General features: G+C 43.4%; 6 protein-coding genes and 1 long non-coding RNA gene across 14 annotated transcripts; 6 read left to right on the forward strand and 1 right to left on the reverse strand.

The window, feature by feature from the left end:
* Positions 1 to 2424: 2424 nt before the first annotated feature.
* On the forward strand, positions 2425 to 11180 carry LOC133378832 (ohanin-like). Its single transcript, XM_061613446.1, has 3 exons — positions 2425 to 2548; positions 9495 to 9584; positions 10690 to 11180. Exons 1-3 carry the CDS (start codon positions 2425 to 2427, stop codon positions 11178 to 11180), a joined length of 705 nt encoding a protein of 234 aa, XP_061469430.1.
* Positions 11181 to 16346: 5166 nt separating this feature from the next.
* Positions 16347 to 30761, forward strand: LOC133380904 (butyrophilin subfamily 2 member A2-like). 7 transcript variants are annotated; one of them, XM_061619113.1, is made up of 7 exons: positions 16347 to 16405; positions 17518 to 17662; positions 18598 to 18879; positions 21464 to 21568; positions 23403 to 23423; positions 25895 to 25927; positions 29270 to 30761. In XM_061619113.1, exons 2-7 carry the CDS (start codon positions 17560 to 17562, stop codon positions 29782 to 29784), a joined length of 1059 nt encoding a protein of 352 aa, XP_061475097.1. In that variant the 5' UTR covers positions 16347 to 16405; positions 17518 to 17559; the 3' UTR covers positions 29785 to 30761. The 7 variants fall into 7 exon arrangements, with proteins under 7 accessions (XP_061475097.1, XP_061475096.1, XP_061475095.1 ...); XM_061619112.1 differs by lacking the exon at positions 16347 to 16405 and adding an exon at positions 16590 to 16979; XM_061619110.1 differs by lacking the exon at positions 16347 to 16405 and adding an exon at positions 16997 to 17066.
* LOC133380914 (uncharacterized) lies at positions 30169 to 32405 on the reverse strand. Its single transcript, XR_009761582.1, has 2 exons — positions 32218 to 32405; positions 30169 to 30489 (listed from the first exon to the last, which is right to left on the reverse strand). It is a non-coding gene; the product is annotated as an uncharacterized LOC133380914 (long non-coding RNA).
* LOC133380895 (zinc finger protein RFP-like) lies at positions 32327 to 49073 on the forward strand. Its single transcript, XM_061619081.1, has 7 exons — positions 32327 to 32920; positions 35527 to 35622; positions 37858 to 38088; positions 39604 to 39626; positions 45125 to 45240; positions 47696 to 47752; positions 48360 to 49073. The coding sequence occupies exons 1-7, from the start codon at positions 32504 to 32506 to the stop codon at positions 48866 to 48868; spliced, it is 1449 nt and encodes a 482-aa protein (XP_061475065.1). The 5' UTR covers positions 32327 to 32503; the 3' UTR covers positions 48869 to 49073.
* Positions 49074 to 57047: 7974 nt separating this feature from the next.
* Positions 57048 to 71541, forward strand: LOC133380899 (zinc finger protein RFP-like). Of its 2 annotated transcripts, none has more exons than XM_061619088.1 (7): positions 57048 to 57480; positions 59835 to 59930; positions 60154 to 60384; positions 62036 to 62058; positions 66718 to 66836; positions 67427 to 67456; positions 70118 to 71541. In XM_061619088.1, exons 1-7 carry the CDS (start codon positions 57058 to 57060, stop codon positions 70624 to 70626), a joined length of 1431 nt encoding a protein of 476 aa, XP_061475072.1. In that variant the 5' UTR covers positions 57048 to 57057; the 3' UTR covers positions 70627 to 71541. The 2 variants fall into 2 exon arrangements, with proteins under 2 accessions (XP_061475072.1, XP_061475073.1); XM_061619089.1 differs by having other exon boundaries at positions 66718 to 66815.
* Positions 71542 to 74144: 2603 nt separating this feature from the next.
* On the forward strand, positions 74145 to 90642 carry LOC133380897 (E3 ubiquitin-protein ligase TRIM39-like). The gene is made up of 7 exons (XM_061619085.1): positions 74145 to 74695; positions 79831 to 79926; positions 81640 to 81870; positions 84498 to 84520; positions 87166 to 87284; positions 87643 to 87672; positions 89491 to 90642. Exons 1-7 carry the CDS (start codon positions 74276 to 74278, stop codon positions 90006 to 90008), a joined length of 1437 nt encoding a protein of 478 aa, XP_061475069.1. The 5' UTR covers positions 74145 to 74275; the 3' UTR covers positions 90009 to 90642.
* A 6290-nt stretch (positions 90643 to 96932) lies between these two features.
* LOC133380890 (E3 ubiquitin-protein ligase TRIM39-like) lies at positions 96933 to 116090 on the forward strand. Its single transcript, XM_061619064.1, has 9 exons — positions 96933 to 97682; positions 99045 to 99140; positions 104175 to 104384; positions 105295 to 105317; positions 106722 to 106828; positions 107416 to 107445; positions 107883 to 108203; positions 110093 to 110125; positions 114344 to 116090. Exons 1-9 carry the CDS (start codon positions 97215 to 97217, stop codon positions 114886 to 114888), a joined length of 1833 nt encoding a protein of 610 aa, XP_061475048.1. The 5' UTR covers positions 96933 to 97214; the 3' UTR covers positions 114889 to 116090.
* Positions 116091 to 120347: the final 4257 nt, after the last annotated feature.

The following is a 120347-nucleotide window of genomic DNA, read 5'->3' on the forward strand; positions in this document are numbered from 1 at the left end:
CTCTCTTGAGTGTTTTAAACAGGAAAGCCTTCAGAGTTGGGAGTGAGGATGGGTGATGTATTCAACCCTGAAAGGGTGAGGGCACATGAATGTATGGCTGTGAACACACCAATCGCCTACGGGAAAGCATTTCCATTGGCCAGACCTGGAGGGGGAACAGATTGATCTGCTGATCAGTTGAGAAATCTCTTTGAAAAGAATTAAAAAATATGCACTCAAGCTGATCCCACCAGGTTTTACAGTAAAATGGGGCGGGATTTCACTAGTGACATGTGCCCCCATTTTCAGAAGAGAGAGATGAAGATGCACTGAAACCGGCAGAACAGTGAGTGTGTTTCTACCCTGTATGTATGCAGAAACAGCATTTGGGACATTTCTGGAACAGACAGAGAGAATGGGTAGTCAGAGACCCCTAAAGGCAGTTCTCTTGCCCTCTCTCTCAATCTGTCTCTCTGGGGGTTTGATGCCAAGTAGGAGATCTGCTGCAAGGTAGGATCACTTATTTGTGCATTAGTAAATAAAGTGCTTTAAGTCTCCAGTGCTTTCTTTTCTAAAGGAACCCCACATCCAGACACTGCAATTCTTGGAACTTCTAACCACTTGAGTGAGTGTGGAGTCCGCAACAATACTATGACTACATTTATTATTATTATTATTATTATTACATTTATATCCCACCTTTCCTCCAAGGAGCTCAAGGTGGCATACATGGTTCTCCTCCCTCAATTTTATCCTCACAACAATCCTGTGAGAAAGGTTAGGCTGAGACCCAGCTTAATGAATCTGATGAAAGAAAGACCTTCTCTTCCTCAAGATAAAGAAGGCCCACTTTGGGGATGCAAACTTTTCTGAAATTGCATCAGCCGCCACTTAGAGAATTCAGATTAAAAAATAGCAAATCTCTAACTTGAACAGTCCCTGGAACTTCTCAACACTCGGAGAAGGGAAAGGGCTATAGCTCAGTGACACAGCATCTGCCTTGCATGCAGAAGGTTCCAGGCTCAGTGCTCAGTATTTCTGGGTAGAACTGAGAGAGACCTCTGCCTGAACCCCTGGAAAGCCACTGTCAGTTAGTGTAGACAATACTGAGCTAAATGGACCAGTGGTCTAACTTGGTATAAGGCAGCTTCCTATGTTCCCAAGTGTGGAGTGCACACAATACCATTGCTACAACTGCTGAAAGAAAGATCTCTTGCTCAAGATAAAGGAGCCCCTTCCGGAGGTGGGGGGTTACAACATTTCCAGAAATTACATCAGGCATGACTTACAGAATTCAAATAAAAATAACAAACTTCTAACTATTATCTGCCCTATTAACCACTTGGGAGACTGCTATAGAACAGGATCTACAGGTTATTTTGCAACCTAGGAAAGGGACAGACGTATGCCCACATCCTTGTTAGAGCATTTAAAAGCCTTCTGTGAAGTGGGCTCAAATCATTAGCCACAGAGACGTCCCAGCATCTGAGTTCTCTGGGTACTGTCTCTACAGAAGACTTTTCTGGAAAACAAGGTAAGGCAGTTATGGTGAGGATATTTTTCAGAAGTGTTGTTTGATGAGCAATTGCTTGTAAAACAAGCAATATAAAATTGTGATATGTAATAAATAAATTTGATAAATAAGCTCAAGGCAACATCTGTGGAACATCCTGTGCAGGGTCTTATGGTGGAAGGAATCTTCTGTATGCTTTATTTCCTGCGGGGGGTTGTGAGGCTTAAAGGCCTTTATATTACTATTAAAATCCAAAGATTGTCAACATACAAGAATTTGGCTTTTTAGCTTTTGAACATTTCTAATTCAAAAATTGTACGGGCCAACACAGCTACGTTTTCTTTTTGCATGAACATTTCTAAGTTTCACTTTTTGAAAACTTAAGGAGTACTTTTCAAAAATACATGTCAGGAGATGATCCATTCCCACACAGGCGTAGCCATTTGTGTGCTATGCTGTTTGAAAATGTGAGGATGAGGATGAATTGTCACTTTAAATTATGAGCCCTGATGATTAAGGCAAGTATCAACTTGCCAAATTTGGTATTTGGTTTTTGAAAGTATTAAACCTTTGCTGTTGCCCTAAATTTAAAATGCCTATAACCAGAATTCCTACACACATACATCCTCGTTTCAGCTTCACCTCTGATCTCTGTAACACTGTGAGTTGGATCCAGAGATACATAAACTGAAGACATTCTGGCAGTGGTGCTGTTCCATGATTTGTTGTGCAATGGCTAGCAGAAAACATTGTTGTGACCATGTGTGTCTTCTGCCAGCATGCATCATGAAATATATAAAGTTAATTGTATTGTAATAAGTCCATAATTGCCGCTTCATTTGTTTTGTGTTGATTCCAATATAACAAAAACAGTAATCATTCTCCCCCCACAAGTCTCTATTGATTGTATTTTTAAATATTTGTTATATTTAATGTCTTGTTATTACTTCACTGCCACTCTCGATGAGAAGGAAGAGGTTCTGGCTGCCATGTCTCTTTCTGACAGCTCTCACCTGAGCTTCCAGAAGACCAGCAATGTTCAACTGAAGTTCAAAGGTAATGGCTACAAATGCTGCTATTCATGTTCTCCCAGAACCCATTGGACTTCACAAGGCAGGACTGGGATGGTCCAGAGGCTACTTAGCTAGACCTGCATTTGAAGATGCTGGTTACAATGTGAACCAGTTAACCTTGACTTAAACTCGCTAGGTCCCTCAGGTGGGTCTGGTGCCGGTTTCAGAATATTTGTAGGTGGGGTGTGTCAAAGAATTGTCCCCCTGGGGTCCCTTGTCCTTAGTTCTCCAAGGGGGGTCTTTTGCTTCTGAGAACAGTCCCACTTTCCTGGGTCTCTGCTTCTCAGGCAAAAACTCTCCCTCTTTCAAGAGTAATTATTCTTAGTAGTACTGCCTTCCTACTGGTTCCTTGCTCTGAGAGAAGGGATCTAAAAGCCAAATGTGAATTCCAAGGGATTAACCCTCATTAACCACAATAACAGTAGTGTTCAGCAATCAAGGACTAGATTTAGAATCCTTAGTCCAATCCAATACACACCTTTTATCAAAGGATAGTTTATTTAAAAGGTAAACAGAATGGTATATACAAAGAGAACAATAGTTTGATTCCTTAAAGCTAATCACCCTCAGATGGGCTACATGAGGTATATTGGCATAACAAAGGAGAGTTCAATACAGACAAAAGAGTAAAATAAATAACTTTCTAAGCTAGGTCCTATACTTCCAGTAGATCAGCTGGGTTCCCCAAAAGGCTTTCTCTGCCACACTTCAGGTGAGTCGAGTAGACGGAAAATAGGGAACAAAAACGGAAAGAGCATCCTTCATTTTTATAGAGTTTATCGGTCAACAAGGAGGGGGAGGAGGCAAATCGCCATATTCCGCCCCTGCCGGGACATAAGAACATAAGAACATAAGAAGAGCCTGCTGGATCAGGCCAGTGGCCCATCTAGTCCAGCATCCTGTTCTCACAGTGGCCAACCAGGTGCATGGGGGAAGCCCACAAGCAGGACCCGAGTGCAAGAACACTCTCCCCTCCTGAGGCTTCCGGCAACTGGTTTTCAGAAGCATGCTGCCTCTGACTAGGGTGGCAGAGCACAGCCATCACAGCTAGTAGCCATTGATAGCCCTGTCCTCCATGAATTTGTCTAATCTTCTTTTAAAGCCGTCCAAGCTGGTGGCCATTACTGCATCTTGTGGGAGCAAATTCCATAGTTTAACTATGCGCTGAGTAAAGAAGTACTTCCTTTTGTCTGTCCTGAATCTTCCAACATTCAGCTTCTTTGAATGTCCACGAGTTCTAGTATTATGAGAGAGGGAGAAGAACTTTTCTCTATCCACTTTCTCAATGCCATGCATAATTTTATACACTTCTATCATGTCTCCTCTGACCCGCCTTTTCTCTAAACTAAAAAGCCCCAAATGCTGCAACCTTTCCTCCTAAGGGAGTCGCTCCATCCCCTTGATCATTCTGGTTGCCCTCTTCTGAACCTTTTCCAACTCTATAATATCCTCTTTGAGATGAGGCGACCAGAACTGTACACAGTATTCCAAATGCGGCCGCACCATAGATTTATACAACGGCATGATGATATCGGCTGTTTTATTTTCAATACCTTTCCTAATTATCGCTAGCATGGAATTTGCCTTTTTCACAGCTGCCGCACACTGGGTCGACATTTTCATCGTGCTGTCCACTACAACCCCGAGGTCTCTCTCCTGGTCGGTCACTGCCAGTTCAGACCCCATGAGCGTATATGTGAAATTCAGATTTTTTGCTCCAATATGCATAATTTTACACTTGTTTATATTGAATTGCATTTGCCATTTTTCCGCCCATTCACTCAGTTTGGAGAGATCTTTTTGGAGCTCTTCGCTATCCCTTTTTGTTTTAACAACCCTGAACAATTTAGTGTCGTCAGCAAACTTGGCCACTTCACTGCTCACTCCTAATTCTAGGTCATTAATGAACAAGTTGAAAAGTACAGGTCCCAATACCGATCCTTGAGGGACTCCACTTTCTACAGCCCTCCATTGGGAGAACTGTCCGTTTATTCCTACTCTCTGCTTTCTGCTTCTTAACCAATTCCTTATCCACAAGAGGACCTCTCCTCTTATTCCATGACTGCTAAGCTTCCTCAGAAGTCTTTGGTGAGGTACCTTGTCAAACGCTTTTTGAAAGTCTAAGTACACTATGTCCACTGGATCACCTCTATCTATAAGCTTGTTGACACTCTCAAAGAATTCTAATAGGTTACTGAGACAGGACTTTCCCTTGCAGAAGCCATGCTGGCTCTGCTTCAGCAAGGCTTGTTCTTCTATGTGCTTAGTTAATCTAGCTTTAATAATACTTTCTACCAGTTTTCCAGGGACAGAAGCTAACTGGCCTGTAATTTCCGGGATCCCCTCTGGATCCCTTTTTGAAGATTGGCGTTACATTTGCCACTTTCCAGTCCTCAGGCACGGAGGAGGACCCAAGGGACAAGTTACATATTTTAGTTAGCAGATCAGCAATTTCACCTTTGAGTTCTTTGAGAACTCTCGGGTGGATGCCATCCGGGCCCGGTGATTTGTCAGTTTTTATATTGTCCATTAAGCCTAGAACTTCCTCTCTCGTTACCACTATTTGTCTCAGTTCCTCAGAATCCCTTCCTGCAAATGTTAGTTCAGGTTCAGGGATCTGCCCTATATCTTCCACTGTGAAGACAGATGCAAAGAATTCATTTAGCTTCACTGCAATCTCCTTATCGTTCTTTAGTACACCTTTGACTCCCTTATCATCCAAGGGTCCAATTGTCTCCCTAGATGGTCTCCTGCTTTGAATGTATTTATAGAATTTTTTGTTGTTGGTTTTTATGTTCTTAGCAATGTGCTCCTCAAATTCTTTTTTAACATCCCTTATTGTCTTCTTGCATTTCTTTTGCCAGAGTTTGTGTTCTTTTTTATTTTCTTCATTCGGACAAGACTTCCATTTTCTGAAGGAAGACTTTTTGCCTCTACGAGCTTCCTTGACTTTGCTCGTTAACCATGCTGGCATCTTCTTGGCCCTGGTGGTACCTTTTCTGATCTGCGGTATGCACTCCAGTTGAGCTTCTAATATAGTGTTTTTAAACAACTTCCAAGCATTTTCGAGTGATGTGACCCTCTGGACTTTGTTTTTCAGCTTTCTTTTTACCAATCCCCTCATTTTTGTGAAGTTTCCTCTTTTGAAGTCAAATGTGACCGTGTTGGATTTTCTTGGCAATTGGACATTTACATGTATGTTTAATTTAATAGCACTGTGGTCACTGCTCCCAATCGGTTCAACAACACTTACATCTCGCACCAGGTCCCGGTCCCCACTGAGGATTAAGTCCAGGGTTGCCGTCCCTCTGGTCGGTTCCATGACCAACTGGTCTAGGGAATAGTCATTTAGAATATCTAGAAACTTTGCTTCTTTGTCATGACTGGAACACATATGCGGCCAGTCTATGTCTGGGTAGTTGAAGTCATCCATTACTACCACATTTCCTAGTTTGGATGCTTCCTCAATTTCATATCTCATCTCCAGGTCTCCCTGAGCATTTTGATCAGGGGGACGATAGATCGTTCCCAGTATTAAGTCCCTCCTGGGGCACGGTATCACCACCCACAATGATTCTGTGGAGGAGTCTGCCTCTTTTGGGGTTTCGAGCTTGCTGGATTCAATGCCTTCTTTCACGTATAGAGCGACTCCGCCACCAATACGTCCTTCCCTGTCCTTCCGATATAGTTTATATCCAGGGATAACCGTATCCCACTGGTTTTCTCCATTCCACCAGGTCTCCATTATGCTCACTATATCAATGCTCTCCTCTAAGACCAAGCACTCCAGTTCTCCCATCTTGGTTCGGAGGCTCCTAGCATTAGCGTACAGGCACTTGTAAGCAGTGTCTCTCTTCAAGTGTCTTTGGCACTTGTGGTTTGGCCTGTGGTAATTTTGCTCTTCTGAATTTATATCCTGTGCCCCTGCTCTCACCATGCCTACTTCTAGGCCTACCCCTTTTAAAATTTCATCATTTCTTTGGTTTTTATCCCAGGGGGGAGGTTTATTCCGAACTGGACCTTTCTGAGCTCCTGTCGGGTTTCCCCCCTCAGTCAGTTTAAAAGCTGCTCTGCTACCTTTTTAATTTTAAGTGCCAGCAGTCTGGTTCCATTCTGGTTCAAGTGGAGCCCGTCCCTTTTGTACAGGCCCGGCTTGTCCCAAAATGTTCCCCAGTGCCTAACAAATCTAAACCCTTCCACCCGACACCATCGTCTCATCCACGCATTGAGACTGCAAAGCTGGGCCTGTCTGGCTGGTCCTGCGCGTGGAACCGGTAGCATTTCAGAGAAAGCCACCTTGGAGGTCCTGGCTTTCAGCATCCTACCTAGCAGCCTAAATTTTGCTTCCAGGACCTCACGGCTGCATTTCCCCATGTCGTTGGTGCCAACATGCACCACGACCACTGACTCCTCCCCAGCACTGTCTACCAAACTATCTAAACGACGGGCGATATCCGCAACCTTCGCACCAGGCAGGCAAAACACCTTGCGGTCTACACGCCCATCACACACCCCACTGTCTATGTTCCTAATGATCGAATCACCCACTACAAGGATCCCTCCACCCCCTGGAGATATATCCTCGGCACGAGAGGATAGCTGCTCATCCCCCAAGGAATGGGTCCCTTCTAAGGGATCGTTTCCCTCTTCCTCAGCTGGATGCTGTCCTTCCCCGAGACCATCGTTGTCCATGATAGCAGGAGAGCTATCATCGCTGGAGTGGGACACAGCTATAACGTCCCTGAAGGCCTCCTCCACAGACCTCTCTGCCTCTCTCAGCTTTTCCAGGTCCGTTACCTTGGCCTCAAGGAAATGAAGTCGTTCCCGGAGAGCCAGGAGCTCATTGCACCGAGAGCACACCCACAACTGCTGTCCAACAGGCAGATAGTTGTACATGCTGCAGGCTGTGCAAAACACTGGAAAGCCCCCACACGCCTGCTGGCTTCTTACCTGCATAGTTTTGTTTGAGGTTTATTACGTCAATAGGTTGGAGACTGTGGTTTACTTGAGCTCAGGGAACAGAAGGGCAGAGTGGGGGGCCCTAGGCTCCTCGCCCTGCTGCCGAACTCGCTCTGCTGCTTAACTTGCCTTTATGCTTCATCAGCTGGGGCTCCCTCTAGCTCGTGGAGCAGGCTCCCTCGCTAGGTGCTCTGACTTTATATGTGTGGCTGGTTCCTCCCAGCTACTGCTGCCAGCCAATGATGTGTTACTTGAGGCTGATGGCTATCAGCTGGGGCTTAACTCTTTAGTATTCTCTCAGGCTTCCTTCCTGAGCGAGGGGCGGGGCTGTTTAAGCTTTTGGCTGCTTTTAATCTCAGCAAGGGGCTGTGACTTCCAGGCAAGCCTTTTGTGTTTATTGTTTTCCCACCTAGAACAGCCTGACCTTTCTTTAACCTAGGGAAACAGAGCTTGTGGTTGTGTTTCAGGAAGGCTGAAGCTGCCCTTTTTAGCAAGGACTGAGCTGACTCTCTCCCTGTATGTATCGGTGGAGTTTCCTTTTCCCCCTTCTCTCCGACTGGAATTTAGTCTTATTTACAGTGTCCCCTGAAGCTTTCCTGCTAGGGTGGTGTTGAACACTAGCTTTCTATAGGCTTCCTTCTCCTAGGATCTGTCACCTAAGATATAGGTTCTTTCAGGATTTGGCTCCTAGCTCAGGGTGACCTTGGGCTGCCCTTATTACTTATTGCTCTGAGCTGTTTTACTTCAATTAAATAATGGAATAAATGGGAGCTACTTACCCTCTTTTCGCTCTGCTGCTTAACTCGCCTTGACGCTTTGTCAGCTGGGGCTCTCTCTAGCTCGTGGAGCAGGCCAACTTCTTTGAAGCCTTTGAAGATAAGGGGGCTAGACAGCATCACCCAGGGGTCCTGATCTACAACACCCCTCTTCCTGAATTTGATCTCAGGAAGCTGATAAGGGATAACAGCTAAGGATCAGTTGCATCCCCTTGTAAGGTTGCAAATTGTCTGTCTGACACTGAGCTGCAGATCCCCCCCAGTAGGGAGTCCTAGGTAATCACGGGCTCCCAGAATTCTCTCTGGTTGACCCATTTCAGCTTGACCAAATTTAGCTATTCTTGACAGGGTGGGCATCCTCAAGCCATGGACTCTGTTAATCTGAAAGAGGTGGGGAGTGCCAATGGAGAATTCTCTTGCAGCAGCCACTAAATGTCTTGGGTGCTCCATGCAAAATGAGGAGCAACTATAATTGGATTAGTGTTCCCGTTGGTAGCGTCAAGACCACAGCAAACGCCTGACCTTCCTACCCTCTAGACGAAGGGTTCCCAAACTGTGGTCCATAGACCATCAGTGTTCCATGAGCTTCACTCAGGTAGTCCGCAGTGTGTCTGCGGATTTGTGGTTGAAGATGGCACATCCATCTCATTAAATATTTATATTGGTTTTTAATTATATTTCATTGCTTCTTTTATTTCTGATATTGTATTGTATTACAATTTTATTTCTATGGAATTCAAATTGTAATACAATAAAATACAATATATAAGAAATAAAAAAGCAACCAAAATACAATTAAAAATCATACAGTATCTAGCACAGTGCATTACAATTGCTAGAATAGGCCAAAAGTCATTAAGTGGACTACCAAGATCTTCAGCAATTTTCAAATGATCCATGGAGGAAAAAAGTTTGGGAACCATTGCTCTAGACCCAGCAATGGGTGAGCCGGTTTCCCTCAGCTCATCATCTATAATATAGGGGAAATACTGGCCTACCTACAAGGTTGCTGTGAGGGCAAGCGTAACAAAGATTGTAAAGCTCTCTCCAAACTACTGAACATCCTGTATAATGGACAGAGAAGCACCAACATCTCTTCCTCATGTTCTAGTGAATATGTAAATCCTAGGAAATACGGATGGATGGAAGCATCTTGTCCTTTCTTTCCTTATTTTTTTCTCTGCCCTTCCTTAGGACTCTATTGCATCCTATGGCTCTCATTATGTGTTCTAGCCGAATTTGGTGGAAAGGTCCTGGCCTCATCACCAGAGAAAAGATACAAAGGTAAAGGATGGTAAAATAAGATTGGTGGTGACTGGGAAGGGTCCTTCATGGTGTGTTACAATGAAAAATACAACCTTCTAAAAGCCATTCTGATTAAATTGAAAAAGAGTGCTAGAAAATCCCAGGATGCTGAAAGTTGCTGCCCTCCTGATGTTGTTCAACTCCCATCAGCCCCAGCCAACATATATTAATTATGGGTAGGAAAAGGATAGCAGAATTGTGGTAAAACTGTGATCGTCCCATTTGCTGGCTACCTTCTTCAGCAGCCAGGTGGAATGGTATCAAAATCCACAATGGCTTTTATCCAGAAGGAGCCGTGTGTACAGTGTTGTGGGCCTTATTATTATTATTATTATCATCATCATCATCATCACCATCATCATCAGTAGTTGCTCAGGGCGGCAATTTTATGGAACTCCCTTCCAGTTATGGTCAGGCAGGCCCCTTCCTGCCGACCTTCTGGCACTTACTGAAGACTTTTTAAAAAATTCCAACAGGCTTTTTAATTGATTTCTGATTTTATATTTTTAACTCATTATTAGTTCCATTGTACTGAGTCTCCTGTACACGTCTTAGAGACAACTGTAATTAAGTGGTATATAAACTGTCAAAATTAAATAAATAATGAATAAGATGCCAGCCCATATTTTTCCCTACCTAGCCCCTTTAACTGTGGTATATTTTTCTGGAGAAACTCCAATAATTAAAATCAACCCTGAAAAACTGTGGCCAATAACCCTTTTGTGATATCTCAAGGATCAATTTGCAAATTAAGCCCACATTTGGAAGTTGTGTGTGCGTGTATGTGTGAATATAATCAAAAAAGGTTATACCTTATCCAGGAAGAGAGATAGAAGAACAACTTCAAAGCATACACATAACCCCCCCCCCAAAAAATACAGGAAACTGTAGCTTATTAAGGCTGCTGGGAATTGTAGCTGTGGGGGTAAACTACAGTTCCCAGGATTATTTGCAAGGGGAATGTGCCTTAAATGTATGGTATGTATGCAACTGGGGGAGAATTACTCCAGTCATTGACCTGATCAAGCCCTGCTCTGCAAGAACTTGGTTCTTCTGCCCCAAATCTGCCTTTTCCCCCTTGCAGCTGACGTGACTTTTGATCCGGACACGGCGCATCCAGCACTTGTTGTGTCTGAAAACCGGAAGAAAGTGAAATCAGAAGGTGTAGACCAAGACGTGCCTGACAGTCCCGAGAGGTTTAGTAAAAGTCCCTGTTTGCTGGGTTCTCTAGGATTTACATCAGGGAAACATTACTGGGAAGTGAAGTATGGAAAGCAGAGGGAATGGGCTTGTGGGGTGGCTAGGAAATCTGTAGAAAGGAAGAAACCTCTCAGGCTTATCCCAGAGGAAGGGATTGTGCAAGAGGGTCTTTGGTGGCTTCGGAGAGTGGAAAGTGATGCCCCCACACTTCCCAAGGACTCTGGAAAGATTGGGATACTTCTGGATTATGAAAGGAATACAGTGATTTTTTACATTGGGAATAAAATAATTAAAAAAAGTATTCCTTTCAATGGAGAGGAAGTTTTGCCATTCTGCTATGTGGGTGGAGGTGTTTCACTCCGTTTGATTCCCTGAGAAGTTATTGGAGAAGAATTGCCTGAAGACTCCATGCAATGCATTTTTATGGTTTAATAGTCTCTCTGACTTTTGGAAGGACAGTATGACAGTGCTTTCCCCCCTCCCCCGCCTTCCCTGCTTTTAAAATCCAAATTTGAACATGTTGAAGGTGGAATGAGAAACAGGCATTGTGGTTGGAACCTTAATCCCATAAATCATCTCACATAAATAGGTTTGCAGGTTTTTTTGTGTATTGCTTTAAAAACCTGCCAAACCTGTTTAAACAATGAGACAACAGAGATGAATGTGAGTATTATGGGCAACAATGCCTCTGTTGTACCGCCTTCAGCTCTTAGAATTATTGTCAGTTTCCACCCAATAATCATTGTGCAAAGGAAGGCAGGGTTTCTGTGTTGTCAGTATGCTGATGACACGCAGCTCTATTTCTCCTTTTCATCTTCTTCATGTGAGGCTGTCAATGTGCTGAACCGGTGCCTGGCTGCGACAATGGACTGGATGAGGGCTAATAAACTGAGGCTCAATCCAGACAAGACTCAGATGCTGCTAGTGGGTGGTTCTTCTGACCAAATGATGGATGTCCAACCTGTCCTGGATGGGGTTGCACTCCCCCTGAAGGAGCAGATTCGTAGCTTGGGGGTTCTCCTAGAACAATCTTTGTCACTTGAGGCTCAGGTAGCCTCGGTGGCACGGAGTGCCTTCTACCAACTTCGGTTAGTGGCCCAACTACGTCCCTATCTGGACAGGGATAACCTGGCTTCAGTTGTCCATGCTCTGGTAACCTCCAAATTAGATTACTGAAATGCACTCTACATGGGGCTGCCTTTGAAGACGGTTCGGAAAATGCAGCTTGTGCAAAATGCAGCGGCCAGATTGGTAACAGGGACCAGACGGTCCAAACATGTAAAACCGATTCTGGCCCGCTTGCATTGGCTGCCTGTATGTTTCCGAGCTCAATTCAAGGTGCTGGTTTTGACCTATAAAGCCTTACATGGCTTGGGACCACAATACCTGATGGAACGCCTCTCCCGATACGAACCCACCCGTACACTACGTTCAAGGTCAAAGGCCCTCCTCTGGGTGCCTACTCCAAGGAAAGCTGGGAGTGTGGCAACAAGGGAGAGGGCCTTCTCAGTGGTGGCCCCCAAATTATGCAATGATTTCCTTGATGAGGTGTGCCTGGCGCCAACACTGTTATCTTTTTGGCGCCAGGTCAAGACTTTCCTCTTCTCCCAGACATGTTAGCATGTGTTTTAAATTGTTTTTATATTGTTTTAAATTTTAAAATAGTGTTTTAAATTGTTTTTAAAATATGTGTTTTAAATTGTATATTTGTTTTATTGTTTTTGATTGCTGTAAACCGCCCAGAGAGCTTCGGCTATGGGGTGGTATACAAGTGCAATCAATCAATCAATCAATCAATAAAGGAAAATCTAAGAGTTGAAATGGGGAGGCTCAGGTCTGGGTGCCAAATGCAGTCCTCTGGGCCTCTCTCTCGGGTCATAGAATCATAGAATAGTAGAGTTGGAAGGGGCTTATAAGGCCATCAAGTCCAACCCCTTGCTCAATGCAGGAATCCAAATCAAAGCATTCCTGACAGATGGCTGTCCAGACAGATGGGGTCCTTGAGACTGCCCCAGGCCACATTCATCACTGGCTCGAAACTTACATTAATGACTTTGCTCACTTTTTCCTCTGGCCCTGCCTACCACCTGTATGTGGCTGGCTCCTGGAAGCTTTCTCAGAAGGGAATGTAGCCCCTGGACTGAAAAAGGTTCCTCACCCCTGAGGTAGGGGGAACCTTGGGGATTATGAAATGTGTGTGAGTGATAACATGTTAGGTTTCTTGCTTACTTGTACTTTATCTCTCTGTAATGCAGCTTTTAAACTTGTTATTACTGTTTGACCTCCTTTATTCAATTGAATGCAAATCCTTTGGGGAAAGATATGTGTGCTTGTAGTTAAACTGATGATACTGACCCTCTGTCCAGGAGTCAGGACAAGCTGTGAATCTTAATAAACAAAGAGCTAAACATCCTCTTCTTATGAACCAAACTTCACATTTTCTAGACATTTTTTATTAAATGTTTAAATTGCTAATTACAAATCTGACTATTGTGTCTCATTTGTTGCTGGTCAAGTCATGAAAGCCCTCACTGTGATGTACAGTTCAAACTTTCAGCACATCATCATAATATAAAATCACCTAATTCATATTTTTACATACAGAAGTTAACTTATTGTTTGTTTGTTTATTAAATTTATATCATACCCTTCCTCCCAGAAGTCACCCAGAGCGGCAAACAAGATCACTAAAAGCACTCTAAAACATCTTAAAAACAAAAGAATTTAAAAACATATTAAAACAAAACATTTTTTAAAAAGCAGTTCCAGCACAGACACAGACTGGGATAAGGTCTGTACTTAAAAGTCTTGTTGAAAGAGGAAGGTCTTCAGTAGGTGCTGAAAAGATAACAGATATGGTGCCTATCTAATATTTAAGGGGAGGGAATTCCAAAGCATTCGTGCTACAACACTAAAGGTCTACTTCCTATATTGTGTGGAATGGACCTCCTGATGATATCTGCAGGGGCCCCTCACCTGCAGAGCACAGTGATCGACTGGGTATATAAGGGGTAAGACAATCTTTCAGGTATCCTGGTCCCATGCTGTGTAGGGCATTGTACACCAAAACTAGAACCTTGAACTTGGCCTAATAGCTAATGGGCAGCTTGAATTCCGCAGCAGTCAAGTTAACATTGTCATGTTGAATCACTCCAATACATATTGGTAGAAAGCCTTATTGAAGATAATTATTAAGCATAAATATGGACATATCTTGCTGAAGAAGAATTAGTACGGCTTCTACAAAGGTAAGTCCTGTCTCACTAAACTTTTAGGGTTCTCTGAGAGTGTCAGCAAGCATGTGGAAAGGTGGGAACCAGTAAATATTGTGCACATGGACTTTCTATGAAGTTTTGACAAGGTCCCTCACCAAAGTAACTGGTTAAAGAACAGAAAGCAAAGAGCAGGAATAAACCAAACTTCTCACAATAGATAGCTCTAAGTCCTCCAAGGATCTGTGTTTGGATCAGTGCCTTGTTCATAAATAATCTGGAGGGACTGATTTATTTTTTACACGTATTCATTTCTTATTAGCCATCCTCTAGGTGACACACAACTCAAATAAACTAGAGGTGAGCAGTGAAGATGTCAAGTTTGCTGATGATTTCAAATTATTCAGGGTGGTAAAAGACATAAAGGGACTGCAAAGAGCCCCAAAGGGATTTCTCTAATCTGGGTGAATGAGCAATAAAATGGCAAATGTGGTTCAGTGTAAGTAACTGCAAAGTGATGCACATGGGCAAAGTATCCTAACTTCACAGATACACTTATAGAGTCTGGGTTTGCAGTGATGACTGACCAATAAAAGGATTTTGGCCTCAATGGTAAGGTAGCTTCCTGTGCATTTATGTATCTGCTACTCAAACGGAGGGAGGAAAATGCGGGCAACTGGAGGAGATTATCTCCCACCCCAATCAAATGCCACAAACTTCTATTTGATTTTAACTCTGGGACTCCATATAAGGGATCTGGGATTTACTGAAAATATCAAGCAGCAGCTGTGACAAAGGCAAATTTCATGTTGGGGTATCATTAGGGAAAGCACTTCAAAGCACCTCGCAAGCAGCTTGGTGCTGCTAAAATAATCCAGGAAGGTTTTTTATGTAGTTTTAACAAGGGCAAAGTGATGCTAAAATGAAGAGGGGAAAAAAACTTGTAAGGTTCAACAAGGAGTTTGCATTGAATCCTGCTGAACTGAGAAGGATTTAACCCTCTGATGATCAGCTGATGAGAGGGGGTTAAATCCTGCAGCCTTGGCTGCTTGCACCAGTTCCCTCTAAGGGGAACTGGCCTGCACAGCTAATGCTGGATTGAATATCCCCCCTTGTCCATCAGGTCACATCATCAAGTGATATCAGTTGATGGACAGGGTCATAGGGTTTTGAGAAAATGGCCTCCCATTGGCCCTGGTCCTCAAGATGTTTCTTAGCAACTGGGAAAGGGGGAATGTGCCAGCTGATAGCCCCAAAGTTCAAGCTCTTAGCCCCCAAAGTCCACTGTGTGGTTGCTGTGAGGGTAAAAGGGAACACAATCCCTTTATCCTTGGAAGAACATAAGAGCCTGCTAGATCAGGACAGTGGCCCATCTAGTCCAGCATCCTGTTCTCACAGTGGCCAACCCAGATGCCTGTGGGAAACCCACAAGCAGGACCTGAGCACACCACCCCTCCTGCGGTTTCCAGCAACTGGTATTCAGAAGCATACCGCCTCCAACTACGGAGGCAGACCATAACTATCATGGCTAGTAGCCACTGATAGCCTTATACTCCACAAATCTGTCTAATCCTCTTTTAAAGCCATCCAAGTTGGTGGCCATCACTGCCTCTTGTGGGAGCGAATTCCATAGAACTATGCGCTGTGAGATACAAATTTAACAAAGGAATAATAATTTGCCAATTTATTTCACACAAGATAAATTATCTCCTTCTTTCAATATTCTTAGAAAAACTTGGAAGGACTGTAGCTTGCTGAGAGGCAACAGTTCTGAAATGAGTAATCTTGAGGTCTTCTCCACATTACTTATTTATTGGGCATTATACTTGATTTGCTTGCACAAAGCTCATACAGAGGCTAGACTATGCCCAGTCTTTACTAAATATTTGTTCGCAGGGTGGTTATGTAACAATGAGCCTTCGTCCTGATTTACTTGTGAAGCATTTATGTGCATTCCCATAATCATTAATTCACCTCCAAACTTTACACTTTCTCAACCACAAAAAGTCAATGTTTTAAAAAAGTAGATTTGTTGTGCTAGGACAACCAAGCGCTTGAATCCATTTTAACTGCCCAACCTATGTGATTTAAGCTCACCTGCCAAACAGTGACAATCTGGAGACAGGTGATGTGAAGGACCTCTGCTTGAGGCTGCGTGCACACCATACATTTAAAGCACACGTAAAGAACATCCCCCCCAAAGAATCATGGGAACTGTAGTTTGCAATGGGTGCTAGGCAATGTAGCTCTGTGAGAGGTAAACTACAGTTCCCAGGATTCTTGTGGGGGGGACGTGCTTTAAATTTGTTTTAAAGGTATGTTGTGTATGCAGAGATTCTGGAGAACATCTGACCTGGCATAAGGCAACTTCCTGTGTTCTTATTGAAGGTTTGGTAATTTGCAAATATAAGTAAATTTAATTGAGAAAACTTGATTCATTGAATAAAAGCAAGGCATTTTAGTGAACAAAAACCTACGGAATTCCTCCACTGTATCAAACTACTTATGCTGCTGTGTCTGTAAACATTTGGGGAGTAGACTGTGACTGCTAGTGATTAGCTGTGGATGACGTTTGCTCAAAAAATTTGGCTTCCTTCCCATTTTGCCTGCTCATCTGTTGGCAGTTGATAACATGGAGAGACATGGGAACCCCAGAACAGTAACGTAACAGCTATCAGACAAGGAAATTAGAGGCTGGGTTCTTTACAAAAAGAGTTCCCCCTCGCTTTCTCCTCCCAGTATAAGCTTGGCATGAGGACCACCTAACAGGGAGATGCCAACTGACTGATAAGAACTTTCTGAACATCATACCTCTTTCATCTTTTCATTGACGGCTTAGTCCAGCTGTGATAATGTAAAAAATAGAGGGCCCTCTAATAGGGGAGAATCAAGGGGAAGAAAATCAAGAAATTGAAGCTGAAGGCAATCCAAGAAATCAGTGGCAAATATTCTTCCACATAAGGTAAAAGAAAATATTATAAGATAGATAGGCTTTAAAGCATCAAATAGCACTCCAGAAAAGCTTACTGTGGATCACAGAAAGATGCAGGTAATCACTAAAGCTATATATTTATTACAGGGACCAACAACACAGAACTACTGAAGTTTTGAAGGCAAATATTTCTGCTTTTGCCTTCTTCAGCTGCTTTGACATGAATCCTTTCCCAGAGCAGCAAAAAGAAGGCAGAAGCTGAAACGTTTTGCTTTAAATCTCTGTTTTGTTAGTCCCTTTAATAGCAGAGATAGATATGTAAATATTTTATTTCTGTAGCACCTAAATTATTGACTGGGGAGCTTTATAAAAAAATATACAGTGAATACAATTCATCCTAAATTAAGCACTTTTAATTCTCATTGATTAGAGTGGGAGTGCTTTAAGTATCTGCTTAACTCCTCCTATTGAACTCAGGGGAACTTACAGCACCATCCTATATGCGTATGTGTGTTTGTTTGTTTGTTTAAGGTTAACATTATTCTCTTGATCTTTATATTTTTTTCAGTTTGCTTTGTCTCCCAGTGGCCAGCATAAGAAAAGAAAGAAAATGAAAGCATCCTCCTTCTCTTCTGATCCAGAAATGAGTTCCTTCTTATTCATTGTCACCCTTTTCTTTGTTATTATACCACCTATAAAAAATGTGGCCCCCGGTAAGAATTACTAAGTAGGTGTGACAAAAGTGTAGTTGTTCCTGGCTTGAATGTTTTGTTTTCCTCTCAAAGGGACAAAGAAAAAAATATTAACAACCTAGATACAATATTCTTATACAATGAGAATTACATAACATTAAAATGTAATTTTTACATTACAATGAGAATGTAAGTCATGGCATGCTGAATCAGACCTGAGGTCTAACTAGAGCCACATCTGCACTATACATTTAAAGCAGTATCATACCTCTTTAAACAGTCGTGGTTTTCCCTAAAGAATCCTGGGAAGTGTAGTTTGTGAACGGTACTGAGAGTTGCTAGGAGATTCCTATTCTCCTGAGATCTACAAATCTCAGAGTGGCGTCAGTTGCTCTTCGCAGGAAACTCTGAGAATTGTAGGTCTGTGGTATCCTAACAACACTTAGAAACCTTAACAAACTACAGTTCTCAGGATTCTTTGACGGCAATCCATGACTTTTAAAGTGTTATAAGAGTGCTGTACTGTAGATGTATAGTGTGGATGTGGTCATGACAGTTGGTGTTTATTTTCCTTTCAGTAATAGGGCTGCAGACACGACTAGTTGCTTTAAAAGTAGCCAGACTGTTTTCTCTGGCTGTGTTTTGAAACAACTGCCCATAGCAAAGCTTTGTGTCTGCCTGAGCCTACAGCAAAGTGTTCATTAGACATACATGGAGCTGCAGTGGGGTTGATGCCAATCAGCTTTGAAGTCTGGCTGAATCTGACTTCAGGGTCAAATGTGCTGGAGCTGCAACTTCCAAGGTAAATCAGGGAGCAGTTTTAGTAGCATCATGTGTCCCCACATTCAGAAAATGGAGGGGTAACTGAAGCCAGCATAGCTGCAAGTGTATCTCTACCCTAGGTTCCAAAAGACTGCATAAACTGATACCACTATTTCTGTTTGCCCTCAATCTAGCATCAGGCCTTGCTCCTCTCATTTCCATTGAAGGTTATCAGGACAAAGGGATCCGAGTGGTTTGTCAATCCAGTGGTTGGTTCCCGAAGCCTGAGATCCTGTGGAGAGATCCTAAAGGGAGGCATCTGCCTTCACTGGCTAAAAAAATTTCCATGGAGGACAATGGGCTGTTCAAAGTACAGAATGACATCATTCTAATGGGAAGTTCAAATCAGAACTTAACCTGTGTTGTCAGGAACATCCTCCTTAACCAGGAAAAGGAATCAACTATTCATATAGCTGGTAAGTTGGCAAGAAATTTTGTCACTTATTCTGTATTTTGAAGCTGTGAATCTGATGTGGAGTTAGGGGACAATTCTGAAGGCAGCCAGGCTAGCTATTGACACCAAAATATACTAGAGAGAAAACTCTGCGATATATTTCTTCCTTAGCTCAAAGCTCTGCTCCCAGATGTTTGGCTGGGAGAACAGTTTTGGAACTAAAAAAGGACCAGAGAGAAAAGGCTACGTGGCCTGTCTCTATGCAGCATCTTCTGCTTAAAGTGGACCTGTCCCAGGCTGCTTAGGATAAAAAGAAGAAAAATGAGAAAAAAATCTGATAACATGATATAACATTACAGTAGGGCCCCGCTTTACGGCGCTTCGCTTTACAGTGTTTCGCTAATGCAGCGGTCTCAATTAGACACAATTAGACTAAAGCCCCACTCATATGGCGCTTGTTCCGCTTTTATGGCGGTTTTCGGGCATTGCGCGCCATTCTATTCAATGAGTTCTGCTTTACAGTGGTTTTTGCTTTATAGCGGGGGTCCGGGACGTAACCCGCCATATGAGTGGGGCCCTACTGCAGTTTACATTTAAAGCACATCCCCCCCAAAAGGATCCTGGGAACTGTAGTTTAAGGGAGTTGGGAACTGCAGCTCTGTGAAGGGCAAGCTACGGTTCCCAGATTTTTTGGAGGAAGCCATGTGCTTTATATGTATGGTGTGTGCACAGATTGTTTGTGCAAGTATTTTTGTGTAAGATCCAAATATACTTAGCCAGTTTGGGCTTTGAAACCTAACTCAACAGAATAGAATGGTTTATGGTAAACTACTACCAAACCATTATAAAACAAATGCTGTTAGCATTGAATTGTAGGATTTCTGAAGGGGTAGAATGGTGAAAGTGAATGGGGTTATTGTGGTCCAAGGAGTGGAAGAAAGAAGGAACCAACCACTTTTTGGGCCACAAACTTCTTGGATTCCTGTGTCCTGTAACCAGCATTGGAAATGAGAGGTTCAGGGTCTGGTCCTAGATTTGAGACAAACACGAATGAAATAAGTATAAGTAAAGTGGTATCAGTTTATTCAAAGACCCCATCAGTACTATTATACCACTTTAAACAGTCATGGCTTCCCTCAAAGAATCCTGGAAACTGTAGCTTGTTAAGGGTGGTTAGAGTTGTTAGGAGACCCCCTGTCACTCTCATAAAGCTACAATTGCCAGAGTGGTTTAACACAATCAGTCCCTCTTACCAGGATTTTTTGAGGGAAGCCATGACTGTTTAAAGTGGTATTATACTGCTTTAAATCTCTAGTGCAGATAGGGCCAAAGCCTTTTCTAGAATCCATTCCAAAAAAGAATAAATAATAGGGCATGCCTGGGATTGAGGCTGCATACACACAATATTTTATTCTAGAATCAATGGAGTCTGAATGCTTATTGTTTTTCTACATAGTTCACACATATTCTAGAGACTTATTGTGTATTTTCTGTCCCTGAAAAGTGCTTTTTGAGAAGCTGGTTTCATTCTGATAAATAAAAGCTCATTGCAGATTGATTCTGCATTGCTGCAGTAAGTCCATTTGCATACTGATGTAAGTGGTTCCAGCAATGGTGTGTGTGTGTGTATCCACACCTGCCCAATGACATTGTAGGTGGGTGTATACCAAGATAGCAATCCACACTTCTTCATTCACCTGGGGCATGTGCAGAGAGGAAAAGGTGTGGATAACCTAATCAAGGGGAGTTTTTTCAAGTATGTACCAAGTAACCACACCCACCCTTATGGATGGCAGGGTCTAGAATCAATGTGGATTGAAAGCAGCATGTTAAGGATGAGCATGAACTATTCTGGACTGAGAAAAAGTAATTTTTTGTGTTACAAATGGGTTAGTGCATAAGCAGGCCTGAATAGTTCATCCACCCCACTCCTTATGTAAGGAATGAGGCAGAAAGTTCTGTGACAGACTGCTGTTCTGTTCATTTGGCAAAGGTCTTGCATACATACTGGTAGGCAGTAGTGTCTGGCGCTCATTGGGAATGGTGAGGTGGAAGGCAGGGAGAGTAGCAATAGGTGGAGCAAGAGTCAGTGAGAGACAGAACCATGCCCTGACTGGTTATAAGACAGCAGACAGGTGGAGGTTAGCTCTAGGCAGATTGGGGTTGGTGGGGTAGTGTCTCATTCACTTTGATGGACCAGCCTGCATTGTTGGTAGTCTGTGCTGGATAAAGGAAGAATAGAAATAGTCAGTACTATATTATAATACATTCAATTGAAATAATTATTGATTAAAATAATTATTGATTCAGGATCTAGGGGAATGGAGGACTTTTACTGTGACAGTTGGGGAACATTTGAAGTTCCTCCCATTATTAGGAATTTCTTGCAGGAGAGGAGGCTTATTAAAGTGATATTCAGCAACCCACGGATGTAGAACCAGTATGCAGTTTGGAGATACATTAAAACTTATGCAATATGATCAGAAGGGGAATTAAACACTGACAATGTGAGTGGAGGGTACTGCCAAATATTTGGAATATGTTTTACTTTTCTTTAATTTGGAAACCTGGGTTTATAATAACTTCGGTCCTTGTTTTGTTTTCAGATCATTTCTTCCCAAAGATCTCTCTGTGGATAGTGGGTCTGTGTGTGTCCCTCATGGCTGTGCTTGGCTTCATTATCTTAGTTATTTACCTGTTTAATATAAACAGTGAGTACACAGGAAGCTGCTTTGTGTTGGGTGTGTGATTAGTGTCATTATGTGGTTTAGTCACTAGATGGCAGTGGAATAAGTTCTATACTGGTGGAGTTAGGATTTTCCTGCTGCTGTTCCCTTTTTGTCACATCCACACTTTACAGTGAATGCACTTTTGTACTTACAGAGAATCCTGGGACCTGTACTTTGGTAAGGGGGCTGGAAATTATAGATCTGTATGGTGCAGATGTGAAGAGAGAGAGAATAAAGTTCTTTTCTAGCTTCCTGACTTGTCCTCCAGACAATCTGGTTATTTAGCATGCATCCTGATTTGCTTACGTGAAGCTTATGCGGAGGTTAGATTGGGGGGGGCAGGCATCCTTTTTATTGTGCAATCATTATGATGTGTGGTTATGATGGCATTGGGACAGTAACATGAGATCCCGCTTTCCATGCTGTTTGCAAAAAAATTGAGGACGTACTGCTTCGTTTCTGATCAGTGCATGTCCCATAACTTCCTGCTGAAATTCTGTAATTTTTCATACCACAAATGTTCCAGGTTTTTTTGTCCCACTTTTGTTGACCTGATTTACTTGCAGGGTGTTTCCATGTCTTACTGTTAATCATTGTTCATCCTGCACCTTTCAATGCATTTCCCTCTCACTTTCCAAACTGCAAAAAGGGTGCCTTCAGACTGTCAGTATTTTGTGGGAGGGATTCAGGCACACACTGGAACGTTAGGTTTACACAATTAAAGTGGATTGAACAACAAATCCAGTTTGGAAGTTCAAGTCTGGAGTTCAATCTTGTTTGGTCACTATCTCCCTGCACCCCTGTGGGTCAAATTTGATCGGCAGTTGGTCCTGCCCATCTGTCAAAGTTGGCCCACGGGATGGGGGAGATAAAGATCTGGTCTGTCAGACCAGAAAAGTTCCCCACTCCTGATCTAGGCCACTCTTGTCCCCTCTTTCTGGAGGTGGTCTCAGGGCCAGCCTCCATAGGATGTTAGCCACAAACCACTGCCCTTAAGTGCAGGCTTTATTTGTTTGTTTTTTGAAACCAAACTGGACTGGGACCCTAGTATGAGGAATTGTGGCTTTAATTCTTTGCCTCCGCTGAGGGCCCAAGAGACACTATTACTGTTATGCCAGTTCCAGTGCATCTCCACCTTTATTTTCTGAAAAAGGGGCACATGACACTAGTCAAACCCACCCCTTTTTACTGTAAGACTTGGCGGAATCAGCTCGAGTGCATTTTTTTTATTACCTTCAAAGAGATTTTGCAACTCATCAGCAGATCAACCTGTTCCCCCTTCAGGTGTGGAGGAAAAATAAAGTGTCTAGCATCCACAAAATGCAAGAAAAAGAGGTAAAAAACCAGAATGCTGAAAAGATGTTTATTGTGTACAAAAGTACTAATAAAAATATATGCCAAATTTTTTTTAAAATAGCAAAAGCTTAGGAAATGCTCTGTAGAAGCTCAAAGCCCAACTCGTTTCAGCTTGTGCAACCAAGCCTTCATCAGGGGACACATTGATTTTTCATCAAAATACTGTAGCCAGCTCTTACTAATAGTTTTGTAACCCCTTCAGGTGTGGCCAGAGGAAATGCTTTGCTGTAGGCGACTAATGTGCTCACAGCCTGGATTGGGCCCCCATGCTTATAATTTGTATTATATATATAATTTGTAGGGAACGAGGCTGTCTTTCAGATCCCATCCATTTCAATCTTGCTCCTAGCTGAATACTAGCTGAAAATCAGTGAGCTTTATCCGATGTCAAATAACTGATGGCAAGATCACACACTTAAATTGTTTACAGCAGTAATAATAAATTTTATTTCTATTCTAGGAAAGCTTGCTGCAGAACTGAGTAAGTCAAATTCTCTCTTTTGAAAAAAAAAACATTTAGGCCACAATCCTGTGCAGACTTAAAGAGTGCCTTAATGGGTTTAAATTTCAATAAACATAAGCATACCTAAGAAGAAATAAGTCTATTATTTCCTCAAGATCTAAGTCCTAGTGGTTTTACTTGGACTTCCTCCAGTGAACATGCAGAAAATTGCACTCACTCTGTGTTGGATTGTGGCCTTTTTTAAAAAAATGGGAAAATGTTTTTTGTAAAATTATTTTTTTTTAAGATGAGGCAAAAGTTTGGTTCAGTTAAAGTCAATAGCAAAAACTCTGGTGGCTGAAACGATATACAACTTAAGTGGGTTAAAATAAATGAGCAATGCTCCACTTAAAAAGGTATTTCAAACATTTTCACAGCTTTAAGCGAGAGAAGAAAAAGAAATGTTAGGTAGCAAAGCTGCCAGCTTGTCACTAAAGGGATGTTGGGCTCCCTCCCAACATGATTACAAGAACTGGAGAATTCATCAAATTGAGACATTTAGCCCCAGTTCCTAAAAAAGAGTTTGAATTGTGGGAGCAGGCTGTCCCCATGCACACTCTTCTAGGTGTCTGAGACATTACAAATGATATTCCTTCTAATTAATAATGTCCCTTAAAATTACCATGGATCATCATCATACTCTTTAGTAGACAGCAAAAGCATATATAAGCATGAGCCTAATTTCCATAAACTTCTATTTAATGATATCTCTTTCCCCGTCAATGACCTGGTTGTACATAATGCTAAGCCAAACCATGGCTTAGCACAAACAAGCCATGGTTTGTCTCACTCCAGACAAGTCATGAGCTGTGACCAGAGTTTGTTCTTGGTTTATTGCATGTGGTTTGTCTAGGTTTGAACATAACCTTAAAGCAAACCATGGCTTAGGCTTGGGTAGCACGATGCCAGCAGGACCAGGGGAGGAGCCATATAGCTGTGATCTGCTCTCTGGGAAACTGCATGCTTGCTCATTTGGACTAAACCACAATTTGGGTTAGTGTTACATGGGAACTGGGCCTATGTGTCTTGTTGGGTGACATAGGCTGCATACAGACCATGCCTTTAAAGGACATTTCAAGCATGTTCTCCCCCCCCAACCCCAGGAATCCTGGGAACTGTAGTTTGTCAAGGGTGCAGGGAATTGTAGCCAGGATTTTTTTTGGGGGGGGGGACGTGCTCTAAATGTATGTGGCTGCATATTCACACTATACAACACAGTAAACCACAGTTGTCCCCAATATGATAAAGTCCTCCGTGAACTCATCTGTTCATTCAAATAATGTAGAAAATCACCTTGCATTGACCTAATTATGTCAAAAATAAACATGGCAACTAGGCTGGCCCTCCTGTTAGGCAAGGCGATGAACCCCTTGTCTAAGGTGACGGACCAGGAGAATCAGCAAATTGGTGCCTCCTAGCCCATCTGCCATCGTCTTCACCTGCCTGCAGGGCTGCCCACCACTGCAGATTTGTTCACTTGCTGCTGCTGATGCAGTTGGCCACTGAGTGCTAGCTACACTCTAGCATATCTGCTCTCCACATCTGTAAGGATTAGGATTCTAGGAGCTGTGCCAGTTTGCCACTGCAGTAGAATGGTGGTGGCACTTCTAAAGGGCTTCTCGGGTTTCTGCCTGTCCCTCAGTCTGAGGATGGGCCTTCTCAAGTGTAGCATTGTGGAAGAGGTGGACTTAAGAGTGCCTGGGAAACTTTCAGCAGTGTATACCAATGCTATGGCAAATACTGTTTGAAGTTTAACAATAGTATTGTGAAACTAAACACTATTTTCCACTGTCACAAGGCAGTGGAGGCACAGGCAGTCTGTGGGAGCTATCTTACCCAAAATGCCTTGCTCTGAGTAAGGGCGCTTCCTCAGAGTGAGATATTAGGGGTGTTCACATGTTACCTTCAATGAGAGTACAATCTGTATACACAAATAGTTGAATTGTACACTTATACAATGATCCACAGTAACATTCGATGAGTGTACAGTCTGTCTTCCTTTGTACACAATAGATGAGCTGTACAACTCGGCAATAGTGTACTCTTTCACACAAATGAGTGTATTGTTTAGAAGACACCTTGGCAATTACACTTTATATAAATAAATAATAATGTGTGTGTGTGTGTGTGTGTAGAAACAGCTTGTACCTGTGTTCAGTATAAGGTGTGAACAAGCCTATTCTGAGGCAAATTGGCCCAGGATAGTCTAGAAGGGCCCACACTGCTGCCGCATCACAGTAATGGCAGCAAAAACAATTCAAAACAAGATTCAGAGGAGGCAGCAGCAGAGGTAGGTGCACCAGGGGAACAGGATGTGGCAGGTCCAACTGCCTCAGGGGACACAATGTCTTGTGCTAGGCTTGCATAGAAACACTGTTGTTTTTATTTAAGGTGCCCAAGATACATATTTTCATATGAATGTTAATTTTTTGTTATGTGCTTGCTTTTAGGTTGGAGGAACATGGTGATGCCAATAGAAAAAGGTAAATAGTTGTCCTGTTTTCATCTACATGATTTTGTATCGTTATTTATTGTTCTAGGCATGAATTCTGTCACTCCTCCCTGATGGGGAATTTTTGATATTAATTTCTGATGTGTCAAAGTGACCATGGTGTGATTTTTACCACATGGAGAGTGGGAAGGGATGGGGAACATGTGAGGTGAATATTTCATGTGGTGAGATCTGGGACTCACCATGTAATGGAGTTCGATGTATTCAGTCACATTTTTGGATTATGACCACAGTGGATTCTCAGTTGTTGATATTTTGATATCCTTCTTTAAGGAAATAGTGCTGCTGTGGATAAATTTCATTTTCCCCCCAGCAGTCAATATATGCAATAGATGATTTCTAGAAAAATGCAATTCTTCCTTCTCACTGCCTGATAATATTACCACATTAGTGTCATGTGGAGTAGGACTGTGCAGTTGCCATTCACATAATTAGTCCAAGATTTGTCGTAGACTCTTGGGGAGTGTGGTAGAGAGATTTGCAGAGAATCTTGAAGTTTGTATGTGTTTCAGGCCCATGTAGGTACACATTTAACTTGGGTAGATGTGCAGTGATGGCCATCAGCTTGGATGGCTTTAAAAGAGGATTAGACAAATTCATGGAGGATAAGGCTATCAATGGCTACTGGCCATTATCCCAATGCTCTGCCCCCCACAGTTAGAAGCAGTATGTGTACAAATACCAGTTGCTGGAAACCACAGGAGGGGAGAGTGCTCTTGGGTTCAGGTCCTGCTTGTAGGCTTCCCGTAGACATCTGGTCAGCCATTGTGAGAACATAATGCTGGACTAGATGGGCCTCTAGCCTGATCCAGCAGGATCTTCTTATGTTATGCCCATTATGTTGCATAAATACTGTAATTGCCATTTTTCAAAGTGACTAAGACATGAATGAAAATGGAAATGGACTGTCTTCAAGTTGATTCTGACTTATGATGATCTTATGAATAGGGTTTTCATGGTAAGCTGTATTCAGAGGGGGTTTACAGCACCCCAGGTGTGTCTGGCACTTTCACTGTAGGGTTTTCACCGAATGCTGAAGACTCACCTCTTTATGCTGGCCTTTGACACTTGAGATGCCTATTTTCAGGACCCACCCTATTCTTCCAATCATAATTTCTTTTAAACTGTTTTTAATATTACATTTTAAATTCTTGTGACCCGCCCTGGGACCTTGTGGTGAAGGGCAGGTAATAAATCAAAATAATAATAATATGCTGCTGCAAAAGCAGAGCCATTAGGATGGCAGGGGAAATGAGGATTAAGCTGGTACTGAAGTGAGACGCTGCAGTGGCTCAGTTTTCCTTTTGCAATGGTGTTCTCCCCCTCCACGTTTTAACTGAGCAGGAGAAGCTGCAGCTGAGCTAGCTCTAGAATGAGGCAGGACGGTCAGCGGATGGTGCTCCCACATCTGCCACCCATAGAACTCCCTCCAGTCACTGCTGCTGTACTCTGGCTGGCCTGCACCAGCCACAGTCCTGCAGCTGCTTCTACGGCCCACTGGAATGAAGTGCTGCTACTGTGAGGGAAGCAGCTAGTAGCATGCCAGCAGGGCTCTCTGTATCCATTACAATTCACTCTCAGGAGAAGGTCCTTCTTCTGTGCAAAGTATTGTGGCTGAGATGGCCCCCAAGACTGCCTGTGTTACCACTGCGATGGTGGCAAATGCTGTGTAAGGTTTAATACAAAATGTGTATGTTTCAAGCTGCACTCTTTTTCAGGGATACTTATATAGGTTTATAAATATATTCAATGTTTGTCTTGATACTGCTGTTAATGTATGGCATTTTTAATTATTTCATTTGTGGTTTTAATATTGTATATTGGATTTCTTTTGTAAGCTGCTTGGAGAATTTGTTTGAACTGAAGAATGGGCTAGAAGTTTATTATTATTATTATTGTGGCAATGTGGGGGCACAGAGATACCTCATCCACAGTGCCTTGCTCTGAGGAAGGACTTTTTCCTCAGAATGAGTTGTGGTGGGCCCCAGCGTAACTATGAGGATCACAACTCCTAACAACTCTCAGCACCCTTCACAAATTACACTTCTCTGGATTCTTTGGGAGAAGCCATGACTGTTTAAAGTGGAATAATACTGGAATAAATGTATGGTGTGAACAGGGGTGTAGTCATCCAGGGTCATGGGGGGATCATAGACCCGATACTTTTTTGGGAGCAGGGTCCCAGCCAGGTCCCTATGTATGAGCCAATCAGCATGCAAAGGGGGCATGTTAGCCACTGAGAAGAGGTGAGCCAGCCACTGACTCTTCTTAATAGCTAACACTCCCCCTCCCCCTTCATGCTCGTTGGTTCGTAGGGACATCTGTTGTAATAGAGTGTGGATTCAAAGATGAAATGGAGAGCAAGGGAGATGAGCGAATGTGGAAAGTGGACGTGGCTATGAGGGAGTGTGGCTGTGACTTTCATGAAGAGACCCTGCGCTTCTAAATTTGCACTACTGCGTGTAAGTGTAGCCCAGGTCAGGGAGGAGGTGGCAGCAGTCACAACTGTGAGGGGTGGAGGAGAGGAGGCAGCAGTCAGAGAAAGCAGTGGCAGCCTGCCTCAGGCAACTTAATGTGTTCTTCTGGCCCTGAAGTATAGCGCTATCTGGTGAACACTTTCATTTTCTCCCTCCCTCCACAGTGGGGAGGAGAGCCTGGCTGGGAGTCCAGAGTCTGTGAGTTCAAATGTGAGTTTGTGTCTCCTGGGTGTCAAGGGCCAGCTAAAGATCACCCCCACAGTGAGTGGCTCAAGGGTTATGTGCTCTGCCGAAGCTGCATAGTTCTAAGGAGCCCAGTTGCCCCCAGCTGGCAGCTGCGGACAAGGGAGGGGCTGGCTTGTGCATCTGTGGCAAGGTGAGCAGGCCCTGGCCAGCTGGGGAAGACTAGCCTCAGAGGGAGGCAATGGTAAACCCCTCTGAATACCGCTTACCTTGAAATCCCTATTCATAGGGTCACCATAAGTCAGGATCTATCAATGGCTATCAATGGCTACTAGCCATGATGGCTGTGCTCTGCCACCCTAGTCAGAGGCAGCATGCTTCTGAAAACCAGTTGCCGGAAGCCTCAGGAGGGGAGTGTTCTTGCACTCGGGTCCTGCTTGCGGGCTTCCCCCAGGCAACTGGTTGGCCACTGTGAGAACAGGATGCTGGACTAGATGGGCCACTGGCCTGATCCAGCAGGCTCTTCTTATGTTCTTAGGATCAACTTGAAAACAGTCCATTTCCATTTTCCACCTTCCTCATCCCTCCCTCTCTTCTTCCTGACTTGTGCCTCCTCCTTCTTTCTCTCTCTCACATCCCCTTCTATCCTGCAGCAAACGTAACTCTGGATCCAGACACGGCAAACCACGACCTGATCCTGTCTGCAGACCGGAAGAACGTCATACAAGGCTTCATGTGGCACAGCCTGCCTGACAATCCCCAGAGATTTAATGCCGAGCGCTGTGTGTTGGGAAGGGAGGGGTTTTCTTCAGGAAGGCATTACTGGGAAGTGGAGGTGGGCGAGGAAGGGTACTGGGCTGTGGGGGTGGCTAGATATTCTGTGAAGAGGAAAAGGCGGCTTAGCCTGGACCCCAAGGAAGGGATCTGGGCTGTGGAGAAGTGTCGGATCCAATACCAAGCTCTCACCATCCCCAAGACCCCTCTGTTTCTGCGGAAGAGACCCAGGAAACTTGGGATTTACTTGGACTATGAGATGGAGCAAGTGGCATTCCACGACGTCTATCACAAGGCACCCATCTTCACATTCCTCTCAGTTGCTTTCAATGGGGAGATGATCTATCCTTTTCTGCATGTGGGGGTGGGATGCTGGCTTAAACTGTGCCCCTGAGACCTTCTTTGCATAAGGATCAGTGAGCAAAGTAGACATGACACAGCCATCACTGACACAGAATTGGGTCTTCAAAGGTCATTTAGTCCAACCCCTTGCTGATGCAAAGGATCTACTACTAACGGTGGCCATTGGTCAGGGATGATGAGAGATGTCATTCAGCAACACCTGAAGGGCTACACGTTGGCCACCCCTGAATTGAAGCTTTTAAGCTGAGTAATTAACAGCATAATCCTAACCATATTTACTCAGAAGTCAATAGAATTCAATGGGGCTTAATCTCACACTTACCTGGAGCTATGTCCCATTACATTCAATGGGATTTCTGCGTAGATGCATATAGGGACTGTGCAGTAAATGCAATACCCTCTTATCATTGAGGTATCAGTTTAAAGCCATTTTATTCTCTTCAGTTTTAAGCAAGTAACGATATATTTGTCATTTGTCGCCTACGTAGTTTACTGCTGATGGTTCTATTACTGTCATGTGTCTTTTAATAATAATACTTATCATTTGTATAATCTTTCCAAGAGTTCAAAGCACTTCACATGTATTATGTATTTGTAATCCTTATAACAGTCCTGTAAGTAAGACAAGGATGGGCAACCTAAGGCTCTTAGCTTAATTTCATGTGGCTCTCAGACTAATTTCACAAGCCCTCTGCAAGTGATCAGTTCACATCTTTGGCAAGGTGATCTCCCCCACCTGCAGGGAAAAAGAGGGAGAGAAAGTGAGAGAAGGAAATATCAGCTGGCCAAGGTAAGTTTTAAACCAGGGACTTCCAGATTCATCCCTCAAGTCATGTAGCCACTACACCAAACCATCTCTTACAACGCTACCTCTCAGCTTGTTTAGAGACTGATTACTTTAATTTGTGTGCATTTTATCTGACACTGTTTTGTTTTGGATTGTAAGATATCCTGAAGTCTTTCCAATGGTACCAGGATATAAATGTTTAAATAAAGAAGTTTTTTTTAAAAAAACCACATAGTTGGGAGTTACCTTGAAAAGGTTTGTATTGTGTACTGTACCGATGCAACCTAGGTCACATCAACACTGTAGTTTACCCATAACAGAGCTACAATTCCCAGCACCCTGAACAAACTACAGTTCCTAAGTTTCTTTGGGGGAAGTCATGTGCTTTAAAAGTATGGCGTGGAAGTGACCTCAGGTTATCAAATAACAGAATCATTCTCGATGCATATGTGCCTACTCGAGCCCTTTGATCTGCAGAACAGGCACTGTCACATGTGCTGCATAATGCTTGTTCTGCACTTGTAAGAAATGGTTCTTTTAGTGTGGCAGCACCTACTCTTTGGAACTCCCCATCTACTGACATCAGGCAGGCGCCTTCACTGTATTCTTTTTGGCACCTGCTTAAAACTTTTTTGTTTAGGCAAGTGTATCCAGACACATAGATGCTGATGTGTTTTAATTTTTTTAGTCTGTTGCTGTTTTGCTTTTGAAATGTTTTTAATTGTTTTTAACACATCAATAATTTTAATGTATTTTGTAAACTGCTTAAAGGCTTTTTACAGTCAAAACAGTATATAAATTTTGTCAAATAAAATAAAATAAAGTGCAAATTCTGTAGAGAGAACAGGCTTACCAACAGTCTCACTTCTTAGCAACTGTTTCAGATGGCAGCAATTGGTAAATCAGAAACGTAGAGTTTTCTTTTGTTTTAAATGTGAAAGAGAAAGTCCCTTTGTTTCCTTGAGTGTTCTGGTTAGGAGTTCCAGCTCAGCCATGGAAGCAGAACTCCATCTAGGTCCTCCACCCTATTTATTTATGTATTTATTAAATTTATATCCCACCTTTCCTCCCAGAAGGAGCCCAAACAAAAACACTTAAAAGCACTTTAAAACATCTTAAAAGCAAAACATCTTTAAAAACATATTAAAACAAAACTTCCTAAAACATCTTTTAAAAAACATCTGTAAAAGCAACTCCAGGACAGACACAGATTGCGATAAGGCCTCTACTTAAAAGGCTTATTGAAAACCTTTTAAGCCCCATGGTCTAGATTCCCAAACATTTCCTTCCATAGACAAAAATGCTGGAAAAAAAAGAAGGGAGTAGAAAAAGAGGAAGGGCAAACAAGAGATGGATTGATTCCATAAAAGAAGCCACAGACCTGAACTCACAAAATCTGAACAGGGTCGTTTATAACAGATGGCTTATAACAGAGGTTGCTGATTCATGGGGTCGCTATAAGTCCTAAGTGACTTGAAGGCATATAACAACGTAGCGTGCTGCGCTAGATGCTGCGTGGTTTTTTTATTGTTTCTTTTATTTCTTCTATTGTATTTTATAGTATAAAAAATCCATAGAATTCAAATTGTAATACAATACAATAAAATAGAACAAAAAAATAAAAGAAGCAATAAAATTATAAATATGCATGTTTAATGTGGACATGCTGTGGCCCACCTGTATGAAGTTCACGGACCACTGGTCCTCCACAGCCCTGGTCTAACGCCCCCGCACACCCGCATTGAACCAAATGGGACTTTCTTAGGAGTCTGCCTCGGATCTTGTTTCCGTGTTTAGAGAAGGAGGAGGGGGAAGTAGCCACCAGCAGCTGCAGGACGGAAGGAGCGTGCGGCGCAACCGGTTTCCACTCACCCTCGCGCTGCTGACGTAAGGAAAGGAGAAGCAAAGCATCTTTTCGAAAACGAAAGCTTGAGCTGCTTCAACTCGCTCTTCAGAGAGCAGGATGGCTGCGCCGGAAGACCCCGTCAAGAGCCTCCAAGAGGAAGCCACTTGCTCCATCTGCCTGGATTATTTTCAAGAGCCTGTCACGCTCGACTGTGGCCACAATTTCTGCCAAGCCTGCATCGCTCGGCGTTGCGAGACCTCGGAGACCGGGATGGCCTGCCCTCAGTGCCGGGAGCCCGCCCCGCAGAGGAGTTTCCGCTTGAACAAGCAGCTGGCCGGCTTGGTCGAACTTGTCAAGCAGTTGAAGTTTGACCATCAGGCGGGAACAAGGGCGAGCATGTGCGAGAGGCACAAGGAGGCTCTGAAGCTGTTTTGCGAAGAGGACCAGGCGGCTATTTGTCTGGTCTGCCATCTGTCTCGGGAACACCGAGGTCATGCTTGCTTCCCCCTGGAGGAAGCCACTCAGGAGTACTTGGTAGGAAAGTCCTCTCAATGTAGCGTTTTGTTCTAAAGCAGCAGTGGGTTTCCAGAGGTGGGTGATATAATTCACAGCAGTAGTGTAGTGGCAGATTCAGAAGTGTAGGGTCCTTTCATGATAGTTACAGCCACCTCCCCTCCCGTCCCCCCTCCTTTTGCTGCTGGGTTGAGAATTAGATCCTTGTTAATTCTTTTCCCACAACAACAGACATCCCTAGGAGCCAATCAGCATGAAAGGGACGAATGTTAGCTACTAAGAAGAGGCTTCTCAGTGGCTGGCTCACTTCCTTTCACTCTGATTGGCTCCAATCAGCAGGAAAGGACAAAGACGCATGTTAGAAGATACTTCTCAGTGGCCAACACACTCTTCTGTCATGCTGATTGGCTCATAGGATGCTGGAGGGACCCTGCTAGGACCCTGCTCCCCAAAAAGTGGTCCAAGACCCCCCGCCCGAGTCCCTGGACAACTATACCCCTGATTCACAGTGATAAGTGTCTTGCGATGGATATGAACATAGGAAGCTGCCTTATAAAGCGTCAGACCCACGATCCATCAGTATTGTCAACACTGACTGGCAGTGGCTCTCCAGGGTTTCAGGGAGGGGTCTCCCCCACCTGTATCTGGAGGTGCCAGGGATTGAATCTGGGGCCTCCTGCATGGAAAGCAGATGCTCTGTCACTGAGCTAGGATCCTTCCCTGCTATTTTTGGAGCGGAGAGCCTCATGTCACAGTGAGTTACTGTGGCATGAGAGTTTCTTAACCTCTAAAATGGCGTGTATATCTGTCTCGATTCAGTCTCTACTTTGTTGTTTCAACATACTGAGATCTGATTCGCACATCACTCAATACTTGATTACTGAGAAAAGGATAGTTTGTGGTGTTAACATGTGAACTGGCTCCTCTGGAGAAAATGGTGTTTGGGGTGAGCTGACATGAAAGCTGTGACTTTTGAGCTGTGATACCTGTTTCACATACAGGGAAGTCATTGCTTGATGTTGCATAACATAGCATTTCATCTGGAATATGTGAATTTATTTGTTGCAAATAGAGGCCAATGAAATTTTGCAGTCATTTAGGGAGAACATAGCCTTTCTCTCCCAACAGTGGCTCTTGGTTTTCTGGAGGGAGAGGGATTATATGACAACCTCAGAAGAGCCCAGCTGGATCAGACTGAGAGCTCACCTTGTCCAACTTCTGGTCCTGCTTCTACCAGTAGTCAATCGGATGCACATCACCACAGCATGAAAAATTATTTATTTATAAATATATTTGTATACCACTATTTCATTAAAACATCAGAGGCTTACAAGTTCAAAACAAGACAAACAACAGCTGTACAATAAAAACATTAAAAATACAATAAAAACAAAGGGCAGCTATTGCAAAAGGACATCTTTTTAATTGCCTTTCATAAGCCTGGCAGAACAGAAAGGTTTTCAGCAGGTGTTTAAAAGTTAAAACAGAAGGCGCCTACTGAATCTCTGTTGGCAGAGCATTCCAGAGAACTGGGCCAATGACACTGAAGGCTTGGTTTCGTGTCAATGTGAAACGAGCCTCGCCAACTCGGGGGATGACCAAGGCCACTCCTGCAGATAATCTTGGTGACTGAGCTGGGATCTAAGGGTTCAGGCAGTCCCTAAGATATCCTGGATCTAAGTTGTTCAGGGCTTTCTCAGTTAATACAAGGACCTTGAACCTAGCTTGATAGGAATGGGCAGCCAGTGCAGATGTTTGAAGAGTGGTTTCGTGTGTTGTCAACTATGTGTTCCCATCAGCAGTTTGGCTGCCTCATTTTGCACCAGCTGGAGCTTCCAAACTAGGGTGAAGGGCAGCCCCACATAGGCTTCCCATGCTGCTGTGCTTAGCAGCTGGTATTCAGTGATATGCTGCTTCTGAGCATAGAGGTTCTATCACTATCTGCTTTTAGCCACCAGGCAAAAACATTATTCACCCAGTCTGGGGTGAACAATGAGGTGAAAACAAATCAAAAGCAAAAGCACAGATGACAATAATTGCATTATTAACAGGTCATTATGTTTACAGTCCACCCCCCCACTATTTCAGGATGGCCCTTCACACATCTGATGGAGCAGACTCCAGTCCATGGAAGCTTATGCCATAATAAAATTGTTGGTCTATGAGGTGCCACAAGAGTCTTTATTGATTTTGCTGCAAGAGTCTTAACATGGCTATACCTCTGCAAAATTTAGAGTTGTGTCGAATTCTTAGTAAGACAAAACTAATGGGTAACTTAAGCTATAATGGAGCAATGTTACAAATGTTAACTATTTTGGGGCAGACATCGAAGCAAATTGAAAGACAGTCAACAAGAGCTTAACAGTTCAGAATGAGTAACCTCTCATTTTTCACCCTGGTATACGTGATTCCACAACCAATAGCATTTGTTATTTCTGGTATACAGGTATCAGTGGAAATAAGATTTCCCTAGAGAGACAGTGGCCTATATATGCTGATGAGGCCAGGGAGATGTGCCTATAATAATGCGCTGGAATTTCTTTGTATATAGACAGGGGCTGTGGTCTGTGAACCTCTGATTCTCAGTTTTGTAAACAAGCTTATGAAAATCTTGTTTTTCTCTTTAGGAAAAAATTCAAACTTGTTTGGGTCTTCTGAAGAAAGAGAAAGCAGAACTGGAGAAGCTTCAAGCAGATGAGCTGACAAAGAGCCAGAAGTACATGGTAAGCTGTTGTCAGTAGAGGCATTGGGAGATTTCGTAGCTGTATTGCAACCTCGGTGTATCTGCCAACCATATGGAGGCAGCACTTAATGGCAAATGTGTGTTATAGTTTTGTAGGAATGTTTTTCCACAGAGGATTAATGTTAGACTCTAGCCCTCTTGCAAGAGAAATCCAGTAAATCTCCTAGTACATTTGGAGTTCCATAACCTGCTGGATTCAGATAACACAGCCAATACAAGCAAGATTGATGCCTCCCTGGTGAGGTGTATCTGTGGTCACATCCACACCATACACATAAAGCACTATTATACCACTTCAACACTTATGGCTTCCTCTATGTAGTTTATTAAGGTTTCTAAGAGTTTCTAAGAGAACATCGCCACCCAGGGAAGGAGAGCCTGCTGTTGCTGCTGCTGTTGGAACACCACCTCCACCACCCTTCCCAGTGGGACTGCTGCCTGGCAGACGTGCCTCCTGCAGGACCAGGTCCCAGGTACCCAGCCAGCTGGGACTAATTTCCATCACCTGTCCCTCTTTGGAGGGATACATAAGCCGGCTGGCTGAGGTGGCCTGGGAGACCCAGTGCCTGCAGGAAGAAGGAGAACATCGCCACCCAGGGAAGGAGAGCCTGCTGTTGCTGCTGCTGCTGTTGGAACACCACCTCCACCACCCTTCCCAGTGGGACTACTGCCTGGCAGACGTGCCTCCTGCAGGACCAGGTTCCAGGTACCCAGCCAGCTGGGACTAATTTCCATCACCTGTCCCTCTTTGGAGGGATACATAAGCCGGCTGGCTGAGGTGGCCTGGGTTTTTGTTTCTTGTTTTGTTTTTGTTTTCTTTTGGGTGCCATTGGTTTTAGCTATGGGTGGGTTCGGTTTCGTTTTATATTGTAGTTCTTGGGTTTTTATGTAGTTTGTATGTTGTATTTTACTTTACCTTGTACGCCGCCTAGAGTGGCCGCTTGTGCGGCCAGATAGGCGGCCTAGAAATAAAATTTGTTGTTGTTGTTGTTGTTGTTGTTGTTAGGAGTCTCCTATTTCCCTCATAGAGCTACAATGTTCAGAGTTCCCAGGAAAACAGGTTGATTGTTACACCACTCTGGGAATTGTAGCTCTGTGAGGCATTAAAATAAAGGGTTTGGTTTAGATGGCTTCCAAAGGACACTTGAAAAGTACCCTTCTGTCTGTCTTACTACTGGCACTGATTATTTTCTTCCTCCCCAACAACCCATATAGTGGGGAGAAAGCAGCCATTGACAGCCATGGTCTGTATTCACATGTTTGTTTGGACATTGTGTTGAATGAGGTGTATTCCTGTATTGAGATGGTTGCAGGATATTTATTTTATAAGATTTATTATCTGCCTTTCACCATGAAGTCTCATAGAAAATATAATTTTAAAACATATAAAAATCACTACAATTATAAAACCCAAAAAACCTGTTCCAAAATGGAACAGAGGAGGGTCACAAAAGATCAAAATACTTTCAAAGGTCAAAGTAAAGAGGCACATGCAATGGAGATGCTAGATGCACCTCTGTGGGGAGAAGGCTGCCACTGTGAGTGCCCTCTCCCAGGCCATCATTCCCTGCACTTCTGAGGGTGGCAAAACTATCCAGAGAGCCCCACCTGCAGATCTTAATGTCCAAGAAGGTTGGTAGGGATGGAAACTGTATTTCAGATATTTGGGGCCTAAATTGTGAATTGGACCCAGATGATCTGAAATGATCTGGCAAAAGAGCAGTTGATTTAAAACAGGGACTATATGAGTTCTAAATAGAACCCCAGCCAGTAATCTGGCCGCTGAATTTTTGACCAGCTGAAGTTTCTGAATCATCCTTGAGGGCAGCCCCACATAGAGCACATTGTGATAGTCCAGTTTGGAGGCTGCCAGAGTGTGGAGCACAGCAGAGAGATAGAGAAATAAGTGTGTGTGGTGGGAATCCTTTGCAAGCCCGTACGGATGAGAGAATAGTGTTTAGCAAGTGACCTTGCTCTTGCTCTTTCCTCCTGTTTCCAGGTCAAAATAATCAAATCAAATCTTTATTGATACAGTCATAGACCAAAAACAGGTCAAAATAATATGGAGAGGCAGCATTGCTGACTTAAAACTCTTTGTCGGTTTCGCCTCTCTTCTCCCCTGGGATCAAATCACCTTTAACAAGTTGCTCCCCTGTGATTCTGTGCATTTGCACGATCTCTAATTCCAGTATTCTTTTGTTTTATTTTACCCCAGAAACAGATAGAAGTTGAGAAACAGACTGCAGTGTCTGCCTTTCAGTGTCTGAGGCATTTTCTAGAGAAGCAAGAGAGACTTCTGCTGGAGCAGCTGGAGCAGCTGAAGGAAGAGTCTGTCAGAATGAGAGGTGAAACTCTCACAAAACTGTCACATGAAGTTACCCACCTCAGTACCCTCATTGCTGAAGTGGAGAAAAAGTGTCGGCAGTCAGCTGGTGAATTCTTGCAGGTAAAGCTAATGGAGCATGCTAGTTCCTCCCCTCTACCCACACATTACCCTCCAGGAGTTGGAGGGTAACCGTCTACAGAGGGAGTCTCCTGTATTTGTGAATATTCCAGTGCAGAACCCTGGAAAAATCAGGGTTCTACATAACATGGGGAACCTCCATGAGTACAAGAGGGTCCCTACTGCCGACAGTTACTTCTTTCACTCATGGAGGGTGATGGGGATGGTGAAAGGGGCAGACGTAGTGGGCTGATTCCTGCTCATGTGTTCTACTAACTCATAAGGATAACGCCTGAACAGGACTCGAGAGTTAATATGTATTTGTGAACTAGTTCTGAAGTTCTGACAATACAGATAGAATCTGCACGTCACTGATGTCGCCTGCAAGTCACTGTAGTCAGTCCACACTTTCTGCTGCTAGTCATGAAGCATTGAATAATCAAGTAATGTGCGTCATGTATGAATCAGTCCTATGGAAAATCGCTGCTATGTAAAACATCCCAGCCTTGTTCGCATTTGGTTGCATCTCAAAAGCTTGTTCCAACCAAGATAACGTTCATACTTTCCTGATGTCAGAGTAAGTAGTTCCTTTTGTGCAAGGTCAATCACAGTTGCTGCTATTATTTATTTATTTATTGGGTTTATTAGTCTCTTGTTACCTGAAGGTCTCCACGACTTACAACATTGCTAAAAAAAACAATATACCATACCATAAAAACAAAATGATAAACAAACCCCCCCATACAGCTACAGAAAGTTTGGCAGTACACCAGTACAAACAACATCATCTCAGCCTATCAAATGGAAAAAAGCTCTAAGTCTTTACCTGATGTTGCAAAGATGCCATTCTATTATTTACTGGTTATCATTTTATCTGATCTAATGTGTTAACTAGACAGAAAAAATATTAATATTTAAACAGCTGACTTTGAAAGCCTCTGAATTGTTTTTAATTCACATTTGTTTAGCACTAATATAAACATTGATAGGAATGAAGCTAGGGGAATCCAAAATGTTCTCACTGTCTGTGCAATCTTACTTACAGAGCAATCCCATACATGTCTATTCAGAAACAAGCCCCATTGTGTTCAATGGGGATTACTCCCTAGTAAACATGTATATAAATACACTTTATATACATGTTTTGGATCAGCAGCACTTACTGGGTCAACAAGTTTAGAATTGATCTGTATACCAGATAGGCGACTCAGAAATAAAATTTATTATTATTATTTATTATTTTTACTCTTTGTAATGGAATGCTGCTTTTAGCCCTAATTTCAGTTGGGGGGGAGCAGAGGAGGGGACCCTAAAGGTGCCAGGGGAAGACGCCTGACGGGGTGCCTGAATTCTTTTGTCTATCAAAGGTCATTGTCACTAACATAAATGTAGTTCAAATGTACATTGGATAGAATAGCAAAACAGTAACATAAATATATCCAAAAATGGACAACTAAAAAGGTCAAAAGTAGTTGGTTTCAAACTCTGAAGTATTTGCTTTCTACCTCTTCTCTCTAGGACATCAGAAGCACCTTGAGCAGGTATGTAGCTATATGTCTTCAAAGAACTGAAAATATTTCAGGTAAAAGAGAGAAAATGAGTGTGTTCCCTTCTGCTAAGGATAGGATAAGAAGTAGTGGCGTCTAAGTGCAGGGAGGGTGATCTAGAGAGTCATATGGTTCAATCATACTCCTCAAAGGAAACCATCCAATACTTCTTAAATACTTCAATTTTCTCCAGAAAATGTCCTGTACTGTTATGTTTCTGCCCTGCTAGTAAAATATCATACTTCCAGTTGTTAGATAACACTAGATTATCAACTAATTAGGCAATATAAGATCTCCCTTGAAGGAAATGTACATGTCTGCTGTGATGTTCCTGCTTATAGTGTAAATATGGTAAGTGCTGTTTATATAGAAGGCATATGGTAAGTGGAGTGAAAGAGGAGGGGGGAGTACATGAGCAGTAGAATGCTGGATGATTGGCTGAGCGTTTGAATGGCTGGGAGTATAAATGGAAGAATGACAGTTGAATCTGGGTGGATGTTGGGAGTGTGGAGAAAGAGGTGTTTGAGGGTGGAAGTCAGGAGTGTGGAGAAAGAGGGAGTTGGAGTTCTGATTAATAATAAGTCCAGTACAAAACAGGAATAGATGAAACCATATGCTTGTGAAACATTCCAAAACTAATCTTGTTATTTCTGATATTTAATAAATACTTATTTGGTTTACCAAAGGCCTGATCCTTGGCTGGGGGATATACATACCAGAGGGGAGGGAGTCACATGTGGGTGTAGCGGCAATACCCATTAAATTATTAAATTTAATACCTGGGAGTATTGGTTATAGGACATGACTGGTGGTGCTGCCTAGTGAGCGGAGTGAGAAACCATATAAAGGATGGTCCGGACTGGTGGTATCCCTGGTGGTGCCTAGTGAAAGGCAGTAGCCACAAGCAGGTGAGAACCTGACAGGGAGAACCAGAGGGGAGGGCGTCACATGTGGTGGCAGCGGTGGACAATAGAGAGTCCCTAAAAGTGGTGTGGCTAAAAGAAATAACAAATAAAGATTACTTGTGAGAGTGACTGGCAAAGAGTGTGTGGCAAAGTGCGAGTGAACTCCTAAAAACATGACTGAATATATAAAGATGAAAAGAGAGGAGCTGGTGGAGAAGTGCATAACATTCAATTTACCTCACGAGGGTAAAGGGGTAGATGAATTGCGAGTAGCATTGATAGTATTCGCATCTGTTCAACAAAAACAACCTGTCAGAGAAGAGAACCCAGAAGGGTACTCAAACAATCCCGCTTATATAGAGTATTTGAGAGAGAAGTTAAAGTTGGAAACTGAGAGATTGAGGATGGAAGGTGTAGAGAAGGAAAAACAGCAGGAGTTGGAAATTGAGAGAATGAGAATGGATACTGAAAGGATGAGAATGGGGTTTGAGGAGAGGGAGAAGCAACGAGTATTGGATGCTGAGATACAGGTGGAAAAGTTAAAATTTGAAAGAGAGAAGTTTCAAAGGACAGAAATGAAACCAAAATAAAGGTTACACCAAAAGATTTTGCGGTGTTTGAACCTGGACAAGACCCACAGATTTACCTCAACACCTTCGAAAAGGCAGCTCAGATGTGGGGGCTACCGGGAGACTTCCGGGAAGGGTGATTCGCCTGTGCTGCCTCTGAGACAAGCTCTTGTCTTAGATGAAGTTTTTTCAGCTTTAATCAGTCAGAATGTTTTTTTTTTTGACTGGTTAAGATTTTCTCCCGGCCAGGGAGAAACGTGAGATTAACCACAAAGCCTGTTTTTGTTGGGAGGACTGGATTTCATTAATTTATGAGAGAAAGTTCAGCCAGCGAATGCCGGATGGACTTCCATCAAAGCTCTTGCTGATTAAGCGACACGTTTATCTTTTCTTCAAAGAAAAACGAACTAACAGGCAAGCATCCTTCTTTCCATTTTTTTTTACTTGGTTTAAATTGTTGCACCAAAAAGAGATTTGTCAATGAATCAGCTATAAAGAACTGGGTGAGTTAAAAAATTTCTCTTTCACTCACGAAACTAAGGAGGAAAGAAATCGAAAAAAGCTTATCTTTGTTTTTATTGCAAAAAGCGGGCCTGGAAGTGCATTCTAAAGATATTAACGGAAGAGGGATTTTTATTTCGAGAAGGGAAAAAAAATAAACAAATTTGATTTATGAACTTTGGAGTATCATGTCTGGAACTATTTTTTTTTTGGTCTATTTCATTTTGACGAATCTGCTTACTCACGACGCCACTAACTGTTTGAAGCTGGGAACTAAACTTGTTTTGTTTTCCTGAATATATAAGAGATAAGACAGGCTGTATTGATGTCTGCAAGCCTGAAACATTAACCCAATTGTGGCTGAAATAATTTTTTGTTTTTGTGGTTTTAAGAATGACAACCAGGAAAGTGACTGAGACCATGGAAGAAATTATGTTTCAGAAAATAATGAGTGAGATTGAGATAATGAAACAAACCCTGAGACAGGGCAGACAGGAGATGAAAATTGAACTTAGCAAAATGATGCAGGAGTTTAAAAAAATAGGGGATTCTGTGAAAGAGGATTTTGATGGGATTAGAGATGAGAAAAGAAAAATTAAAGGGAAGATACAAGCCATGGAGACTGGAACAAATGAGGAATTGGAAAAAGATCTGGAGTTTACGGATGTTAGAAATAAAGTTTACTGTTTGGAATTCAACGTTGTCTCTGAAGAAACTAATGAAGATATTAGTGATAAAGTTATCAACGTCTTGGATAATTTTCTTGACTGGAATGATGTGATGGAGCTTGACATAGAAAAAATCTATGGAATTAATTACAAATATGTGACAATGGAAAAACTCTTAAGAGATGAGCCAGTGCATTTTGTAAAAAAGAAGAGTAGAGAAGTGACTTTACAACAATATTTCAGCAACATATTTAGAATTGATGGCAAGGACATATTTGTGAAGGGGGAAATTCCCATCAGACTCTTGTTATATGACTATGGCTATGACAGCAAGATCATCATGAGATACTGATAATGGATGAGTGGATACTGAAACCACTGGATTTAACAGGACTATTGAAGATGGAAGATGGAATTAATATTGATAATGGAAGAATGGTTATGGAAATTATTGGACCTAATAGATTCGACGAGATGGATTAATCGATATGTTTATTTGGATTATGGCTATGACAACAAGATTATTATGGGATACTGATAATGGAAGAATGGCTACTGAAATTACTGGATTTAATAGGATTATTGAAGATGGAAGATGGAATTAATATAGATAATGGAGGAATGGCTATTGAAATTACTGGACCTAACAGATTTGAATCAAGATGGATTAAGCGACATGTTTATTTGGAGAAAAATTGAAAGATATATCTCTCAAGGAATTGAAATCTCTTTTGGACTTTTTGTGGAAAGAATAAAGTAATGTTTATGAGATTTGATGATTAATTAAGATAACTACTGGAGGAAAGTGATTTTGTAATATAATTTTAGAGACAGGATTGTTATATATTGTAGACCTATGGTTGATCTGCCACAAATCGGAAGTCAACATTTTATTTTTTATGTATAATTGTTTTTGTTTTGTGTTGTTTTTTTGTTTTTGAAAATTTGAATAAAAATTAATAATAAAAAAAAAGATGTGGGGGCTACCGGAGGATAAATATATGCAATATTTATCAAATCTGATCAAAGGGGAATTGGCAGAGGTATACCAATATTTCCCCTCAGACAGGCCCGTCACATATGCCGAGTTTAAAGAGGCAGTGTACAAAAGATTCAGACTGGGACCTGACTACTTTAGGAAGTTATTTCGAAACTGTCAGATCCAAGCAAGGAGGTCTTTTGTTGAACTGGGAGCAAAATTGATGGACATATTTGGAAAGTGGATGGAAAGTGCCAAAGCTCAGTCAGTGGAAGAGGTGAAAAGCCTCATGATACTGGATCAATTATACCATCAGTTACCACCAGAAATAAAGCTCCTTGTCAAAGACCGTTCCCCTACATCTGTTCAAGAGGCCGCAGAGTTGGCAGATCACTTTGCCTCCAATAGAACTGGCTGGGTGGGGAAAACATCAAGAGAGTTTAAACCCAGACCATATAATGGTGGCAGAAAGGATGTGGTACCACAGCGAGTGAATCCTCCAATAAAGTCTGAAGGGCACAGGACACTCCAGAGTGGATCTGTGTACCCTAAAATGGAGGAGAAATTATGTTATAAATGTGGTAGACCGGGGCACCTACGTTTTCAATGTGAGGTTGCCAACCCCATTGGTAATCCTGCTCAGGGAAGGGCAGTGAAAACAGAACCAAGGGAGTTAGAAACGAAGAAGGTTCAGTTCTGCCAGATAAACTGGACAAATGTAAAAGACCTTGATTCGAGTCTGAGGGAAGAAGTGAGTGTTTGGTGGTGGATGTTGGGAGTGTGGAGAAAGAGGTGTTTGAGGGTGGAGGTCAGGAGTGTGGAGAAAGAGGGAGTTGGAGTTCTGATTAATAATAAGTCCAGTACAAAACAGGAATAGATGAAACCATACGCTTGTGAAACATTCTAAGACTAATCTTGTTATTTCTGATATTTAATAAATACTTATTTGGTTTACCAAAGGCCTGATCCTTGGCTGGGGGATATACATACCAGAAGGGAGGGCAAGGTAATTACCAAGGCTGAACAGAAACAGTATGTAATGGTGGCAGCGGTGAAGGGAGGAATAATAACAATTCAAGTATCCAGAGCAACCCAGAGTTGTATGCTTTATCTATGAAGATACAAGGGGGTTGGGAACAGCATAAGCACGCAGTCACAAAAGTAACCAGCTAGAGAGAGACTCAGGTAAAGTCTCTGGGAGTATTGGTTATAGGACGTGACTGGTGGTGCTGCCTAGCAGGGGGATCTAGTGAGATCAGAGCTTGGAAAAGTTACTTTTTTGAACTACATCTCCCATCAGCCCAATCCAGTGGCCATGCAGGCTGGGGCTGATGGGAGTTGTAGTTCAAAAAAGTAACTTTTCCAAGCTCTGAGTGAGATCTGTGCTAGAGCGGAGTGAGAAACCATATAAAGGATGGTCCGGACTGGTGGTATCCCTGGTGGTGCCTAGTGAAAGGCAGTAGCCACAAGCAGGTGGGAACCTGACAGGGAGAACCAGGGAAGGATGTCACCTCTGCTGTTTACTGTGGATTCTAACATCTGGAGGGCCACAGATTCTCCAACCTCATCTTATGTTGAGATGATCTAACATAAGGGATAAGGAATTCACAGGGGAAGAGGTGCTAAATTAAGTTGGGACAATAGTGATGGGGAGGTTTGAGTTTTTATAAGCTCTTTCTCCCTGCACCATTTTCTTAGTGTTACCTCTCCCTCTCCACATTCTGTGATTAAAATATCAGAGAAGGGCTGAACTAGGGAGAGAAAAAGAAACCCTCTGCCATAATATGCAGAGAGGGTCCCTGCAAAATTTTAGTCCTGTGAGGTTTTGTTTGTTTTTTATAACAACCTGTTTTTTTCTCTCTCCTGCAAGGTGTGAGAAGAGGGAATTTCAGAAGCCAGAACACATTTATCCCAAACTAGAAGAGAGACTCAAGACACTCAGTATAAAACGCACTGCTCTAACCAAGAGCTTAAAGAAATGCAAAGGTATGAAGAAAATAGAGGAGACTGTGAACATCTCTATTTCCCCCCCTTGTCTTAGAAGGTATATCTTAATATACTGCAAATATGAACATTTCTTTTACTTACTGGTTTGCATTTACAAAATGACAGATTTAAACAAGGGAATACTTAGATTTTCTTGTCTTTAAAAAAAACAACTACCAGGGATTTTTTAAAAATTACAGTCATCTTGAAAAGTTGTCAATTTATGTAGCTCAAACATTTTGTTTGCTGTTGATGGTCACAGAATGATAGTCTTAGAGATTTTACTGGTGTGCTGACTAGGAACTCTGGATCTAGGACTAGCATTGCTGTTTAATGGTCAGGTGCAGGGCTTTTTGGGCAATTGTACTCACCAGTACAGAGCACCATGACCTCTTGTTTTGCTTCCCACTTTATGCTGGCAGCCATGGCACTCTTCGCAAAATATGAGTACCTGCACCTCATTTTTACCATTTAAAAAAAAAGTCTGGCAGTTGGATATAGGTGTGCCTTTTCATTGCTTCAGCTGCCTTTCACTGGGCAAAAGGAAAGGGCTGTAGCTCAGTGGGAGAGCATCTGCCTTGCATGCAGACGACCCCAAGTTCAATCCCTGGCATCTCCAGATAGGGCTGGGAGAGACTCCTGCCTGAAACCCTGGAGAGCCATTGCCAGTCAATGTAGACAATACTGAGCTAGATAGACCAATGGTCTGACTGAGTATAAGACAACTTCCTGTGTTCTGTCTGGGTACTGTTATACACGCCTTGGTCATAGTTCACATGACATGGTAAGCCAAACTATGGCTTGCCAGGACCGTGCGAGTCCTGGGGAAGAGCTCACAGCCACTTTGCTCCTCCCTGTTTTGACTTAGCGTGTGGGCCAAACAAACCTTGGCTAAAGCTCATGGTTAGATTAGTGAGGAGAGACCATAACTACGAGCCTGGAGCACCAACTGAATTTTCAGTTTTTATCTGCCTGTCCGGAAGTCACATATTCATATTCTCTCTCTCTCTCTTGGGAAACGTTCCCATTCATCTCTTGATATTTGGGGTTTGGTTCTATTTTGAAGATTGTTGTTGTTATGTGCCTTCAAGTCAATTACGACTTATGGCGACCCTATGAATCAGTGACCTCCAAGAGCATCTGTCATGAACCACCCTGTTCAGATCTTGTAAGTTCAGGTCTGTGGCTTCCTTTATGGAATCAATCCATCTCTTGTTTGGCTTTTCTCTTTTTCTACTCCCTTCTGTTTTTCCCAGCATTATTGTCTTTTCTAGTGAATCATGCCTTCTTATTTTGTGTCCAAAGTATGATAACCTCAGTTTCATCATTTTAGCTTCTAGTGACAGTTCTGGTTTACTTTGTTCTAACACCCAGTTGCTATTATTTTTCACAATCCATGGTATGCGCAAAGCTCTTCTCCAACACCACATTTCAAATGAGTTGATTTTTCTCTTATCCACCTTTTTCACTGTCCAACTTTCACATCCATACATAGAGATCGGGAATACAATGATCTGAATGATCCTGACTTTAGCGTTCAGTGATACATCATTGCATTTGAGGACCTTTTCTAGTTCTCTCACAGCTGCCCTCCCCAGTCCTAGCTGTCTTCTGATTTCTTGACTATTGTCTCCATTTTGGTTAATGACTGTGCCAAGGTATTGATCCTTGACAAGTTCAATGTCCTCGTTGTCAACTTTAAAGTTACATAAATCTTCTGTTGTCATTACTTTAGTCTTTTTGACATTCAGCTGTAGTCCTGCTTTTGTGCTTTCCTCTTTAACTTTCATCAGCATTCATTTCAAATCATTACTGTTTTCTGCTTCAGTAGCATGGTATCGTCTGCATATCTTAAATTATTGATATTTCTCCCTCCAATTTCACACCTCCTTCATCTTGGTCCAATCCTGCTTTCCGTGTGGTATGTTCTGCATACAGATTAAACAAATAGGGTGATAAAATACACCCCTGTCTCACACCCTTTCCGATGGAGAACCAATCGGTTTCTTCATATTGTCAGAGTTGCTCACTCTTTTTCCAGAAATGAGCATTCCTAGTCAGGGCCAACATAAGATATGTTGCTGCCTGAGATGGACAACATAGTATCCCCCTTCCACCTATCATGTACAGACCAGACTGGCAGTTGAATTTTACTTCAACACTGGCAATGGGACACAGTCCTCCCCCACAGCTGAGGAGAGCAGGCTGAATTAGGAGTCATAGGGCAGTCTCAAGGCAGACACACAGCTCTGTCCTCCCAATACTTTGCTGCTGCTTTCTTCAACATCTGCTGCCTGAAGCAACCACTTCACTCTGCCTAATAGTAGGGCCAGCTCAGGTGAACTTGACACTTTTACACAGCTTCTTGATTTTTTCTCTCTCTGAAAACTGTACAGTTGGGTACCTAGTGACATTCTTAATATCTTTTCTCTCTTGCTACTGTTCCTTTCATCAGGTATGCTGTCATCTGATCTGAAGAATGATGCCTGTCAAAAGGATGCCTATCAAAAGGGTAAGAGTTAATAATAGAAACTGCAGAATTTAGTAAGTTTAACAGCACGATCCTAACTCTATTCAAAAGTAAGTCCTGTGAAATTCAATGGATCTTAGTCCAAGGTAAGTGTGGTTAGGACTGCTGATTAATGGCCATCTACTCCACCCTCATATGGTGAGGCTGGACCATACCTCTACAAGCCCTCCACAGATCACCCAGTCTCTGAAAATCCTAGTCAAAAATGTGCCATTAGCAGGTATTGGGGACTTTAAAAAAAAGGGTTTGAAGAGCATATAGCTACAAAGGACTCAAGCAAATGAGGACAAGATTCATGCTGTTAATCGGGTGGGGAAACATTTTCAGTCTGAGGGCTACATTGCCTTCTGGGCAATCTTTCGACGGTGGGAGGGGTCGGACAAAAGTGGGCAGAACAACAAATGTGAATTTGTGGAGGACTCATACACTTCTCTCTGTCCTCCACTCAGGTAAGCAAGAGGTATTATCAGAGTTCACTATTCATATTCCAACTGTTCCACTTCTCATATCTATCTCCCAACATCTCTTATCCATGTGTCCAATGTTCCTGGGTAAACAAGTTCTAACGTGCTTGATTTTTCTCTTCCAGTGAATGTGACGCTGGACCTGGAGACGGCCAACCCTTTCCTTGCGCTGTCTGCAGATTTCAAAAATGTGCAGCTAAGGGCTGTGGATCAATTACTGCCCGTCACTCCAAAGAGATTTCTTTGTGACCCCTGTGTGCTGGGCAAGGAGGGATTCAGCTCTGGGAAAATTACCTTTGTTGTGGAAGTGGGTGCTACAAATGGTTGGGCTGTAGGAGTTGCCAGTGAATCTGTAAAAAGAAATGAAAGAATTACGTTCAAACCTGAGGAAAGGGTCTGGGCTCTCTACTTTGCCAGGAGGGAGTACCACGCCCTCACTTCACCTTCCACTAAATTGCATCTGGCATGGAACCCCAGGAAAATTGGAGTCTTTCTTGATTATGAAGGTGGAGAAGTGGTCTTTCGTGATGATGCAAAAAATGCTGTAATTTACCGCTTCAAAGCTTCCTTCACTGAGAAAATGTTCCCTTTCTGCTGGGTCCCTGGTAGGAGCGCTCACCTTTCATTTTCCTGAATGGAACACAGTATTCAGCCTTTTGAGTACTAGGCTCTGAAGCATTCCTAAATATAGCACTATGTTATCTGTGACATGCAAGTAGCTGATCATAATTTTAAAAAACAAAAACGAAGTGAGGAAATCTCCCCCAAAGTTACCAAACAACAGTGTTGTTTGTTTCATGTGAATTTCCACAATAAAAGATTTTATTCAAAGTTTACAATGTTCCCATCATATTTTTGTGAGATGAAAACATAGCAGTTCTGTGCTCCTTTTCATGGAGAAGCTAACTGAAGCTGCAATCCTGTACAGCAATCCTGTACACACTTACTTGGGAGTAAGCCCCATTGTCTTCTGTGGTACTTGCTTCTGAGTAGATGTACACTGAATTGTGCTATGAATATTTGTGGTTAAGACATCTGTTGATGTTTTACATTTGATCTCAACTATAAAGTTCTCAGTATCCTGGGTGTGTTGATGACATTTCTATTAAGTGCTGTAGGAGAGTGTGAATCGAGGCCAGTGCTGTATGTGACTGGGAAGGCCACCCCCCTCTCTTTAATTGATGTGAATCACTTTGGGAGACAATAATTGCCTGCAAAGCAGGATAAAAAATTATAGTTGCTGACAGCAGGACCAGCAACAAAATGACAAAGGGAGCAACGTGGAGGGCTCCTGTACAGTGTTCCAGTTCCAGGCAATCCAGCATCCTTTCTTCCACAAAACTTGATTCTATTCTCCATTTTCCATTTGTTTCCTTCCACCAGACAGTCAGTATTCCATGTCCACTGAGCATGCTTGTTCCTCATTTGGCTGTTTGGGGTTTTTTGCCCCCCCCCTTAAAGATTTAAAGTCTACAGCATGTCAAGAATGCAAGAGGCTTAGAGAGTAGTAATTTAGATATATGGAAGAGGCATAGACAGTTGTTAAAGACCACTTCAGTAATGATTGACAAACTGATCTGCAGATACCAATGATCACTTTAACTCCTTAACAGTACTTACTAAGGTACTTTTCTAACCTGTGCCACAGAAAGTACTGGCGGGCACCCTGGCACTCCCTGTTCTAAAAGTGCTTGTATATGCCTAAATCCGCTTAGATTTATTAAATCATAAATTATCTCCCACCCCTGCCAATTTCCCCAGGTCCTGTGCCTTTAAGTGCTTCAGGAGAAGCATGAAATGAATAGGGGAAGTGTTCGCCATCACTGTAATCTCCAAGGTGAGGCAAACTGCTCCAGCTGCTGATCCCCGCACCCCATTAAACACACCGATTTATTTAATGTATTTATATACTATTCAGGAGGACCTTCACAAATCAGTTTATCTATAACTGCTACAAGAGGAATCATTTTTTTTAAAAAAAGTATACAAAACATCAAAGACAAGAAACTGTTTTGAATAAGCCCTTTCGCTTTCTTTTCCGCTTCCCTCACGGAAGGAGTTTTTTTAGAAGCCCCCTGGTGGTAGCTGGAAGAGAAAGAGACCGCCGCAGGGTGCTGAATATAACGACCCCAATTATTTTCAGCTCTCCCTTTTTAAAAAAAACGCCCCCTCGCCATTCTTTTTACTCCCCCCCCGCTCCGTCTTTTTATTGGCTATCAGTAAACAGGTTTGTGCCCGACAGAGTCCAATTGGAGAGCTGCCCCTGCAGCCAACAGAGAGGTTCCATTTGGTGATGACCGGGGCGGAGCCAGCCACCCGTGCTCTCTCTTTAGTTCGGAGGTGGCGCTCCAACCAGGGCAGCTGATGGTCGCTGCGGGGATCTGGAATAACAGGAAGAAGAAACAGTTCGTCCTAGGCAGCAGAAGAAGGCAAGTGAGGGTGCAGAGAGCGGTTTGTAGTATATGCGGAGATGAGGAAACTGAGCAGCAGTGAAAGAAACCATGTTAGGAAGGAGTCTGCAGGGTGGTCCACGCAGAAGTTTTATTTAATTTTTTTTAAGTGGCCAGTGGACGGGTTGCGAACAGAGTGAGCCAGTGTAGTGTAGTGGTGAGAGTGTTGACTAGGGGCACATCTACATGGGAGTATTTCTTCATAGGAAATACACTTTTACCTTTGCTTTTCAATTGCATCAGCAGCAGTTCCTGCTCAAAAAGTTAGCTGCCAATTGCTTTTTTCCATTCACACAAGCAGGCATTCCTCTGGAGAGGATTACCCTGCCCTCTAATTATACATTTCCACTCCCTCTGGTTGCTCAAGATTCTACAACAAAGGCTCTTACCATATATGGAGTGAGAAATGCCAGACATCCAAGCTGGATTTAGAAAGGGAAGAGGCACCAGAGATCATACCGCAAACATACGTTGGATTATGGAACGGAGCAAGGAATCTCAGAAGAAAATCACCCTGTGCTTTATAGACTACAGCAAAGCCTTTGACTGTGTAGATCATGAAAAACTATGGAATGCTTTAAAAGAAATGGGGGTGCCACAGCATCTGATTGTCCTGATGCGCAACCTATACTCTGGACAAGAGGCTACTGTAAGGACAGAATATGGAGAAACCAATTGGTTCCCAATCGGAAAGGGTGTTAGACAGGGGTGTATTTTATCACCCTATTTGTTTAATCTATATGCAGATCATACAGAAAGCAGGATTGGACCGAGATGAAGGAGGTGTGAAAATTGGAGGGACAAATATCAATAATTTAAGATATGCAGACAATACCATACTACTAGCAGAAACCAGTAACGATTTGAAATGAATGCTGATGAAAGTTAAAGAGGAAAGCACAAAAGCACTACAGCTGAATGTCAAAAAGACTAAAGTAATGACAACAGAATATTTATGTAACTTTACAGTTGGCAATGAGGACATTGAACTTGTCAAGGATTATCAATACCTTGGCACAGTCATTAACCAAAATGTAGGCAATAGTCAAGAAATCAGAAGAAGGCTAGGACTGGGGAGGGCAGCTATGAGAGAACTAGAAAAGGTCCTCAAGTGCCAAGATGTATCACTGAACACTAAAGTCAGGATCATTCAGACCATGGTATTCCCGATCTCTGTGTATTGATGTGAAAGTTGGATATGAGAAAGATCAACTCATTTGAAATGTGGTGTTGGAGGAGAGCTTTGCGCATACCATGGACTGTGAAAAAGACAAATAATTGGGTGTTAGAACAAATTAAACCAGAACTATCACTAGGTGAAACTGAGGTTATCCTACTTTGGACACATCATGAGAAGGCAGGATTCACTAGAAAAAACAATAATGCTGGGAAAAACAGAAGGGAGTAGGAAAAGAGGAAGGCCAAACAAGAGATGGATTGATTCCATAAAGGAAGCCACTGACCTGAACTTACAAGATCTGAACAGGGTGGATTATAACAGATGCTCTTGGAGGTTGCTGATTCATAGGGTTGCCATAAGTCAGAATTGACTTGAAGGCACATAACAACAAAAACTGGTTGTTAGGTGACCAAACACGCTCAATCTGTTCTACCAGCTGCAGTATCTTCCTTTAAAAAAAGCTGTGCAAATATCTGTGTTTTCCTTGGTAGGATACAGCTGAAATACAAATCTTGTTTCAGCAGTGTTAGGCTTTTATGCACAAATTAGGGGGAAAAGAAAATACTGTAAAGGCACTGTTTGCAGCAACATCTAAAAGGCCAGCAGAATGGAGGAGAGCAACCGGACGTTACTTGTCAGCTTACAAGAAATAAAATTAATGAAGGGAAGCGGAAGGAGTGTGCATGGAGAAGGGAATGATTGACACACCCACCTAAATGCATCAGAGTGAAGTGTTTGCAAGCATTAGAGAAAGGGGGTAAGACTTTTTTTCTTCCCTTTTTGTATTATCAGTGGATTGGATTAGTACAGATTTATAGGGGGAAACTTGATACCATATGTTTGCTGGTATCATCATGTGATCCATGCACATTTAAAGGAGATGTACCAAACACACAGTAAACCACCATGTAGATAAACCCCTAAGCTCAAACTCTGTCATGAAAGCTCATTGGGTGGCCTTGGACCAATCACAGTCTCTCAGCCTAATCTACCTCACAGGGTTGTGAGGATAAAATGGGGAGAGGGAGAAGCATGTATGTCACCGTGAGCTACCTAGACCTACCCAGCAAAAAAAGTAACTGCCAAGAAGTTCTTTGTGGTTGAGATGAGTTGTGGTGTAGACAGGGCACCCCTTGCTGGATCGTCACCTTGTAGTGGTGAGTGGGTTTGTGTGTTCCAATGAATCCTATGAGCGTTGCAGTTGGGACTCATGTACTCCCAGCAGGGTCACCCATGGCGGTAAGGTCAAGGGAGAGGAACCAGACAAAGAATGATCCAAGAATGTCCTCAAAGGCAGAACAGGCGGAGGATAACAATGTGTACGTTACAACGGCTGTGAAGGTGGATGATGGCTACAGCAGATAAAGGACTTCCGATCGTTGTGGTACCAATGGCATTGGATTAAAGCCTTTTTCTGTCAAGATTGTTTGTTGATCATTGTGCGCCGATCTCTTCACATAAAACAACTTCACGCACAGGCATCTTCCAACCAAACAAAGACCTCATCTTGGAAGACCATCTTACTTGGCTACGAGTGATCGCCAATGAATGAATGAAAGACAGGGCACCATGGTACAAAAAATTGGCTTTTCCTATTGCTTTATCTCTATGGCAGGATAAAATCTGTACCTGTTGAATTTGACTGAGCTATTGATAAAAGCTCATGCAAGCATCAGTTAAAGAGGTGGCAACTTCCCCCTTGGAATCAAAAATGAGACAGATATGGTACTTATTGGTCACACGCACTTTGGCAGTTCTGTCCTCGTCTCCTCCTAAGCTGAATGCAGTGCGCCAGCTGTGTATTGTGCCTTGCCAGCTTCTTGTCACTGTACTTGTTCTTAGAGCCCTAAGCACCAAAACTGGGGGAGACGGTTATTCAGCCCTTGGTCGGCTATGTATGTGCAGGCCTGCCCTATGATGCACAGTGTACAGCTTTCATGCACAGAAGCAGTATCCTTGTAAGAAAACTCTCAATGACGGAGCAGTCCTCAGCCTAGTCTTGCAAACCAAAATTGACTAGCCACTAAGAAGACCAAATCGTCTGCTCGCATGACGAGTGTTACATGCTTTGTTTCTGCACCGCTCCTATCTGGACAGGGATAACCTGGCTTTGTTAATCTAGGTATGGGGAAACTTCGGCTGGACTACAACTCCCATCATCCCTGATTGGCCATGCTTGCTAGGGCTGGTGGGAGTTGTAGTTCAGCAACATCTGGAGGACCAAAGGTTCACCACACCTGATCTAATCTCTAGCAGCTGTAGATAAGTCAGTGTGCTCTACACGGGGCTGCCTTTGAAGACTGCTTGGAAACTACAGTTGGTGCAGAATGTGGTAGCGAGACTGCTGATGGCAATGAAGTGGGCTGAACGTATAACACCAGTTCTGCCACAGCTGCACTGGCTACCTGTACATTTCCAAGCCCAAGTCAAAGTGCTGGCTCAGGTCCCCAATGTCTATTTGAATGTCTCTCCCAACCTGCATACCCCAAACCTGCCTTCATCATCTGAGGCCCTTCTTCAAGTGCCCCCTCTGAGAGAAGTTTGGAGAGTGGTGACTGGTGACAAAGGAGAGGGCTTTTTCGGTGATGCCTTCACCAACCTGCCTATGGAATGCTCTTTGCAATGAAGTCCACCTGGCACTGACATTAACATCCTTCCAGCTCCAAACATTTTCTCCTAGGCTTTTGAGGGAATATTATCCTGCTTATGGCTGTTTCTGTGTTGTTGTTGTTTTGAGGGGGTTAGTATTGTTTCATCGTGAAACTTGATTAATATGTGTATGTAAGCTGCCTAGAAACTTTTTGTATTAGGCCACCAATAAATTGAGTAAATAATCATGTTATATGATTGGATGTCATGTTTGGGTCTCCTCCAAATTTGTGGCTTTAGATTTGTAACAACAGGGATTCACAAATTTTCTGTCAGCTTCATTCAGATGGTCTATGGTGTGTCTATAAAAATGCAATTAAAAATCATAAGGCATCTGGCATTACAATTAAGTGGTCCACCAAGACCCTCAGCAATGTTCAAGTGGTCCATGGGGGGAAAAGTCTGAGAACCACAGCTATAGAAGAAGGAACTGCTGAAGAGGTCAAACCAATCTTTTGTTAATAGTCAAGTCTATTAAGCCTCTTTTTGCATGGCTAAAAAGATTTGGCCATGTGCAGATGTGTTGCCGTAGAAATTACTAGCTAGTTATTCTTCCAGAAGAAGGGGGCAGGTCTTTTCTCTTCACCCCTGCTGGAAGCCATGTCATCCTGGGGATGGAGAGTAATAGACCAGGGGCTAGTCAGGTCTGGACTGAGCTGGTAACTGGGACATCACAGGTGCTTGGTTTGCTCTTTGCAGAAACCAACGCTTTGATTGATTTTGGGAACCCCCTTAAAAACCTAATGGGTGAGAAAGATCTGTTAGAAGGTTAATAGTGTGAGCCCTCTCATCTTATGCTCAGTCTGTTCATATGTGTAAATAAAACCATATATCACATAAGACGTCACTGTCTCCAGTGACCTTCATTCCAAGGAAACCAAATTTGAGGTGTGCAGGGGCACCCTGAAGTCTCTCACTGCACATGAAGATTTGGGTGTGCGTAACAATAATAAATGCTATACTTCCTAAGTGATGAGAAGTTCTAGGGGTAAGGCATCTCTGGATTTGGTTTCCTTTGGGTGAGAGAGGACTGGAAGCTTTGGGTATTTTTGTAATAGTTGCTTTATGTACAAATATACACACGAGTGGAGGCAGCAGATCTGCTACCCTCCCTCTACAAAGCAGCAGATCTGCTACCCTCCCTCTACAAAGCAGCAGATCTGCTACCCTCCCCATTAATCCCAAGAGAGGGGCCCTGTACCCCAAAGTGTATCACCCTCAGCCAATTTACAACTCACTCTCCTTTCCAAACACACCCATTCAAAGTATTCAAGACAGGGCAAACCCCTGACAATACGTGTGCCAGTCAGTTAAAGCCCATCTAGATAGTTGGAAACAAATAAAAGGAACGAACTCTGTTCCTCCAATTTACAAAAGCATCCCTGCCAGAACACTTAGGGTATGACAGTTCACAGTGTGTCTCCACCTCTCTCTTCTGAAAACGGGAGCGCATGCAATAGTCAAACCCCACCCCTTCTTACTGTGAAACTTGGTGGGAGCAGGTTGAGTGTTGTTGTTTTCAATCAGCTTCAAACAGATTTTGCAACTGATTGGCAGATCAACCCCTTCCCTCCCTAGTTGTGGCTAATGGAAAAGCTTTCCTCTGGTGACTAGTGTGTTCACAGCCTTAGAGTCAGTCCTTTTGCATTTACAAGTCTACCTTTAACCATGCTTGGATGGCTTTACTATTAATGACTTTGGGGGCTTCCGGATGAAGGCTTAATATTACAAACAGGAATATTACAAACAGGAATATCCTGATACAAATGAGTTGTTGGCAATTTATCAGATTTCCCCTGGAAAAGTTAAATCTGGATTAAATAGGGTGTGTGTGTGGCATTTTCATGCTGATGACGGTGTGTGTCAAAAGCTTGTATGCTTGAGCAGCACCCATCCCACAATGCACACCCATGTAGACATGAGATATATGAAGGCCTGGAAAATAAAAAGAAGAATTCAAGGGAATTTCCCCCCCATTCATCTCCATCTAATTTTTTTTGAAACACAAACAAAAGGCTTAGGGAAAAATGGAGAATTTTTCCAGTTTTTCTTGGCTTTCACATCTCTAGTGGACACACCCTTCATCCTTGAACAGTGTGCAATGACAGGGAAGGAAAATATGACTTCAGTCAGCATTCCTATTCACACAATGTGTATCAGATGAAGTTGTTAGATCAGGTTAGGTGGTGGTTGGTGCTGAGAATAATGGCTGTGAAGGTACACAAGTGTGAGTGTAACTATTTCACCCACCCCACCTGAAGTATTGATCATATTTAATAGTAGGTTCTTCATCAGTTTGGCCAACCTTCTGTTGAACACAGTGAGAAAATGTGTTCCACTTATTGTTGCAGGGAGACTATTCAGTACTTTTGTGCCCCTGATAGTTAAAACTATCATCAAACACACCCTCTAGAACTTCCCATTGTTCATTTTCATCAAGTTCCTCAGAAGGCAACCACTTCCTGTTTGCAAAAAGGAACTGCCCACTGTTATGAGCAAATGAAACTAAACTTTGCTCTTGTACTTTGCAGCTAGAAGACGCCAATGGCTGCACCAAATCCAGAAAAAACCCTCCAGGATGAAGCCACATGTTCCATCTGTCTGGATTACTTTCAGAATCCAGTGATGATCATAGATTGTGGGCACAATTTTTGCCAAGACTGCATTGCCCAGTGCTGCGAAGGGTCCATTGTCAATGTGTTCTCCTGTCCACAGTGCAGAAAACCCTTTCCCTGGCAAAACCTCCGGCCAAACAGGCATCTGTGGAATATTGTGGAACTGGCCAAGCAGTTCAGCTTGCGGTGGGCAAATGAAGCAGGAGATCAGAAGTTGTGCAAGAAACACCAGGAGCCCTTGAAACTCTTCTGTGAACACGATCAAACTTCAATCTGTGTGGTTTGTGATAGGTCCATGATGCATAAATATCACAGCGTGATTCCGATAGAGGAGGCTACTCAGGTTTACCAGGTAATATGGGGCAGCTAAAAGGGGATTTTGGGGGAAAGATTTTCAATCATGTATTTGTAATTACGATAAATAATAATGTCTGGATTCTAAAAGGAAGAAAGGTCAGTTAACAGCAAAGCTTGTTGAAATGGAGAACACAATAAGGGAAAGGCATGATGGTGACGATGATTTATTAGTGGCTTGTTATTTAAAGGTCTCCAAGCAACTCACATTAAAAACCTAAATATAAATAAATATATAGTACTATGAAAAACAGAACAAACAACCCCTATAAACAGCCACAGGAAGCTTGTCAGGACATTAATAACAGAACAGCATCAGTGATCTCTATCAAACAAATCCTGGGGGTAAAAAGTCTTTATCTGGCACTGAAAAGATGTCAGTGAAGGCTCCAGGCAGACCTCCCTGGAGGGTGTATTCCACAGGCGGGGAGCCACTTTGTAGAAACAGTAGAACAAACCTGGAATCCATGGAGATTCTTGGGGTGGAGGCATCTGAGAAGAACTGGAAGGTTGTTTGAATACATGTAGTAGTACATATAAAGCAGCTTCCTACCAGGCTAGACTGTTTGCCCATCTAGCCCAGTATTGCCTACCCTGACTGGCAGCTGTCCTCTAGTGTCTCTGGCAGAAGTCTTCCCCATTAACCTGCTGTCTGATCCTTTTTTAAACTGGAGATATTAGGGACTGACCCTGGGTCTTTGTGCAGTGAAAGGATATGTTACTGGGCAATGGTCCCTCTCCATCTGGGTCATGTGTTGCTATCTCTTCTTCCAAATGCCTCCTTCAAACCTACCTTTTCCTTGTGGTCTTTGGCCAGTCCTTTCGTTCCCTACTCCAACCAAGCTTGGAGGATGTTTGCCCACATGCTTGCCTTCCTGCCCTTGTCAGTCCTCTGTTGTTTCCTTGCTGTATTTTAAAGTAGTAAGCGCCTTGGGAAACTAGGGGGACAGGGGCTGCTGTCTATGTATGGAATTTACTCCCACAAGAGGCAGTGATTGTCACCAAAGTGGATAGCTTTAAAAGAGGATTAGACAAATACACGGAAGATGAGGCTGTCAGTGGCAACTAACCCTGCTGGATATGTTCTACCTCCGCTGTCAGAAGCAGTATGCTTTTGATACCAGTTGCTGGAAACCACAGGAGGGAAGTGTGTTCTTCTGCTCAGGCCCTGTTTGCAGGCTTCCCATGGACATCTGGTTGGTCACTGTGAAAACAGGATGCTGGCCTAGACGGGCCAGCAGGCTGTTCTTATGCCTGTAAGATGCATGTACATCGGTAGATAAAACTCCTGCAAATGCCTAATATTAAGTCACTGGGATCAAGCTTGGCAGCTTCCTGATCAAGCTCTTCCCGCGCTGCTGCCCCACATTTGTTCTGTATTCTTAGTCCACTTTATAGGAATGTGCAGCTTCTCTAAATTATTGCCTAATTTCAGAGAGGAGCTATAATGAAAGACTGACAAGCCCAGGCTTAGGACTCTGTGGCTTTCCAGATGTGGTTAAACTACAATTCCCTTCAGCCCCAACTCATATAGCCAGTGATCAGGGATGGTGGGAACTGCAGTCCAGCAACTTCTGGAAGGCCACAGATTCCCTATTGCTGATGTAGGCTTAACTTGAATTGGCAGACTTTGGTTCAACAACGCAGTTGTTTCCAAAGCCCCATAAGTCTTCTGCTCCTGTCTCTCGGCATCTCACACGGAATATCACTATTAAAGCAGCAAACATAGTAAATGCATTGTGAAAAGAGAGGGCTGATTTTTATTCCCTCCCGTAGACAGTCCCCCTCCCTTTTATTTCCCAATATATATCGGCCATCATATAACTGGGTTCTCCCTGGAGCTTACAAACAACAGAAGACATTTGTTGCTACTGTCTAACCAACTGATAACAGTTGTGTTATTTGATTATTTAACTGTGGGCTGCCTTGAGGTTCTCTGGTGTGGCAATATGAGGGATATGAATGCAGAGACAAATGAAGGGTTGCTGTCATACAGCATGGAGGTACTGCTTTATCTCTTGCCTATTGTAAGCTCTCTTAGTTGCTAATTAATGGGGAATGAGGTGATGAAAGAAACTTGAAAACTTATTTGGTGCTCAGCCAGCAAAAATACATAAATGTCATTCATTTTCTGTATTTTGATGGGTGGAAGGAAAGCTTTATCGCACTTGAAGATGGTGTCTGAAAAATGCTGGAGAAGTAGTTTTGGATTAGTTTAACACAGCAGAGAATGCAGTCTGATGATATCTGGAGGTTACTACCACAATGAGTTTAAATAATCTATCATGTTGTTTAGTTGCCTATTTTAAAAGGACATGTCTGATGGGCCCAAAAATGTATTCCTTGTCTTAGGAGAAAATACATCACTGTTTGCAGACTCTGAAAGAAGAGAGACATAAGATTTTATCCTTTAAATCAGATGCAGAAAAGCCATCCCAGGAGCTGCTGGTAAGTGCTACTATAATCTGAAGGCAGAAGTGTGGTGGGGAGTTTGCAACATCATCTCATAAGTACTGACTTTGCAAGACCATCTGATGAATCTGTGGCTGAGTTTGAATTTCAGTCCAGGTTTCACAACTGTAGCCTGTACTGGGACCTTATAGCGAAGGGTGGGTAATAAATGCTTATCAATAAATGTTTTTCCCCTGCTCCTTGCATCTGTCCCAAACAGATAGAAATGGAAGCTGAGAGGCAGAAGCTTTTGTCAGGATTTCAGCAGCTCCGCCAGTTTCTTGAGAAAGAAGAGCAGCTCCTGTTAGCCCGTCTGGAAAAGCTAGAGACGGAGGTTGAAAAGAGGAAAGAAGAGCATGCCACCAAATTTTCTGAGGAGATTTCCCATATCAATGCCTTAATTAGCGAGCTGGAGCAGAAGGGCCAGGAGCCACCATGTGGGCTGCTAGAGGTGAGACTGTAAATCAGTAAATCAATCAAGGGCCATAGCGTGGTGGTAGAACATCTATTTTGCATGCAGAAGGTCCCAGGTTCAATCCCTGGCATCTCCAGGTAGGGCTGGGAGAGACCTATCTGAAATCTTGGGCAACTTCTGCCCAGTACTGAGCTAGATGGTGTGACTTGGCATAAGGCAGCTTTCCTGCTTCCTGCCCATTTGGCTGCATACTCTTTATCATTTGGCATGCATGCTCCTTGCCACTTCCCTCAAGTGGTGCAATGCTGCAGGGATAACACCTTTTTCTGAGCTCTGGAAGTGCAGTATTTTGAACCTGGAAAAATGTTGCATTGACTGTGCACCCTTCCAAATTAATCAGTTCATTGTAACTGTGCTTGCTGCATGGAACATAGCTGCATACAAAATGATGATTTGAGCTTCTGGCATTTGTTCCCTTCATCAGAACAAGCATGTATTGCACATCTGCAGAAAAGGCTGAATTAATTGGCTTGTTTTGTTGGTTGTTGAGAGTGCTAGAGTTCCCAGGCGGTAGGTTTCCCATACAGAGTCCTGGTCTGGTCCAGCCCTCTTACATCTCGTTCCAGCAAGAATCCACAGATACACAGGAACAGGTATTTAGGAAGAGCTTTACTTCGTTGCATAAAGTTCTTGGTGACAAAACAGTACACACATACACCATACACTTAATCCGATTCCTAACTCCGTCTCTCACCCCCACACACGCTGTTCCCTGTTCCCATGCTTTATTGCCCTTGGGCTGATTAGGGCTCATTATGTCCAGCTGTGTGGCTGATGCAATCCTTCTCTAATCTGTTACATAGTTAACCCTTTCATTCCCTGTTTAGTTCTTTGGGAAGCAACATAGCCCAACATGTTTGGTACCCTGTTATGTAGTCAAACTGTTCTGTTGAAACAAATGAGGGTTGAAAGCAAAATGTGATGGGAACATGATGCAGCAACCTTGCTGTGGTTAAGCAGTTCTGAGCCTGGTCAGCGCTTGGATTAGAGATTACCAGGGAAATTTATGAAGGCTGCTGTGAGTTCTTTGATGAACAAAAGACAAAAGAGAAATGTAATAAATTACATTAGCTTCCAGGCCAAGTTCATGGTTCTAGTTTTGGTGTACAAAGCCCTACACTACTTGGCACCAGGATACCTGAAAGATCTTCTAACCCCTTATATGCCCTGTCAATCTCTGTGCTCTACAGGTGAGGGCCTTTTGTAGATACCATCTTATCAGGAGATCCATTCTGCACAATATAGAAAGCAGAGCTTTAGTGTTGTGGCACCGACCCTTTGGAATTCCCTCCCCTTAAATATTAGACGTGCCATCTCTTTTATGTTTTCAGTACCTGTTGAAGACCTTTTAACAACCCTTTTAAGTAGAGACCTTATCCCATTCCCAGTCTGCGTCTGTTTTGGAATTACTTTTTAAGATGTTTTTAAAGTCATTTTTAAAAGATTTCTAAGATATTTTGTTTTAATATGCTGAAAGTATTTTGTTAGGATGTTTTGGAGTTATTTTGGTGTTTTTATTTGCTGCCCTGGCAAACAAATTATTATAAATACATTATTTAAATAACATTTCCAAATATGTGCGCTAGATTGAACTTCCTAAACTGTTTTCTCCTCTTTTTCTCCCTAGGATATTGGAAGTATCTTTAGCAGGTATGAGGTGGTTCTTTCTGTTAACCATTTTTCCATACTCCACAGAATCAAAGAAGGCAATTCTAATGTAACGTTCTGCATGCGTGTCAAGATTTTTTTAGAAGCTGGTAATTGCCAAGTTGTTTCCAAAGGATAAGAGATAAAATATTTAGAAAAGTATGTTTTGTTGTGCTAAGTTGGGTTGATGTAGAAACAGGCAACCTTTTGAGAGAGATTGTTGAGATAATTACCTGTTGAAATTTTTTAATTATGCTATGTTTGTTTGTTTATTTATTACGTTTATATACCGCCCCATAGCCAAAGCTCTCTGGGCATTTATCCTCATAACGTTACTGAGGATGATGTGACCAGCAGGATAGTAGATAAAATGGTTTTGTTTGCACACCACGGTAAAGCATAGTTAATGGTTTACCATGATCGTGCCTTTCTGGTTTGTTTCCCTCTTCCCTGCTCATGCTGGGAGGAAATAAACTACAATCCCTGGCATAGTGTTATGTCTGGATCGGGGATTGTGTTGTGGTTTGTTTTGTTCCCCACAACCACAATCTGTAGTCAAGGTTTGTCCTTTGCTAACTGACCATGGTTTGTTGGAAGTGAAACACATCACTATCCCTGGTTCAGCTATAATGCTAAGCCACAGATTGTGGTTTGTTTCCTCTCTGTGGGATAGATAGGAGACAAACAGCCCACAAAGGTGTGTTACAGTAAACCATTAACTGTGGTTTATTGTGGCTTGCAAACTGGGCCAGTGTGTAAAAGACACTAATGTAAGGTTTCACTATACAATTATTTTTGGCAAATTTGTAACTTTTTAAAATGAAAACTCCTTGGAGAGAGAGCAAACAAGTAGATTAAACCAGCCATCTTCAGCTGCTGGTTTGGGACCGCAAGTGCATTGCCTCCTTGCGAGTGATGGGGTTCACTGTCTAGTTCCAATCCGCTTGTATTCCAATAGTCCATTGTTCGATCCCGATGTGCACTTTTTTTTTAATTCCCGCTTGCTTTGGCACTTGCTGATTTGATCTGCTGTGGAGTTTTTTGATGATTCAATCTGCTTTGTTTTTTGTGGTGAGAAAAAAATAATAATTTTTAACATAAATGCTAACATAAATGATCATGGTGTTCCATGTGGTTTCCCCCCTATTTACATATCAATGAGATAATCGCCTTTGAGTCTGTTTCTTGCTTCAGGATAACTGATGTGCTGCTTAATGATTTCCCTCCCTTTCATTATTCTTGAATTAGTTTGTCAGCAGCACTGCAGCAGCATCACCTCCCCAGTACCACTTTGTGTTTTTACGCACATGCACAGAGAGAGAGACCCTGATGAGCTGAGGACAGCAGCAATAAAAGCAGGACGGGTCAGGTTGTGTGGGTCACTCTTTCTCATCATCATCATCATCATGTTTCCCACACAAGAGGATGGAGATTCAGAATGCTCTGAGCTGTCTTGTTTGAAAAACAAGAAACTGCAGGATGATTTGATAATTAACATTGATGACACATGTAGCCTAGGACAAGCCAAGCAGCCAATATTTTTTGCATTATATGGCAATAACACAATATTTTCATAATATATAATGGACAAATGGTGATTGTTATCACACCTACAGTGTTACGAATGCAGCAACTTAAAGAAAATTATGAAGATAATTACCTAGAATAGGAGGAAAAATTTTAGAAAAATCTGGGCTGATTGTAGCTATGGCTTGAAAACATGCCAATTACAGCTGTGGCCCAGCACAAGAAATCACTGCCAGTCCAAAAAGATAGTGGACTGTCAAATTCAGTCAGAATCCAGTACATAAAAACCAACAACAAAAAATTCTATAAATACATTCAAAGCAGGAGACCATCTAGGGAGGCGATTGGACCCTTGGATGATAAGGGAGTCAAAGGTGTACTAAAGAACGATAAGGAGATTGCAGAGAAGCTAAATGAATTCTTTGCATCTGTCTTCACAGTGGAAGATATAGGGCAGATCCCTGAACCTGAACTAACATTTGCAGGAAGGGATTCCGAGGAACTGAGACAAATAGTGGTAACGAGAGAGGAAGTTCTAGGCTTAATGGACAATATAAAAACTGACAAATCACCGGGCCCGGATGGCATCCACCCGAGAGTTCTCAAAGAACTCAAATGTGAAATTGCTGATCTGCTAACTAAAATATGTAACTTGTCCCTCGGGTCCTCCTCCGTGCCTGAGGACTGGAAAGTGGCAAATGTAACGCCAATCTTCAAAAAGGGATCCAGAGGGGATCCCGGAAATTACAGGCCAGTTAGCTTAACTTCTGTCCCTGGAAAACTGGTAGAAAGTATGATTAAAGCTAGATTAACTAAGCACATAGAAGAACAAGCCTTGCTGAAGCAGAGCCAGCATGGCTTCTGCAAGGGAAAGTCCTGTCTCAGTAACCTATTAGAATTCTTTGAGAGTGTCAACAAGCATATAGATAGAGGTGATCCAGTGGACATAGTGTACTTAGACTTTCAAAAAGCGTTTGACAAGGTACCTCACCAAAGACTTCTGAGGAAGCTTAGCAGTCATGGAATAAGAGGAGAGGTCCTCTTGTGGATAAGGAATTGGTTAAGAAGCAGAAAGCAGAGAGTAGGAATAAACAGACAGTTCTCCCAGTGGAGGGCTGTAGAAAGTGGAGTCCCTCAAGGATCGGTATTGGGACCTGTACTTTTCAACTTGTTCATTAATGACCTAGAATTAGGAGTGAGCAGTGAAGTGGCCAAGTTTGCTGACGACACTAAATTGTTCAAGGTTGTTAAAACAAAAAGGGATTGTGAAGAGCTCCAAAAAGATCTCTCCAAACTGAGTGAATGGGTGGAAAAATGGCAAATGCAATTCAATATAAACAAGTGTAAAATTATGCATATTGGAGCAAAAAATCTGAATTTCACATATACGCTCATGGGGTCTGAACTGGCGGTGACCGACCAGGAGAGAGACCTCGGGGTTGTAGTGGACAGCACGATGAAAATGTCGACCCAGTGTGCGGCAGCTGTGAAAAAGGCAAATTCCATGCTAGCGATAATTAGGAAAGGTATTGAAAATAAAACAGCCGATATCATAATGCCGTTGTATAAATCTATGGTGCGGCCGCATTTGGAATACTGTGTACAGTTCTGGTCGCCTCATCTCAAAAAGGATATTATAGAGTTGGAAAAGGTTCAGAAGAGGGCAACCAGAATGATCAAGGGGATGGAGCGACTCCCTTACGGGGAAAGGTTGCAGCATTTGGGGCTTTTTAGTTTAGAGAAAAGGCGGGTCAGAGGAGACATGATAGAAGTGTATAAAATTATGCATGGCATTGAGAAAGTGGATAGAGAAAAGTTCTTCTCCCTCTCTCATAATACTAGAACTCGTGGACATTCAAAGAAGCTGAATGTTGGAAGATTCAGGACAGACAAAAGGAAGTACTTCTTTACTCAGCGCATAGTTAAACTATGGAATTTGCTCCCACAAGATGCAGAAATGGCCACAAGCTTGGACGGCTTTAAAAGAAGATTAGACAAATTCATGGAGGACAGGGCTATCAATGGCTACTAGCCGTGATGGCTGTGCTGTGCAAACCTAGTCAGAGGCAGCATGCTTCTGAAAACCGGTTGCCGGAAGCCTCAGGAGGGGAGAGTGTTCTTGCACTCGGGTCCTGCTTGCGGGCTTCCCCCAGGCACCTGGTTGGCCACTGTGAGAACAGGATGCTGGACTAGATGGGCCACTGGCCTGATCCAGCAGGCTCTTCTTATGTTCTTATGTCCAATTTAGCGGATATTCTCTTCCATCCTTACTCCTGACCTAAGGTAGATTGACTCAACTATATCTCCACCAACTTCTACTTGGTTTTAAAAACCAAAAACGTTAAGGAGAATTATAGAGAGAAGTGGAGGGAGGGAAAAACCAACATAACGGTGGTAATAAGCTAAAAGTGGGTCCTATGTTGCAGGATGGAGTTAAAGTTGGGTTCCACATCAGAAAAGGTTGAAGACTACTGGTTTAAATCAAACGTTACCCTGATGACTTGCAAATGAGGCATGTGATACACAAATTATCCCCCACGTTTTGGTGCTAGCACCTATAAGTAGTATATACAGGATGGATAATAGCCTGCTAGTTATGACATCTGCAAGGACTTTCACAGTGCATAGTTAAACTATGGAATTCGGTCCCACAAGGTGTGATGGACACCAACTTAGGTGGCTTCATAAGGGGATTAGACAATCTCATGAAGGATAAGGCCATCAGTGGCTGCTGTATGCTATCTTTAGGATCAGGAGCAGCATGCCGCTGAATACCAATTGCTGGGGAACACTAGAGAGAGAGTGCTGTTGTGCTCATGACCTGCTTGTGGGCTTCCCAAGAGTGTCAGTTAAGGATAGAATGCTAGACTAAATAGCCCTTTGGTCTGATCCAGCTGGGTTCGTCTTGCATTCTTCCTTTTCTGCCTAGACTGCTCTGAGCTTCACTAGCATGTGCCCATAGCCCCCTGCACCCAAACCTGCAAGTCCATTGACCGAGGTCCCAGATCACTTCTGTTGACTTGGCAAGTGCTTTACACTATGCGAATGTGTTCTACATCAGATCATCTGGGAGATATGAGTAGTTGTATGTGAATGAAGATTTTTCATGTGACTTCCTCTTTGTTAAAACTCTAGGTGCAAGAGGGACAAGTTTGAGCTTCCTACTCCACCAGATTCTTCAGAGCTTAGTAGAAAGCTCCAGGAATTCTCCAAAGAAAGTGCATCACTGCAAGGTGAACTGAGGAAATTCAGAGGTACTAAATGTATTTCTGAAGCTGATTGCTGGAAAGTTGGTGGTGGATGTTAAGGTTTTTATCCAGGCAACCAGTGAATGTATGCCCCAATCAAATTTAGCCTTTGTACGATATCCACCATAAAAAGACGCCAGGTTAGATTAAGACTAAATTTGTCATATTTTAATACTGTTAAAATAAATGGGATTAGATACTCATGACTAACTTGTCCCATTCATTTCAATGGGATTAATGCATGACAGTCGGGAAACATCCCAATACTATTAACATCCTATGCATGGTTAATGGGGCTACAGTAGTGTGAGTGTGATGGCTGACATCCTTTCTGCCCTCTTTTTTTAAAAAATGCTGTAGATGTATACTCCAAGGCTTGAGAGAAGACTCTTACAGTCTTCAGAGAGCGATAAATAGGTAAAGCTGAAAGTGTGTTTAGGAAGATGCATATTTTCAAAATGTTAACAATGTTTATGTATGTAATGTTTTAGTACTATGAATGTGTGCATTAGATACACAGTTTGTTTGCTGTTAAATATACCACATTAATGAATCTTAGATGTTTTCTTATGTTTATCCTCCTTTTCTTCCTCTAGAGACTTTAGATCAATCAAAGTGGATAGATGGTAAGTAAAAATAGAATATCTTTTAAAAAAAAGATGGCTGGGGAACCTGTCGCCCCTCCAGGTGTTGCTGAACTACATCATCCCTGACCGTTGGCCATGCTGGCTAGGGCTGATGGGAGCTGTAGTCCATCAACATATGGAGGGCCACAGGTTTCCCATCCCTGATTTAAACATTAACCCTGGCATTAACATAAAACTGAGGTTTAGCGTGAACAAAGAGTCTGAAAAGAGCCTTGAGCTCTCTCCTGTAGGCCTTACCCAGCTCCAAACAGGATAATTGAGTTAAATGTTCTTTTTCTAAAAGAAAAAAAAGGAGGGAATTTATAACACTAGAGGGGAAAAGATGAGAAGTCTGTTCACAGGTGCACAAAAAAAGAAATGTAATAGTGCAATGATGTTTTGAAGTTATTTTTGGGTGCATTGAGGTGCACGTATTCAAAACATGCTGGGCTATTGAATCTTTTATTCATGTGTCCCTTTTGAGACTCCATCTCTCCTCCCCACACTCATTTCTTCATTCTTAGGAAACCAGTTTGCTGTAAAAGCTGAACTGGTAAATTACAGTTTATGCTTGACATGTAAGCTAGGATCAAACCTCGTGATCCTGAGATTCCTTCTAGTTTTGCTCAAAGGGGTCAAATTGTGGTTGGGCATTGCATCTGAGCCAAGTCTGTGTCATACTATACAGTTGTGCTTCCAGACATTCAGTGACAAATTTTGCTGCCCAATTGGTACAAGCAATGGTAAATGGTCTAAAAGCAGGTGTCAGGTCAGCTCAGACACCTGAATCAACCCATCTGAACCAGACATAAGGGTCATCTACATGGTGGTTTACTGTGTGTTTGGTGCTATTCACATCCCCTTTTAATTCACATGGTTCACATGATGTTACTGGCAAACAGAAGTTATCATGCAGTTTCCCCCATAAATCCATGCTAACCCAATCCTCTGATAATACAAAAAGGGAAGGAAAAAAACGTTTTCACAATGTATCTCTAGTGCTTGCAGATGCTGTGCTCCAGTGCTTTTAGGAAGGTGTGTCAATCATTCCCCTCTCCACACCCACTCCCTCGTCCTCCCTTCTTTCATTTCATTTCCTGTGGGCTGACAAACAACTGCTCTTCCCTGTTCTGCAAGCTTTTTAAAATCTTGTTGCAAATGGTACCTTATTTTTCTTTTTCCCCTAACTTGTGCACAAAAGCACAAACAAAGATTTGTATTTCAGCTGTGTACCAGTACCACTATACCAGTGAAAATACAAATAATCACACTTCTGGGTTGTTGTTTTTTAAATGAATCCTACTGCAGCTTGTAGAAAAAACTGGGTATGCTTGGCTGCCAGGTAACCAGAGGGAGTGGAAATGTTAAATGAGAGGGTGTGGTCATTAGGAAACAGCATGATTGATCCTTCCCCTCAGTGTGAATAAAAAACACTGTGTTTGCAGCTGGCATTGAGCACTTACTGTGGATGGGGCAAATAGAAAATGGAGGTAAAAACAGCGTCTTTAGTACGAAGTAATGCTCCCATGTGAATAAGCCCACAACTTTCATTTCTGCACAAAGAATAAAGTTTCTAGCTGTTTCTTCTTACCTTGATAAAGAGAAAAACTGGACACAGAAGAGCAGTAACTGGTGAACATAAGAAGCTGCCTCATACAGAATTGGACCATCTACCCCAGTACTGTCTTCACTGACTGGCAGTGGCTCTCCAGGGTCTTGGGAAGGGGTCTTTCCCATCCTGGAGATGGCAGGGATTGATAATGGGACCTGCCTCATGCAAAGCATGTGCTCTATAACGGAGCTATGGCCCTTCCCATGGAGAGATTAAGCTCCCTGCTTTTCAAAAATAGGGTAGAGTTGGAGCAAGATATGCATCTTTGAAGATTTTTTTTATAAGATCCCGAAATGACAGAATGATGCTGCACATTGTGATGAGTCCTCGGTGGTGTGGCAGCATTTTCTGACTTTGTTTTAAAAGAGGTAAGTGAGAATGCCTGCATCATTTTGGAGCTCTGTTTCTGAAAACTGTTTTTAAAGAATGTAGGCAAAGGGAAGGGGAATTCCTTGACACGTGGGCGGCTGCATTCTGCACAGCACTCCCTCCTGCAACTGATATATTTTATGTGGGCAAAACTGTGTTTGCCCAGCCACTTTTTTGTTTGAGTGATACAAAAATATGATTGGTGCTTCCAAGTTAGTATTTTGTGGGAATGATTCAAGTGCACACTGGGAAGTTTAGGCTTTCTCAATTAAAATGGATGAAAGCACTATGGTGCCGTAACACAACAAATTGACTTTAAAAAAGGAACTGACTTTTTGTGGTTGGGAAAATGAGAGGGAAAAGCATTGGAAAGTGTGGAATGATTAATTGGAAGAAGTATAAACACCTAGCAAGCAAATCAGGATGAATGCTCATTGTCATATAACCTCCCTGCATACAAATTGGTATGAATATTCATTAAAGATCTGATATAACCTAACCTCATCTTAAGCTTTGTGCATGCAAATACAGATGAATGCTCAATAAACAAGCCGTTTTCAGCAAAGAAATATGGATCGTCTGCAAGAAATGAATAATTACTTGTTAAATAAATTAGTCTTTTGTAAGGGCCTTTAAACGCTTGGCTCCATGTCTTGACTGTTGCATTTGTTCTTTTACAGAGAATGTGACACTGGATCCAGAGACAGCTCATCCTCGATTTATCGTGTTTGATGATCAGAAAGCTGTTGCGTGGGGATCTGTCCGTCAGGAGCTGCCCTACAATGACAGGAGATTTGTCCCTACCCGCTGTGTGCTTGGTTCTGTAGGATTCTTCTCAGGGAAGCATCAGTGGACAGTGGATGTGGACAAGGGAACTTCCTGGGCTGTGGGCGTGGCCAAAGAATCCGTGAAGCGGAAAGGGCAGCTCAGTATTGTCCCTGAGGAGGGAATCATGGCTGTGGGTCTTTACAATGGCCAATACAAAGCTCTAACATCACCCCCTACCATTCTGAACGTAAACAAACATATAAAAAAGATCCAGATATGTTTGAACTATGAAGCAGGAACTGTAGAGTTTTTTGATTCTGAAGAAAAGAAGCGCCTTGTTCTTTTTACGGTCAAGTTTGTGTCGAAAATATTTCCTTTCTTCCGAGTTGGGGACATGACCACTGTGCTTCGTCTGTGTTAAATTCTGTTTTCTGTGAGACTTGGGCTTTGCATTCAGCATTCCCCCACCCCAACAAAGTAGTATTGACATAACTCTATCCTAATCCTTGATACTGAGCGCCAGCTTGGCAAATACAATGATTTTTGATTTGCCTTTATTCCCTTATCATGGGAGACTTGAAATGTGTACACCTTTTAAAATACGTAGTAAAGCTGGCTTCTATCAAGTTTTTATCTTTGTGTCTCTTATGGCTGGATTTTCTTGTACGTTGGAATCTGTGTAAAAGTGCAACATAATCATACCTTTTATCAGCTGTGAATAGTACATGTATTTTAAATTGTAGCCGCTCAGAAATACACAGAAGCAGTGACCAGAAAAAGATGGGGGCCCAGCTTGTAGATATTTTGCTGTGAAGTGTGGGACTTGAAAGTATGTGCATACATATTATTCACAGTGGATATGAGGCATATGTATTTTGCATTGGGATATTTGTGTCCAATGAATAGTATTGTAAGATATAGCCAGTAGGCATGGCTGAGTGCAGCCAGTTAATCCAAACTAACATGAGACAAAGCAGTGTTGACAAAAATTTATAGAAAAGTGGTATCTTGTCATTTTAATATGGTAAATACAGTGATAAAGTAAATCCACTTTGTTTTCAGTTGAGATCTGTTTTGGGTGTGTTTCTTGTAAATGCCTACAGTCTGGAAAATATTTTTTTAACTGAAGACTTTTTTCTGTTGAGTAAGAATTGATATACATTAGCATAAGCATTTTAAGAATTCTGCATTTTATTTTTTTATATACAATACGTGGATGACAAATCATAGATGATAGGAAACATTTAGACACTGGGTTGTCTGAATTATTTGCTCTGCCCTATATGTGATTTTCAAAAATGAATAAATACTGACAACTTCTTGTTAAATATGTTAATATGTTGCTGTCCTTCATGCTACAAATACAATATTGGTCAACTAAAAAAACAATTCTGTAAAATTCTACAATCAGTCCCTTCCATTTAGAGGCTATTTTAGTTCTTGTTGCAGCCATAATATTTGCAGTTTTCTCTTTGCTTGAGTGGTTCAGCTTATAAGAAGAAGTGTGGCAGTAATATCCATAATCATTGCTTTGCTTTGGTTTCTTATACAACAGAGGTGGGGAAACCTCTTTTGGCCCACGGACAACCTTTCAGGGGCCGCATTCCAGCGATGGAAGCAATGTATGTGGCTCATGCCTTTTGTACAGTAGGCTACATTTCGGCTATGCAAAAGTCATAAGAGTTCTGCACCCACACATCTCTTCATCTTCCATCCTGGCAAGCAAGAGGCATTATCACACCTCAAGGACACATTCCAGACAGGCAACAGCATGTGCGGAGGGCATGGAGCAGGGCCTGTGAGGAGCAGGGCCTGAAGAGGGAGCCCTGGAGGGCCACATATAGCTCCCCAGATCTTAGATTCCCCACCCTGGCCTATATGCTGTTGGGTCTCCAAATATAGGTTGAGGGATAGAGCATAACCAGTGATATTCATAATGAAGAACACAGAAACATAAATGACTCAAAGCAATGTGAAGAAATAAACAAGGCAACCCAAAGCACAGTGTTCAAAATAGCAGCAATTTATAATAGGAACGACTGACAAAATTAAAAGGAATAACATGCAGCCGTTACAAAGCAATGTACTAATAAAGCAATGTAAATATCTATTTCTAGACACTGTATATCTAGTTTCAAGACATTCTAAGCAGCCTAGCTGTTTAAAATGCCTACCATACTAGATTAAGAGAAAATTATAGTTGCCAATCCAGGTTGGTGGGTCTGTGGAACCCTTTGCCTCCAACAGAAGCAAAACAGAACCAGCTGGTAGAAAGAGAGAGAAAGGACTACGAGAAAAGTAGATCTTGCTAGTAACAAGAGAATGAAGGACTTGTGTCTTCTGCCATGCACCCACTCCATGTGAAAACACTCATAGTGGTTAGAGATGGGAGCCAAACTACATAACAGCCCCAAAGTGGAATTTCTCTCCCCTCTGAACGTGCTCAGGATTGTCCAGGAAAATGTAAAAATCCTTGTAGTAGGCCTCTCGTGCACCAATCTACTCTGTATCAGCACCTTTCTCAAAACAAAGCTTGTTATGACTTCTTCAGCTGTCTAGAGACTGTTACCAGCCTCTTAACCATTCAAGTCACATAGGCTCAAGCTGGCTGATCGCTGCCTCTCAGCAGAGTTGCTTACATGTTGCACCTGGTCCCCCTCCTCCCCATTGCCGTCATCCATTTTATTCCATCATGGCTCCTCTGGTGTGTGTGTGAACGTGTGCTGAATATAGTACTTCTTCAGACCTCGCAGAAGTGGACTGATTATTGCTTCACATTTTTCCTGCTCTTTATGCTGAGAGTGAATATTAGGGCCAAGTCTGATGTAACTGTTTCTTCCTGCCGTAACTTCTCTCCTCTTCTTTTTTCTGCTGCTTTAGGAGATCAACATGTCCTTATCTGAACATGTTCACCTTGTGGGTTTCTTATGGCAGGTCCAGCCCTGCCATTAGACAGAACGAGGCAACTGCCTCAGGTAGCGTATCCTGGAGGGAAGTGGTGGCAACCCCCCAGCTATTCCCCAAGGCCCCTGGCTATACTTTCCTGTGATAGACAAAGCTATACATGCCATGTGGCCTGTCCCAGCACCCCCGTAACTATTCTGCTGCTCCTGGGTGCAGTGGCTGCCAGCTTAGAACAGCTTTAAAAGGGAATTTGACAAATGCATGGAGCACAAGGCTTTTAATGGCTACTGGCCATAATGGCTATGTTCTACCTCGACTATCGGAGGCAGTATGTCTCTGAATACCAGTTGCTGGGTATGAGGACAAGTGGGGAGAATGCTGTTGCGCTGTAGTTCTGCTTGCGGACTTCCCAGAGGCATCTGGTTGGCCGCTGTGAGAAGAGGATGGTGGACTAGCTGGGCCTTTGGCCTGATCCAGCTTCAGGGCTCTTTTTATATTAAAGGCATATGGCACCGTTCTCCTAGCTTGCCCCTGCCCCATCGCCTACATTAATGTATTGTCACTTACATCACATGAGGCTATGCATGGCATGTCAAACCCGCCCCCCAACAAAAACCCTCAGCAGGCATGACACATTGATTTCACCAGGTTGAGTGGATGGAGGTTGCTTCCAATTATGAAAGAGGGGGAAAAAGCTTAATTGATAATGGCAAGCCGCCCAGAAGGAGGAAAAGCAACTCAAACGCTCCCTCCTGGGACAATAACTTTCTGAATATAAGTCTAAATTTGGGGCTGGGTGCCAGAAGTCCACAATTTGTAGCAACCGCCATAGTGGTTGTGTGTACATTTGCTATCTCTCTCTGCCACAACAATACGGACTAGATTGCGTTATGGCTTGCTATGGAAGGAGGTTTAAATGGAATCTAGTCAGCAGAGTCCAATATTCCGAAGTGGTTCGATATTTTTGAGTTAATTAGTAATGCATTAACTAGGCTCAAAAGTACCAGGCAGGCCTCCAAAATCCCATTAGCTCCTTTAACATGTAAATTGGGCTTTTTTCAGACTTTCTGTTGCGGAGTCTGCCTGGGAAGGAAAAGAAAAGAAACGCCCATTTCTGAGAACGCGAAAGAGAAAGTTATTTTACCTCCAGCTCCCAAGGCAACACCATGGCTGCTGCAGATCCAGCAAAACACCTTCAGGATGAAGCTACTTGTTCTATTTGTTATGATTACTTCCAGGATCCAGTAATGATCATTGAGTGTGGGCACAATTTCTGCCGAACCTGCATCAGCAATTATCGGAAAGCATCAGGTAGTAACGTTTGTTGCCCAGAGTGTAGAAAATATTTTTCCTGGGAAAACCTGAGACCCAACAGACATCTGGGGAACATGGCCGAAGCAGCCAAGCAACTCAGTTTGCCACTGAAGAAAAGCCCGGGAAGAGAGAAAACGTGCAAGGAACACAAGAAAGATCTAAGTCTCTTCTGCAAAATGGATGAGACCCTCATTTGTACTTTCTGTGAGAGATCGAAGGCTCACAGAAATCACGCTGTTGTTGGCAAAGAAAAAGCTACCGCAGATTACAAGGTAATTGCTTACTGATTTCTAGGAAGTCAAAGAATGCTGCTGCATGTATATGCCTGAAGCAGTCATGAGATTCCTAATCTAACCATTGTTTAGAATTTGTGGCCCTTCAGATGTCGTTTGATTCCATCCTCCATTAGCCTCACCCTCGAGTCCGAATGACCGATGGTCAGGGAAGATGGGAGTTGTAGTCTAGCAACTCTGCAAGATCCACACGGGTTAGTATACCTCTCCCGGATTAGAAAAGTGTGAGCACCTCATGGAGTATCTGCTCCTCCATCTTCAGGCCTCCCCTCTTGTATGCATATTCCTCCATCGCTGTTCAGAGCTAACCACGGGAAGACCGTTTTATATCTACATTGATGTTCACCAGGGTTGGCTTCAAGCCACATGGTGCAAATCTTGTTCTAAATATATTATACCTGACATGAAAAAACTGCACTCCAGAGGTTGTTGACTACAACTCCCCCTGATCATTGGCCAGTAGGCTGGTACTGATGGAAGTTGGAGTCCAATAACATCTTGTTAGGTGCAGAGTTGCCCCATCCGTCTGTTGTAAACTCTGGTTTGAAATGAACAATGGCTAGTGTATTTATTAAACTTATTACTCGCTTTTCTTCATAAAAATGAACCCAAAGCGACATACAATAATAAGATTCACTAATAGGCAAAAAAACCTTGCAGTTTAAGAATGTACCTATATCCCGCAGATATTTCTATCAAACTTTAAAAAGCAGGGAAATTGGGCAGCTATGCACCAGGAGAGCAGGAGACCTGACCTCCTGTCTGAGATATTGGACTGCCCTACAAATTTATCAAAATGCCAACACAATTTGGGTTGGTCTTTCACAGTCCAATCTACTTCCTGTGTAGCTTGGAAGAATTTGGTAGCATGTGCCTCTGAGCATATGGTGAGTGGTGAAACTGACCACAGGAGGGGAGGGAGAGGAGGAAAAGCAGAGGGGAGGACTTGGATGGGAGCAGGCAGGAGGGGGAGGGGAGGAGAAGGGCAGGTTTGATCATTTTTATTGAATTCAGTGTGATTTACTCCTGTGCAATCATGCTTAGGATAGGTAAAACTGATGGGGAGGAGGGAGGGAGGGCTGGAGTGGGCAGGGGAGGCGGAAGAGGGGAGGGGAGGAGGGAGGGAGGGCTAAAGTGGGCAGGGGAGGTGGAAGAGGGGAGGGGAGGAGGGAGAGGAGAGGGGAAGGAGGGGAAAAGCAGGTCTGATCATTTGCATGCTTATTGAGTTCAATGGGATTTACTCCTATGCAATCATGGTTAGGATAGGAAAAACTGATCATGGGGGAGGGGGAAGGGGAAGGAGCGTATTGGAAGGGGGCAAAGGAAGGGGGATGGGAGGGCAGGTTTGATCATTTGCATGCTTGTAGAGTTCAATGGTATTTACTTCCGTGCAATCATGCTTAAGATAAGTAAAATTGACCAAGGGAAAGGGGAAGGGGGGGATTGGAAGGGCATGGGGAGGGAGGGGCAAAGGAAGGGGGAGGGAAGGGGCAAGAGGGAGGGGATAGGAAAGAGGAGAAGGGAGGGTGGGTTTGATCATTTGCATACTTTTTGAGTTCAATGGGATTTATTTCTGTGCGATCATGTTTGAAATGGAAATGGACTGCCTTCAAGTCGATCCCTACTTATGGCAACCCTATGAATAGGGTTTTCATTGTAAACAGTATTCAGAGGTGGTTTTACCATTGCCTTCCTCTGAGGATGAGAGGCAGTGACCAGGGCTGTGGAGTCGGAGTCGGGAGCAATTTTGGGTGGAGTCGGAGTCGGTAGAAATGTACTGACTCTGATTCCGACTCCGACTCCTTCATAAATGGCAAGTGTATATTAACTAGTAATAACAAATTTACTGTAGTAAAATGGTAGCACAAGGCATTTCATCACCACCACGTGAATCCAGAGCTTGGAAAAGTTACTTTTTTAAACTACAACTCCCATCAGCTCCAGGGATTGGGCTCGTGGGAGTTGTAGTTCAAAATAACTTTTCCAAGCTCTGGATTCACGTGGTGGTGATGAAATGCCTTGTGCTACCATTTTACTGCAGTAAATTTGTTATTACTAGTTAATATACATTTGCCATTTATGAAGGAGTCGGAGTCGGACAGTAGAAAAATAGAGGAGTCGGAGTCGAAGGTCTGGCGTACCGACTCCACACCCCTGGCAGTGACTGGCCCAAGGTCACCCAGTGAGCTTCATGGCTGTGTGGGGATTCAAACCCTGGTCTCCCAGGTCGTAGTCCAACACTGACCTGGGGGAGGGGAGGAGATTGGGTGGGTGGGCACTGGGCAGAAGGGAAGCCACTTTCCTTTCCAAAAGGAAAATATTGTGAACAGTAACATTGCTTTTCAGGGTTTCCCACACTTTTTTATTCTACAGCAGGCACATGTAACCTCCCACCCAAATTTAAACCAAAGTTGTCCCTGGCAACATCCACACCAGGCCTTTATTTCACTTTGGATAGTCATGGCTTCTCTCAAAGAATCCTGGGAAGTGTAGTTAGTGAAGGGTGCTGAGAGTTGCTAGGAGATGCCCTGTTCCCCTCACAGAGCTTCAATCAGAGTGGCTGACTGCTAAACCAGTCTGGCCACTGGAGCTCTGTCAGGTCAATAGGAATCTCCTCTGAGCACCCTTCACAAACTACACTTCCCAGGATTCTTTGGGGGAAGTCATGACTGTCTCACATGAAATCAAAGTCTGGTGTGGGTGTGGCCCCCTGATAAGGCAAGCCCAGCAGCTGGGAGTCTAGCTTTTAGAACTCTGACGGTTCTTACTAAGCATGCCCGACGTTATCATAGGGTTCCAGCCAAAGTTTCTTAAATTAATTAAAAATCAGCCAGGCATTTTTTTAACTTTTAAACTGTAGAAGATGAAGGTCAGAGTATGGGGCAAGGTCAGTATTAGGATTACAGGTACTCTGTGAACATGGCTGATTTTTTAATGAATTTCAACAGATTATGAGAACTCTGACAGAAAAAAGTCCATAAGGGCTCTGGGTTCCCCCCCTCCCCTCTTTTTACACTTTGAACTGTCAATTCTCTCTGACTGTTTTGTGTATCACCATGAAAATTGAGAGGGTTGTTAAGCAAGCGTTTCTGAGTTCAGGACTATAAGTTTTGTAAGGTTTTGTTTTGAAATGAGCCTATGGGAAGCATCAGAATGGCATGGGGGTATTTTCAATTTAACATTGCGGAATGTGAAAAATCCATGCTGGCTATAGTATACAGCTGCTCTCGTGGCTGTATAATTAAAACCAATATAAAAGTAACACAAATAAAAAGTTTAAAAACACAATACATGGATAAGATGGTGGAACAACACCCCCCCCTTAAAGAGGCTACAATGACAAAAGCCCTCCAAAAATTAAGAGCCAAATGCCTGGGAGAAGAATGTTTTTGCCTGCTGCCTAAAGATAGAGCCAATGTGGTGTAGTGGTTAAGGTGTTGGACTATGACCTGGGAGACCAGGGTTCAAATCCCTATATAGCCATGAAGCTCACTCGGTGACCTTGGGTCCATCACTGCCTCTCAGCCTCAGAGGGAGGCAACGATAAACCCCCTCTGAATACCGCTTACCATGAAAACCCTATTCATAGGGTTGCCATAAGTCGGGATCGACTTGAAGACAGTCCATTTCCATTTCAAAAATTATAATGATGGGGCCAGGTGTGCCTCTCTGGGGAGAGCGTTTCATAAGTGTGGGGCTACCACTGAGAAGGCCTGTTCTCATGTTGCCATTCTCCACGCATTGGTGCAAATGTAGCATTGCACTGTGGGTACCTTCAAAAAAGGTAGAAAAGGATGAGCTTCTGTTCAAGACTCATATGGCAGAGGGGGAAGGGGTGGCTGAACTTGGAATGCTACTGATCTAACCATGGCTGAGAAATTGGCACAATATAATTTTCCCTGTTGTGATATGAGCTTCTGTGGGCAACAGCTGCTATCGAACACATAACAAATCAGGCAGCTGATGAAGTGAAATGTTGGCTATAAAATTCATGCCACAGTAAAATCTTAAGCCAGAGCTCATCAACGTCACATCTGCAGGTTGCAATGTGCCGACCAGACCGCTACCTCCTATAGTGCCCATGAGAGGTCTCCGGAAATATCTCTTTAAAAAACCACAGTGCACGAGAGACTGTTTGGTTTTCCTGCTCAGTTCCTGTTTGCACTGGCTCAGCCTCTCCTACACTGAACATACCCACATTTCATTGGGTGCCAGGCATGCACATGTGTCCCAACAGAGGAGAGGTTCAAAGAGCTCTGTATGATCAAGCACAGCGGTGGCATTAATCGGGGGGGGGTTGATATGCCCTCATAATTTGGTGCCCCTATCTCTTTTTCTGCTCTTTCAGATGTGGCAGCCATTTTGTTTTAAGCCATGTCTTCATAGCAACCATTTTGTGACTGGTACCCCCATCATTTTTTCAAAATTCCATGTGTGTTTTACTGGCCAAAAAAGGTTGGCACTCCCCATCTAAAATAGCTGTTCCTTTCTGTCTGTCCGTCTCTCTGTACAGGTTAGTTATCATGTTTTTTGGAATTTATTTTTGTGCTTTCCAAACAATCTGAGTAGCCCTCTTAAACTAGCAGTGATCTCCCTCTCCACCACTTAGTGGGGATGGCTAACTTTACCATACCATATTACAGGGTGGCTGAAATGTACTGTTCCTAGCAATGTTGACATTATTAGTTGTGAGGATATGTATATAATTTTACAGAGGGTATGTCACAAGAGTGATTATGTTTAATGCGTCTCTTAAGTATTGTTGTGCATCTGTGTATTTATATATGTTTAGTTTGGTCTATGACCGTAAATAAAAATCAATCAATCAATATAATTTTAAATGTGTTCTAAATTAGGTACAGAGAGAGTGTTGTAACATCATTTTCCAGATGACAAGGTTCCACTATAGTAGGGATGGCTAAGCTGTGGCCATCCAGATGCTTCTGGACTACATTTCCCATAATCTCCTAACCATAGTCCACGGTGCCTGGGGCTGATGGAAGTTGTAGTCCAAGAATATCGACACTCCCTGCCTCTGCACTATAAACTGCTGCTTGTTATGAATAAAATACTCTGCAGAAACCTGACGTTTGTAATCTATTCTCTGCCCTTAGGGTAAACTTCTTAAACATCTAGAGAATCTGAGTAAAGAAATAAACAAGATCCGGTCCGTTAAATCAAATGGAGAGAAGCCATGCCAGGACCTATTGGTAAGAATGGACATTTATTTGTTTATTAAATTTATATCCTGCCCTTCCTCCCAAAAGGAGCCCAGGGTGACATGCATCCTTTTGTTAGGGTTTAGAGAGCTGATTATCACTGGCAATATGCTATCATGGAGCAAGGATCTGCGTACATTTGTGGGGTGTGTGATTTTATGAAGTCCTAAAGGAGGAGCATGTGTGCCCTTCCTGTACCACATTCTCGGGCCTACTGTATGTTCTATTTAATGGTACTGTAGGAACTGGAAGGGGAAGGGTTGGCTGGCTGAGCATCTTGTTGATCTAGTCAGAAGAGGAAAAGGTAGAACAAAGTTGTTTGAGGTTGCTTGCAACATTTTGTTAAGCTTGAATCAAGATTTATGGATGAAGCTGATTTTTTGGATCCAATTCAATTGTGATTCAGGCCGTAGTTCAGCACTGAAACTACCTTTTCCAAATGCCCATCATTCTGAAGCGCAGAGTGTAGCAATGGAGACTGGTCCTTTTCTGGTGGTGAACCCCTGTGTGTGGACTACTCTCCCCGGACAGGCTTGCCTGGCACCTATGTGAATATCTTTTTGCACCAGCCAAAGGTCTTTCTTTCCTCCCCTAGGCCTTTTAACATCTTTGAACATTTTAATATTATCCTATATTGAATTTGAGTCTTTGTTCAATTGATGGCATTTAGTTAGTTTTTATCTTGTGCATGGGTCTCTTAGGCACATTTAAAGCACTATTATATCACTTTAAATGGTTGTGGCTTTCCCCAAAGAATCCTGGGGTTTGTTAAGGGTTTTGAGAGTTGTTAGGAGACCCCTATTCCTCTCAGAGTTCTCTGGGAAGAGCAATTGATTATTAAACCACTCTGGGAATTGTAGCTCGGGCTTCCAGGATGAAAGACATGGATTCTAGGGGTCTTTGCTGGTTAATTTAATACACATTTTCAATGGACTATAGACAATGGTTGTGAAGACAGTATACTTCTTTCAATGTTGGAGCTCACAGAGAGTTCCAAATAGGAATAGATAAGTTATTAAATATATAAATATGTTATTAAATTATTACATTTATATCCCACAATTCCTCCAAGGAGCTCAAGGTGGAATACATGTTTCTCTCCCTCCCCGTTTCATCTGTGCAACAACCCTGTGAGGTAGGTTAGGCTAGGAGCCTGTGCCTGGCCCAAGGTCACACAGTGAGCTTCTAGTTTTGACACTCTAACCACTACAGTACACTGGCTCTGTGAGGATGGGGGTTCACTCAAGTTAAAGACATCTGAGCTCACTCTGGTCTGCTCACATGTTAAAGTAATCCTGTGAAGGGGGAGACAAGTACACTAGCTCTGCCCCCACAGTTGTTGCCCTTGTCACAGAGGGAGCCTGTCTGAAGCAGGGAGCCTCCTGTACTCATGGAAGCTCTCTGCATGTTTCAGAACCCTGCAAAAACCGGGGCTCTGAGTTTAAAACATATTGAGAGCTTTCAGGAGTACAAAAGGCTGCTTGCTTCAGACAGACTTCCTCCAATTCGTGGAGGGCAATCCAAACAGGACAGAGCTGGCACGCTCATCCTAACATTCTCCTCACATTTTTTTTCTTTTATACTTGTGAACAGTTGAAAGGGGCTTTGATCAATTTAATTCCAAGTGGTTGATATAATTAGGCTCTGGACTGAGCAGTATGTCTTAACCTCTCCCATGTTGTCATCTGTATCTGTCCGTTACAGAAAGAGGCACAAGTTGAGAGGCAAGAAATTGTGTCTGAATTCCAACAACAACGGCAGTTTCTGCAGGAACAAGAGCAACGCCAGCTGGCCAGGCTGAAAGACATAGAAAGTGAAATTGAGAAGAGAAGAGATGATTATGCAAATAAATTTGTGGATGAAATATCCTACATCAGTGATCTGATTGGTGAGATAGAAAAGAAGAATGACCAATCAGCAAATGAATTCTTGGAGGTAGGTTTGGTATTCTAAACCAGAATTTATTTGTGGCTGAAATATTATTATTATTATTATTATTATTATTATTATTATTATTATTATTATTATTATTACTTATTAGATTTATATCCTGCCCTTCCTCCCAGTAAAAGCCCAGGGCGGCAGACAAAAGCGCTAAAAACACTCTAAAACATCATAAAAATAGACTTTAAAATATATTACAACAAAACATCCTTAAAAACATACTAAAACAAAACATATTTGTATAAAAATCCAATATTAATTATTTGAGATAGAAGAGAAGGGTGACCAGTAAGCAAATGAATTTTTGGAGCTAATATTCTAATCCAAAATTTATTCATGGTTCAGCAACCCCGCATTGTCCTGAAGGCAGCTGGCTACCTCTTCATGGCAAGTATAATAAAGAATGGTTTAATATGAAAATGCCTGTTGATGGTTGATTTTTGGTAAGTAAATTGCCTTCACTGAGTACGTTTCCTTCAACATTCCCATAATGAGCTGGAATTATGAAAGGGAGTACATAGCACCATTTTCAGTATTCTATATCTCATAATATATGGCACATGGGAGAGTGACAATAGTGTTGAACTGGATCCCATGATTTTGAGGTGAAAGAAGCTAATGGACATACTACCATTTTGTAATTGATTAGCTCTCTGTTCCCACCCTTTTCATACAACTGCAGAATGCAGGTCCAGGTATGTAAACAGACTGAACTGAATGAGTTTAGTTAATAAACACTGAACAATGTATAGCCAGCAGATTCATTCATGATGTCATTGACAGTCTTGGAACTGAAGATAAGAGGTTTTTTAAATTATTGATGTTCCATGAGTAGCTGTTCTTTTAAACAACAACTCATGGACTGTCTACAATAACTACTCAAAAGCAGCATAGAACATGTAAACCACCTAGTACTCACACTGTTACAGTGTTACTCTGGTCTCTGCATAACTCTCAATATTTTTTGTCATGCTTGATGAACTGTCAAGAAAAATGAAAACTATTCAAACATAGTGAACCCAATCATTGGAGATAAGTTGGATTGGAAAACAACATAGCCACTGTTGTTGCATGCCTTTACCTGTATGCAACCTTGGGGGAAGCTGGCCCATGAATATTCTTTCTTGGCTATCACATTCAAGACGATGTAAAATGACAGCAATGCTTCAACGCAGTTGTGGGGATCCTTTGGCCCTTCAGATGTTGCTGAATCGCAGTTCCTTTGCAATCATGGCCAGTGCCAGGGATGATGGGAATTGTAGTTCAGCAACATCTGGAAGGCCAAAGGTTCCCTACAGCTGCTTTAATGATTAACTCTTGCTCTGATATCACCATCAGTAGCTATTAAACCAGTGCTGAAATCAGAGCAAGGGCCACCCTCAGGCTTCAGTGATCTGACTTATTCATCCCCTTGGATGCCTTGCATTTCAGTGACCCTCCTTCATCCCATCCATTCACCCCAAGTCAACCGATGTTGTTATTGGCATTCCTCAACCACTACATGACAGCACAACTGCTCAGCATATTGCACCAGTAGCGGTCCTAGGAGGCAATCAAGAAGATACTGTGGCTACTGGGAATCACTTGCCAGTGCTGTAGTGGCAAGAGCTTGTAAGCAACATGTAGACTCTGAGCCCTAGTGGGGTGTTGTGTTGGCGAACCAGCTACCTCTCCCTTTCTGAGTCCTCCATTGTGAAGTCATGTGAGATAAGTTAACAATGAGGATCCAAATACCCTGGTGAAATTAGCAAGCTTTCTTCTATCCCCAGGAGATTGGGGGGCGGGGCAGGACAGAGACAATAACAAAATGACCATGCAGAGAATACTCGCAGCCATGGAAAGGAAGTGGGAGGCAAGTAAGGAAGCTGCTCCTTTGTAAGAGTGGCCAGGGAGACCCTTCTGTACAAGGAGACGATACTAGGATTGAAGGATGCCATTCCCAAATGTGTAGACCTCTATGAAAAATGAGCACATCTGACAAAAGGAGAACAGCACGAGTAGGGTGAAGTGCCATTGTAAATTCACTTAACCGAATGGTGACCAAAAAAACCAATACAAGAACATTTTTGTCTTTCACACATGCACAACAGTGGTGAGTGAGAGGCTCGAAAGTGCATTCATTCATTTTTGGTATCTATATACCACCCCATTAACTATGTCCTTTAGACAGTTCACCAGTTAAAATCAATAATTTAAAAATATTATCTGTGAAAACAATCAATACTGGAACAGCACTAGCACCAAGTTTACTGAGTGCAAAACCATACGAAGCAGCCTAAAATCAATAAAACAACACTACAACCTAGGAAGCGTAATAGTTCTAAAAACTAACATTCATTTGATGATGCTCGACTGTCATACTCTAGACCAGCCTTTCTCAACCAGTGTGCCTCCAGATGTTGTTGGACCACAACTCCCATCAGCCTCAGCCAGCATTGGGCTGATGGGAGTTGTGGTCCAACAACATCTGGAGGCACACCGGTTGGGAAAGGCTGCTCTAGACCTACTGAAATAAGTGGACTTGTGTATGATTAACACTGGATGTCAGTCACCTATTACATCATAATTATGCCACATGTAAAATGCATCTAAATTGTCTTTGCTTTTTTCACTTCTAGGACATTGGAAGCATATTGGACAGGTATGTGACTTTTATTTTTGTTTGACTTATTTATGGTGGCGGCACTCCTCAGCTATTGTTTTAAGTTGCAGGGAGCCTTCATTTGGCTAAAATGGGCAAGTTGTGGGGGTTGGATTTCACTAAGGGCCTCCCTGCCTTCCCCTCCCCCCCCAATTAAAATACTGCTCCATAGCCTTTTTATTTTATTGTGATAGGTGTTAAGTGGGCATTGATAAGGAACTCCTGTTAAGGAAAACCACAGGTATACAGTATAACCTACAGGTGATTCAGACTTTTAGGGTTTTTGTCTCATTTTGTGATGGCTGTCAGCCTCCATTTCCCCCGAACAGACCGAGTGCTCTGTATTTTCAACAGCTACATGCAATGGTTTAAGGCAGGGGTAAGAAATCTTTGGCCCTCTCCAGATGTGCAACTACATCTTCCATCAGCTCCAGCCAGCATGGCCAATAGTCAAGGCTGATGGAAATTGCAGTCCAACGACATCTGGAGGGTCAAACGTTCCCTACTTGGGGTTTTATGGAACCTCAATTTCAGGGCCCAATGCAGCCCTTCAGGGCTCTCTATGTGTCCCATGAAACTTCTCCAAGACATGTCTCCTCCCTTAGGATTCTGGGATAAAGAAGCAATAGCTATTCCCCAGTTGAGGACATACAGCCTGGCTTGGAGCCCAGATCTGCCCCATGCCTTATACGAATCATACCGGTTCCTGTTTAGGCAGAACACAGAAGTAAAGAAAAACACAGCAATCTTTATATTAGCAAAGACAGCAATTAAATGTTTGATGGTAAACTATTCGGATTGTGAGCTATTAGGACTTCATCCCAGAATCCTAGGTGTGTAACCTGATATAGCAGGTGGGAGAGACTTATTCAGCCTGCAGTCTCCTTCTTGGAACTGAGTCTACAAGTGGACCTTATGGCTATGACATCCAGCATAATTTCTGTACTTTTTTGGTTTTTATTTTTCCTCGTCTCCCCCCGCTTAGTGTATCAACATCTTGCTTGATAAAGAGTGCTGCTTCCAGACTGGCTATTTTTGGTTGGAATTCAGTCACATACCAGCAAATTCAGATTAAGAACATAAGGTTGCACAATTACAGTTGATTGGGAGTTCCTGTGCAACAAACCTGCTTCCCCCAAAGATCTGACTTTTTGTGATAAGGAAAGTAATGGGGAAATGCACTGGAAAGTGTGGGATTATGCTTGTTTTAATTCAGTGTCATCTAACCTCTCTGCAAACAAATCAGAATGAATACCCATGAAATAGCCAATGTCATCTAATCTCCCTGCAAACAAATAAGGATGAATGCTCAGCAAACAGGACATCTGGAGGCAGCCAAAGACCTCTGGAGAACAAAGCTTGCTGATACAGATATAGTGTGTATATATACACACAGCTGCCTGCATTTTTCGCCTCTGTTTTTGGGGGCTGTTATTTTCAGCTCCTATACTTCAGAATTTACCACAATGCCATTGGCTACATGTCAGGCAGAAATTCAACTTACCATCATACCATATCTGTGCTGTCAAGTAGCTGATGAAAGTGCAAGCAAGCCTTTGCCAAGAAAAAAGGTGGCACCTAAAAACAACAACCATGCACAAACTCACAGCAGTCTGGGGAAAAGCAGTGTGTGTTCTGTGATGTCATGGAAACATGTTACTGGATGATGTACAAGGTTTTATTACTGGTACAGTAGGACCCCGCTTCTCGGTGTCCCGCTTCTCGGCGTTCCACTAATATGGCGCCAGCCGGGCGATCAGCTGGAGGGGGGGCTGGAGCTCCCCGCACTCCAGCTGATCTCACCCGAGGAGAGGAAGATCAGCTGTAGAGTGCTACAGCTGATCTCCTCTTCTGGCGCGATCAGATGCCTGCACTCCAACTGATCGTGCCGGAGGAGGGGAAGGTCAGCTGTAGCCCACTACAACTGATCTCCTCTTCTGGCGCGATCAGATTCCCGCGCTGGAGCTGATCGTGCTGGAGGAGGGGAAGATCACTATAGCTGATCTCCTCCTCTGGCACGATCAGCGGGTTAGGTTCCAGCTACAGCTGATCCGCTTTTCGGCGGGGGTCTGTAACCTAACCTGCCATATGAGTGGGGCCCTACTGTATATAAAACTCTTGATGGCTTGGGAGCATTCTGTTTAAGGGATCACTTTGCCTCATAGTGCCTATTCAACCACTTCAGTCTGCGTAATTCGCATTAGTACAGATGCCACGTAATGTTCAATTTTAGCTGTGTTTTATCTAGCTTTATTGGGCTATAAGCTAGTCCTACTCAGAGTAGATCTATTGAAATTAATGGACCTAAGTTGGTCATGTTTCTTCTGTGAGTCTACTCTGAGTAGGGCTACCATTGGATACAACCCATTCTTTACACCTCTTAGAGAGCCCTTTGATTAAGCGATTTATAAATCTTTCTAAATAAGATGAATAATGGAGATGGCCTGTAAAAGCAGTGGTGGGTGGTGGCCATTGGGAATGGCAGGGAGGAAGGCAGAGAGACCAACAGTGGGTGGAGCCAGAGCCCATGATAGGCAGGGTCAGAGCCAATGGATTCCAGTTGATGATTGCTATGAGATGGGCAAAGGAACTGAACAAGAATATTATTTGAGGGTGGCCTTCTGTCTTTTGCTTTCTCCCACTAGATGTGAGACGGGAAAATTTCAGTTTCCAGCTATACCTCCTTCTGCAGACATGAAGGAAAGGCTTAAGAAATTCTCTCAAGAAAGTGCATCTTTCACAAGTAAACTGAGGAAATTCAGAGGTTTGTAAAAGACGAGTGTAAATCTGGTTGTGGGGGCAAAGGGTGGGCTGCTGAAGTTGTTTAATGGTCAGCAGCAGTGTGGTGCCTTGAAGAGAAGTGCAGCAGTGTGAAACCAACAGCAGTAGATTTTTCTCATGATGCTCATTACTAGGAAAGCTAGTGACTTTCTGCTAGTGGGCTAGATGGAGAGTCTGATTAGCCTTAACATGATTCATGAATTATGCACAACTGTGAATAACTGTATAGTTTTACCAACTGTGTAACTTTATTAACAAGAATACATTTGTGCATGGTTTAATAGGCTGTAAAGTCTCTTCTACAGTGGAAGTTTTACCTTTTCCTCTTTTTTCCTTCCCAGAGAACATGCTGCAACCAAGGTGGATAAGAGGTAAGCGTCTGTTCTGGGAGAGCAAAAACACCAGATGTCAGAGATCTATCATTCAGTGCCCTCAGGTTTATCTTCAGATAAAAGCTGCTGCAGGGGGAAGTAAATTGGACGGAGGCTGTAGTGTTGGAGAGAGTCTCTGCACTGTTACCCAAATCTAAACCACCAGCACCCCAGCAAGCAAATAGCTTGTGGGGGATTTAAATTATAGGGATTGAGATTGGGGGAAATGATTTTTGGGAAAGGGTTAAATTAAACCAGGGTGGAGAACTTTTTTCGTTTGAGGGCCGCATTCCCTCCGGACAACCTGCCAAGGGCCGCATGCCAGTAATTGGCAGGACTGGAGGCAAAAGTGGGCGGAGCAATTGTCGATTTTAACCTTGTACAGGAGGCTTCTTTCTACACACACTGGTCTCTGTCCTTTCTCCAAACAAGGAAGAGGCATCATCAGAGTTCAGGGACACATTCCAGCCAGGCAGAAACACTTGGAGTGCAAAGAAGTGCCAGTGAAGGGTGTGGCCTGGGGAGAGTTCCAAGGGCCAGACAGAGAGACCTGGAGGGCCACATTTGGTCCTCCCCTCTGTACACCTGCTCCTGTCAGTTCAGGAGCCACAGTTGGTTCACTAAAAATAGAAATCTCTGGAGATCTGCACATGGATCTTCTTCGTCTACAGGCTGGTCCATGAGACAAATTTCAGTTGCTGCAAATCCAGTTGGTATCAAGTGAAGTTTCTGAGGGTCAGTTCACCTGCCAAAATGTGCTTGAGTTTAACTGTACTGGAGTGGTTGCAGCATGGCATTGCAGTAGTTACTTATTTACTTAGATTGTGCCTTGGGATTATGTAAACATTCTTTGCTGTTGAACAGTAAAGCAAAGGGTACCTTGATAGTGTAGCTATGATACTTAAAACAAATAAAAGCATAATACAACATTTTGAAACTATAGCATAGGCATGTCCAGGGAACCATGATATTGGACAGCCAATATAAATACCATATAAATAATAAAGAAGGGTTCAGGGTGTGATGCTGAATCATGTCAGTACTCTTGGTGAATGAATGATTTGGGAGACCCTTTCACCATCTGCATGGTGCAGTCTGTACTATATATATAATGTGTTTTTAAATTTGTTTTTAATGTTTTTAATTGTTGTAAACCGCCCAGAGAGCTTCGGCTATGGGGTGGTATACAAATGCAATAATAAATAAATAATTTTTTAAAAAGTGATTAGTGTGTGCTGAATGGAGAACTGTTAGGTTGACCACAGGCCTGCTCCATTGTGAATCACACTCAGTCCTTGCATTGTAGATTGGCTCTTACTGGTGCAATTAGCACAACCAAAATTGGTAACTTGTTGAGTATGAGTAGAGAGACTCCCTGTGGCGCAGAGTGGTAAGCAGCCTTCCATCCGTGGTCGGTAAAATGAGTACCCGGTGTATGCTGGGGGGAAAAGAAAGGCTGGGGAAGGAACTGGCAATCCCGACCCATATATATGGTCTGCCTAGTAAACGTCACAAGACGTCACCCTAAGAGTCGGAAACGACTCGCACTATAAGTGTGGGGACACCTTTACCTTTTGAGTATGAATGTTGGGAGGATCTGTGGAGTGTGCCGTGTTTGAAATGATGTTGCAGTTGCCTCAACAAGTCCCTAGCTTGCAACTCAACCTACACATGTTCTGCATTTCTCCCTTCCTAAAGGATACACACAGTTCGAAAGCTTGGTACACTACTTTACTGAAGCAACTGAGTCAGTTAAAGCAGTTTGTCTTGAATACTTTTGAATCTTGTTTTAACATCCTACTTACCATTCTCTTTCAGAAAATGTGTTGTTGGATCCAGAAACAGCCCATCCCAGATATGTTGTGTCTCCAGATAGAAAATCTGTAATTTGGGGAGATGTCCGTCAGGACTTCCCCTACAACTCAAAGAGATTTGAATATGCTCGCTGTGTGCTTGGAATCCAGGGATTCACCTCAGGGAAACATTATTGGATAGTGGATGTAGAAGATGTAGACCATTGGGCTGTGGGTGTAGCCAGAGAATCTGTGGAGAGGGAGAGGGAAATTGATTTTGAACCTGATGAGGGAATCTGGGCTCTGGGGTTCTGCAATGATCAGTACAAAGCTCTGACTTCACCTCCTACCCCTCTGGAACCAGATGAGGACCCGACGCAGATCCAGGTTTCTTTGAATTATGAAGCAGGGACGGTGGCTTTTTATGATGCTGAAGATAAGACCCGCCTCTTTACTTTCCAGTCAGTTGACTTTGAAGGGGAGGAAGTTTTCCCTTTTTTCCGGATTGTTGATTCATCAGCTTGCCTCCAGCTGTGTTCTTAGAGCACATGGCCCTTGGCCTGTGCTTTACTGTGGCTGGGTGTGCAAATATGTCCAGATCTCAGTTCTGAAGATCAGTAGATATCCATTTGATGTACACTTGTCTTTAGAAGCCTGTACAGGCTGCAGCTTCCATCCCATGTTGCTGTCCCTACTTTCCCTTTCAACACCAGACCAAGGTGTCCTGGGCTGTCTGCGCAGATGGTTGCATTATAATGAAGTATAGCACAGTAGCATTATAATACTGCAAAGAACAGTATCCTAATTTTGAACTCTCTCTGCTGGTGCCAGTGGGGGGGATTGCCTCCCATTGTAAATACCAGTTTCGGAGGAAGGATTTTCCTCAGGACCAAAGCAAAGGAGAAAAGGGTTAAATCCCCCTCCATGCCTGTTGTAGTCCTAATGATTGTCAGCCTTCCCCCATCCAGCTTTTTGCAGTTTGTAACAACTGCACATAAAATGCAAAGCTGTATTTTTCTCTAGTTTGACCTTAGTCTTATATATTAATTGTACTAGTATGTAACTCCTCGTGTTTTTCTTTTATCATTTTCTTCTCTGTGATTCGATGTCATCATTGCATTCTTTCAATCATTTTATTAATCCATCAATAAAGTTTTAACATTCTTTTTAACCTTTATTTTGTCTCAAGCAATTTTTATGCTGGACTTGTATGATATTTTAGTTAGCTTGCTAGATTTCTCTTTTAAAAAGACTCAAGGCATCTTACAAAAAATCAATATACAAAAATTAAAAAAGCAGAACCACATGACAAAAACACTATAAAAAATGACCATAGAAGAATAATAAAAAAACACCACCACCCCCAACAAAATAATAAGATAGGGATGACCAATTAAGAAGTAACGGTCTATATTTAAAATTGGTCCACAAAGGTGACAATGTTGGTTTACATATTTTTAAGATACATGTTTAAGACAAGAGTATTGTTAAGGGATAACACAAAGTCCTGACCCCTAGATCTTTTGCGTCAGGCCCCAGGTCTCCTGCCACTTCCTCCTGTTTTAAAACTTAAAATTTGGTTTTACTTTGAATACACAGCATCTGAGCACACTGCAAAGTGCAATCCCTGTAAGACCCCACCCATTCACCAGTACTGGTCCTCTTGTAGATCAGTAACTGATCACATAAGAGGAACCTGCTAGATCAGGCCACTAGGCCATCTAGTCCAGCGTCCTGTTCTCACAGATGACTCTAGGAAGCACGTAAGAAGGGAGAGCACAACAGCACTCGCCCCTCCTGCAGTTTCAAGCAAATGGCATTCAAAAGCATACTGTCTCTAACAATGGAGGCAGATTAAGTAACAGGAAGCAGACAGCAGGAATAAAAGGACAGTTCCTCCAATGAAGGGATATAGAAAGTAGAGTCAAGAATGACTGTTGGGGCCTGTGCTTTTTAACTTGCTCATAAATGGTCTAGAGGAGGAGTTCTCAAACTGTGGTCATGAGTTTCATTCAGGTGGTCCACGGCATGTTTGGGTATTTGTGGTTGAAGATGGGAGATGGCACATCTGTTGCATTGACTATTCATGCATTGTATTGAATATTCAAACTATTCCTGTTAGTATGAATTGCATTTTTATAGTTTCTTTCATTCCTCATACTGTATTTTATTTATTATAGTTTGAATTCTGTGGAATTACAATGGCTACAACAGGCAGAAAAATCACGAAGTGGTGTGCCAAAACCCTCAGCAATTTTCAAGTAGTCCATGGGAACCCCTTATCTACAGTTAGGGGTGAGCAGTGAAATAGCCAAGTTTGCTGATAATACTAAATTGTTCAGGATGGTTAAAGCAAAGATGTGAAGAGCTCCAAAAGGTTCTATACAAATTGTGTGATTAAGCAGTAAAATGGGAAATGCAATTCAATGTAAACAAGTGTAAAGTTAAGTGATGCACGTCAGGACAAAACCCAAAATTTCACATATATGCTTATGGGGTCTGTACTGGTGGTGACTGACCAGGAACAAGACCTTGGGGCTGTAGTGGATAGTCCAATGAAGATATTGACCCAGTGTGGCAGCTGTGAATTCCATGTGAGAGATCATCAGGAAAGGAATTGAAAATAAAACGGCTGATACCATCATGCTGTTATACAATTCTATGGTGCGACTGTAGTGAAAGCGGGGACCCCTTCCCCGTCTGCTCTCACTGTCCCAGGAGTCAATCCCCAGCCTTGGGCAATTGATCCCAGCAAATCCTGGTTTGCCAAGGTTGTGCACACTGACACCAACCCTGCAAGGTAGTACTGCCACCACCCTTCAACTGGTTAACTACTCTGGGGCAAAGGGAACCCCAAAGCCCAATTAAACACCAGAGCTCCTCAGGACCAGAGCCTAGCTTTACTCCTTGTCCCTTCTGAAGTCTCAGGAAAACGTTTCTCTGTTACATGGTAGTTGTGGTCAAATGGCAAGGACTGAATTTAGGAACTGACCCCTTTCTCTGGAATGAACACATGTTGGTTAAAGTAATTAACGTTTATTAAAAAAAGAAAATAAGAAAAGCATAAAAAGGTTACAAAAACAAAGAGGTGCACAAAAGTAAGTTTGAGCAGTAAATTGGATCCTGTTACCATACGCCCCAAATGGGTAAGGTTTGGTAAGAAAAACAGTAAGTTTCTTGGCACAAATCAAAAATAACAAAGCTGTCTGGCCTAAGCTATACTTGCAGAGCATAGGATCTCTAGCTGGATAGCCTTCTTCCCCTCAGGGAGTTGCAAGTCAGGATGGCAAATGGAGCCACAACAGAACATCACCAAGAGACAAGGTGGGACAACTAACCCAGAATTCTGAGCCTCTTCTTATGGATGAAATCTCCCTCCCAGCCGGAGACAATTAACCAATTAACATTTTCATCAAAGGGATGAAAAAACTATGTTTGGTTTCCCATAACAAAGCAAGGAGTTTTACGGCCTTGATGGAACCAGGCCCCTTCTGCTGATAAGAAGGTGCAAAGCTAACTGTAAGCTGATACAGCTGTGTTGTAAAATCACCAAGTCACAGTGATGAAAGAAAATCAAATGTTTAACTGCTTGCTAGCAAGTTAACAAAAAAGATGTCAAGGGGAAAAATTCCCCACAAGGCTTTGGGATTTAGCCATTTTAAATGCAGGCCAGGGCAAGGCAGGCAGGCTGGCATGACAGCGACCACACTTGAATACTATGTATAGTTCTGGTTGCCTCACACCAAAAAAGATATTGTAGGGCTGTAAAAGGTTCAGAAAAGGGAAGCCAGAATTATCAAGAGGATGGAGCAACTCCCCTATGAGGAAAGCTTGCAATATTTGTTTGATTTATTTATTATTATATTTATAATGCACCTTTTCTCCCAAAGGGAGCCTAAAACATCTTTAGAAACATCTTAAAAACAATTACAGTACAGATGCAGACTGGGATAAGGTCTCTACTTAAAAGGTTTGTTGAAAGAGGAAGATCTTCAGTAGGTGCTGGAATGACAACAGAGGCAGTGCATGTCCAATATTTAGGGCTTTTTAGTTTAGAGAAAAGGGGATATGAGAGAGCAGGTGTATAAAATCAGGCATAGTGTGGAGGAAGCAGATAGAGCAGTTTTTCTCACTCATACTGCTAGAACTTAGGGACATCCAATGAAGCTGAAAGTTGGAAGATTCAGGACAAAGTGTTTCTTCAAGCAGCGCATATTTAAACTTTGGAATTTGCTCCCATAGTGATAGCTTTAAAATATGATTGGACAAATTCATGGATAATGCTATCAATGGCTACTAGTCACGATTGCTATGTTCTGCCTCCAGTGTTGGGGGCAGTATGTCTTTTAATATGTATTGCTAGGATTCTTGGAGAGAAACTTGTGCTCAGATTCTGCTGTGGGCTTCCCAGGGGCATCTGATTGACCACTGTGGGAACAGAGTGTTAGACTAGATGGACCTTTGGCCTGATCCAGCAAGGTTCTTCTTACGTTTACTATCATAATTTGCCCAGAGGCACTCAATACATTTATGTACATTTGTACTTCGGGCCTGTACCCTTGGTTTAAGATATTTATAAAGCCACTTTCTAATTATGAGACATTTTTATAATGTGACCCCAACACTCTGCAATAGGGATCCTACGACCCTGCTGGAAGATGTGAACCTGGAGTTCACTGGAGTCTCCTAACCTTCTGAATCAAACAGTGATAGATCATAGACTAAAGCGTAAGTAAGAAATAACTGATACAAGAATAAACACATACAAAAGGTTCTTGTGTGTCTTAAGCCCAGGTCTGTCTTGCTTCTTTCCTGTATTTACTGGCATAGTTCCTCCATTCCAGATCTTACCCACCTCTCTCTACCACTTGTATAAAAAGACATTTATCCCCTTTTACTATCTCCACCCACCTTAGGGAGTGTTTTTCTGATTGGCTCCCCAGATCTTTGTTTCTTCCTCAGTGATAACATCTCACCCAGTTCCTTGTCATGCTTTTCCATCCAGATTTGGTCTTCTAACACAGTACGCCATTTCCCTCTCATAGATTCCTCATTTAGACATTTGTCAAACTGTCTTACAAAAAAAAAAAAAATCTCTGTGTTCATCAACTTTCTCTTTAAAACTCTTGACCCAGCATGCTCTATGTGCCTTGTTTCTGTTTATGTCTTAAAATTCCTATCTGCTTTTAGCTGTTATATGTAGTTAATCTCATGATTCCATGTTCCCATAATCTTGAACCCTCTTGATTAATCAGAATTAATTGACTGATCATTAATCAGAAAATGGTAAGCTGTATCCAGAGCACAGCCTTGTCCCGATTTCTTGGATGAGTTTCAGTTGGCACAGCTTGAAGACGTTGACAAGGTGCTTGGACAGGTTTGTGGAACCACTTCTGTGCTGGGTCCTTGCCCTTCTTGGCTAATAAAAGCTAGCAGGGATAGAACAGCCGGCTGGGCCAGGGAAGTGATTAATGCATCACTTTTCTGCGAGAGGGGGTGGTCCCTGGCTGCCTGAAAGAGGCAGTAGTGAGACCACTCCTGAAGACACTCCCTGGACCCAGAAAATCTTAATAACTATAGGCCGGTGGCAATTGTTCCACTCCTGGGCAAGGTCCTTGAATGAGTGGTGGCAGGCCAGCTCCAGACACGTTTGGATGAGACCAATTATCTGGGTTTCAGGCCTGGTTTTGGCACGGAAACAGCCTTGGTCGCCCTGTATGATGACCTCTGTCAGGAGAGACAGGGGGAGTGTGACTCTGTTGATTCTCCTTGATCTCTCAGCGGCTTTTGATACCATCGACCATGGCATCCTTCTGGAAAGACTGGCTGAATTGGGAGTGGGAGGGACTGCATGGCGGTGGTTCCGCTCCTACTTGGCGGGTCGGCTCCAGAAGGTGGTGCTTGGGGAACATTGCTCGGCACCCTGGGCTCTCCAGTATGGAGTCTATCCCCCATGTTGTTCAACATCTACATGAAACAGTTGGGTGTGGTTATCCAGAGCTTTGAAGTGCATTGCCATCAGTATGCTGATGACACGCAGCTCTATTTCTCCTTTTCATCTTCTTCACGTGAGGCTGTCAATGTGCTGAACCAGTGCCTGGCTGCAACAATGGACTGGATGAGAGTTAATAAACTGAGGCTCAATCCAGACAAGACTGAGATGCTGCTAGTGGGTGATTCCTCTGACCGGATGGTGGATGTCCAACCTGTCCTGGATGGGGTTGCACTCCCCCTAAAGGAGCAGGTTCGTAGCTTGGGGGTTCTCCTAGAACCATCTTTGTCACTTGAGGCTCAGGTAGCCTCGGTGGCACAGAGTGCCTTCTACCAACTTTGGTTGGTGGCCCAGCTACGCCCCTATCTGGACAGACATAACCTGGCTTCAGTTGTCCATGCTCTGGTAACCTCCAAGTTAGATTACTGCAATGTGCTCTATGTGGGGCTGCCTTTGAAGACGGTTCAGAAACTGCAGCTTGTGCAAAATGCAGTGGCCAGATTAGTAACAGGGACCAGACGGTCCGAACATATAAAACCGATTCTGGCCCGCTTGCATTGGCTGCCTGTATGTTTCCGAGCTCGATTCAAGGTGCTGGTTTTAACCTATAAAGCCTTACACAGCTTGGGACCACAATACCTGATGGAACGCCTCTCCTGACACAAACCCACCCGTACACTACGAACAACATCAAAGGCCCTCCTCCGGGTGCCTGGGAAGCTGGGAGTGTGGCAACAAAAGAGAAGGCCTTCTCAGTGGTGGCCCTCAAATTATGGAATGATTTTCTTGACGAGGTGCACCTGGTGCCAGCACTGTTATCTTTCTGGTGCCAGGTTAAGACTTCCCTCTTCTCCCAGGCATTTTATCATGTGTTTTTAAATTGCTTTTAAAAATGTGTTTTTAAATTTGTATATTTGTCTTTAATGTTTTTAATTGTTGTAAACCGCACAGAGAGCTTCGACTATGGGGCGGTATACAAATGCAATAAATAAATAAATATAATATAATAATAATAATAACCCACCCTTCATCCTGAGGTCCCACTCCCAGGGCAAGTTACAACAATTTAAAATGCAACATGAAAAACATATATGAATATGTGCATGTTATTTTAGTTCCACACTCCAAAAACTCAATGTTACAAATTAAAACCAACAGTTCAGAAAGAAAAGGTGTGATTAAGGAGGACCACATGGTATGCCACCTTGTGCTCCCTCCTTGAAGGAAGAGCGGGATGGAAACTTTCCAGAAATAAAAGTGGTGCATGCATGCACAGTGTGTTTTTTGTGAAGGAACTCATCGGTATCGAGTACCGGCAGCTTTGTTGTTTGCCTGCCCGTGGTAAGCATTGTTTGTTACCCTGGCACACACAGCACTTTTATCAACCCCCCCCCCCAAAAAAAGCACTGTGCATGCGTATGTAAACATTGTTTTTCTTCTTGCATGTGAAATTTCCGGGAAGTTACATTCCTTTTGTCCCCTATGGACATTTTCCCGCTTCGACTAAACGCCCACTTCCTTCCAGCCCATTGGCGCCTTCTTTGCCAGTATCCTCTTGCATCTTCACTTTCGTTTTCGGGTTCGGGCCACCAGCACTTCATTTCCGCCACGTCTACAACTTGCGGGTGGCGGGCAAAGAGGAGGGAGGAGGCTTTCCAGCTTTCTGCCCCAAGTTTACCCCGCTCGCTGACCCACAGCGGCGGAACTCTCTTCGTGCAGCCCCCGACCCCGCGCTTTGCAGGCAAGGAGATGCATCAATGGCAGCCGCTGCTGCCGAGGAGGATCCGTCTGTCACTCTCCAGGATGAAGCCACTTGCTCCATCTGCTTGGATTACTTCCAGGACCCGGTGATGATCATCGACTGCGGGCATAACTTTTGCCGGGTCTGCATCACCCAGTGCCAGGACGGGTCGGATCACAGCCGCTCCTGTTGTCCTCAATGCAGGAAAGCCTTCCCTTGGGACAACCTCCGGCCAAACAGGCGTTTGGGGAATATGGCAGACCTGATCCAACGGTTCCGCCAGCAACGAGTGAGCGAGGCCGATGGAGAGCAGAAGGCGTGCGAGAAGCCAAAGGGAGCCCCGAAGGCGTGCGAGAAGCACAAGGAAGCCCTCAAACTCTTCTGCCTGGAGGACAGAAGCTTCATCTGCCTGGTCTGCCGAGAATCCCGAGCTCATAAAGCACACACTGCTTTGCCCATAGACGAGGCTGTCCAGGATTACAAAGTAAGTAAAGAACACACTTTACCTTGAGGGGGGGGTGAGAAGAGTGTCGGAATTTGCTCTTTATTGAGAGGCGTAGCAAAGTTGTGTATGCGCTGCGGAACGGAGAATATTGAGCGAGCTTAGTGTGTGTGTATGAATCTTTGCTAAGATTCTACCTTCCCTGCAAATTAGTCAGACAGAGACTTTAAGCTTTAAAATAAGAAACAACTACTTTATTCTGGAAGTACATGCTTGATAGGAAAGAGTCCTATATCTAGCTTAACTGGTCTATGCTGGAGAAACAAGCACTGGTCCCAGTACTTGCCCTCATCCTGGTTGAGAGGAGAGACAAAGAAAAGATGTCTGCACCCGTCTCGAGAGAAAGTGAACAACAGAGAGAGGTGGGAAGGAACTGGGATTCAACATTCCTTTGCTTATCAGTCTAGCAGGAAGGGAGGAGACTCAAAGGGATAGGTATAGCCTTAACCAGCAAGAGGTCTAGCTCTCTCTAGTTACCCTTATTAACCCCCATGCAGCCTCAACCCACCAAGTTGGAGTTGAACCTCATACATTCCAACAAAGAGAAGGGTCCGCTTTTTAACCAGAAATCTCCATCCATTTCCGAATACATTGGAACCATGAATGCATCACTCGATGGTGGGGAACGTGTCCCTTTCAAACAATTTAATATCACCTTCAAGAGCCAGTGTGGCGTAGTGGTTAAGGTGCTGGACTACAACCCGGGTGGCCAGTCACTGCCTCTCAGCCTCAGAGGAAGGCGATGGTAAACCACCTCTGAATACCACTCACCATGAATAGGGTATTCATAGGGTCACCATAAGTCAGAATCGACTTGAAGGCAGTCCATTTCCATTTTTTTCAACAGTTCTCATTACCCCAATGAAGGATAGTTCCCAGGATTCTTTGGGGGAAGCCATAAGTGTTTAAAGTGTTTTGATACTGCTTTATATATTTAGTGCAGATGGGGCCCAAGTCAGAAGACCCATTAAAATTAGTGGGTTGTTTCCCACAAAGCTGTCCTGTTAGTGCAAGGACTTAAGCCTGCACAACAGGACTCTGCCCCTCCATCTGTTCTAGAGACACCCCCAGCCCTCAAGAACATATTTAGAAATTTGCACAGGGAGAGGAGGAGGTCCTTGTGTTAACAGGACGACTTCATTGGATACAATCCACTAGGCTTATATTAGTGAAGATAGTTTTATGTATATTTGTTTTTAAATTGTTTTGTGGATTTTAGCTGTGTTTTTTGTAAAATGTTGTTTGTACACTGCTTAGAGACCTCTTTGCTTAAGCACTTTATAAATTGTTTAAATAATAAACAAACTTACAAGATCTGAAGGTCAAGTGTCCTCTTTCTTTTAGGATCAAATCCACAGTTGCTTGACAACATTGAAGGAGGAGAGAGACAAAATTCTGAAGACAAAATGGTGCAATGAGAAAAAAATTCAGGAAATGAAGGTAGGCAGGATCCCTATCTGCTATTCATTGAATGCAGCCTTCTCCAGCTTGAGCACTCCAGATGTTTTGAGCTACAGCTCCCATCCGCCCTATCAGTTATAGTCCAAAACATCTTGAGGGCATCAGTTTGGGGAAAGCTGAATGTCTGTGTAGACTCCAAATGTTTAAGTAATGAAATTACCTTCTATTTGTTCCTTTGATTTTGTAAATCAGCCTTTACTAACTTGGTGCCCTCCAGATATTTTGGATTACACCTCCCCATCAGGCCCAGTCAAGTGTGGCCACACTCTGAGAGTGGCATACTGGCATTAAATAAGTAAATTCTTAGCAGAAGTAGCATTGTCTTTCCCCAGCTTTTAAATGTGGAAATTCTTAAAAATGTAAATGAACTGCCTTCAAGTCGATTCCGACTTATGGCGACCCTATGAATAGGGTTTTCATGAGGCTGAGAGGCAGTGACTGGCCCAAGGTCAGCCAGTGAGCTTCATGGCTATGTGAGGATTTGAACCCTGGTCTCCCAGGTTGTAGTCCAGCACCTTAACCACTACACCACACTGGCTCTCATGTGGAAATTCTTACATGGAGGTATTTATCAACAGGTTTCTTTTTTATCTGTAGTGTTATTTATGGGGACACATTGCCAGAAATATGTGAATGATACCATTTTTCAAATAAGAGTTTAGCTGCTTGAGTAAGAGGTACATGCTCTGAGTTCTACAGGTATATAGCCAGTTGCTATCCTGTGGCTTATATTATCCAATGACTTATGCCCGAATATTCATTCATTTTGGTGATGTGCATAAAAGGTGCCAGCTGTAGTTCAGGGATGAGGGACCTGTGACCCTCTAGATCAGCAGTGGGAAACCTTTTCTGGCCAGCGAGCCAAACTTGGCATGTGGGTGAAGCCACCCATCTGTCAATCACCTGTTGTCATAGTCATGCCAGCTGATACTGTGCTTTGAAGCTCTTATCATTGGAATTTCAAAGCAGAGTGCTGGGCAGTTTGAAAGCCCTTTAGAAGCAGCTTTGCACCTTGCTGAAGGAGGGGGAAGTGATTTCCATTCAACAGAAACTGCTCATCCTACCCTGTGCTGCATTTTAAACCAGGGATTGGGCTTGTGGGAGTTGTAGTTCAAAAAAGTAACTTTTCCAAGCTCTGGATTCACGTGGTGGTGATGAAATGCCTTGTGCTACCATTTTACTACAGTAAATTTGTTATTACTAGTTAATATACATTTGCCATTTATGAAGGAGTCAGAGTCGGTACATTTCTACCGACTCCGACTCCACCCAAAATTGCTCCACGACTCCGACTCCACAGCCCTGCCACCTCACTGACGATTAGGTTAAATAATAATAATAATAATAATAAAAAAATATTTTTAGGCCGCCTATCTGGCCGAATAAACGGTCACTCTAGGCGGCGTACATAGATTAAAATAAGATACCACATATAAATACAATTGTAACATCAGTCTTCAGTTAATCAGCCCACCCACATCTGTACGTTATAAAACTAAAATTGCCTAGGAATCCTGTATGCCCGCTGAAACAGCCACATTTTTAATCCTTGGCGAAAACCTACCAGGGAGGGGGCATGGCGAAGGTCATATGGGAGAGAGTTCCAGAGGGTGGGGGCCACAATCGAAAATGCCCTCTCTCTGGTCCGCAGCAGCCTAGCTGTTTTCACTGGTGGGACCGAGAGAAGGTCTTGTGAGGGTGATCTCGTCAGGCGGCATATTTGGTGGTGCTTGAGGCGCTCCTTTAGATAAACTGGACCGAAACCGTATAGGGCTTTAAAGGTTAACACCAACACCTTGAATTGGGCTCAGTAGACAACTGGTAGCCAGTGTAGATCTTCCAGCAGTGGAGTGATATGATCCCAGCGGCGGCCGTTCTTGATCAACCATGCCGCCGCATTCTGTACCAGTTGTAATTTCCGAACCGTCTTCAAGGGTAGCCCAGCGTAGAGCGCATTACAGTAGTCTAAGTGAGAGGAGACCAGGGCATGCACCACCTGCGGGAGCAGATGGACCGGAAGGTAGGGTCGCAGCCTCTGTATCAGACGTAATTGATACCAAGCTGCCCGGCTCACTGCTGACACCTGAGCCTCCATGGACAGCTGGGAGTCAAGAATGACCCCGAGGCTGCGAACCTGGTCCTTTACGGGCAATCTTACCCCATTCAGCACCAGGTCAATGTCTCCTAATCTTCTCTTGTCTCCCACAAGCAGTACCTTGGTCTTGTCGGGGTTCAGTTTCAGCCTGTTTCCTCCCATCCATTCACTTACGGATTCCAGGCACTTGGAAGTAGTATCCACAGCCAACTCCGGTGAGGACTTAAATGAGAGATAGAGCTGAGTGTCATCCGCATATTGGTGGCACTGCAACCCAAATCTCCTGATGATGGCCCCCAGCAGCTTTACATAGATGTTAAATAGCATGGGAGGGAGGATAGAACCCTGTGGCACACCACAATTAAGAGGCCAAGGGTCTGAAACCTCCTCTCCCAATGCTACCCGTTGGTGCCTGTCAGAGAGATAGGAACGGAACCACCGTAGAACAGTGCCTCCAATTCCCATTCCCTCCAGGCGATCCAAGAGGATACCGTGGTCAACAGTATCAAAAGCCGCTGAGAGATCCAGGAGGACGAGGAATGAGTGTTCTCCCCTATCCAACGCCCTCCTCAAATCATCCACCAGAGCGACCAAGGCTGTTTCAGTTCCATGACCAGTCCTGAAGCCCGATTGGAATGGATCTAAATAATCTGCTTCCTCCAAGTGTGTCTGTAGCTGTTTGGCCACCACACGTTCGATCACCTTGCCCAAGAATGGTAGATTAGAGACTGGGCGAAAGTTGTTCAGATCTTGGGGATCCAAGGAGGGCTTTTTCAAGATGGGCTTTATTACCGCCTCCTTGAGGGCAGATGGCAATGCACCCTCTTCCAAGGAAGCATTTACCACCGCCTTGATCCCTGCACTCAGTCTCTCTTTGCAGCCCACAATGAGCCACGTGGGGCAAGGGTCAAACTAACAGGTGGTCGGTCTCACAGTAGAGAGCGCCTTGTCCACTTCCTCAGAGGGAAGAGGCTGAAACCGATCCCACCGGACCGGATAGCAACTGGCCGTCTCTGGCCTGCTTCCTGTATCCACGGCGTACGGAATCGAGCTCTTCAGGCGATCGATTTTATCAGCAAAATGTTTTGCAAATGCGTCACAGGAGGCTTTAGAGTGCTCCATGGGTTCCTGCGCAACTGGACCGACCAGGCTACGGACCACTTGGAACAATCTCCTGGGACAACATTCTGCGGATGCAATAGAGGCAGCAAAGAAAGCTCTCTTTGCTCTCTTTGTTGCCACTTGGTAGGCCACTATTGCTGCTCTAACCAGTGTCCGATCGTCTTCGGAGTGAGATTTCCGCCACCGGCGTTCTAGTCGTCTCACCTCCTGCCTCAGACCCTGCAGACGTGGTGTATACCAAGGTGCGGTTTGAGTTCTATTCAGGGGGAGAGGACGTTTCGGAGCCACCCGGTCTATCGCCCCAGTGATCTGCCTGTTCCACTCTGTCACCAGGGTTTCGACCGGGCGACCTTCAGACAGCTCCAAATCTCCCAGCGCAGTCAGGAATCCTTCTGGCTCCATCAGGCGTCTGGGGCGGACCATCCTAATAGGTCGCTGTCCCCTGCGGAGGGTGTGTGGCAATAAGAGGTCCATGTTCACCAGATAGTGATCTGACCATGACACGGGGTTTGAAGAAATAGCCCCCATTTTCAGAGCACTGCCTCCCCCTCCCGAGACAAATACAAGGTCGAGAGCATGACCGGCTACATGGGTGGGCCCAAAATTACTAAGGTGCAGTTCCCAGGAAGTCATGGTTTCCATGAAATCCCGAGGGGCTCCTATGAGATCCGTCTCGGCATGCAGGTTAAAGTCCCCCAAAACCAACAGGTTAGGGGAAAGAACCCGCACGTCCGAGACAACCTCCAGCACCTCGGTCAGGGAGTCAGCTGTGCAGCGGGGTGGGCGGTACACAAGGAGAATCCCTAAACTGCCCTTAGGGCCCAACCTCCAGTACATGCAATCAACAACTTGGTCTCGTGGAGAGGGGGTCTGGCAAAAATCAAGGACCCCGATAGATAACTGCCACTCCCCCTCCCCGCCTACCAATCCTTGGCTGCTGTGCGTACTGGAAACCGGCTGGACACATGGCCTCAAGCACAGGAGCTGAGGCCTCACCCAGCCAGGTCTCCGTAATGCACATCAGGTCTGCGTTCTCATCCACGATCATGTCATGGATGAGGGATGTTTTCTGTACTACAGACCTGGCATTACACAACAGCAGTCGAAGATTGGATGGAGCTGTACATCCCCCAGTTATCTTCTGGTGGTGGGCAGGCCCGGAACAGGGGATGGATATTATGCATCTATCCCTTGTTCCCCGATACTGGCCTGGCGCCTCTCCGGCATCTGCCGCCTAGCCTCTTAATGTCGTGGCTTCCCACCCTCCCTACAGGGACCCTCTCCGCTCTGCACATGTCCCCCTCCCGCCTGGGCCTCAACAGAATCCCTCACCCCCCCCAACAATCCATGCAAAGCTATCTAAATCCGTTATTGACCACCTCCCTGTACAGTCCAGTTCTTCCAAGGCAGTCAGAGTTGGCGTATTAATGGCACTCTTTCTCCTTTCCCTTGTGTACAAGCCACAAGGGGGCAGGCAGGCAGCACCCTGATCTGTCACTCCACGTTCTTGCTCAACCACCTCATCCACTCCAGAAACGCCGACGTAACAGCAACCCGGCGACAGAGATCACCCGCGGCCGCCTGGAGGCGCAGGCCCGGGCACCCACCAGGCCCAAAATGCCTCAACGCGATCTCCCTCGTCAACATAGGGCATGTTCTGCTTGTTATGGTGGAATGAATAAGCCCTGGGAACAGCTTGCTCTGTTTGCTTGCTTGTACTTGTTTCCCTGGGGATGAAACAATAACAGCACGTTAAATCTGGACTTGACATGTCTTTCGTTCTCTGCTCTTTGTAGAGAGGTATGGGATGCACCAGGCAGCACATTGTGTGCATGCTTCCAAAAGAAAAACCCAAGACCTGGTTGGCCCTGCTAGATGCCTGTGAAGAGAACATGAAGATGTTTGATGAAATTGCCAGTGACTTCTCAGAGCGCAGTTCTCATCTCGCTAAGCTGATACAAGAGATAGAAGGGAAGTGTCTGCAGTCTGCCTTTGAATTCTTGCAGGTGAGACTGTACCCGAAAGTGCCATAGAGCATTTATATAGCAAAAGGAGAATTATAAACCCTACATGTTTTATCCAGTACTAAACTTCAGGATCCCATTGTTGTGGCTGCATATGTTCTGCATACTGTTTGGTTCATGCTGAAAAAGTGAATCTGGTTTTAAATCTGGCATCCTGAAGGTTTTCCTATTTCTTTTTCTGTGACGCAATCTTCTAGTCCTCATGGTGGCACTTAATACTTTAGGGATGACTGAAAAGGATTTTTTCTCTCATTCTGCCACCTCTTCCATGCCACTAGAAAGATTGTAGTCTGATTGTGGTCTAAGGGCTATTCTCAGATTTGTGATATTTTGGTTAAGCGATATTAAGTTATGGAATCTGATCCATCATGCTTTTCAGAGTCTCTTGCTCCTTCCCTTTTAAAAACCTCTGCTTACAGGGTGACTGGGTGTGCTACACAGCACAGCACTGGTGAGACCTCAGCCACCCACCCTCTTAATTTGCCCAAAGGCAAATTAAGCCCTGACAGCAAGAGTCAAGACAGCAACCTCTGAAGCTGGCCTAAATCTGCATCTTTACCTATAAATCAGCATCTGCATATTTTATTGCTTTATGTATTACATTTCAGTTGTGAATCTCTTCCTATAAAAAATAAAAATCTCAGAGCCATTTAACAATAAAATAATCAATAATAAATATTTTATGACAATTTGTGCATTGGGCCTGTGCTCGGGCTCTTTTAAGTACTAGAGGATAGTCTAGGAACCCCATGTACATTGCCTTGAGTTCCATGACGGAAGACAGAGAGGTTATAAATGTACTAAATACATCAGAGATAGCGCTAAATGTAATTCAATAAATTTAAAAAGTGGGGCTGATCTTTTTATCTTTTCTCCTCTCCCTTCTGTCCAGGACATTGATCTCTTGCTGAGCAGGTAAGCCTGGTTTCTCGTATTCTGCAACATTGGGGCAATTGGAACTGGCTATGCTGTTAGGCAGATTGAGGTAGCTATCCCAGGCAACCACATTTGTCATGAAAGTGAAGCAGTTTTCTGTCCCACTAGTCACATTTACTTGGCCAATGCCATCTGCTGCTCTGTATCAGTGAATAGACTGTCAATATTTTCTGTAATTCATCACTACAGCAAATGTTAGGAGTGGGTGGTGGTATTTAATGCTGGAATCCCAACATGTAAAACGGGACTGGTCAAATTAATAGACCCCTAGTGATCCAGGAAAGGATTTGACATATCATAAAGGTCCCGTTCAAACAATTTAATATCACCATCAAGAGCCAGTGTGGCGTAGTGGTTAAGGTGTTGGACTATGACCTGGGAGACCAGGGTTCGAATCCCCACACAGCCATGAAGCTCACTGGGTGACCTTGAGCCAGTCACTGCCTCTCAGCCTCAGAGGAAGGCAATGATAAACCCCCTGTGGATACCGCTTACCACGAAAACCCTATTCATAGGGTCGCCATAAGTTGGAATCGACTTGAAGGCAGTACATTTACATTTTCAAGAAGCTGAGGTATGTAGCAGCTTCAGGCTGTCGCACGCAGCAACTCTTCCTCTTGCGCATGTGCTGAAACAAGCTGGGAAGCCACAATTAACCATGTGTGTGTGTGTACTGCCTTCAAGTCAATTCTGACTTATGGCGACCCTATGAATAGGGTTTTCATGAGGCTGAGAGGCAGTGACTGGCCCAAGGTCACCCAGTGGGCTTTATGTCTATGTGGGGATTCGAATCCTGGTCTCCCAGGTCGTAGTCCAACACCTTAACCACTACACCACACTGCTGCCTCTTATGTCTGAACTGGGAAACTGGCTAATAGCTTCCGAACAAGCCAGAATATGAAGCCACAGTTTAAAAGTTGGCTTTCAGATCCTGGATTCCATTAACCATAGTTACCAGGTTGGATGTAACAGGAAGCCACGGTTTACTGTGGCTTTCTGGCTTGTTTTGCCATTTGTGCAAAGGGGGGAGGAAACTGACTATGTATGGGTGTCTGAAGCTTGGGCATATCTCAGCTTATACCACAGCCAACGTGTGGAAATTTCTGTGGTGCTTCCTGGCCATTCTTTTGTTCGGGGAGTTGAGTTCCCTGCCCAGCAATGACGTTTTTGGGGTGACCTTTGGCTAGTTGCCATCTCCAGCCTAACCTACCTCACAGGGTTGCTGTGAATTAAAAATGAAGGTAGGGGAACCATGTTTACCACTCTGGTCTCCTTGGAGAAAAGGTGAGGTAGCCATGTAATAATTGCAACATAAGTATGTGCAAAAATGGAATTGGGGCGCTGTACAGGGTAATGCTTTAAGTCATATACTGCACTTTCCAGATGTGAGACAGAGACATCTGGGAAACCTAAAGCTGATCTGGAAAGGAAAGATAAGTTGTTCTCTGAAAAAATGCTGTTGGTTCAGAGCAAGTTGAATGAGTTTTCAGGTAACAAATTATTTTTTAACTTGAATAATAACAATCATGTGAGTTAGTCAGCTCCCCCTCTCCAAGAACCAGAAGTTTCCACTGCAACGTTATGTACTGTACATGGGAGCACTTTCCCAGTTCACAAACTACATATCAGTATTTGCATTTCAAGAAGCAGGTTCTTGATCTTGTCTGTGCGTGTGTGTGTGTGATAATCCCGGTATAATTAGATCAGATACTTGTACAAATCTACAAGCCTTTGGAGTGCCTCATCTCACTATCCAATGGCCCAACAAGCTACTAGTGTTTAGCAGGAGAATAAAACTTTATTTCTAAGACTATTTTCTGTCATAGGGAATGAATTTAAATGTGTTTAAATATTAAACAAGTATCCTCTTAACTCTCAGCATGACCAGTTGAAATTTTACCTCCAGGATTACAGTTGGCAACCATTAATTAAATCTAGCAGTCTTTCTGGTTTCCCTCTCCAAAAATAGGAAGTAATTTTTCCTAGTTGTTTTGTGTGTATGTCCAGGGTTAACTATTCTAACACAGATGGTATCTGAAACTTTCTCTGAGATTCCTCTCCCCTTTCCCTCCTTTAGCACCTCCAAAACTGGCCAATGAAGCAGCAGGTGAGTTTGCATCCAAATTGAGATGGGGAAATAAGCATGCGGTCCAGAACCTGGCATGAGATTTGCAAGCTGGGCATCATGATTGGGCACTGTTGCAGAGCAGCAGGTAACCACTGCCAGCTGGAGAGAAACTCCCATTTTGTTCAGCCTCGTGTGCATGGTCTGATTTTATTTATTTACTTATTTATTTTACTATTTGATTTATATGCTGCGCTTCCTGTCAGCAGGAGTCCAGGGCAGCAAACAAAAGCACTAAAAGCACTTTAAAACATCATAAAAACAGACTTTAAAATACATTAAAACAAAACATCTTTAAAAACATTTTTAAAAGCTTTCAAGACATCTTAAAAACATTTTTTTAAAAAAAGCTGATGTGTGCATAAGACTAAAAGCAACAGAACAAAGGGGAGCAGTGTGACTGGTATTTTTGAATGCAGGAGGCTACCGCTGCCCACCACCACAGCACCTCAGTCGGCCCAGGAATGCATCTGCTGCTGCCTTTCCAAGCACCTGCTGTTTGGCTCCATCTCCTGCCCATCCTCAGCAGTGGCAAGGTGGGCCAGCTGCCGCATACTCACCTGCCTGGCAAGGTGGGCCAGCTGCTGCATACTCACCTGCCTGGCAAGGTAGGCCAGCTGCCGCATACTCACCTGCCTGGCAAGGTAGGCCAGCTGCCGCATACTCACCTGCCTGGCAAGGTGGGCCAGCTGCTCCGTGGTCTCCTGCCCACCCTCAACAACAGCGAACACATTCCAGAGGTAACAAATTGGAGGGGGGAGGGAGAGAAGGGAGGGGCAAAATTCTGTGTATATATTGATGTCCAAGAGACCACAAGAACATGGAGCTGGGAATTCTGGTTTGCAACAGTTAAGGACTTTTTTTAAAAAAAATCCAAGCTTATTATCTAGCAACTACAGAGACGTTGGTGGTGAGCGTGGCCCAGACTCTTTTGGGGTCTCTTTACAGCTGAGCATTGAAAGGAAATCAGTTCTCAGACAATCCTCCCACACGCATCCTTCTTGTTACCAACTTTGTGTTCTAAAAGGAAAAAAGGGGTGATGGGAGTTGTAGTTCAGCAACATATGGAGGGCCACAAGTTCCCCACTTGTGATATATAAATAATTGCTCTTTACTTTAAGAATGCCTACATATAAGATGCTGCCCTTCCTTTATAGGTAGAAGTGACTGGCCTCCCATCTGAGGAGAGCTTTGAAGGTGTGGGTCATGCCCAGTCTTCCCAGCATTCCAAATGCACTTATTTCTTGCAAAGACACTTATTTCTTGCAAAATGTCCAGCCTAATCATGAGGGGGAATGAAATCATTGGGTCAGGCAGCAGATGTGAACGAATGGTGAATTGGTGTTCCTCAGGCCCCTTGTTACTGGGTGCTGGTCCTGCTGCTGCCGTCACCACTGATGAGGGTCTCCATCACCCCTCCAATTCTTTTTGCTTGCCTTGCTCTGAGAAAGGACATTCTAGCGGAGGTGGCCAGGAGAATGCCTGTCTGTGCTGTGGTTTGCCGTGGTGGCTTGAAAGGCTGTTTAATAATTTTTTCACATATTTTCATGTCAGTTTATGAGCCAAAAGCCTGTCTCAAGAAAAATGCCTTCCCCAGCAGGCAGAGGGTCACCTGAAATGGGGCTAGCAGGGCCTTCTCTTGGCAAGCAGTTCCAGAGCTAGGGAGCAGCAACTGAGAAGGCCCTCTCTTGAATTCCCACCAAATATGCTTCAGTTGTTGTCAGGACTGATAGAAGGGGCTGTCCTGATGAACTGAAAACCTGGGCAGGCTTATATTATATTAGGCCAACTAGTAGTGCTCATACCCTCTTGAGCAGTTGCACATCCAATGGCAATAAATAAATAATTATATTGATGTGATGGTGGTTGATTGTTGCCTGTGGCTTCAGTCTGCCTGTATGACCCAGGAAATTATAGGTCCCATCTGCACTATACATTTAAAGCAGGATTATACCACAGCAGTTCCCGGGATTTGTTGGAGGAAGCCATGACAGTTTAGTCATGGCTTCCCTCAACGAATCCTGGGAACTGTAGCATCTTAAGGGCTCTGAGAGTTGTTAGGAGACACCTGTTCCCCTTGCAGGGCTACAGTTCCCTGGGTGGTATAACAATCAGCCCCTCTTCCCAGTGAGCTCTGGAGACTGCAGCTCTGTGAGGGGAAGAGGGTTTTCCCAACAACTCTCAGAACCCTTAAACTACAGCTCCCATGATTCTTTGGGGAAAGCCATGACTTTTTAAAGTGGTATGCTGCTGCTTTAAATGTATAGAACAGATGGGGCCATAGACAGGACTATTTACAGGAGGGATGGGGAACCTGTGGCCCTCAGGAAGTTGCTGAACTCCCACCTCCCAGCCAGCACTGCCAATGGTTGATGGGAATTGGAGTCCAGTGACATCTGGGAGGCACCAGGTTCCCCATCCCTGATTTGCAGGCTATTGCTACGGAGTAAGAAAATGGGATGGCTCACTTGTTTGGCCCCTCCTTTGACAAACTGCCAATTTAAAGGTACCTTGGGCAGGTAGCCCAATGACAAGCATAGTGGTATTGTAAATTGTTTCCCCGAACTTACCTACTCTGCTGCTTTTGTACTCCATGAGGTCTTACTTACTCATATTTTTCCTTCACTAGAACCTTGGGATCTTCACCCAACCGTTGAATCATGTAAGTTTTTGATGATAATTTGTGGGTGCAATGACGCTGAGCTGTCAAATGGGGTGAAAGAACCAATGCATGCCGTGCCTCTCTTGCCTCCCTGGAAAGAGGGCAAAATCAACATGAAGAAGTAGCCTCAGAACTAAGCTAGAACAGATCTTCAATAGGAGAAATTTAGCCTGCAGTGCTGTACCCAAGTACCTGGGAGTAAGGCTCATTGAACTTGGTGGGGTTTCCTTCTGAGTAGTCACATAGGAACATCGGAAGCTGCTTTATACAGGCATACCCTGCTTTAACGTTCGCAATTGGACCTGAGAGTATACTTTAAGTGAAAATAAACTTTAAGTGAAGCAATTGTTTTCACTTGTACTGCACGCAATCACCACTAGATGGCAGCGGCATGCCAATAAAGTGTACATTATTGCGAAGCGCGCAAACGTTAAGTGGGGTATGGGGACGTATGGAGCATGTACATTATAGCAAGGCAACGTTAAGTGAAGCAACGTTAAGCGAGGTATGCCTGTACTGAGTTAGGCCATTGGCGTATCTTGCTCACAGTGGCGGCTGATGGCTCTCTGTCGGTGGGGCAGTGGAATCTGCTCTGGACTTTAGTCCAAACTTTTGAGGAGCTGTCCAAAGTGCTCTGAAAGTTTGAACTAAAACCTGGAGTGGATTCTACTGCCCTGGAGCCACCAGCCACTATTGCTTGCTCAATATTGTCTCTGCTGATTGGCAGCAGATCTCCAGGGTTTCAGGCAAGGGAGATTCTTAGCCCTACCTGGACATGCTTAGACCTGGGACTTTGTGCATGCAAGGCAGATCCTCTACTATCGAGCTGTGGCTCTTCTATAAAATATAAGAGTGTGCTGCTTGGCACATTCTTAACGCTTCACTTAAAATCACGGAGGCTTAAAAACGCTAAATTTTGGTTAGATTTTGTCCTGGATTGGTAAACATTTTACTAAGATATCATTTAATGTAGGATTTACACCTTGTACATTATCTAATATTTAAAGCCCTGTTTTGACATTCAGTTGCCCTATGAGATTAGAACTGGAAAGAACAACTGAGTGGGCCAAACTAAAATGGTTTACTCCTAAAGGATTCTGGGAGGAAGGGCAGGATATAAATTTAATAAATAAAGTACTGTGAGGAACATCTTGCATGGTTTGCTGGGATTCATCAGGCTGGGAAAAATTAGGGTGTCTCGCTAGTCTCAGCTGAAGTTTGTTATTGCTGGGGAGAGGCAGCTGTGTTATCGGCAGTGCCTGGTCCTCAAGGTCAGAGGTCTGAGTGGTTGTAAATTAGTAGGCCTGCCCTTGTGGTGAACTTCTGGTCTATTCCATCACCAGAAGATATCATGACTGGCTAATTAGCCCTCTCACTGTTGCTGGGCAAATTCTCATAAAAGTAGGGTTACCTTGTAGCCAGTTGCCCCATTTCTATCCTAATTTACCCTTGTTACATCTGCTGGTATGAAGAGCCAGAAGGGTCAGCGTCTTATATTTCTATGTTTGTAAGTATGTAGCTTAGGCTAGTTAGTTTTGTTATTTTATGTCTGTGTTTAAATCTTCTCACTATTTTCTTGTGTGGGCGTGCTCATGCCTAACCCTTTGTGGAAATCTTTGGGTTAAGAAGAATTGTTATGCTGCTCTTTCTTATACACACTTACTTTCATTAATAAATTACCTCGTTTACTTGGTGTGTGACATTGGAAACAATGTGGCTCTAAGACCTTGACCAAGAAGCCACCAGGTACTGAACTGGGTTTGGGTCTGAGGCTCCAGAGCAGTGACTGTACAGTTCGGCTCTTGCTCCTTGGAATCTCTGCCAGTCTAGTGGCACCTTGGCTTTCCCTTAGACTAAAGAGGTGTGAACTGGTTAAGGGGTGGTGGCGGTCTATCTGCTCCCTTGCAAGGTTGGTTTGGTTTGGTTTAGTCAGCCTTGGCAAGGGAGGGTGCACTGGCTGCTTGCCGGGATATTTTGATTTGGGTGAACCTGAGTAGTCCTGGTGTAACCAAGGGTCAAAGCCCCTTTACAGGAATCACATGAGGCCAAGCAGGGACATGCTGGCTAACCTCACTACCTCATGTCACCATGCCTTGTCACATCATCCTCTGCAGATGGATGCCACATCATCAATATCTGCAGCAGAGAGCCAGCTGGCCTTACTATTATTATTATTGTTGTTGTTGTTAATGAAACTTCTATCCCGTCCTTCCTCCCAGAAGGAGCCCAGGGAGGTAAACAAAGAACAAAACATTAAAAACATCTTAAAACCATTAGGTAGAGTGAGGCAGCTGTCTCAGGTGTCAGGTCGTGGCAGCCTCCTTCCTGGCTGTTCTGCATGAGCTCCCTAATCTAACCTGCTCTTCACCCCCTAAACTAGCCTGCTGTCTTCTGGTGTAGTGTAGGATGGGAGGTAACATACAATGTAAAGTTTGGTCAAATTTGGTATTTATTTCTGTACAAAAGTATTTATATAGCACCCTGATAAAACATCAGGGCATTGTACAGCAATATACTATATAAACAAACATTAAAAGCAGTACAAAACAGTCTTCATAATGACTGGCTACTCAAGAAAAACTAAACAACTGCATACTACATACTTCCAGAGATACCTGAAAGTCAAAAGCCAGGATGCCGCTCTGCTGGAAGAGTGTTCCATAGAATGGGATCTGTGACACTAAACCCTCGATTTATAGTTCAGGCCTGCGAGGCCTCTGTTAACATGGGGGACAACTAATATTGCTCCTTCAGATGAGCTGAGAGATTGGGTTGGGCTCTAAAGGCTCAGGTGGTCCTTAAGGTATCCAGGGCCAGCACCAGCGGATGGCCAGGATGGGCACCAGCTGAGGGCCCCTGTGGCTAGGAGGGTGGAGCTCCCGCTCCATTATCCCCACCAGCATCAGGGCATGACTAGACAGTGGTGCGGATTGTGGAGCAGGAGCTCCACTCTCCCAGACAGCACTATCACTGCATGCCTGCGCAGCTGGTGCACACTTAAAAATGCCTGATTGCACTTTGTCACATGCCTGCCATCACCCAAGATGGTGTACCTCACAGTCATTTTGGGTAATGGCAGGCATGCATGCTGACATGGTGATGCAAAAGGTAGCGCGGCCAGGTGTAGTAAAGTGCATGGATGTGCGGGTGGGGCGCAGCCATCTGGTGTCCAAGGGCCCACGGCAGTCTGGCACCAGCCCTGAAGATATCCTGAAGTATGTGGGATGGAGGGAGACGCCACCTTGTCCTTTGCCTCAGGCAGCAAAAGTCATGACGCAGCCCTGACATCAGGCACCCTACTTCAGAAGTTGCCCCTCCAATAGACGGAAAGCTGTAGAGCTGAGCAGAGTGACGTGGAGGGGGCATTCCTGTGCTCCCTCATGTAATTCTAATTGCATGGGGAACTGAACACCCAAATAGAGCTTTATGCATCTTATTTCTCAGTCAGGCAGAGAATGCCATTTTTATTTGTTTTACTTCTGCAATTTTCTATGATTGGTTTGTGTCATTCTGGGATTATGGATGAGAATGAAAGCCTTCATGTTTTTTGCTTCTATTTTCATTGGTTATTATATTAACAGCAGGCCTACAAGCAGCCATCCTAAGCAGTATCCAGTAGCAAAGGGCAGATTGACGTAAGATGGGGTTCCCCCCCCCCCAAGTAACTCTGGAATGTTCACAGGGCCTTCATACCAATACGAACAATTACTAGTGTGTGTGCAACACTTCAGAATGTTTAGTAAGCTTAACATCCATTTCTAGCTGTCTTGCAACAGCTCTTTGACATAAGTCACTGTGGCTCTTCCCATATTACTGATTGAAACTTGCTGAAACCAAAGATGAAGAACCTGTGGCCTTCCTGGCTGTTGTTGGAATCCACTTCCCACCATCCCTGACCGTTGGCCATGCTGGCTGGGGCTGATGGGAGTTGGAGTCCAGCATCATCCAGAAGAGACTGCATTGGCTACCCCTGGTCTAAAGCCACCTTGTCGACTCCCATCTCCATCTTAGCTACAGCAGTCTGGACACAGTGCTGTTAATATAGTGCTGAGTAGCAGAAACATGAAAAGATAGCTCCCTCCCTCCAAGGAGTTTACAGTGGAAGCTTCTTTCTTATCATTCTGACATACTGAGGTTTGTTTTATTGCCCAGAATGCTTTTCTGACCTTAGTAAATTCCACTGCTGCCATTCAGCTATTCTCTGTATTGTCTCCACAGTGACCTTTGATGAGGAGACAGCCCATCCCTGCCTGGTTGTCTCCAGAAGTGGCAAAAGTGTGAGATGGGGAGACGACTTCCTGTTCAACCAGTACCCTTGTGCCCAGAGATTTGAACAGAGCCGCTGTGTGCTGAGTTGCGAAGGATTCAACTTTGGCTGGCACATCTGGAATGTGGAGGTGGTGGAGGAGGGGCCTTGGGCTATTGGGATTGCTATTGAGTCTGTGAGAAGAAAGGGGCCAATTCACCTGCACCCCAATGAGGGGATCTGGGCCATGTCATTTAGCAGTGGCAACTACTGGCTTCATACCTCCCCTAAGACTCCTCTGGCTCTGAGCTTTGACCCTACCGTGATCGAGGTTGGTCTACAGTATGAAACGGGCCAGGTTACATTTTCAGACTATCACAGTGGGGTTGTCCTGTGTGCTGTTGATTCCCTCTCCTTCATGGGGGAAGCTGTCCATGCTTTCTTCCGTATTGGAAGCCGATCCTGCCAACTCAGATTATGCAGCCCGGCTTACCTCGCTACCATTTCCCAAATGTAGTCTATGGACAGGAATTGGGGGGGGGGAGGACTAATATGACGTTGAAGAGGCCAAGCTCTCAACCCAGAGGTTATTCCCCCCCCTTCCTGCTGATAAAGATTTCATCCATACGCATCGGAAGGAATCGAAGGCTGCTGTAGAGTAGTGGCTAAGACTGAACTATGGATTAAGAAGTCTTGGGTTTGAAGGTTGCCTCTGCCATGAACTCATTAGGCAGCCTTAGGAACATAGGAAGCTGCCTTATACTGAGTCAGACCCACTGGTCCATCTCGCCCAATACTGTCTACACTGACTTGCAGCAGCTCTCCAGGATTTCAGACAGGGAGTCTCTCCCAGTTCTACCTGGAGATGGCAGGGACTGAACCTGGGACCTTCTGCCTGCAAGGCAAGAAGATCTGTCATTGAGCTGCAGCCTCAGGCAAGCCACCACCTATCGCCCCAAATCTGCAATATAATGATAGCAAGTAATCTTGCAGGGTTATTACAAGGATTGCAAGTGGGTAAGTAATGCACGTGAAGCACATAGAAGAGAACACCATATAAAAAATGTTGGCAGTCTTGTAAGAGCAGCAGAACCTTTCCCCATCCTCGCTTGTTTCCCTTTTAAAAAAAAATTATGCATAATAACAAACATACAACATATAAATACATTCACCCTATTCAAATTCAAAAGTAAAAACATGGGGTGGTATCATACTAAATCGGTCTGCTTGTGCAAATGTACTTAACTGCGGCACAACTTCCCCTCTCCTCTCCCCACATGCCCCCCAAAGCGTTTGGGATTTTACCCCAAGCCTCCAGAACAGATTTGGGGAGGTGCGTGGGGAGAGGACATTGAGAAGTTCCTTTACACAAGTGGAAATCCTTGCTCTAGCAGTTCGTTACCGTCCCATGTATGTACAATATACATACACGCACAATTTTAGTGCTATACATATACATTTATATTAAATTTGTAGTAAGTCTTCAAATAAACATTTAAAACCTTTTATAAAATCTATAAATATAATTTAATAGTAATTATGTCATCAGTGAAAACACGAAAGCATGTGTTTTCAAATTGCTTTTTCCCTCTCTCGCTTACCGTTTTGTCATCTTTGCAACATTCCATACATTGTTAAAACCAAGGGAGTATGATTAGATCACTGTTTCACAGCCAGCAGCATTTTAGCTGCACTTAAATAAATTTCCTGCTGAAGAAATATGATTTCGTTGATCCTCATTTCTTGAATATTCCAGTAATGCTTGTATAGGATTTAATGGTATACAGTAACCTATCATAGACCATAAGAATATTCACTAATAGGCAAAAAGCCTTGCGGGTTTAAGAACGTACCTATAGCCCACAGCTATTTCTATCAAACTTTAAAAAGCAGGGAAATTGGACAGCTATAGTGAATGCACCAGGGGAGCAGGAGACCTGACCTCCTCTGAGATATAGTACTGCCCTACAAATTGGTCAAAATGCAAACACCATTTGGGTTGGTCTTTCACAGTCCTGTGTAGCTTGGAAGAATTTGGTAACATGCTTCTGAGCATATGGTGAGTGGTGGCGACACCTGCCATCTCCAAAGAGAGAATTATATTTTTGTATGTTTGTTGGTGTTCTTCTTACTTTGCTTCTTTCCTGTGTTACTAATGTTTCTACAGAGAATCTAAACTAGAAAAGTTTATTTCCCTCATTATGCATCCTAGAAATCTGTGTCAAATTTATTTTTATTAATTTCAAAGCCTTTTTATTGGTCAGTGTCATCTGATGGTGAAGACAGCATGTTTTTGTTTCAAATTGGAGGTTATGTTCTATTTTGGGTGCATTAACAGTGGAATCTGAAACTGCAGTTTGATGTAAAATCAGATTGATTACAATATGCTGCTACTTTAGCAATGACTCTAGCTGTTGGAAAAAAGAGGATGCATGTTTTCAGCCTGCTATGTTTAAACCACTTCATTTAAGGCAAAGTGGACGCGGTCAATTAAAAACATAGAGCACACCTAGCATTTTGCTAGAATATATTTCACCTCCCACTGTTTTATCTTGTGCAAATTGAGACACTCCTGAGGTCCACTGAAGATTATTCTGCAGAAGTCAGTGCCATTATTCCACAATTATGTTTGGAGTTTTTTTAGTGTAAATTTTGCAAAGTGTTGCTATACTTCACATATTCACAGAAATAGAAAAAAAGAAAATGATTTCCTATAGGAAACTTCACTAAAATTGCAGAGGAAATCAGACATATTCAGATCTCTATGTATGGATGTGAAAGTTGGACAGTGAAAAAAGTGGATAAGAGAAAAATCAACTCATTTGAAATGTGGTGTTGGAGGAGAGCTTTGTACATACCATGGACTGCGAAAAAGACAAATAAGTGGGTGTTAGAACAAATTAAACCAGAACTATCACTAGAAGCTAAAATGATGAAATTGAGGTTATACTTTGGACACATAATGAGAAGACATGATTCATTAAAAAATATAATAATGCTGGGAAAAACAGAAGGGAGTAGAAAAAGAGGAAGGCCAAACAAGAGATGGATTGATTCCATAGAGGAAGCCACAGACCTGAACTTACAAGATCTGAACAGGGTGGTTCATGACAGATGCTCTTGGAGGTTGCTGATTCATAGGGTCGGCATAAGTCGTAGTCTACTTGAAGGCACATAACAACAACAACACAGGAAGTGGATTGGATTGTGAAAGACCAACCCAAATGGTGTTTGCATTTTGACCAATTTGTAGGGCCATACAATATCTCAGAGAGGAGGTCAGGTCTCCTGCTCCCCTGGTGCATTCATTATAGCTGTCCAATTTCCCTGCTTTTTAAAGTTTGATAGAAATAGCTGTGGGCTATAGGTACATTCTTAAACCGCAAGGTTTTTTGCCTATTAGTGAATTTCCCTGCTCTTTAATCTGGGAGGTAAGAAATTGGATCCTGTGCAAGTTTGCTGAGAATGGTTTGATCATTTGCATGCTTATTGAATTCAGTGCGATTTACTCCTGTGCTATCATGCTTAGGATAGGTAGGGAGGGTTGGAGTGGGCAGGGGAGGTAAGGAGGGGAAAAGCAGGTCTGATCATTTGCATGCTTATTGAGTTCAATGGGATTCAGAGCTTGGAAAAGTTACTTTTTTGAACTACAACTCCCATCAGCCCCAGCCAGCATGGCCACTGGAATAGGCTGATGGGAGTTGTAGTTCAAAAAAGTAACTTTTCCAAGCTCTGGATTTACTCCTATGCAATCTTGGTTAGGACAGGAAAAACTGACCATGGGGGAGGTGTGGAAGTGGGAAGGAGTGTATTGGAGGGGGGCAGAGGAAGGGTAGGGCAGGTTTGATCATTTGCATGCTGATAGAGTTCAATGGTATTTACTTCCGTGCAATCATGCTTAAGATAGGTAAAACTGACCATGGGGAGGAGGAAGAAGAGGGAGGGTTTGATCATTTGCATACTTTTTGAGTTCAATGGGATTTATTTCTATACACTCATGTTTGAAAATGGAAATGGACTGCCTTCAAGTCGATCCCCACCTATGGCAACCCTTTGAATAGGTTTTTCATGGTAAACGGTATTCCGAGGTGGTTTCACCATTGACGTCCTCTGAGGCTGAGGGGCAGTGACTGGCCCAAGGTCACCCAGTGAGCTTCATGGCTGTGTGGGGATTCGAACCCTGGTCTCCCAGGTCATTGTCCAACACTGACCCAGGGAGGGGAGGGGGAGGAGATTGGGTGGGTGGGCACTGGGCAGAAGGGAAGCCCCTTTCCAAAAGGAAAACATTGTGAACAGTATCATTCTTTATCAGGCTTTCCTCCACCTACAGCAGGCACATGTAGCCTCCCACCCAAATTTAAACCAAAGCTGTCCCTGGCCATATCCACACCAGGCCTTTATTTCACTTTGGACAGTCATGCTTCTCTCAAAGAATCCTGGGAAGTGTTGTTAGTGAAGGGGGCTGAGAGTTGCTAGGAGATGCCCTGTTCCTCTCACAGACCTTCAATCAGATTGGCTGACTGTTAAACCAGTCTGGCCGCTGGAGCTCTCTCAGTGGAACAGGAGTCTCCTCTTAGCACCCTTCACAAACTACACTTCCCAGGATTCTCTGAGGGAAGCCATGACTGTCTCAAGTGAAACCAAAGTCTGGAGTGGGTGTGGCCCCCTGATTAGGCAAGCCCAGCAGCTGTGGGTCTGGCTTTTAGAATTTTGACAGTTCGTTCTTGCTGAGCATGTCCCACGTTATCATAGGCTGCCAGCCAAAATTTATTAATTAAAAATCAGCCAGGCATTTTTTTAACTTTTAAACTGCAGAAGATGAAGGTCAGAGTATGGGGTCAGTATTAGGATTACAGGTACTGTGAATATGGCTGATTTTTAATGAATTTCAACAGATTATGAGAACTCTGACAGAAAAAAGTCCAAAAGGGCTCTGGGTTTTTCCCCTTTTTAGACTTTGAACTCTCTCTTCTCTCTGTTTTGTGTGTCGCCATGAAAATTGAGAGGGTTGTTAATCAAGCATTTCTGAGTTCAGGACTATAAATTTTGTAAGGTTTTGTTTTGAAATGATCTTACGGGAAGCATCAGAATGGCATGGGGGGGCTATTTTCAATTTAACATTGCGGAATGTGAAAAACCCACACTGGCTATAGTATACAGCCACTCTTGTGGCTGTATAATAAGTATTTGCTGGATCAGGCAAGTAGCCCATCTAGTTCAGGATCCTGTTCTTCAGTGGCCAACCAGATGCCTGTGGGAAACCCATAAGCAGGACCTGAGCACAACAGCACTCCCCACTTGTGATTCCCAGCAATTGGTATAGAGGCATACAGTGAGGTAGAACCTAGCCATCGATAGCCTTATCCTGCATGAATTTCTCTAATCCTCTTTTAAAGCCATCCAAGTTGGTAGCCATCACTGTCTCTTGTGGGAGTGAATTTTTTTTTTAGTTATTATTTTATTTATATCCCGCCCTTCCTCCCAGGAGCCCAAATCCATAGTTTAACCATGCACAGTGTGAGGTAGTACTTTTTTTCATCTGCCCTGAATCCTCCAACACTGAGCTTGAGATGTCCACAAGTTCTAGTGTTGTGAGAGGGCAAACAACTTTTCTGTAACCACTTTCTCCATGCAATCCCTTTTTGTACACTCCTATCATCCTGCCTCTTACTTGCCTTTTCTCTAAACCAGGGTTCACCAACCTGGCACCCACAAGGGCCTTCATTGGTGCCCTGAGGCAGGGCCCCCAGACTCTGAGCTTTCATTTTTTAAAAAACCTAAGTCTCTAGCCCTTCTAGAAAGATATGGAGCAAAATGTGCAGGTACTCTTCTAGGCAATTTTTGTGAAATAAGCCACGTGGGCTGCCAATGAGTGATATCAGAGCTGTGATTGGTGAGTTGGGTGGACACCAGGCAATAGAACCCCTGGAGTCCTAAAGAGCTGCTGTTGATAAAACATTATCTACACTTTTAGTG

This window comes from Rhineura floridana, chromosome 3 (assembly GCF_030035675.1).
Source record: "Rhineura floridana isolate rRhiFlo1 chromosome 3, rRhiFlo1.hap2, whole genome shotgun sequence".
Lineage (NCBI taxonomy): Eukaryota > Metazoa > Chordata > Lepidosauria > Squamata > Rhineuridae > Rhineura > Rhineura floridana.

Bases quoted from the DNA above. Each gene is read 5' to 3' on its own strand.
- LOC133380895 (XM_061619081.1), top strand. From the start codon at position 32,504: ATGGCTGCGCCGGAAGACCCCGTCAAGAGCCTCCAAGAGGAAGCCACT. The intron at 32,921-35,526 runs GTAGGAAAGTCC...TTTTCTCTTTAG, and splicing joins AAGCCACTCAGGAGTACTTG to GAAAAAATTCAAACTTGTTT. The intron at 35,623-37,857 runs GTAAGCTGTTGT...ATTTTACCCCAG, and splicing joins CAAAGAGCCAGAAGTACATG to AAACAGATAGAAGTTGAGAA.
- LOC133378832 (XM_061613446.1), top strand. From the start codon at position 2,425: ATGTCTTGTTATTACTTCACTGCCACTCTCGATGAGAAGGAAGAGGTT. The intron at 2,549-9,494 runs GTAATGGCTACA...GCCCTTCCTTAG, and splicing joins TGTTCAACTGAAGTTCAAAG to GACTCTATTGCATCCTATGG. The intron at 9,585-10,689 runs GTAAAGGATGGT...TCCCCCTTGCAG, and splicing joins ACCAGAGAAAAGATACAAAG to CTGACGTGACTTTTGATCCG.
- LOC133380904 (XM_061619110.1), top strand. The intron at 17,663-18,597 runs GTAAGAATTACT...CCCTCAATCTAG, and splicing joins TATAAAAAATGTGGCCCCCG to CATCAGGCCTTGCTCCTCTC. The intron at 18,880-21,463 runs GTAAGTTGGCAA...TTTTGTTTTCAG, and splicing joins ATCAACTATTCATATAGCTG to ATCATTTCTTCCCAAAGATC.
- LOC133380890 (XM_061619064.1), top strand. From the start codon at position 97,215: ATGGCAGCCGCTGCTGCCGAGGAGGATCCGTCTGTCACTCTCCAGGAT. The intron at 99,141-104,174 runs GTAGGCAGGATC...TGCTCTTTGTAG, and splicing joins AAAAAATTCAGGAAATGAAG to AGAGGTATGGGATGCACCAG. The intron at 104,385-105,294 runs GTGAGACTGTAC...CCTTCTGTCCAG, and splicing joins CTGCCTTTGAATTCTTGCAG to GACATTGATCTCTTGCTGAG.
- LOC133380897 (XM_061619085.1), top strand. From the start codon at position 74,276: ATGGCTGCTGCAGATCCAGCAAAACACCTTCAGGATGAAGCTACTTGT. The intron at 81,871-84,497 runs GTAGGTTTGGTA...TTTCACTTCTAG, and splicing joins CAGCAAATGAATTCTTGGAG to GACATTGGAAGCATATTGGA. The intron at 84,521-87,165 runs GTATGTGACTTT...TTCTCCCACTAG, and splicing joins ATTGGAAGCATATTGGACAG to ATGTGAGACGGGAAAATTTC.
- LOC133380899 (XM_061619088.1), top strand. From the start codon at position 57,058: ATGGCTGCACCAAATCCAGAAAAAACCCTCCAGGATGAAGCCACATGT. The intron at 60,385-62,035 runs GTGAGACTGTAA...TTTTCTCCCTAG, and splicing joins CACCATGTGGGCTGCTAGAG to GATATTGGAAGTATCTTTAG. The intron at 62,059-66,717 runs GTATGAGGTGGT...TTAAAACTCTAG, and splicing joins ATTGGAAGTATCTTTAGCAG to GTGCAAGAGGGACAAGTTTG.